The 144,179-nt window shown below is 36.9% G+C and overlaps 1 protein-coding gene and 1 long non-coding RNA gene across 3 annotated transcripts; one reads left to right on the top strand and one right to left on the bottom strand.

Annotated features, from left to right (window-relative positions):
- Positions 1-31,160: 31,160 nt before the first annotated feature.
- Positions 31,161-121,798, bottom strand: LOC103104088 (uncharacterized). The gene is made up of 6 exons (XR_471548.3): positions 121,456-121,798; positions 97,793-97,859; positions 48,685-48,962; positions 48,477-48,598; positions 38,114-38,179; positions 31,161-36,266 (listed from the first exon to the last, which is right to left on the bottom strand). It is a non-coding gene; the product is annotated as an uncharacterized LOC103104088 (long non-coding RNA).
- A 14,715-nt stretch (positions 121,799-136,513) lies between these two features.
- On the top strand, positions 136,514-143,031 carry SPRY2 (sprouty RTK signaling antagonist 2). Of its 2 annotated transcripts, none has more exons than XM_001362949.5 (2): positions 136,514-137,615; positions 141,163-143,031. In XM_001362949.5, exon 2 carries the CDS (start codon positions 141,214-141,216, stop codon positions 142,165-142,167), a length of 954 nt encoding a protein of 317 aa, XP_001362986.2. In that variant the 5' UTR covers positions 136,514-137,615; positions 141,163-141,213; the 3' UTR covers positions 142,168-143,031. The 2 variants fall into 2 exon arrangements, with proteins under 2 accessions (XP_001362986.2, XP_056664173.1); XM_056808195.1 differs by lacking the exon at positions 136,514-137,615 and adding an exon at positions 138,923-139,997.
- Positions 143,032-144,179: the final 1,148 nt, after the last annotated feature.

Below are 144,179 nucleotides of genomic sequence, written 5' to 3'. Positions count from 1 at the left end.
CCTCTTTGACCTTTCTGCTTTGTCTGGGACTAATATGGAATAAAGAAGGAAGAAGAGGACATCTTCCAAACATGAGCAGCTAAATCAACTCTGATGATCATCTATAGTGAAGATGGTGAAGCCCTTACATCCACCTAGATGTCTTCATTTGGGAACACAAAGGGGTCATTAAAGTAACCTGCTAGCATTCCAAGTAGAACCAAACCACTGGGCAGCTACACTGTCGCCATCTATAAAGTGTTCATCTAAAGAGCACTGAAGTTGTGATCTCACACTGCAATATTTCAGATGTGATAAGAAGAATCGCAGTAGTTGAAACGAAAATCGTATTCAGTGTAGCAAGAAGGAGTATATTTTCTCTAGTTACCTATAGACAGAAAATAAAAGCAGAAAGAAATAGCATTAAATGAAAAAAGGAAAGTCACTTAAGAATGTAGAGACTACAGGAGACGGGAGGGCTTGAAAGAAAAGAGGAAGAATTTCAAACAATAGAAAAAGCAAGGAGAGGAAAAACAGACATAGAGAAAGCTCAGAGAGGATAGGAATCACTAATATTGGCCTTTCATGCATGAAAAGAACAGTAAAGTCTCGAGTAGCTTAGATGGAAACATTCCACCTGCAGCAACTCATCAAAGGATGGAGACAGAAGATACTGTGCTACAGAAGTACATGGAAAGAAGCTTAAGGAGATTTACATGCAATCCTCACAATAAGAGGAAGAAAAAACAGTAAGTGAAACTGGAAGCTCTTAAACCTAAAGGGGAAAACAATTAAGGGGAAAGGAAAAGAAATAATTTGAAATGAGCTTTGAAGTTGGAGAGACTGGAGAAAGGGTAAATACGGGAAAGAGCACAATTAAGAATACAGATGATCAGTGGTAAGAAAATTTAGGCCTGGAGTCAGGGATTAAACAAGGTTTAGAAATACTCTTAGACTGCCTATGCAGAGGGGTTTTTTGACACAAGAATTAATTTTATCTATGAAGTTTTGTTTTGGTCTTTACAGCGAAACATTACAAGGGAAGACATTTTTTGCTCCCCCTTAATTGAGAGGAATGCAAATGCTTTAAATTTTTGGCTCAAAGACACAAGATGCTGAATATTATATGGGAAGGGGAGAAGATAAACAAGCTCTTTGTAGAGTTGATACTACACACTGAGATTGACAAATACTACACAGAAGATTATACTGACAGAGGAAAATCAACATATTGGTAAAGTAACATGATACTTTCTGCAAAAAGACAAAAATAAAGGATCATAGAAGTTGGAGCTGCAAGGGACCCTAGAGATCATCAACCAAACTCCATTTGGGGAAACTGGATTCTAGAATGATGAAATTGGTCAAGATCACACACAAAAAAGTAGCAGAGCTGAAATTCAGTCAGTCAACAAACATTTCTTAAGCATTTATTCACTATATGCCAGGCACCATGCAAAGCACTGGGGATACAAGGAAATATAAGATAGTCCCCTCTCTCAACGAGTTTACAGTCTAAGAGAGGAGACCATATGCAAACAGTGATGTATAAACAAAATATATGAGATAAACTGGAGATAATCAACAAAGGGAAGACAATAGAAGTAAAAGGGGATTGGAAAAATAATTGGGCGCTTTGAAGAAAGTCAGGGAATTGAAACCTAAGTCTTTGATAAACAATCAAAAAGTCCTTCTACTCTACCAAGGTGACTCTCTACTTCACATTTCACAATTTTTTTTTACTTCACAATTTTTTACTTGGGGAAAAATTCATAAAACGAACCAGTGGTATATCGAAATGCAAATGACTAAATTGTGTTTTCGGTGTCACTCCAATATTAAATGTTATCTGAGAGCTGATACATAAAATGTCAGGAGTTAAGCTTTGATACAACTTTAAATCTTGGAGACACGTTAGGAAGAAAAAAAGTCCTACTTCATTATCAATTTGATTTTATTTCATAATAAACTTTTATTTTCTAATTTTGGTTTTTACTTTTTAAAAAGAAAAAGAAAAAAATGTGTTCATTTTGTTATTTGTGATCCTAAAAGTGTCTAACAATTGTTCAGAACACACATACATCTTACCTAATCATCAAGGTTTATGGACTGTTCCTGTGATCTCTTTGGTATAGGGACTCTTTGGGGAAGGAAACTCTCTACTAATACAGGTCAGCAACTTTTCTGCAACTAAGAATATTAGACAGTTTCCTGGAGAGGTTTTTATCTCTATTGATATTTATCTTTTTTCTTTATCTCTCTATATATTTATCTCTTTTCTATAGCTATCTATATACTTAAAGGTAAACATTAACTCTGAAAAAAAAATGAAGTGTCAGGAAAAAAACATTCAAATGTGTGCAATACAATGGTCTTAATAGGGAAGGAACTGAAATCAGAGAAAAAATTCTAGGAAAATTGAAATAAAAGAAAACACCATCAGAAGGTGGGGAAGGACAGGAAGAAAAGAAAGAAATTGGTAAAATTAGCACATTAGTTCAATCTTGAAAGAAGAGAAGGATTTCATGAACATAAATGGAGAGGGAGTTTCTTCCAGACATAAATAATGGCCTCCAGTAAGACAAAGAAGTAATGGATGGATGATAAGCTGATACTGGGGAATTAGTCCAATTTGTCAGAATCATGAAATATACAGGATGTCTCAAAAGTATCAATTTACTTTATTAATGAATCTATAAAAGAACCTCTAAATTACACTGAGACTTTTGGGATACCCTCTGAAACAAAACTAGAAAGGTAGGTTTGAGCTAGGATTTCATATTTATTACAGATATAAAAAGGATTATTTTTGTTTTGTTTTTGTTGTTATTTCAGCAGAATAGTGAGCTTATCATATCTGCTCATGAGGCAGAATATTTTGGTAGTCCTTTCAAAAGGAAGATTAAAGAGAAGAGAGATGGAAGACAGCAAGAAAGCAATTAAAAAGCTTTAACAATAGTCAAGATGACAAGTGATAAAAAAATTCACTCTAGGTGAAGGAAATATGAGTGAAGAGGAAGGATGATATAGAAGTATAATCAATAATACTTGGCAAAGGAGTGCATGTTGGGGAGAGAGAATTTTATAAGTCAAAGATAATTCAGAAATTTTGAAATAGTGACTGGAATAATGATAACCTCTATCATCAACAGAAATACTAGAAGAAGGGGAAGATTCAGAGAAAATTATGTTGAGTTCAGTTTTAACATGCTGAGTTTGAGATACTAGCCAAGTATCTAAGTGGAGATGTCCAACAGGTAGTTGGAGATATTGGACCTGTGCTTCAGTTTGGGAGGGAGTGTAGGACTGAATTTATGGCTATAAAAGTCATTTGCATTAGAGGTAATGGTTGAAAATTTATTTAACATGCAACTGAAAGAAAATAATTTTTTAAAAAAAGAAGTGATGGTAGAATCATTTGAAATTATTTAGGTCATCAAGAAAGAGTAAAGAGGAAGAACTAAAAAGGGCATAGTAAGCATCTACATTATAGGGCACTAGGAAGACAATAACCCAATAAAGGAGACCAAGAAGGAATTATCAAACAGATGAAAGAATTAAGAGTGATTAATTTATCAGAAGCCAGAGTAAAAAAAAAATTTAATGGAGGAAGAATTCAGTAGTGTCAAATGATTCAGAAAGATTAAGAATAAGGACTAAGAAAAGGCTCTTGGATCTTTGAGAAAGAGTGTAATTGAAGAAGGGCGTAGTTAAGGAAGAGTGTAGAAACTAAAATTCTGATGTGTAAAGGACTAAAGAATGAGCAGGCAAAGAGAAAAAGGAAGTATCAGTTGTAGAAGTTTTTAAGTGAAACATAACCTTGTGGACACAGCAGGATCTGTGAAAAATTTTTGTTTTGTTTTGAATATAGGAGAGACTTAGAAATATTTATGGGCCGCATGGAAAGATCTAATTGACTGTAAAAAAAAAATTGAAGATAAGAAGCATAAAGGAAATAAACAAATGGTACAAGCTTCCAAAGGAAATGTGGAAATGAGGTCAAAGGCATAAGTAGATATCCTAGACTTAACAATGCAAATTTCACCTCATCATCTGAGAACGGAACAGAGAGGAGAGTCAGGGAAGTCATAGACATGTTGTTCTTGGGTGTGGAGGAAGAAACATGCTGGGGCCAATAATGAACTTTAATCTCAGTAAAATGGAAGATGAGGTCATCTGCTAGGAGAAAAGGAAGTAAGGATTGCCTTCGGAGCTTCAGAGGAAGGTTCAGAACAGCTTCTGGGATACAGAATTAATAAAAGAGAAGTGAAATTCCTTCAGACTGGCATAAATTGAGGGGCTGATTAAAGTTGGGCAGCATGTTTTCATATTTGTAATATGAACAGCAGTTTCAGTAGGAGCCCAGAGGTGAATGGTGATGAATGAACTCGGGGTAGGTGAAGACTAGGGGAACATAGGTCAGTTTGAGGGAAAAGATCAGGTTTGGGCATAAGGAGGTATGGAAAAAAGAGTTTATTGTCTTGAAGGTAAATATTTTAGGGTGATTTTTGTGGCTCCCTCTATGGCAGCCTGAAATATAGGGAAAACAGATCATAGATGTAAAAAATTATATGAACCAAAAGCATGTGTTAAAATTGTAATCAGCATAAATGCTACAGTTTCCCTAAGAGAAAACACAATTTTGATTTAAAGAGAAGACTATAAAAATGATCTGGAAACAAATAGATGATAACAATAATAATCTACATCCCCTTGAAGAATATATTAGAAGATATTTTATTACTAAGGACTCCAACTGAAGCATAAATCTCATAGAGAAATTAATTATATAAAATTAATACTGTGACAGGCATCTCACTCAATCACCCCTCTACTCAGATTTGGTAGCAGATAATATTTGGACAATGAAGGTCCAAACTTCAGATATAACACAAGTCCAAACCAAATTATTTTGTCATTGATTCAGAGGGCTACAGAAAAACAAATTTAGTCCTAGAGGAAATCTATTCTTTCATATCCATAGGGACATGTCTCTTGCAAGTGTCAACACTTTGACAGTGTGGGAAAAATTTTAGCTATTTCCTGGAAGTTGTGCATCTTCTCTGGAATCTCAAGCTTCAAGGCATGAGAATTCCTCCTAGTTTTTTTCTACCCTCTACAATCAAAGACTGATGTTCCAATGAGGAAATCAGGGCATTGTCCTTTTCACTTCAGTCCTAAGTCACGTTCATTATTCCCCTCTCTGTTCCTTCTAAGACACTGAGATGGTTGCTGTTCATGTCCCAGATGCATGCAACCAAACCTGAGTCAGACCTTCATAAATACATGACACTCCAAAAAGATTGCAACTATCTCTTATTAATTGCCTCTCCTAATTTTCATGAACCTTCCCCTCAAGTTCCTAACTCAGCTCTTACTTCCCTTTCTCCCAGTAGATAACCTCATCTTCCACTATGCTGAGATTAAGGTCCACTGTTCTGAGCACCCTCATTTTTCCTCCTCCACACTCAGGAACCTATTTATGGCTTCTCCTATTCTCTTTTCTGTTCTTTTCTCAAATGGTGAGAATGCACTGGCTTTGACATTTATTCCCATTTTCTTTTTTTCTCTCCATTACTTAAAGCTTTTGTGATGTTTCTTCTCATACCCTATTCTTCAAGATAAGGACTTTTGATCCTCTCAGATTACTCTGCTGCCCTAAATGGAAAACAGCTAACAAGGTGGCACAGTGAATGGAGACTGTACCCAAAGTTAAGAAGACCAGGATTCAAATCTAGTCTTAAGCATTTACTGGTTATGTGACCCTAAACAAGAAATTTAACCTCTTTCTGCCTTGGTTTCCTCATTTGTAAAATTGGAACACCTAGTTCCACTATTGTGAGGACAAAATGAGACAACTATTCATTTCATAAATACTTGTGTGGTGTTTTTTTTTATTTAAAATATTAGATGAATGTTAACTATCATTAATAGACATCTCTGCCTTATACTCTTTCCATTCTTTTAGAAAGAGGAAAATGAATAAAAATATAACCTTAAAATTAAAAAAAAAATAAAACAAAATTGCCAAACATGATTTTAACCCCTTAGAGTTCTACATTAATGTCAGGGAAAATGTGTCAAAGAGCTATAGTGACTCCATATCATTGTTCTCTTCTTCCTCTATTGATATCCTTGACTGTCAGATTTCTTGTTGACAGTGATGGTCAGCTCAATAATACTGGGAATGCATGAAGAACAACAGCAGTCTTAGCACTCCCAATGCTGTTGGTGAGATTTTAGCATTCTCCATCATTTTTCTGTTTCTAATGAACTTCCTGATTTATTGCCAAACTAAATAGATCCTATCCTACATGCCTTTGAAAGAAGACAGATCCAAGAAGATGACTGCCTGATATAAGCAGTGTGCTGTCCCTTCTTTACAACCTGCTTTATTATCCCTTTACCTTTTTCACTCCATACACACAAGAGTATCCCATGAGAATTATAGGTCTTGTGTCTCAGGGGAAATGCACAGCCTCAGATATTCTAGATTCTATAAATCAAAAACTATCACCCTGTAGGAAATGTCACGAAGTCAACTTGTTTTTTACTCCTTAAAGTATAGATCATGGAATTTCTATTAATAAACATATTCTAGATTACAACCCTAGACAAATGGCAGAACAAAGAACCAAAATGGGAAGGATCCCACCTCTGGCAAAAATTATCCCTTGCCTCAGTAGACCATCTTTGGCTATCGTTCCAAACAGGTAGAGTCACATTAGGGAAGGGTGCCCCATTTCCCAGAGAGTTTAGTTCTCATCATGGCATTGTTGCTAATGACTCTCTACCCCCTAGCACTGAAAAAGGAGTGGAATGGATGTAACAGTCACCCCCCTTCTGGGAGGCAAGTTTGGTCCTAGAGCTATGTATCAGAAAAGGAAGACATGGTTATGGCCATCTCCCTCCATCCTGGTATGAAATAAGAATGATTCAGTGGGCTTTGATACAAGACCAGCAGGCTGAAGTACTGCCAGCCTCCTGGGTAGAGACATATTTTTTTTAAATTTTGACACCATAGAAAAGAAGTCATCTCATTGCAACTCTGGCAAACAGTAAGGTCATCTACTATTTATATTAGAGAATTGGCAAGCCTATGCAAATTAAAGACCAAATGAATCCAGATAATAAGAAAAATGTGGTGAAGGAATTAGGGAAAAAATAATATAATGAGTTGTTTTTCTTTTTTAAAAAAAGGTTTTGTTAGGACTCTGTAACAGGAGAACCATCATTATTACTTGGCAAGAGCAGAAAAACTAATGGAGCAAAATGTAGAGTATGTTATAATGGAAAGAGTACTGGATCTACTCCAAGTTCGGAGACCTGGGTTCAAATCCCAACTCCTATAATTGTAGTGTATGGCCTCAAGTCACTAACCTGATCTTTTAGCATCTTTCTTAGAAGCTGTTAGCAGCAGAGACATCAGTACAACACACAGGTCAATTGGCACAGCGATGAACACTTTGTTCAGCAAAAAACAACCCTCAAGAACTGAAGATCAGGGTTCTGGTGAATGATCATATTGACTTGTGTTGACATATTTCTTTAAAAAACTGCAGTACTTGGCAGCAGATATTGTATGAATCACAATTTGATGGCATTTTACAGATATGGAAACAGGCTCTGAGAGGTCAGGTTACTTATTTGTAGTTCCATGCCTACAAAATAGCTAAAGTGGAATTCAAACTTGGGTCTCCTGACTTTGGAATAGATCTAGAATTCATATCCATTCCACCATGCTCTGCAGATTGCCCTGTTCACTTTTATGCTATTCCCAAGTAATAATTCCCATACATAACGTGCAGGTTGGTCTTGTGAACCTGTCTGCCTCAGTTTCCTCATTTGTAAGGAAATGGCAAACCCCCCTAGTATCTTTGCTAAGAAAACCCCAATTGGGGTCACAAAGATTCAAACATGAATGAAATATCTGAATAGTAAAGAAAGACAAGCATTAGGATCCCCAAATCTTTGGAATTATCCAATTAATATGAAGTTATTCTGATCAAGGCTTCAGCTGGACATTCTATAAAAATACCCTTCCCTGAGCTTCATGAAAAATACAATGAAAGGGCAGCGAGGTGGCTCAGTACAGAAAACCATGTCTGGAGTCAGGAGGAGGATGTGGGTTCAAATCTGACTTCAGACACTTCTTGTTGTGTGACTCTATAAGTCACTTATCACCAGTTGCTAGCCCTTACTGCTAATCTGTCTTAGAAGTGATATCAAACCTAAAATGAAAGATAAGGATTTAAAAAACAAACTAACAAACAAAAAAAGATGATGAAGCTCCGCAGATGTCACCAACAGAAAAGACATCAGTGTTCAAGGGAAGAAAAGTAAAGGTGGAATAGGTTGCTGTCTCCCTACTGGATAGAATCTAATATATCAACCTTGTATGAATAACTGGGAATTGTGCTGCCTTCTCAGGGCACATGCTATAGGTGGGAAGTGACGTAAATCCTCCGATGACTTGACAAATCTGACAACCTACACTCACTTCCGTTGATTTACATGAGGACCAGAAGAAGGAACCCAAAAATGTCTCTGGTGCTTTTGAAGTAATGGATAGAAATAAAAGCATATAAGGATATGAATAGCCAAGGATGCCTTTATCACTACTCCTAATAGTGGCTTCTGAATTGGGGAAATAAAATAACAATAGAAAATCACTTACTTTGGATTCATGAAGGGCTTAAGGTTCAAATTTCACCTCTGATGCTTACTACTTATATATAACCTTAAACAAGTCCCTTAAATCCCCTGAACCTTGAATTCAGAAATGAAGGGGTTGGACTACAAAGACTATAAGTCCTTCCAGCTTTGGATCTATGGTACTCTGATCTTGTGTATATTGAAATAGAATATCTGAAGATATGACAGGATTTAGATTTTTGGGTTAGGATTTCAGTTACTGGAATGATGAACTCATGTCCCTTGGCCAGAAATAAAATGTGTATACTAAGTGTCAGAAAGAATACATGTACATAAAGACTACCAAATCTTTTCAAGAGGGTTTTAAAATGAAAATCGAGGGAGCCTGAAGAAAATCTTCACTCACATTTGCTAAACCAAGGTATCATAGTAAGTAGTGGGTGTAAAGATTAAATTTAGTGGTTGGAATTAAATTCTATGAAATAACATGGTTGCTAAAATTATTATATCTCAAGTCAGAAGTTTATTTACCAAAATGGAGGGAAAATAATAAAGTAGAGAAATATGAGAGAGGTTAGAGAAAATACCTATACTTGTCCTCAGCCAGGAGGGCCGGTAGTGAGTAACTATGAAGCCTCCTCCAAGATGGAAGCTAGTCTCTTAGGAAACTGGGAAAGGAGTCAGCCCTTTTCACTCACACAACCAAGTAGTCCAGGAGTTAGAATCTAAGCTGAAGCCAAGCTCCAAGCCCATGATACAAACTGCAGTCTCGAGCAAAGCTCCTCAAAGACTCTCTCCCCAGTCAGAAGACTATCTCCAGAAGACAGTCTCTTCAGACTATCTTCTCCAAGACCATCACTTCAGAATGAGTTCAGGGCTTGCTTTTATGGTGCCTCCTTATCTCCTCCCCTCTTCACAGGGGCCAATCACAGCTTTCAAATAGTCTAGCACTGCCCAGGGGGTGGTGTTTGTGGGAACTAGTTCACACCTTCTGGAGAGGTGAATACTCATTGAAAGGGTTCACAGTTTCTAAGTGTGTGAACTCTTAAAAGAATTCAAATATTTCAGCTGTCTGAGTTAGAAAAAAAGTGGAGCTTCCTAAGTATCTTGCTGGTTTCTCACCTAGCACTAAGATGGGTGTGAATTCACCAAGTGGTTTTCGAGCTCCTCCACCTAGTTCAAGTTTGTGCTGATTCAATCAAAAGGTAGACAAAGGAGAGTTAATCCCATCTTCACAATCTTGTGAGGTACTTAAGTTAGTGCTAACCAAAGTTTTAACTCCGACTAGGCAAAGAGAATAAAGGATTCCCTTTTCACAAGTGTAAACTCAGATTAGACTAAGAGAACCAAGAATTTTCCTTTCACAAAGGTATAGCAGAAAAAGTAGATAGATCATCACTTCAATGAAGATGGGCAATAATACTCTAGATATTCTTTTTTTTAATTTTGTATTGATTAAATTAATCAAGTATTTTTCCATGGTTACATGATTCATGTTCTTTCCCTGCCCTCTTCCCTCCCCCTTCTCAGGGGCTCTAGTTATTCTAACTAGAACATACTAAAGGAAAAATGACAAGAATCTTGAGAGAGATTTATCATACTGTCTTAGAGTTCATGAAAGACAAAAAAGTAAAGTAATTAAATATATACATTAAGGAGTGAAAGAGATTTCACCATTAAGAAGGAAAAAAATAAAAGACCAAAGGCTGTAAAATAGAAATAAAACACCAAATTAGATATCACAAATATATTCTTAAAGACATAAATAAGCATATAATACAGAAAGCATTAAATAACATTGCCAAAAAAAATTAAACCAACACTATTCTGACAGGAAATCTATCATTAGCATTGTGAGAGTCATTCCAAATCAGAAAAATAATAATATATGGTATATAATTGGGGTAATTCTAACATATCCTAATTAAACTAGTTATTGACATATCTGAAAATGAGAAATGGATAAAAGAGTAGACATAGATATGGATTAGTATGATTTCCTACAAAAAAAAAAAAGCTTAAACATCACAGCCAAAATTAAAAGAAAGACCCAAGGAAACACATTTATCAGCAAATATTTTATTTCTTTGTCAGGGAAAGAATTATGATAACCAGGAGAGAATATTGATTTGGAGGGGAAGATTATGAAGATTATCACACCTAAAATAGTAGGAATCCAGGGAGGGAAAAATCAATTAAGCAATATCTTCCCAAGAGCATTTAAGGATCAATCTAGAAAATAGATAACAAAAAGATGAAGCATGGAAAAGATGTCAAGATTTCTATAATAAACTTTTTTCACCATCAATGATAGCAGAGTCATCCTACTTGGGTTTATGTAATCCAATATGCTGCATAAGGAAACAGAAGTGTCAGCAAAAAAAGATGGAAAGAGCAATTGGATTAGAAGAAGTATGCACAGAGTAGATACATGTTAGAGTGACATTATTTTGAGGTGTTGAGATGTTGCTTTTTAAGATATCAGGAAGAGAAGAAGATGCCAAATGGTTAAGAACCAACTGCAAACATGATTTTTTTTCAAAGCTGAGAAAAAATAGCAACATGTGCATGCTTTCCTATCTCTATAAAATCATTATGACATTAATCTATACACTCTTTAAAGAGATCCTTGATAAAGGTATGATAAAGAAACAAAAAGACATTTTTTGCAATCAACATTTTATAACAGACTATATGTTTATAGTCATACAATTGGTTGAAAGATAAAAAGAATAAGAGATCACTCTATACTTGTTTATTTAGCACCCATCCCTCATTTTAAAAAAGCAACTGATTAGGAAGAACATAATACAACATTAAAGGCTTTGCTCCAACAAGGTGTTTTCCATGCAATGTTTCAAAATCATGCAATTTCATTGAAAAATAAATCTACAGAAATCAATTTGTTTGTAACCTTTTGAGTATTAATGTCAAGTGAAGAAAAAAACAAGGAGATATGTATTTGCCAAAGGTATTTTTTACTGCACTAAATATATTCAGAGCAGATTCTAAATGGAAGCAGTATTCTCTTCAAAATGATAAGGCTTTACAGATGTTTCTATTTTCAGAAGTAGTGCTGATTGTAACACAGAATCACAGATTTCAAGATTGAAGAGATATTAGCACCAATTGAGAAAAGTCCATAAGAAGCATCATAAAGGATGTCAACAGAGATTAGCAGAAAATAAGATGATCTGGTCTTATAAAAATGACACATAGCCAATGGACATTGATATAAGAGCAACATCAAGAAATCTAAAAGAGGACTCATATGCTGAGTCAACCCTTCTGCAGAGGATCTCTGAAAAGTCATGAATAAGAGACACAAAGGATTCTAAAGGATAGATTAGTTTTAATCAATTACTTCAATAAATTCAATTCAACTCAACACATTTGTTAAATCAGCACTCACCTCTGCCTCTTAGCTTATTTAACTTCCTTCAAGGTTGCTCTCAAGTCTCATTTTCTATAGGAGACATTTCTTGAACTTCCCAGATGGTACTTTATGCCCTGAGATGGCATTTTACCAGGTCTGTATATATCTGGCAGGTATAGAGTTGTTTCCGCGTCTCCCACATTAACTGTAAACTTCTTAAAGGAAAGACAGTGATTTGGGGGTTGGAGGGAGTTCTTTTGGTTTCCTGTTTTTCATTGTATCCCTCGCACTTGGCAAAGTGTCTGCCACATGGAAATCATGTAATAAATGCTTATTGACTGACTGACTACATTCTACATGCTAACACTGTGCTAGTTGTAAGACAAATACAAAGAAATGAGAAGATGTGGTCCAGTAAAATGCGAAGTACCACATAAGCACATGAGTGAAAAGCAATGCAAATTGCCAATCAAAGATCTAAGGGGAGAGAAGTTATTAATTATGAGAATTAGTGAAAGTTCCCTGAGAAGTTAGCATTTCTATTGCACTACTAATAATGGGTAGGATTTTAACAACCATGGAGAAAATGAGCACCTATTTCATTGGCTTCTTTTGAGTCTCAGATAAAATCTCACTTTCTGCAAGAGGAATTTTGTGGTCCTATCCTCACTAATAATGTTTTCCCTCTGATATTACCTCCCACTTACTTTAAATCTATTTTATGTACATTATTGTTTGCCTGTAGTCTCTTCCATTAGAATGTGAACTCTCTGAGAGGAAAGCCTTTTTTTCTTTTTTCTTTTTATTTATATCCCCAGGACCAATGCCTGAAACATAGTAAACACTTAAATAATTGTTGGCTAACCAAGAATGAACACAGGAAAGGGTAAGACATGTTCAGAGGGCAGCCAGTAATCTATTGTCGCTACAGAGTAAGTCGGGAAGAGGAAAGGACAGAAGTAATATGAAATAAAACTACAGAGAGCTTGGGGAGAAACCTGAATGTCATTTGGAGGAACCTGAACTTCTCTCAGTAGGCAACAGAAAACTAATAAAGTGTCAAGGAGAGGAGTAACTTGACTATATATACGTACAACCATGTCTTCAAGTACTTCAAGTAGCCATCATTTCAGTGACCATCAAATGCAAGAAAGACACTAGGTTAGAAATTATGGAGAATACAGAGATTAATAAGATTCAATTTCTCCAAAACTGTTCTCAAACTAGTACAGAAAAAAATGATGATAAATGAACAGCAGTTGTCCTATAAGGAGAGTGTGATGTTTCAGAAAAGAAATAAAGGTTCTGGGAATTTCAAAAGTTCAAGATCAGGGTTTTCCCAAGATCAAAGAACATTTCATGAAGAATATTTCTTATTACCTGGGTCTTTGATGATAAGGAGAAAATTTGTCTGTCAACTAAATGAATGCCTGTAAATACAATCTCATCTATGACACTGACCCTCCTACCCCCAAGAAAGGTTGAAACATTCCCCACCTTACTTTTTTTTTAATGATTACAATGTAGGGTTATGTAGTGGAAGGTGTGCTGGTCGTAGAATTAGATGATTTAAATTCAGTCCTTGATCTGCTACTTACTAGACAAGAATGTCAAAAACACACTCCAGCTCTGGAGTAAAAGAACTTGAATTTCTGGAATTTACTACCCATGTGTCCTGAAGCAAGTCATTTAACTTCCCTGGGCTTCAGTTTTTTTCAATAATTAGATGATGGTTGACCGTGGATGGTCTCTTCCAGCTTCCTTTTAAAGAGGACCAATGATATCACAAGGGTGAAGTCTTATCTTGCTGGTGAACCAGATCTAAGAGGAATTGCACAAAGTAGTCAACCTTGCTTTCTCTCCTAGTCATTGAAGTTCAATGGCAAGACAAAAGCAATAATAACTGGTGACAGTCTGGGATCCAGTGGATGGCTTTGGCATTTCAATGTTTGACGATGCTCTAAGTGAATGTTCCATGGCTCCTGATTCAGCTGCCTTCATACTCTACTTCATCAATGGGTTTGAGGTCCTTTAGTTAGGTTTAGCCCATCTGCCAAGATGACTTTACTGTGGTTACCGTGCATGAAACTGCTTCTTGGAACCCTAAGTGAGAGCTGGATGAAAGATGTACACCAAAGGTGGATGAGCAGTCCTGAAAAGGGCTCAGCAAGCCCTCCAACAGAGGTGCTAATCCACTCTGAACATACAGTGTACCCTAGCTTTAGATCTATGATTCTATAACTATCTAAATTACTTACGCTAAGGCTTAGCTTCTTTCTCAAAATGGTATCACTTAGACTACTTGCCTCCTGCAATTGCTGTTGAGCAGAATGCTTTGTTAACTATAAAGTACTATATAAATTTCAACCATTATTTACCTGTTTACTCCATTGTTTTCAATATAGCAATGATCTCCCAAAGAACTAGGGGGTCTAGGATCCTTAGGAAAGGAATCTGGAATCTAAACAATTAGAAAAATATTAATTGCTCATGGGTCAACCAAGCTAATATAATAAACTAACAATGTACCTAAATTAGTTTGCTTATACAATCAAACTACCAAATAATTATTTTATAGAACTAGAAAAATGATAACAAAATTAATCTGAAAGAACAAAAGTTAAAGATATTAAGGGGATTAGTAAAAAAAAATGTGAGGAACAGTGGCCTAGCAGTACCAGATCTCAAACTGTATTACAAAACAGTAATCATTAAAATAATATGTATGGTATTGGCCAAGTAATAGATTAGTGGTTCCATGGAATAGATTAGGGGTAAAAGACCTTGGCAATTAGTATTTGATAAACCTAAAGATTACAGTTTGGGGAATGCAAATTCACTATCTGACCAAAAAATGCTGGGAAAACTGGAAAATAATATGGCAGAAACTAGGTATAAACCAATATCTCGCACCCTATACCAAGATAATGTGAACCTGGGTATATGATTTAGACATAAAGAGTGATACCATAAGTAAATTAAAGGAACATAGAATAAATAGCCTTCCTGTCAGAAGCATGGAGAAGAGATGACCAACAAGATAAAGATAACATCATAAAATATTAAATGAATATCATTGATTATATTTAATTTAATTATTTTGTACAGACAAAATCAACGTAACTAAGATGAGAAGGAACACAACAAACTGGGGGAAAATTATATAACATTAATGCATTGTTGGTGGAGTTGGGAATTGATCCAATTCTGGAGGGCAATTTGGAACTATGCCCAAAGGCCTACAAAACAGTGAATATCTTTCATCCTGTATTACCACTATGAGATCTATATCCCAAAGATATTTAAAGGGGGGGGGGATGACCTACTTGTACAAAAATAGTTATAGAAGCTTTTGGGGGAGTAACAAAGAAATGAAAATTGAGGCTATATCCATCAACTGGGGAATGGCTGAATAAATTATGGTATATGATGAGGATAGAATATTATCGTGCTATAAGAAATTATGAACAAGATAATTTCAGAAAGAAATAGAAAGACCTATATAAACTGATGCACAATGAAATAAGCAGAGCCAGGAGGAGAATATTGTACAAAGTAGCAGCAATCTTGTACAATACAATGATCAATTGTGACATCGCTACTCTCAGCAATACAATAATCCAGAACAATTCTGTAGGATTTATGACAAAGAATGCTATGATAAATGCTATGACAAAGAATCCACCTCCAGAGGAAGAACTGTTAAAAGTCAGAATGTAAATCAAAGCATGTGATTTTTTTTACTTTAGTTTTTACAAAAATAAATAATATGGAAATATGTTTTGCAGGATAATTCCTATATGACTCAGATGAAATCACTTACCATCTCTTTAAGGGGGAAGGGAGAGAGGAGGAAGGAGACAAATTAGGATCACATAACCTCTGAAAACTCATGTAGAAAATTGTTAATATGTGTAACTGGTGAAATAAAATATCTTTATAAGAAAAATAAATAAATAAGAAAATGGGGGGCAGGGGGAAGGAAAAGAATCTGAATCTGATGCTTTGGCAAGACTGCCTTTTTTCTCTCCACCCACTAGTTACATGAAACTCTGAACAAAAAAACTTAAAAATAAGATAATGAAAAAAACGTTCAACTAATTATCAGTTGGCCAAAGTGAATCCATGTTCTTTTTATTTGTTAGAGGCCATAATCCAAGGAAAATCAATGGTTGCTATGTGAAAATGGAGTGCATTCTGTTACTTGTTAGACACTACAATTCAGAAGAATTCAAAAATAACCCAATTGTCAAAATAGATGTATAATTTTCAGCAGAAATATTTTCCATGCTGTCAAAATCTAAGAGGCTGCATGGTGTCATGAGTCAATTTTAAATTTGGATTCATAAATACCTGGGTTGAAATCCCAAGTGGACATCTGGGAGCCACATGACCTAAATTAACCTATCTGAATCTTAGGAAATTCTCAAAAATACTTTTTAGAAATACTGAGATCTGCCTCAGTAGTAGGATAAAAACATTAGGTCCTTAACATGTTGATATGAACATTTTAACATTTTCAATACATTCATAACTTCTCATCTCATGTTGTGAGCACCATGATGGCAATGGGAGTTCTTGGTGTCTTGTTGAATATGGTAATTACCAGAGTTGTCCTAGGCCTGTCCCAGATTGGACCCCTTGCCCCAGACAAATCCTGGGAAACCTCTACCACCCCAGCTCTCTGAAATGAGGATGACTGTATCAAAAAAAGAAATTGAACAGGCCATCAAAGAACTCCCTACAAAAAAATCCCCAGGACCAGATGGATTCACAAGTGAATTCTATCAAATATTCTAAGAACAACTAATCCCAATATTATACAAACTATTTGAAATAATAAGCAAAGAAGGAGTTCTATCAAATTCCTTTTATGACACAAATATGGTATTGATTCCAAAGCCAGAGAAAGAAAACTACAGACCAATCTCCTTAATGAACATAGATGAAATGAGGATGAGTAAAGTTTAGGATTGCCTCTTAGGGCCATTAAAACTATGGTAAAAGCTCTTAATCTTTTTTCAGTCCATTTGTTTGGTTGAATTGGGCTGTATCCAAATTGACATGGGAGTGGACAGGTGGGACATTTATCACATTCACAGCATCATTCAGGTACTTAACCATCTTATATAATAATCTCCTACAACTACAACTATGTCCTCTCTATTTTTCATTTTTTATCTTTCATCTGTGCATATATATAATAGTACAGACAGAAGAACTGGACCAAGAACTGAACAGAATAAGGGAAAGCAAGTTGGATTCCCTTTGGAAAACTTCAAATTTCCTTAATCTTCCTTTTAATGTAAAGGCCCATCTTTTTCATTATCCACATGCTTCCAGTGTTGTTACATGGAAGGGAAATATGAAACAACAATTTCTGAAGCATTGAAAGTGAATATCATGTGAATGGTAATGGAGGGCAATGTGGTAACTATAGGAAGGCTATAATAGATCAATAAGGAGGATCATTATTTATAATATTTTTATTTATAGTTATTTATGGCCATGAAGAACAGGAATAAAAGATGTAAACAAGGAATTGTATAATTGGAAAAGATAGGATGACCATATCTTGAGGGCAAACCAGAATGCTTCAATGGTACCCTCATGGTGTCATGAGAAAATGAAAAAGCCTTCTAGAATTTTGGAACAATCATATGGAAAAGTCCAAAGAAGAATTATGATCTGCATAGTTGTAATGAACTTCTGAATTAATGGGATCACAGATCAATCTTGAATATCAGTATACCTCATTATTGTAAAAACTCCATTAGTACAGCGGGGACAATTCTTGTAGGCCTTATCTCATGTGATTCTTCTTCCTTTACAGAAGAATCCATTAAAGTCATATTCTAGTTCTTTTATTACTTTATAGTTGTTCTTCATGTGGAACTCAAAGTCCTGATGCCAAACACCACTAAGGAGCAGCTAGGTAGCACAGATGACAAAGCACTAGATAAAGGATTGAAGTATGGGCCTAGAGGATCTGGAATCTCAGACACTTCTGGGCAAATCATTTAACCCCAAATGCCTAGCCCTTACTGCTCTTCTGTCTTAGAAAAGATTATTGATTCTAAAACAGAGGCAAAGTTGTTTTTAAAAAAGTACACTGTGAATCAAAGTCTTTAATCCTTTCAAAAATCCAAAGCTAAATTCTGGAGTACTAATAGATTTGGCATAATAAAACAAGAAGCTGTCATAAACCATGAGAAATCACTAAGTGGAATTGCCTTGGACATAGTGGTAAGTGACATAGTGGATAGTGAGCACTGAGCCTGGAGCCAGGAAGATCTGAGTTAAAATCCAGTCTCTGCCTCTTAATAGCTCTGTGATCCTGGGCTATTCACTTAACCTGTTTACCTCAGTGTCCTCATCCGCAAAATTAACTGAAATAGAAAATGGCAAACCATTCCAGAATGGAGTTATGAAGAGTTGGGTATTGTGAAGAGTGAATCAAACTTTCTTTGTCTATCAATCAATAACTTTTAAATTAATCAATCAAGACCTCAAACACCCCTACTCAACACTAAAAGAGTTTGCAAATCACTTGCTAAAGTGGTTGACATCTCCAGAGGCCACTGATCACCCCTTGGGCAGTACTATGCAAATTAAAAAAACTGTTATTAGTACCCATAAAGTGAAGGAAGGGACAGGAAGTGATATGGAAAAAGGACCATAAAAAGTCCTGAACCTACTGTCCAAGGAACCTTTGGCTTGGATCTTGAGCTTGGAGCTTCTCCTTTGGATTGCTTCTTTGGAGGACTTCTTCTGGGGACTTCACCTTCGGAGACTATGTTGGGGGAGCTGGGTGAGTAGCTGGCCTTCCTTTCCTGGCTTCTGGAAAGATTGGTTCTGAAGAGAACTTCCTTTCCTGAAGCAGGCTTTGTTGGTGGAACCCTTGATAAACACACCTCCTAGTCCTCTGACTGAAGATTACCAAGCTGCTTGGCCCTGCTGGGGCCAAGCCCCACAACAGAGCAGCACTTAGAGTGATAGACTAGATAATTCTCTACCTTCTTCTTACATTTTCCCACTTTTACTCTTTCTACCTCTACAAATAAAGCTACTAAAAGTCATTTGAGTTGTTATAATATCTTTAAATCAGCAACCACAATATTACTATAGAATTCTCATATTTATCATAAAACTTCATTTTTAAATCTTTACAGTATGAATGAAATAACTGAGTATCAAGAACTGCTGAAAGAGGGGAGATCTAGTGACAAAGCTCTGTGGGATAGTTGGATATATTTTAAAGTATATATGATATTTATTCAAAATTATTTTCTCTTAAAGTACAAGAGAGGATTAAGAAAAAGCCCACTGTCCTGAATATTCTTCTAATTTTTTCCTTTTATTCAAACTTATGTCTGAAATTTAAAAGCCAAATTGTCCTGTCAATGTATTTAATGCACATCCACATGGAATAAAAAGAAAAAATTCTCTTTCCTTGTGTTAGGAGTTGTTATGCAAACAAACTACAACAGGAAAGAAAGAACACACAGAATAAAAACTCTTGCCAAGATGAATTACTGTACAAGGAATGTCAATTTCTGCTCACATGCACAGGAAACTATTTGCTTAACCAAGATCCAGCCATAAGATTCAAGTGCCAAAGTCTGTCTTCTTCCCAGGCTCTGGGCCCATCCTTTTCTTTTTTTTTTTTGAAGGCTTTATCTTTTACCCTGGGAATTTTAATCTAATGATAGCTAGAAGTATCTAAATCAAGAATTGTTATTAATTCTACTTTAAAAAGTACATTTTTCTAAGCTGTATCATAAAGCTTATGGAACATGGAAATAATAAATATATGTGTGCTTATTTTGATAGTCATAGTGATGATGTAGCATTCCTAAGCTTCTATTTCTTGACTCTGACCTTTTTCAAAAATCTCTTGTTTCATATGTAAAAGGCTCTATATCACTTGTCTAATTGCTGTGAACTTACAGAGTAGATTCTTTGAGAAAGCATCCACCTCAAATATAAATGGTGAAAATAACACTGGACTTTGTATACATAATTAAGATATAAATCACTAACTCTATTCTTTCCCCACAGACTCTTCTTGTTCATAGATATAACACATTTTGGAATGCTTGGTATAAATTTCTATGGGCATAGATCATCAAAGGCATCCAACTAAATGTATTTAAAGTCTCATTAAAATTAGAATGTTATAAAGAGATTAGGTTTCTATCAGTGCCTCGAAGCCAGGTATTCTTATTTAAAGGTCCATGGACTAACTCCAAGGGCTCTTAAGATATATTTCGGTGGGCCTGTGAACTTGAATGAGCAATAAATTTCACCTTTATTTCAACATAATTGCCTCCTCTGAAACTCTTTGTATCTTATATGTGCATTTCAAACTTTTGTGGTCTAGGGAGTGGGGAGGGGGCATTGGCATTCCTGGGGCTCTTGAGGCTTACTGCATGCTGAGGGTAGCCATCTAGTCCTTAATGCAGCTAATTTTGCTATTTTTAATAATTATATACATTCTTTCTTCTATGAACTTATCTGTCATGTCTCCCCCCTCCGACCTCACCTTTCATTATACAAGGTGAAAACTTCTACCATCTTCCTGAAGTCTTTTTTTCAGGATATCTTATTTGGGTGGTAATTGAACAAAGTGAATCTCAGGGAAATGGCTGAATTCTGAAGTGGTGATGGAGAGCAATGGGCATTTTAACTCTCCTTCCAAAATCAGTGCTGGCGATGCAAGATGTGGTGCCCATCGAGAGGGACTCGCATCTCAGTAAGTGATAGTAGTTAGAAAGAGCCCAAGAGGAAGAAGTCTAAAATGAAAGCAAGTTTGTTACCCATGTATGAAACAGAACTTCCAGAGGACTCAGTGGAAAAGATAAGTGAATTATCAAAGGACCAATAAAATTCACAGAGGCTCATCACTAAGTTAGCAGCAGGATGTTTAACCTTTTCAACCAGAGAAACTCTTAAAAATTATCTTCTAAGTCATAGAGGCGTTTGCTGGAAATAGTCCCATAATAAAGAAATAACATACCTTCGAAGTAAAGATCTCTCTTTTCTTCAGGACTACCTACCAGATTACTACTACTACTATTATTTTTGAACTAATGCTGAATTGGTAACATAAGAATTTCTTTCTATAAATTTCCTGTTGACTGAAATTCCCTAATGTGTAGCTCACTGTACAATTGCATATTTAATGTACTCATCTGAATTCAGCTGTTAACCTCTGAAAAATGTGATTTCCTTTCAGAAAACCCAGGATTAACCTTGATTGTTCCTGACATTTGCCTTCAATTCACCTGATAGAGGGTAGAAGGGAAAAGTAGGGGAAATTTTCTTTTGTTTTATTTTGAAGGAGCTACTTAGCGTATTGGGACAACGTTTATTTCATGCCCAGGTATGTTATACTATTCATACCAACTGGTCAAGGGTTATTTTCCCTAAACACAAAAAGTTTTCTCCTTGTTGTTTCAAGATAATTTTGAAACGTGCCTCTGAGCTCCAGGGCAGGGTTTGATTAATGCATGATTTCCTCTTTAAAATTAGAAACAGGAATCATGAGTGATGCTTAATAATTTTCATTTGCTTGTCTGCTCTGTTTTCCAAGCCGTCTAATTAAGGCTTGGTTCCCAGGCCTGATTAGGCTGCTCTTACATCTGACTGTAGTTTGCAGATACTGCTCCAAGGCAGGAACTCAAGCTTATTTTCAGTAAATGGGAACAAGCTGGGAACGAACAATAAGGTTTTTTTTTATGTATTTTTTTTGCTCCTATAATTAGAGAGATTGCAATGACTTCCACAGAGTGCAATAATATTATTTAACAATGAACATTAGAAAGTAGAGTCAAGGTAACAAACCATCAATTTATCATTTTTAGAATTCTGTATTTCAGATATTTCCTAAGTGATCATTTTCTTTGCACTCTGAACTTACTGAATAAAATGTCATTGGATTGCCTGTAGCTCAATGTTGAGTTAACTTGTATTGAAAAATTATAAATGGTTTATATGGCTCTTTGGAGTTAACCTCCACCTTTTGTGTTAGCTCTGAATGATTAAATCAAATGGAAATTTATTTCTGATAACTTTCCAAAGCAGAGTTGCCAAAGGCAAAAGGATCAAGTAGAAAAATGAACAAAAAATTAGAAATTTTCAAATATAGTAGTAGAAAAGTCATAAGTATGACAAATTTGGACTCAGAGTACCTGGGTTCCAACCCTGACTCTGACACTTCCTATATGACCTTGGTCAAGTCACATCTATTTTCTAGACACTAAGCAGTTCTACATGTATGATCTTCGTGGCCATTAAGAGACAGACTTGCCATAGGAACAGAGATTTAGAGGTAGAAAAGAACTTAGAAAGCAGCACTACTACTAAGAAATGTCAACTATAAAAGGCAGACAAAGAAGAGACCTCTCTCAGAGACTTGGGAGATGGAACCTAGACTTGGTCTTTCCATATTTTATGTTTACATGAACATTTCATTCATTTTACATCATTAACCCCAAATCATGAGACATGACTAAATCATATTTCTTGCTTGAATTATTTTAACCCTTTATATCCAATGAGTCATCAAGTTCGCACTCCTGAATTATTACAATAGTTTCTAAATGCCCTTCTTCTTGCCAATCTTCCTATTCAAGACCTCCTAAACATTTTTGCCACATTTTACTTTGGCCCTTTGGTGAACCACCCAACAGCTGATAAATCTTCTATAGTTTTGATCTTATGTGATTCTCACCCATTTCTCTCCAGAAGTATTCCATAGAATATTTAGAGCTTGTACTATAAAATTCACTTGGTTTGTAGTCTTTTAATATGTCAAAAGCAACAATATAAAAACGGTCTCATTTATTCTATATGAATAGTCCATCTCCTTTTTTGGTATGTTCAAATAGATATGTGATCCCTACAGTTTAAGAGTTCTTTCTGTTAATACAAAATATAACATAGCCATTTCTGCTCCTCTTGTCTATGTTCTACCAAAAGTTTACCACAGTCATCCACTCAATTTTGCCAGATGTCTTCTTCATTCCTTCTAATATCAGAATAAAACTGGAATGTTTCCATCATCAGAAAAGATTACTATGGTCATTTACATATGTTGCTATAAAACCAGCCTATCTTCTCTTCCTATTGTGCTTTTATTCTTCATTTGGTTATATGATGCAGTCTGCACACATCCATGGTGCTCCTACTGATTGTCCTCCATGATGCCTATTTTGAATTCTTCAGAGCCAAGGCTATTCCATGTTTCGACATCATATAGCAACACTTTTAAACTGTTCATATGGGAAAGATGGGTCTTGGTCTTCATGGGAAGCTTGGCATCATTAAAAGAGCCCTGTAATTTCCTAAAAGCAATAAAGCCCTGTCTCCTCATTTTCAACTTTGAGCTCAGCTGTCTGTCTGAGAGAGAGAGAGAGAGAGAGAGAGAGAGAGAGAGAGAGAGAGAGAGAGAGAGAGAGAAACAGAGAGAGAGAGAGAAACAGAGAGAGAGAGAGAGAGAGAGAGAGAGAGAGAGAGAGAGAGAGAGAGAGAGAGAGAGAGAGAGAGAGAGAGAGAGACTATTGGAAAAATTCTAGGATTCTCCATCCAAATATATCAAAATTGAGGAAATTGACATTCTTTATCCACTTCATCTTTCCTGTGTAGATGGACAGGACAAACTCCTTTGAGTAGACATACATATTTTCCAGAAGACTCTGCAATGTCCTGAGTCTAGATGTAATCAAAATATTGATTAAAATAGATGTAGCTGGGGAATTTCATCATCTATTAGGACTCCTTCTTGGGCCAAGACTCTGCTTGATCTACCAAAAAAAAAAAAAGAGGAAGGAAGAGAGAGACAGACAGACAGACAGACAGAGAAGAGAGAGAGACTTTCATTGGCTTCACAGTATCCTCAGGATAAAATTGAAACTTCTCAGATTGATTTTCTAGGAATGCTATAATATGGCACCAAATTGTTCATCCAAAACTAATAATTATCCAATACCATGCCAAAACAGCTTTTTCAGAGTTCTATAAACTTACTATCCTTTCCTCTTTTTCCTATGTTCCTTCCCAACTATGTTTTAAACCAATTTTGCATCCCCATAGCACTCAAAGCTGTTCCTAGCATTTAGTGGACTCAATAGATATTTAACAAAACTGGATTGATTAGGTACTTCTTGAGCTAAATTACAAAGGACACTTTTACCTACAATTAATCCTTTTCTAGTCCTTTATCTTCACAATCTTCTTTATTCCACCAACCAACCACCTTCTGGCAAGGTCCATTCCAGCATCTGGCTCACACTGAACTATTTGCTATAACAATTTTATATTTTTCTAATAAATAAATACTTAAGTAATAGTTTGATTCTCTCCCCATTTAACTCTAAGTATTACTTCTAATTTTCATCATCATTTCACACTTGGATTAGTTCTACCTTCTCGTCTCTCCTCACCTCTTATAATGGCCTTTGTCTACTTCTTTAAGATGTCTCTTTGATGACCCAGGGACCTCCACCTTTGTCTAAACCATAGACCAATCAGTTCCATGTACTCTGTACTGTCTTCTTGTAAATTGCAGTTGTTTCTTATTGATCAACCCAATCTCCACCCACTCAGAACATCCCCAGATCTGTCTTTCTCATTTAATATAATCTTATCATTACTATATCATACATATGGATATTTATATATACTATCTTTATAAATCTCATCTCCTCCATTATATTGTGATTATTTCAAAAGAAAGAAATCATGTCTGCTTTATAATGCGTACTCTTCCAGTGCCTTATACAGTGCCATATATTATCCAAGCATTATGTTGTCTGTTAAATATTTATGGTCTGATGGGCTGAATTATGGAGTACATTCTTTTTTTTTCCACTGCCAGTATATTCAAAACAACATTGCTTATTTGTTGTAGTGTTTATATAACCAATGAATATTTAGGCTTCCATGACTGCAGAAATGGGTCATTATAATCCTTATAATAGTGTAATAATAATAGCTGGTATTAATGTAATCCTTTACAGTTTACAATGCATTTTAAATGCAGTATTTCATTTGAACCTCCATCTTTGTGAGGTGGATCTAGAAAGTATTATTAAGAAACAGTTAAAATCTGCTAAATAATTTCAGTTAATAACTAGGCTATCCCTGTTAGGGTTGTCAGTTCTCCTCTAACCAAAGAAAATTTCCTTCTCAGGAACAACAATGAATTGCAAAGACTAGATAAGCCTATGATTGACTCCAAGAAATCCAAGATTATCAGATTCAAATCACTAATTTATTTGATATTCATTTAATGAACATTTAAGGTTTACCATATGCAAAACACAGTGCTGTGTAAGCATTTTAGATAGAAATAACAAAATAATATAGCCTTGGGCTTAAAGGAACTTATTTTATTACAGTAACTAAATAATAGGGAGTCCGTTGACTTTTAGTTGACCTAAGACTGGCCTCTCAACAGAGTTCAAGTGCAGGGTAAGGTCAAGATGGTCTTCATAGGAGAATAATATTCCATCCTAATCAGATCAATAGATACAGGCAGTCGTTTCCAGCTCCACCCTAGACATTATCAACTTAATGTGAAGTTTCCTGATGAATACTAAGTATAAATTCTTTAGTCCCAAATTATTTCTCCCTAAGAGAGTAAATGAAGTATTATGGAAAAATAAAAAACAAAAGTAAAAATATATTTAATCTGAGTGTAGTTTTGGTGGAATATTTTGAAGTTCTTAATCTTATCAATATCATTGATCTTTCTTCACTGGAGATGGGCTGAAGTTCACAGTTTTGCAAAATTGATCGTCAACTTCCAAAGAATCAAATAAAAGAATAAATCATTCAGTAAATCTATGTCCAAATATTATTCTTTCTAGCTTCCATGTGTCATGTGTTTATTTTTCTTTCTATCAGTTACCGCTCCTCTTAGTGTAGTGATCCATGAAATGGATTCTCAATATCTGTTTCAAGCCATGAATGCAGGCAACCCACTGTGGAGTCTGTTTCTTGCCTAAGTTTAATCTATCCACCACTGACAGACTGTGAAAGAACTCTGGAGCAACCTTGCATTTCTAAATTTATGTGCTTTTGTTTAATTTGTTCTTTTGTTTGAATGTAACATGATTTTTCTACATTTTTCTCCACTTGTATCTTTAATAAGATTGATATTTCAATAAACAACCTCTTTGTGTGGGTGCAATAACATTTTCTCATTAAGCACTCCAAATGAGAGATGTTTAAGTCAAAAAGCAAAATCAATCAATCAATCAATCACTTATTGAAAAGGACATTGTCAAATGTATTGTATATCATTTCATAGTTGGTATCAAAGTGCTGATCTTGTAAACTGCTAAGGAAGTTATTTATATATATTTGTATATTTATGTATTTGTGTGTTGTGTGTGTGTGTGTGTGTGTGTGTGTGTGTGTACCAGAACTCATGTATGTATATGAGGCTTACAAAAATTTTGGCACTTCCTTTGCTAGGATGTGAATTTACACATATACACACACACACACATATATATATACATATATATTCTGTGAGAGTAAAAATGAATGAATACTCCAAGCATTTAAATTTATAGGATTGATTCTTGTAACCTAGGAATAATGTTCTAAATTGACTAAATAAAATTAAAATGAAAAATGAAAAATAAATAAATTTATAGGATTTAATAACAACAAATGAGAGAAAAAAGGGTTCCTCCAGCCGAGTGAGCAGAGCACAGAGCCAGAGACCCACACCTGCAGCACTTTACCAAAACAAAAGTCCAAAAAGCCCCACAGCGTGGGTATCAGCAAAATTTATCTACCAAAAGTCAGAATGCAGAGTGAGGACGTAACTTAAAAGGATGCTGGGTAAATGTAGTTCAGGTGTATAAAATTTCTTCTTGCACAATTCTCTCTATAGGATAGACTATATAGTCTATTATGTACAAGGAATATAATATTCTATATGGAATATAAAGTCTATATATTCCAATTCTATAGATATTCTTTATATTATATTACATTATATATTATATTATGTTATGATATGATGTTATATTACATTATATAACAATATTATATTATGAAAATATAATATTCTCTGTGGAATTGAGAATATAATATTCTCTATGTATTCCATATTCTATATATTCCAGATATTCTATTATATATATTCGATGTATATATAATATAAATTGAAGTCCTGTTCATAAAAAAATTAAAAGGTCATTCCTTTAATTATTAATGGTTAATTCTCTCAGTATATCCTTCTAATGGATGCTTCCTTCTTCCCAGATTTCCTTCCATTCATATATACATATATATATATGTATATATATATATATATATATATATCCTGCATTAGTTTTCCAAATTTGACTTTCTTCATTCTTGCTAGATAAGCTTTTCCACAAAAGTCAAAAATTACAATATTAGGAAGCCTGTGTAAGATTCCGTATGGTTCCAACCTGCTAGGACACTTGGTGTCTCCACTGTTTTTACATATTTGTGGCTATTTGCCTTAGTTTCTAGTTTCTAGTGCTTTGATACCCACATCCCCACCCCCAAGAGGGAATGGGATTAGGGGAAATAATAATTCATGTTTATTAAATGAAGAGAATGTTAAGAACATTCGAATGTCAATCGTACCTTTCACATTATGGAAAGTATTAAAACTGCATCCCCCTCCATTATGCTTTCATTCTTTGAGAAACACCGACTCCCGTGATCGCTCCCCTTCCTTGTAACTCCTTGGAGAAAGGAGCTCTTAGTCTTCAATCATCTGCCAAAAGGCCTGTCTCAAAGGATTCCCAAGGAATATTTGTGAATGAATGAAACAATCAATGTATCAAACGTCTGATATAGCAAGATTTTAGTGTAAGTGTGACAGAGAATACAAACAAAACACATCCACAACCTAATCAAGGAAATGACAAATGAAAAGTTCTTTTAATAAATCAAGAATTATCCCAACGAAGTACATGTCCATTGACAAATGAAGAGTTCTACTATGGTGTTCTCTATTAAAAATGCAGAAATGTGTGTTAATAAGGTCAGTCACAAAATATACATAAATGTAACTAACAACTGGGAGCAATAAAGAAGCCTCTGTCTGGGTCCTGGGTATAGCCACAAATCTTTCCTGTCATTATAGCCCTGTAGAGATAAAAATGTGATTTCAGTTCAGACAAGAATGAGTGTTGGAGCCAAGAAAGTTTTATGCAGTTGGCAAGTATGATCTATATAAGGAAAAAAAAAAGAAGAAAATGAGTATTCTTTAATTGTCTGCTATGTCCAGTCCTAGGCACAATCCTAAGTATATTAGATTATTCTTCCTAACAACCCTGGTAGGAAAGGTCTATTATTATCACCGTTTTATCATTGATAAAACTGAGGCAGGCAGAGAATGTGTGTAACTTGACCAGGGTCACAGAGCAAAAAAGTGTCTGGGTCTAGATTTGAACTCAAGCCTTCCTGCCTCCATGTCCAGCACTCTCTCCCCTGAGCCACAAATGCCCTCAAACGTAGTGTCAAAGGAAGGGTATTTTAAACAGGTAGAAATGGGCAAGTCACTCAGCCCCCATTGCCTAGCCCTTACCACTCTTCTGCCTTGGAACCAATCCACAGTATTGATTCCAAGACGGAAGGTAAAAAAGAAAAAGAAAAGAAATGGGCTAAGTTAAGGCATGTAGTAAACAGGAGTGACGTGTGTTCTGGGTGGAGAGTAAATCCGTTTGGCTAGATATCTACATCCATTTCGATCAGTTACCAAAATCAGACTTAGTCCAAAGGAGAAAGCAGGTAAGCGACGGAGAGTAATAAAGTCTCGAGTCCTAGGCATCAACTTCACTTTGCAACAGCAAGGCCAGAAGGGCTGGAATGGGGACAAAAGGGGGGAAGAATTAGTGAAAGGTGCTACGGTGTGCCTCATTTTAAAATACAGATAAAAAGAAAAGTATTTTGGAGGTTTACCCTAGAACAAAATCAGCTGAAACATCACCTTTTGGAACATAAATAGATACCTATAATTTCTAAACAGTGAGTCAGAATTAGGTTCCATTAAAGCAAATTCTATTGTACAGGGCAAAAAAAAAAATAGCTAAACTCTGAGAAAAACCATGAATTGACACTAAAATGCATTTAAAAGCAGCCCAGTTTCATATTCTACTTAACTCAATAGGAAATGATATTTGCTCCAGTAAGAAAAACAGATGGTGAAGGAAAAGAGGAAAATGAGACTTTCCTGAAAACTGGGAGGTGAAGGGAAAAGCTGTTGTTAACATTTGGGGTGCTTTGACATTCATCTATAGCGTTACTGCCTCTGCCAGTCATTTTCACGTGAGATATATATATATATACACACCCACACATCTAGCTGTACCTTTATATTTGCCCTTAAGATGAAAATAGTTTTATGGGGGTGGTTTTTTGTTTTTGCTTTTATTTTGAGAAAGAAGCTAGTGATATTCTGGCCCTTTTCAAGCATGTGTGATGTGGGGAGAGGGGACAGCAGGGGTCATTCAGTAACGCTGTCACTAGATCTTTTGCCAGAATTCACAGTGATTCATCTTCCTCTCAGACACAAGTACATCAAGTCCCCTGTTTTGCTCTTAGTACACATTTGTCCTCTTTAAACCAATGAGTCATAAGTTGGAAATATGCATGAAATAAGCAAGAAGAATATGTCACTGGAGTTATTTCTGGTCTTACAATATACACATACCAGAGCACAGTGCATTTAAAAGGCAAGATTTTAAATATAAGAGATTTTATATGGCAGCTATGGTTAGTTTTATAAGAAGAAAAAAATAGGGCATTTGCAAAAGGAAAAAGAAAGGAGCCTGGTGTATCGATTAAGTTGGGGTGAATTTGAGAGAAATATTTCTTCATGCTCTCAGAAGGATAATTTTCTTCAGAGGAAATTGCCTAAATTTTTGATCACTAGAAATAGTGGGGGCCTTTTCTTGCCAAAGATCCGTACTGGAAAACAAATGACATTTGAACTGCCATAAAACTGTCACATCTCTCCAGCAAAAACTTGAGTTTCATCCTTAATGCCTAAAAAAAAAAAAATCTCAAATATAAAGCGCCTGGCCCAACCTCAGTCACTTGATGCATACTGGCCATTGGAGGACCTAGCAATTAGGTGAGGACATAATAGGTATCCATGAAAATCATTCTGGACAACTATAATCTAATATACTACCATCATGATTCTCCTCATTAGCAATCAAACACCTTTTCAAATCCATTGGTTAAAGGCCATGAAAAGAGAACACAAACACAATCCTTTTCTTCTCGTCATAGCTGAGGATTGAAATAAATGATAGTTTCACACAATGGAACAGCTTCTCAATTAGGGGTCAAGAGACCTGGATTCTCGAGCTCTTAAATTTCTTTGTGACTTTGTGCCTCGCCCTTCTGAGTGTCAGTTTTCTCATCTGTACATTTAGAGAGCTGAAATAAGGAATAATTTAGTATGTGACTCAGAGTGGTCTTTTTTCTGTCCAGCGACACCTTTTGACAAAAGAATTGCTTCAGACCATTCTCTCCTCTGCTTTTAGGGAGTGGTTTTCAGACAAAACAGATAATCATCATCTAATCAAGAGAGCAAGAAGAATCTGGCTTTAAATCAGAAGCAACTTGAAGAAGGGTTATATGACTGACATCAATTCACGAAGCATAATGACAAGTTCACAGAAAGACGAAAGACAAAAACCTTTCACTTCTATACTCAATATTGTAGAGTGGGGACTATTATTCCCCTTGCTTTGTCTTATGTCAGTCCCTGAGCCTTGGGTACCCTTTGCAAAGCTATAGAGTATTATGTGGGAATCTAGACCCTGAATTAGATTGTTTCTACCTTACATCGCCATTTGCAACTCAACATAATAAGGGCCAAAGGATGACAAGACTTTCTTATTGAAAGAAATCCTCCCTGATCGACATACATGCCATCATTTTTACCCTCCTGCCATCGGAAGACATCAGTATACCTACTCCCTCTCCTTCCTGCTATGCTTAATTTTCCCCTTATTTTTTTTTATTTTAATCTTATTTAGTCAGTTTAGAACATTATTACTTGGTTACAAGAATCATATTATTTCCCTCCCTCCCCTCCCCTCCCCCTTCCCATAGCCAACACACAATTCCACTGGGTATTACTTGTGTCCTTGATCAAAACTCATTTCCATATTGTTGGTGTTTGCACTAGGATGTTCATTTAGAGTCTACATCCCCAGCAGTATCCCCACAACCCATGTAATCAAGTAATTGTTTTTCTCCTGTGTTTCTACTCCCACCATTTTAACTCTGAATGTGGATAGTATTTTTTTCCGTAGATCGCCCTGGGTTGTTCAGGATCACTGCATTGCCACTAATGGAGAAGTCCATTAAGTTCGATTGTACCACAGTGTATCAGTCTCTGTGTACAATGTTCTCCTGGTTCTGCTCCTCTCACTCTATATCACTTCCTGGAGGTTGTTCCAGTCTCCATGGAATTCCTCCACTTGATTATTCCTTTTAGCACGATAGTATTCCATCACCAACATTTACCACAATGTCTTCAGCTATTCCCCAATTGAAAGGTATCCCCTCATTTTCCAATTTTTGGCCACCACAAAGAGCACAGCTATGAATATTCTTGTACAAGTCTTTTTCCCCATTATCTCTTTGGGGTACAAACCCAACAGTGCTATGGCTGGATCAAAGGGTAGAAAGTCTTTTAGTGCCCTTTGGCTATGCCTAATTTTTTGACAAGGCTTTTAAAGTGAAATAAAGTGCCTCTATGTCTTCATCCCTCTGATGACTCTCCCCTCTCATCTAATCTAGTTTCTCTCTCTTTACCTATAGGACATGGGCAAGTCACTTCATATTCTGGGTCTCAGTTTTCTCACTTGTAAAATGATGTAACTGGATTATATTGTGATCCCTTTACTCAGGGACCACAAACTTGCCCTGAAAAATTTCAGGGAGGCCTGAACACAAGTAGAAAAAAATACACTTTTATTTTCACTAACCCTTGTAATTCTCTGTATTTTATTGTGTGCAATTAAAAAACATTATCCTGAGAAGGGGATCACAGGCTTCATCTGAATGCCAATATAATCCATGACCCAAAAAAGAATAAAAAAAAAACCTGGAAGAGTTATCTATTATCTAAATTGTAGACCCCATAAACAAGGAATGAAAAGAAGAAGAGAAAAAGGAAGGTAGCCAGGATTTGTAGAATTTGCAGCAAAGCAATATGGGAGAAGAAATGCAGGATTTCTTGCTTCTCTGAAGACGGTGCTATGTGTCACTACAAGGTAATTTTCCGAAGAATGGAACAATAATACCCTGCCTACCTCACCTATTTCACAAAGAGGTTATGAAAATCAAAACACACAAGATATATGAAATTTCTTGTACTCTAATCCTAACTAATGTGGTTTTCCTATGCTTCACTGCAATCAGGGCAGGCAGGAAGAGTGGAAAAAACACTGTGTGTGCTGAAAATCAATCGGGGTAAGAGGATTTGAAGCAATAAAACTGAGGAAAGACAGCGACAGTAAAAAAAAAAAATAGGGATTTGACATAGAAAGAGGAAAAGAGCAGAGAAAAAAATGTTGTCCTGGTCTTCTTCAAATATTGAATGAATCAGCACTTCCATTTAGAAAAAAAATTGCCAGATTTGGGAGGAATTTAACTCAAGCATTAATCTTCCATATTATACTCTCTTAAACATCACTTTAAAAGCTTTCTTTCAGTTGTTTTTTTTAATATAGTGCCATTTTCATAGAATGCCATGTCCATCCAGTCATTCCCTCTACTGAGACTTGCCAAGAAAGGCTGCCAATTGGGTCAACAAGCAGTTGTCCGAAGGAAGTAAGGGAACGTTCAGTCATCATCAACTTGGGTTTGATTCAAAGTGTGACATGATACCATAACCGATCCTTCAAGGCATTCCTTCCTGTGTGGTTAATATGTTTGGGGGCTGCAATTTTACGTTTTATCAAGAGAATTCTGAGTTTACACAGCCATTTTGCATTAAGAAACAGATCGCTTAAAAAATAAACTAAGGTTTCCTAGGTATTGGCTACATGGCACAGGTTCATAAAGTGCTGCACTTGGAGTCAGAAAGAGCTGCGTTTGTCATCCTGCCCCACACTCTTGTCAGCTACATCTCGTTGATAAGTTATTTAACCTTTTTTGAGCTTCGTTTCCCTTCAATAAAAACATGGATCTCACAGATTTGCAATGAGACTAAAATTTCTTCACAAAACTTAAAGCTCCATAGAAAAGTTAGTTGTTATTGTTGTTACTAAGGGCACATGTTTTATCAGCCAAACCTATACTTGTATATACTAATTCCTAGTTACGTACATCAGCACATGAAATAGTTTTTAAAAGTTTGATGCAAGTTCCTTCATATGGCTTCTTACTTCATTTAATCAACTTTATATCATAAGACAGATCTGTTCTAAGTGAGATTTGTGGAAAGAATCGTCAATTAAAGGATGTCATAAATTATGGTTAAAATTCTATTCACTTTAGAGTTCACTTCAAAGGATAAATTGTTGTTTATTCTTCGTTTTGAAGAGGACCGGTGTCATCACTTGACTTGTGCACGAAATGAATTTAGGGGATACAGACAGAGCTGCACAAAGTCATCAGTCTCTCTTTTCCTGAGACATCCAAGTCCAGTGGCAAGACAAAGGTCAGGTTGACTGGCAATGCCCAGAGATGCTAAATAAGTAGAAAACAATGAAATAACTGTTGAAGGAAAATGTTTAGGGAAGAGAAGAACTAGATCAGAGCAAAAGAGTGATGAATAAAGATCAGGTGGAAGAAAACAAGCTTTGATTTCCTCTGCATTTCATGAGCTGGATTTTATGAAATAAAACAGAAAAACTATTATCATCCTCCTTTTACAGATCAAGGAAATCACTTCTATATTGGACTTAATATCATCTAGAGTGAAGGAAAAAGAAGTATATTTCTTCTGGAACCCTCATTCTGCTCTTACATTCAGGCTCACCTCTACCCAGACTTTTGGACTGCTCTAGTGTAAATCTTTCTAATACTACCTGTTTCCCCCCTTTCCACTTTTTCTCCTCCTCATCTAGCCTTACTGGAGTTTGTGGAGTAATAGAATATGTAGGTGGCATCAAAGTAGCACTTTAAGATTTGCAAATCATTTTCCCTCTAAATCCGGGAGATAGAAATCACAAGAATTATTATTCTCATTTGACCACTGAGGAAACTGAGGTTTGGGTGACTCTTCAAGGATCATAAAGTTGGAAATGTTGGAAACACAATTCAAGGCTAAGTCTCATAAAAAGTAGGAAAATTCCAGTGTAGGAAGAGTTCCCCTCTCTCTTTTGAAACTAGATGATAAGATGGAGGTGATATTTCTCCATTTTAGAACATATCAATAACAATAATAAATCTGGAGAGGTTCTTTCCTCTAGTCCCAACTTTTGAGCTAGAACAAACTAGACAGAAAAAAGGAAAGACTCCTTCCAACATTCCCTTTACATGCAAGTTTTCTCCTTCCAGATGTGTAGGGATCACTGCATTAAGTTGCTGATAAATCCTAAGAAGAGACAATACAAGTTCCCCTAAGAGCTGATCAAAGATTATATGTCATAAGGCAAAAAAGCTATTGTATGCATAATGGCTAGTAGTCTTATTATTTTCTTCAGAGTAAGGAAACTTGTTTTTCCTCTATCAAAACAAATCAAATGAAAGCTTTTAAGTTCAAAATCTTTAATATGATAGATTTGAACCACTACTTCTAAATTATTAAAAGTAAATTTATGCACATGCTAAATGGTATGAAACACAAATCACTAAGTATTTGTAATGTGTGTATATATATGTGTGTGTGTATGTGTGTGCATCCCTGATAACTTGGATTTCCCCCCCCCCATTTTAGAAAAAGTACAATGACATAAACTTAAGCAAACTCTCACTTAGAAATGAAATAAAGCTCTACAAAGTAGAATACCTATGCTTTTCTGTAGTGGTCAATGTTTTTGAGCAGGAACTCAAATTAGATATGGGCCTCAAAAGAGGAGGAAAACTCAAGGTGACAGAGTTTAGAATTTTCTTTTTCTTGTTGCCCAATATGGTATAATGGGGCAAATGGAGGGTTCCAGGGACAGCTAGCATCAAGTAAGGATGGATGTCCCATTCCAATCTCCTTCTCCCATCAAGACTATCCAGGCCCTACTCCAACCTTCTTGCCAAGGCTACATTCTGCTCTTTCTGTCCTAGATGGACACTGAGCTCCATCTCTCCTCCTGGCAGAAGAATTCCAGAAGCCCCTTCCTACACTGACTTTATGGCCTCCTCATGTCTTGAAAGTATGGGTCATCCCATCAAAAATCTCCATTTTGGGGAACATCCCAATGTACCCTACGGATTCCTGGGCATAGCTATCTGTCCTGCAAACGAACTCTATACTAGGTCTTGTCTCCCCCAATTACAGCATGAGCTCCTTGAGAGCAAACAATGTCTTCTTTTTCCATTTGTACCCCCAGTACTTAGAACTAGTGTACATTTAGCAAATGCTTTTTCATTCACCCTAGACATGCAACCAGGACAGTCGCATTCAAATCCTACTTCTAATAATTGCTATATGACCTTAGGCAAGCCAGTCTCTCAGAATCTCTGTTTCCTTATCAGTAAAAGGGGCATAATACTACATATTCTGTACCTCAAAATTGTGAGAACACCCCTTTGTTAAACCTTTAAATGCTCCATCAATGTGAGTTTTTATTATTGTTCCGATGATCTGGAGGGAGTCAGATGTCTTGAATTTGAGTTCCACCTATGCCATGCACAGGGTATGACCATAAGCAAGTCATACTACATTCATGAGCCTCAGTTTCTTCATCTGTGAGGTAGGCATACCAATATTCTGGACAAAAAGTGAGACTGACAATAATCAATGATGGCCTTTTCTTTTTCTACATGACAAATAGGGACAAGGACTAGACATCTGATTTCATCAGTACAGGAAACTTGGGGAAGAGGAAATTCCCTATCTTCTTAAGGAAATTAAAGTAGGAAAGTTCAGTACTTTTGAAACTTCATGAAGTCTTAGAGAGCCGCCTAAGGCACTGAAAGGTGCCTTCCCCAATTAGTACATCCATTAGGTATGAAAGATAGAATTTAGAACCCAACCACCATGGCTCCAAGCTCAGCTCTCTATGGCCTGCCTCTACCACACACTGCTTCACATCCATGGGAACTGATAGTGTTTGATTCTCTCTCCCTCCTACAAAAAAAAACAAAAAACAGTATACACGATGACTACAATGTAAACAGAAAAACAACCACTACGAAATAAGCCAAACTAAATATAAAATTAAAAATAAAAAGCTGTACCCAAAAGAAAGGATATGAGAAGACAACTCTTTCTATTCTTTGCAGAAATCAATGGGAGAGGGTAAGGCAGGTTTTGTGAATTTGGAACACTGTATATAACACAAGATTTTTCTGTATTAATGGATTCTGTTGAATGTACTTTTTCTCTTCTTCCCCTTTTTCTTTCTTTTAATGTACTTGTTGTAAGGGAAGTCTCCCTAGGAAGTATAAAGGGGGAAATGTAGTCCAAGTAAAACCAAAATATATCAATAAAAATGTGTTTAAAACCCTGCTTGGATTCCTAAGCAGAAGTCCCCCAGTTTTTTCCTCCATTAAATGCTTCTTCCAACCCAATATGAATGATCTAGTCAACAAGATCAGAGAGATGAAGAATCTTCCCTATTTCTTAAAAAAAAAATATATATTATCAGAAGTGTTATCACCAAAGCCAAGAAACGAAGTCATCTTGTCAATATTTCACCATTTTCCTCTAGGTCTTAGATACTGTGGAAATTACAGAAGTTGGGTTCATGAATTCTCCCCCAAATCTGCCTCATGGCCTTTTGTAAAAATTAAAATGAATCATCAATAATTAAAATATTATATTAAAAATATTTATTGGAAGTAAAGGAATAAAAAGGTAACAAAAAAAAATTTAAACCATGTACCTATAGCTAATCAGCCTGTTCAAAACCATCCACGCTTACCACCACCATGCTAGAGACAGGAAGCCAAAGAGGCCAGAACCCCACTGCCCAATATCCCTATCTACAGGAAGTATGTAATGACAGGAAGTCAGTGGGCTCCTGGGAAATGTAGGGGTTTTTTAAGGTAACATATTTTCAATTATATACCTTCAAAGGTCATTCATCCCCTTGGGCTTGAAATAAGTAGGTCTAAGATCCAGGGTAGAAGTAGAGAAGGGAATTATCATTCTAGATGACATTCTTCTGTATCTTGGGGCTCCATAGGCCATAAAGGAAAAACATCTTCCCCTCAACAGAGGAGAGACCCAGAATGCAAGCATTAGCCTTCCCACCACCCTTAATTCCCAAGCTCAGTTGGGGCAATAAATTTAGAATCATGCCAAGTGAGCATATCAGCATATTGTTTCTTCCTAAATCATAACTATTATCATCCAGGATTTATTGAGTTCCAATCTAAGATTTAATAACGATTCCTTGTGCTTTTCTTCCTGGGAAAAGAGCTTAGCTTCAACCTCATTTCTTCATTGTAATGGAGCAAAACAATAATACTCTACAGTGGTGGGTAGAGGATTAATTGGTTCAGTGTTTATGGAACTCTGAATAGTTGAAAAGTGTCACATTATTGAAAGGCATTATAAAGGATAACATTTTACAGTCATGCCCTGCTTTCTTTCTGTCCTCAGCATGTCAGTGAGCATGTAGGGAATCTTAAATCAGCAGATAATATAGTAAGTCCTGGTGCAAGCACATTCAGTCAGTATTCTTCAAATTGCCCTGACTATTTAAAGACAAAATAAATAAGGAAAATATTTATTTGAATTACTTCCTTTTTGGAGAGATTAGACAGTAATCTCCTAGGAAATATGAGGCAATTTTAAAACACAAATGGTTCTACCTTCTCATCTAGATTGCCCATCACTAGATTAATAGTCATTCTACATGTATATGAAGTCCTCCATTAATGCTTCATCATGCTATTAGTGCCGTTCATTTCAATGACTGAAACAAGGGCTCTTTGAGTTGGAGGAGTATAAAAATGAAGAATACTTACTTGCAGAATGCCTCTCTGAACAGCAAGCAATTAGACCTGGTCCCATAGACGTGTTCCGTCCCAACCCTGAAGTTCACAACAGACAGGATAATTACCAAGAAATCCAGTGAGAAACTACAGTAAATTACTTCTACCCTAGAGTTACTCATGAAATCAGTCATAAGGGCATGAGAAGTAGGAAATGAAACCCATCAGTGAAGTTAGTATCAGCAGATCAGAAACAGAACACACATAAGCCAATCAGGTCTCTTTGTTCAGAGATATCAGGAGCAAAGAGCTTCCCTAAGAAATGGTCATCAGAAAAGTGATGGGGATGGGAAGAGAAGGAAAAAGAGAAACTTTGGAAGCTCAAGAAGGAGGCAGAAAGCAATGACTGGCCAAGAACCAAGTCATAGTGTTCAGAATGTGACAGCCTAGGACCAGAAGCTCTGAAGTCTTAATCTGCTAAAAAAATAAAATCTTAATTTGCTCCTGTTATATTCTCAATTTACTATCCTATGAGGGCAGAGTCAAGATAGCGACCTAGAAGCAGCAGAAGTTCAGACCTCTGAATACCCTTTCTTACCGATCACAAACTGAATGCTCCTAGGGGACTGAAAATCAAACGTAACAACAAGACAGAGCCAAGAAAAACTCCTGCTGGATTCAATCCAAAAGGTACACCCCCCCAAAAAAAAGTCAGAATCCAAAGACACTCAGGTTTAAGGGGAAGGCAGAAGGAAGGTCCCAGGACCCCTCCCCCCCACCTAGAGCACTAAACCTCCAGTGTCAGCAGGAACCTCTAGGCTGGCAAAGGCGCTGATCTGGATGGTGTACCTTGCAGGCAGGGCTGTGTCAGGCTCAGAGTGTTGAACATAGGAGGTAGGGAAGGAGCTGGAGAGGGAGCATAGAGCAAGCAGCCTGGTCAGAGCTATGGAGACCCTCCACATTGCTCCAGCCTTCCAGGAGGTTTTGGCCTCAGAGCACATCCAGCCCAACCCAGCTGAACTTAATCCCATCAAAAGTCTTCAGAGGTCAGGAAAGCCCAATCTCCAACACCCCTACCCCACAGACTGCTGAACTTTAATCTAATCAAAAGTCTCCAGAGGACAGGGAAGCTCAAACTCCAGCACCCATCCCCCACAGACTGCACAGAGAGATCTCCTGACAAAACACCAAGAGGGGAGACTGACAGAAAGTCCCAAAACCAAAAAAAAAAAAATGAGAGGAGCTAAATACGAGGAGCAAAGAGGGGGTAAATATGAGCAAACAACAGAAAAAGAAGAAAAATTAAAATATACAGCTTCTGTACAAGCAACAATCTAAGAGCAAATGGAATAGAGGAGGAGGCAAACAATAAAAGAGAAATCCCAGTGAATTGGATACAGGCTTTGGAAGAACTCAAAATGCAATTCAAAACACAATTAAGAGAGGCTGAAGACAATTGGGAAAAGAATTTAAAAACTAAGATCAGTCATCTGTAAACAGAAAATAGTGTTTTGAAAGCCAAAATCAACCAGCTTGAAAATGAGGTGAAAGATGAGGCAAAGAAGATGAAAGATGAGGCAAAGGAGATGAGAGATAAGGTAAAGAGAATGAAAGATGGCCTCCAAAGAAAATCAGACCAGAAGGAGAAGGATGACCAAAAAGCCAAGGATGAAATCCAGTCTTCAAGAACCAGAATACAAAACTAGAATTAAGTGACCTCACAAAGCAGCAGGACACTATAAAACAAAACCAAAATAATGAAAAAAAATGAGGAAAATATGAAGCATCTCATTCACAAAAGAGAGCATTTAGAAAATCATTCGAGGAGAGATAATTTAAGAATCATTGGTCTACCAGAAGACCATGACAAAAGAAAAATCCTGGACATAATACTACAGGAAATGATTCAAGAAAACTGCTCCAATAAAAAGAGTGAAAAGTAGAGATTGAAAGAATCCACAGATCACCTCCTGTACTTAATCCCCAACTGACAACACCCAGGAATGTTATAGACAAATTCAAGAAATATCAGCCCAAAGAAAAGATATTACAAGCTGCCAAGAAGAAGTTATTCAGATACCATGGAACCACAGTGAGGATAATGCAGGATCTGGCTGCATCCATACTGAAGGACTGAAAGGCATGGAATATGATATTCCAGAAAGCAAAGGAACTAGGTCTACAACCAAGAATCAACTACCCAGCAAATCTGACTATATTCTTACAGGGGAAAGTATAGTCATTCAACAAAATAGACGAATTCCAAGAATTTGTAAAGAAAAGACCAGACGAACAGAAAATTTGATGCCCAAGCATAGAACTCAAGAGAATCATCAAAAGGTAATTAAAAAAGAGGGAAAAAAGAAAAACAAAACAAAAAAAGAAACCTTTTTTTAAGAGTCTCAATAAGTTAAAATGTTATGTATCCTTATAAGAAAAGAGGTCATTGGTAACTCTTAAAATTATTATTATCATCTGGGCAGCTAGAAGGATTAGACTTAGAAGGAACAGTGACAAATGGTATAGGATGAAATGACAAGACATAAATAGGTATATAGATATATAGATATATGCATAAATGCAAATACATGTGTGTATATATACATATATATACAACAAGAGCTAAAAAAAGAGGTTAATACTAAAAGAAATGGGGAAAGAAACAAAAAGGGGTAAACTTATATGTCTCAAAGAAGCTCCTGGCGGGAGGGGAGAAGAACATCAATCTACTATTCTCTTTCTTTCCTTCCATCCACACACAAACTCTTAGAAAAAGCTATCTTTAAGAGTGATCCCCAGTACCTCAAATCCTGACTCACTTCTCAGAGGATCAAGGAATGAGAAACTCTGGCACAGAAAGCTTGTGACTTAACCATGTCCTGCCCTTCTAGAAGTATCCCCCATAAGTTTTTAAGGTCTTTTCTTTTCCCCCTCTCACCAATGTTCCATCAGTTCACTATTCTGCCCTCATCTCTCTCCTGCACTCCAGAACCACAGAAGCTTCTGCCTACTGTACATTGCCAAAATGACTTGCAGGCATCTCAAAAGTATTCTTTACCAAATAGAATTTATCTTCCTTCAAAATCCATGCCTTTCCTAACTCCTATTTCTTTAAAGAAGACCACTATTCTTTCACTCACTCTGGTTCAAAACCTAAAAGAAATGCTCATCTTTATCATCCCACACCTATATTTTTGGTTGAAAATATTATAATGGTATATTATACATAATTATCATTGTATGTATTACATAATATAAATTTAAGATAAATAAATATTATTTAATAACAAAATGCATAAGTATAAATAATTATATAAATTAATATAGGATGATGATAATAATAGCTAATGTTTATATTTGTTTAGGGTTTTTAAGTTTGCAAAGCATTTTACAAATATTATCTCCTCTTATCTTCACAATAACCCTGAGAGGTAGATATTATTATCCCCATTTTACAAATGAGAAAACTCAGGTAGAGAGAGATGAAGTGACTTGCCAAGGTTCTCATAGCTGGTAAGTTTCTGATCCCAGAGTTGAACTTGGGGCTTCCTGATTCCTAGTGAAGCACACAGTCATGATTCTAGATGATCTCCTCTCACTTTGACTATGACTTTGTTCACCTATCTACTTTCCCTGCAGTGTCTCCTCTTTCTAATCCATTTTTCCAAACAACTGCCAGAATGACATTTCTGAGTTACAGAACTTCCCTTCATGAGAAGTTCAGTGGCTCCCCATTACCTCTAGGATCAAAGACAGTCTCCTCTGGCATTTTAAAGCCTTTACAATCTGGCTCCAGCCTATCTTCCCTGACAGATTTCACATCCCTCCTTCCCACACACTCCACATTCCAGCTAAATTGGCCTGATTGCTGTTTCCCATACACAACATTCCATCTCCCATCACCGTCTTCAAACCAGGTTGTCCATCTACCATGCCTGAAACGTGTGCTCTCCCCTCCTTACCTCTTGGAATACCAAGGCTTGGCTCAAGTTCCAATTCCTCCACAATGTCTGCCTAGAGCATCTTGGTTGTTAGCATTTTCTTCATCTAGCTTCCAAAATTAATTAACTTGTGTTTAATTCATGTGCTTTGCATTTACTTGACTTCTTATCCCAAAGGAAAATGCAGAATCCATGAAGGCATTTGGTTTCGTCTTTGAAGTCTTATTGCCTAGCACAGCAGACCCTTAATAAATGCTTTTTTAATTGTGTTTAGGTTATTCAATTGTTCATATTCTTTGACCCAGAGATTCCATTACTGGCATTATAACCCAATGAGGTTATTAACAACTATGACCTCAACAGTGTAAATCAAGTCAACATGGATAGGAAACAAAACTCAACTAAGTCAACGAGGATGGTCAATGTTATCCCCCAACTACCTAAATGAAAGGTCACATCTCTCTGTCCTGCTAACAGTAAGCAAACTAGCCATGCAGGGCACTATTGCAATGGATCTTTTAAGAAGTTGTGTCTATTTTAAATTCATTCAATAAAAATTCATATATATAAGAAAAAAATGATTTATCTCTATATCCCAAGAGAGCACCTGCATAATGGCTCCAGTCCTGCTTCTGATGGGTCACTCAAGGCACTACATGGGCTCACAACTTCGACTAAGGTCACTGCTAATGAGAACAGCTGCCATTAGCATCAGGAGAGCCATTTAGATGTAAAGCTTGTGTAATTGGAAATCTGTTACCCTAAAAACTGCATTTCCCAGGAGCCCACTGGCTTCCTATCATTATGTGGTGACATAGACTGGGAGATATATTGGGTGGGGTTCCTGGTCTCACTCTCTTGGCTTCCTATTGGTGGCTGTGGTGGAGCACAGGGTTTTTAAACAGGTAGATTAGCCATGGGCATGTGGTTTTATTTTGTTACCTTTTTAATTCCTTTATTTCTAATGATCATTAATCAATCTCTTAAAATATAATATTTTAAATTCTTGAGGTTAATTTTAATTTTTACAATAATAGCAACCACTGAAGTTGGAGAAAGAATGGAGCTCCAAGGCTGAATGTCAAAAAGAGGGATGGCATTAGCCCTCTGCTATTTACAGAAGGAATTTTGTTCTAATTAATATGTTCTTATCAGATTCTGTTTTCTTTTGAAAGAAATTCTTCCCTCCCAATTGTGAGGTCTACAAGGAACTCTCTGAGCATTGTAGAATATCTGATTGGCGTTTTTATAGGTGAGAAAAAATCATTAACTATATATATATATATATGTGTGTGTATGTATGTGAGAGAGACAGACAGACAGACAGAGAAAGAGAGAGAGAGAGTATACACACTCACATACATCATTGTACTAATTTTGTCCACTTTAGTGAGTGGAACTCACTAGCTCCTGAGGTACTGTATTTCCATTTTGTATAGTTCAAGTTGAAATTTGGTTTTCTTCAATTTTTATCCAATGTTCCCTGTCCTATCTTCTGAAACTAAGAAATGAGTCTACTACATCTGCCTTATGACCCTGAAGAAGCTATTCATACACATGAAGACAGCTACATGCCCCCAAATCCTCCCATCACCAGGTCCCTCAAATGATCAAAAGATAGCATGATCTCAAGGCTGTAAATCATTCTGCTGATCCCTCCCTTAACACTCCCATTTTATTTATATTCTTTTTAAAAATGTGGAATCAAGAACTGAACATAATACTACCAGAGTAGTATGACCAGGAGAAACTGCAGTGGAACCAGTACCTTCCTGATCCTGGACGACAACCTTGTGAAGCCCAAGGTTCAATTAGCTTCTCAGAATAATATATTTAATTTGCAGTCAAATAACACCTTCCTATATTTTAAAGACAAACAGCTATTTAGTCATGCCTCCATGCCTCTACCTTCTTATTTTGTGAAAATTATTTTTTGAACTTCAGTATGGTATGGTAGTAGTCTCTCGGAAGCCGAGAATGACGATTGTCTTTGTGCGCTTTCATCTATGATAGATGAATGTGCACAAAGACACTTGTGCATGAAGGAGATTTAAGAGGAAAAGTCAATGCACAGAGACAGTCCCACTCTCTCGGCGTTGGAAGCCTGGGTCCAGTGGCACAAAAAGTCGTTACACCTGGAGACTTCCTCAGCTGCATTGGATGGCCGTGTTGTCCTTTGTGTTCCAACATGCCCAAAGCACTCCACAGTGCTTTACTGTGTCGCCATCTCAGCCGTTGAACCTTCTTATTGGTTTCTTCCTTCTGTTCTGCCGAAGCAGTCTTCACATGCTGGGTGAGCAACGCTAGCCAGCCTGTTGAAGCCATTGCCCGGGGTGTGGCCGCTGCCACATGCTAGCAGCTACTGGGAGCCACAAGTGAGAGCTGGGTGTCAGGTGGGTGTCAGAGGCTGGAGAGCTGCCCTAGGAGGGCACGACAAGCCCTCCATACCAGAGATACTACCCCTCCCTGAACACCCCATACACCCCTGAACTTCAGTAAAAGACTTTATATTATTATATAATTTAATTTATTGTTATTATACAATTTAATTAATGATATAATGTATATTATGATATTTATATTATTTCAATTAAATTTCAATATTATTATATTATTTATAATTGTTTGATTCAGCTCTATTGATTTCTTTCCTTTAGATCAATTCTCTCCTAATGTTTCCTATTTCTCAAAGCTCCTTCCAAGGTACACACATAAACCACACTAACATCTCAAAACAGAAATATATTGATGATTGCAATGTAAATTGTTTTGCATAATTTCATGCATGCATTTCCCTCTGCATCAGTTCATACAAGTCTTTCCATGTTTCTTTGAAATCAGTTCTTTTCTCATTTCTTATACCAAAGTAGTATTTCACATATTCCTTTAATTTATGGCTTTTTGCCACCACAAAAAATAAATTTTGTATAAATATAAGTATTTGTGTAAAAATGCATACCTATAATTCCTTTTTTTCTTTTTTCTGATTGTATATAATGCTATGTGCACTGTTCAACCTACATCCAAAAAAAGATCCAGCAATCTTTCTTCTATACTTCAATATTTCCCTACCAAAATGACCACATAATCATTGCTTTGCAAAATTCTGGAATTATTACATTAATATTCCTTGATCTTAGATACCAATCATGGAAAGGCGGGAAAAAGAGAAGAAATAATATAGAGAGAAATTCAATTGTTTTTCAGTTGTTTCATTTATATACAATTCTTCATTGTCCCATTTTGGGTTTTCTTGACAAGATATTGGAGTGGTTTGCCATTTACTTTTCCAGTTCATTTTACAGATGAGGAACTGAGTTAATTTGCCCACTTCACATAGGCATTAACTGTCGCAGGCAAGATTTGAACTCAGTAAGATCAACTTTCATTTTATCCACTGTGCAACCTACCTACCTCAATCCAATCTTATCCCATCCTTAACTATCAAAGAAAAATATTCCAGTCAGATAACCCTAATGTTCTTAGACAGGATCAACTGTTGATACTACTGACAATATTCAATAAGACCAAAGCCATAACTGATAGTGCCATTGGCATATTCCATTTTAGTCCATTATAGATACTCATTTTTAAGGCTAAGTAAAAAACAGTACAGTTGGGGCTCTTACCAAGATTTAGCCCCAAAAGATTTTTTTACAACTAACTAATAAATCCCTGAAAATAGGATATAATGGAAATGTTGACTATAATATCATAAATATAAGCTTGCCTCTGAAGGATTTCCAAGATTTCCAGTTCATAAAAAGTTTAATGTTTCAATTGAGACTTACACCAAACTTCAAATAATAATGGCCCACTACAAATTACTGTAAGCATTTCACATAAAAGAGCCAATTTGCTCACAGCATCCATGACTGGGAACGTCTTTGTCCCAGAAGTGAAAGCAAGTTAAAGGTAGCGAATAGCCCACATCCTGTGAAAAACACATCTGTGTCCAGCAGGCTTATATTAGATTTGGACTTCAACCAACACCCTGCCCCTTCCTGCAAACATTTTAATATTGTAAAATAAATAATTGGATTTGCAAGCATGACTCCATGGTGAAATTAGTTTTATTTTTGATAAATTCATTTCCACAAGAGAATGCAATTTTTTACTGTGTCCTCTCAGCCAATCTTCTGAACAAGCCATCAAGTCACAACTGTTACTTCACTCAACAGCATTTCTGAAGGTGAACGACAGCTTGCATATATGTGATGTGCATATTTGTGCCTTTATGACTTTTTCACATTGTAGACTATTTTCACAACCATAAGGGGTAAAATATGCCTATTTTATAGATAAGGAATCTAATCAGAGCAATGGAGCAAAATTTGCCAAAGATGAAGCAGAGAGTTAGTTCACAGAAACATCTTACCTTATTGTTAGGTCTATTCGTCATTAAATCTGTGCTTTTTCCACCATTTTTGACCCTTTCTGAAATGGTGGAAAGAGCACAGATTTAATGACTAATAGGCTACTACTCAGTCCTTTTGACCTCTTTGCTCACTATTGAGATTTGTATTCAACTTGCAATCGTTAATGATAATAAAACATAATGAGCAGAAATTAACCAACTAATATATACGAGGACCAGTTTTGGAGCTAAGGGTACAAACGGAAAATTAAAATAGAGTACCTGCCTTCTAGGCACTTATAGTCTACTAGGGAAAAATTCATAAATGTCTCCTTCAAATAGGAATAAGAAAAGCAATAGCTAGTATGTGTTAGTGTAATAAAAAGTTTGTAAAGTACTTTGCATCTATTATTTCATTTGATCTTCACAGCTGTGAGGAGGTACCATTATTCTCTCCATTTTATAAATTATCAAACTGAGACAAAGGTTAAGTGACTTACTCAGTATCAAGCTAGTAAGCCGGTTAAGACCATGTTTAACTAGAAAGTATCAGCTGGTACTTGTCTGACACAAGATTTGAACTTCATTAAGGTTTCCTGACTCCAGGTCCCCTGATCTCTATTCACTCAGTCACATAATTTCCTGAAGCCAGAAAATAAACCAGAGGCTAAGGATATCGGTTTAAATGTCTATCAGCCAAAAAAGTATTGGTCTTCTCAATATACTTCCTTTTAGATAACTGACATAACAACAGAATCATCAATTCTTTCCTTACAACTAACCCTTGACCATCTTTCTACTCTTAGCAAGGGAAAAAATAGGAAATAAAACTACAAAAAAAAAGATTCATTTCTCTTCTACATACTATAAGGTAGCAGATATAGTCTAAGTAACAAATAGAAAAAAAATTCAAAAAAAAATTTTATTTTCCTGGTTTTAGAGTCCCCTTGGAAGACAGTAAAGCATCCTGATATACTGGCTGTCAGTGGCTAAGGAGATAGCCCAGAAGGGATGCAGGATGGCTAAGGAATTCAGTATGGTTGTCACTGTCAGGAAATGGTCATTGATGGGCTAGTGAGCATGAACATTCAAAGGCATTTTTGAATATCAAGGAAATTTTGAAATCGTTGAAGGAAAAAAATTGAGAAATCTGCTCCACTGTGAAGCCATTCCAGTAGCTGCATCCTAAGCCTCATTGGGATCTAACTGTCTATGGGAAGATTGTGAACCGACTGGGAAAAGGTTCTATAGGAGTTCTATAGTTCTACAGGAGTTCTACAGGAGAACTCTGTAGGAGTTCTATAATATATATAATAATATAAGGAAACCTTCTGAGCAGATCAAGGTTGAAGTAAAGCTCCTGTTCTTCCCAAAGTCTGTACTTTGATCGTTCAAAACTTCAGAGCACCCCTATAGTCCAAAGGTGTCCATGACCATTATTCTGGCATAAAAAGTGGGTATGTACATTGTTGAATACTAAGATTAAGCAGCTGCAATGATACCGTCTAGCCAAGATTATGGTGGCATTTTATAATCTGAAACTACTTAGGATTGAATCTTTGACCACCAATAAAAATTAACAAAATTAATTTCCCTGAACTGTCACCTTCTTTCTCCTAATCTTGAAATCCCTAATCTTAGTGCAAAAAGAACAGCCAATGCCGAAATGCTGCCCAGCACATCAAGAGTTAAGGTGCTGTGTAGACAAGGTAATGCTAAAACTCTCCACTTGAGGGTGGACAATGGCCAGAAACAGGTGCAGCAGCCCAGAGGATGAAAGCCTTATTTGAGGTATGCCAGGCATAGAACAGAGTAGGCTAGAGAAAGGGTTCAAGTTGAAGTTAATTGTATGGAAGCCAAAAAGATAAAATAAGAAATAGAGAGATCAGGAAGTTTGAATTTATTATTAATAATAATAACTAAATAATAAATAATGTTATTAATAACTATTAATGCATTATATAATATTAATAATAAATGATTTATTGGTGGTTATTAATAAATAACATAATATTAATAATTAAAGGTCACAAAGAGGAGAGCCATAGGGAGGTGAGAGACACAAGTCAGAAGATCAAGGCTAGACAAATGGGTTTACCTGAGGAGAAGAGAAGACTGATGGAGGATCTTTGAGATGCTTTGTAGAGTCAAAGATTATAGGCACTTTGCTTGAATGCTGTCTCCATCCTGTTTTACAGGGGCCATTTGCCTCCAATTACCCTGCACCAAAGAGATTGAGAAGCTCTTTACCCAGGAAGCCAAGTGAAAACAAACCAAAATCAATGAAAAGGATTTTGAGGTGTTACCTTCTGAGATTCAGCATTCAAGATGAAGGCGTAGTATCCTGGCAAATAAGCGTTGTTGGTTCCTTTCTCATCTATCTCTTTATTAAATTAATTGCTTATTTAATCAGGGGTTTTTGTTTCAGAAATGAACATCTCCATTATTATAGGAAGCAATGCTGGTAGAGTATAAAATATGCTCATTTTGAGTTTGGAATCTGGGTCCTAATCTAGGATTCATCATCACTTACTATGTGGTCTTGGACAAATCATTGAACCCTTCTGAGTCTCAAATTCTTCATCTGTAAAAAGAGGATAATATGTATAATATTAACCTCAAAGCTGTTTTTTTTTCTTTCTGGAAAATGATTTCTAACATATACGTATTATAAAAATCCAAGTTGTTATTTATGTTTTGATGCAACTGAAATTAATTATTTGATTCATTCCAAATATACTCAGAAGTAAACTATTCACAAGCAAGAGGATGACCCTTTTAAATAGGGACAATTTGATGGAAAGAGAACAAAACAGAAGTAACTGTAGAAAGAAAAAAAATGCCACAAAGAGAAAACACAAGGAAAAGATGGTGAGTACCCTGTTTTCCCGGGTCTAAGCTGCATGTGAGTGCCATGAGGACTTGGGCAGAAATAGCTGAGAAACCCAGATTCCTAGAACTACTTGATGACCAAGGCAAACATACCTTGCCTAGTTATAGTGTGGATAAGCAGAAATGTAGATTTTTATTTATTACCATCATATAGAGGTTAGTCATCTCACAGTAAAGATCCTGCTTTGGATTAGGGCAGCTAAGTTTGAGAGCTCAAAGAATAGCTCAGAGCCGAGAGCCCATTTCAGGAGAAAACCCTTATCACGTCTGGACATGACTATTAGAGCCTGAAAGAGAAACGTGAATTCTTAAAACATCCACAATGAAATTCTGCTTAATACTAATTTGTAGAGGTCAATTGTACTAAATTGTAGAAGTCAATCTAATTTAATTTATTTTTTTAAACCCTTACTTTCTGCCTTTGAATTAATACTAAGTATTGGTTCAAAGGCAGAAGAGCTGTAAGAGCTAGGTAATTGAGATTAAGTGACTTGCTTAGGGTTACACCACTAGAAAATGAATGAGATCAAATTTGAATCCAGGACCTCTCAAGTCTAGACCTGACTCTATCCACTGAACTCTCTAGCTGCCCCAATCCAATTTAATTTAGCAAATATTTATGTAAGGATTTAGACATTTTCTTAGGTAGCATGGGCTGATTGACTCAAAGAAAAGCACAAGTCTAGGAGTTTCTGGGTCTAATCTACATGGCAAATAAGAGTTCTTGCAAGTATCATCCTTATCTCCTTCCAAATGTGAAACATTGGATCCTATCCATGGTTCCTCCTCTACCTCACTCTATGAATGTTGTCTTCTTTTGCTGGAATCCAGGACCTCTACATCATTTCCTGACTGTTTTCATACTAGGTTGCCATGCAAGTATATAGACAATTCTAGCAACATAGTGATACTATGTGTACAATCTATATCGTATTACCTGCCTTCTTAAGGGAAGAGGGAGTGGGGAAATGAGAAATAGATTTGGGGGCATTTATTATAATTTATTTCACATTTGTAATGCCATATGCATTATATTATTTTGTTACATATTATTTTATGTTTTCAAATCTATAAAAAATAAATAAATATAATATATAAATAAATACATTTCTATATAAATATATTTTTAAAAGAAAGGATATGATGGACATGAATTCACTAATATTTTTAAATGAAAATTAATTTTATTCATTACAACACCATCCATAAATATTTTAAAATGATAATGCATGTGTGTAAAATGTATCATTTATCTAGCATATACAAAGTATGTTTTATTCTTGTTATGCATTGTTTTGCTTATCTTATTAAAGCTAAATTAAAATTAAAATCACAAAAAAATAACTGCATAAGAACTATCAAAAACAAAACAAAAACCTAGTCTTGATGGATTTATAGAAGAATTCTATTAAATTTTTTAATATGATATTATTCTCCTAGCTCAGAGTAGGATAAAGCAAAGAAGAACCATAGAAGGAAAATATCACCAATGGATACTGATTAAAATTTTTAAATAAGATGCTCTCAAAAAAGTCCATGACAAAGTGATGCAGAGCAAGAGGAGCAGAACCAGGAGAACATTGTACACAGAGACTAATACACTGTGGTATAATCGAACGTAATGGACTTCTCCATTAGGGGCGGTGTAATGTCCCTGAACAACTTGCAGGGATCCAGGAGAAAAAAAAACACCATTCATAAGCAAAGGATAAACTATGGGAGTGGAAACACCGAGAAAAAGCAACTACCTGAATACAGAGGTTGATGGGACATGACAGAGGATAGACTCTAAATGAACACTCTAATGCAAATACTATCAACAAAGCAATGGGTTCAAATCAAGAAAACATCTAATGCCCAGTGGACTTACGCGTTGGCTATGGGGGGTGGGGGGGGGGAGGAAAAGAAAATTATCTATGTCTTTAACGAATAATGCTTGGAAATGATCAAATAAAATATATTTTTAAAAAAAAATAAAAAAAAATAAAAAAAAAAGTCCATGACAAGTAATTCAAAGAATCCATTTCATTCTGATTGAAGTAGGAGTCATATAGTAAGGCTAGGATGAGTTGATATTAGGGAAAAGAAGCAGGATATTAAATCATATTGAAAACCAAAATATCTATAACCACATGATTATCTTGGTAGATATAGAAAAGGCCTTTGACACATAGCAGTACTGATTTATGACTGAAATCTTACAAAAATATAATCATATAGGAATATTTAATATGCTAATAAGTAGCTATCTAGAACCAAAAACAATCATATGCAAAGGGAATACACCAGAAATTTTTCAATAAAATAAAGAAGTAAATCAAAGATATCTACCTTTCCCACTATTATTTGATATTTTATATGCTAATAATAGTAGCAAGAAAAAAAGAAAGAAATTGTCTGCAAATATAGGCCAAGGGATGACAAAATGATTTCTATTTCCTTATGAGGTTTTACTAATTTACCTAGAAAACTCTAGGAAATTAACTCTATTAAATCAAGACAGTAGATTCAGCAAAGTTGCAGGCTACAAAATAAAACCACAAAAACATTATCAGCATTTCATATCAGTCACTGTATCGAAGAGCCAAGAATAGAAAGGGAAATCTTATTCCAAATGATTACAAAATGTGTAAAATGTTTAAAAGTTCTCTACTGAAGCATGCTTAATGCTTTTATAGATTCAATTATAAAATGGTTCTCAAAGAAATAAAGAACTTAAGTAGCTGGAAAGATATTAGTGTTCATAGCAAGACTGTGCCAATTTAATAAATATCTCAACAAAGTCAATTTACAGATTTAATATTACAACCAATTTTACTACTGAAAGGATACTTCACAGAAAAAGATAAAACAATAATAAAAGTCATTTGGAGGAGCAAAATATCTAAATTATCAAGGGAAATAATTTTAAAAGGTAGGCATAAAGGAAGAAAGGAAAGGAGGGAGGGAAGAAAGAAAGCAGGAAGGAAACACTAAGTAAGTAGGGCATTTTTTAAAAGAAAAGAGAAACATAAATCAAAACACCTTTAAGATTTCACTTCACATCAAGCAAATTAGCAAAGATAACAAAAAATGGGAATAGTTAATATTTGAAGAGTTGTGGAACGATCTTAATGTCCAGTTGGTGGAGCTGTGAATTGGAATGCACAACCATTCCAGAAAAGAATTCAGAATTATGCAATTTAGAGATTAATTTAGAGATGAAAATGGTCCCAGAGATCTGTTAGACATATCCCAAAGAGGTCAGTGACAAAAATAAAGGTTTCATATGCGACAAAATAGTTAAAGCTGTACTTTTTGTGGTAGCAAAGATCTATTAAAAATGTAGATGTCTGGGGGAAGCTGGGTATCTCAGTGGATTGAGAGCCAGCCTAGAGATGAGAGGTCCTAGGTTCAAATCTGTCCTCAGACACTTCCCAGGTGTGTGACCCTGGGCAAGTCACTTGACCCCCATTGCCTAGCCTTTACCTCTCTTCTGCCTTGGAACCAATACACAGTATTGACTCCAAGATGGAAGTTAAGGGTTTTTTAAAAAATGTAGATGTCCATTAGTTGGGGAATGTCTAAATAAATTATGATAAATTAATTTAGTGGAATATATTGATTTGCTATAAGAAATGATGAATATAATGAAGGTAGAAAAGCATGTGAAGATTAACATGAAATGATTCAAAGTGAAAGTAAGCAGGATCAGGGAAAATCATATACACACATACATGCACACTTACTACAACAATATAAATGGAAAGAACAACCATTTACAAAATAATTGAAACAATGTAATAAAATTATTTTTAAAAAAGAAGAAACAAAAAGCAAAAGAAATGAAAGAATAGATATAAGAAAATAAATCTCATTGCTTTGCAGAGATCGAGGTGGGGTGGAGCTGCATCTCATAGGTATGGAACATTTCATATGTCAGTTTTTTTCAGTGTTTTACTTAGATTGGAGTTTGTTTAACAATAATATATTATAAATATTTTTAAATTAAATATAAAGTATATATATATAACATATATATATATGTTATATATAACATAAGTCAACATAGATGCAATTTATTGTATGATAAAAATGATGTAATTGCATTATTGTACTTTATAACTACAATGCATTACAGATATTAACAGATTACCCTGCTCTCCATGAGAGGTCTTTTCTAACAAAGTAAAACAAATATGCGAAGATAATACAGTAACATCATCTGAAAATGATTGCAACAGTTCACATCTATACCATGAGCCCTCCCCAAAAAAACTTTAGTTTTAAATTATTGTTTTAATCAACAGAAGATTTTTTTTCTCCTTTCCCCCATAGCCTATTTAAGAGAAAAAAGGAAAAACAATTTTTTGTAATATGCAGAATCAAGCAAAACTAATTTCCTCATTGATTCTACATGCAAAAAAAATATGCCTCCTCCATTATAAATATCATTTCTCTGTCAGGATGTAGATACTATGCTTCATCATAGATCCTTTGGAATCACATATGGTCATTGCTTTAATGAGAGTTCTTACAGCTTTCAAAGTTGTCTTTAACAATTCTTGTTATTGTATAAATCGTTCTCCAAATTCTGCTCATTTTTCTTCATCAGTTTATGTCTTCAAAATCATTCATTTCATTATATTGTTTTTTACAGTATAAATTGTTCTTATGATTCTGCTTATTCACGCCATCAGTTCACACACATCTTGCCATGTCTCTTTAATACAACCTATCTCCTAATTTTTATGGCATAATTAATAGTATAATGCCACATCTATATGCCACAACTTAATTAGATATCCCTCACTTGATAAGTATCTCTTTACTTTCCAGTATTTTTCCACCACAAAAAGAACTGCTATATATAGTTTTGTACATATAGATTCTTTTCATATTTCTATAATAGATTTTGTTGAACATTTTCCCCTTTTCCTAGCTTTATTATGTTTAAATTCTTGGGTTTTTTTTTTAAATAAAGGATAGCTCTCTTGGAGAGAAGAATGGAATAATTATAAGAAGAAGTAGTCTAAGTGCTATAAAGAAAAAATATCAATAAAAAACTTTTATTAAAAAAGTAATATCCTTGAGGGTAGGTATTGTCTTGCCTTCTTTTATGTTTATCCTCAGTGCTAAGGGCAAGACTTGGCACTTTGTAAACACCTAATAAATAATCAATCCAACAATCCATCTAATTTATCTATCTAATCTAGATTATAGACAGACAAGTAAATTCAGTCTAGGTCAGATAGCAGTTCTTTTTGTGGTGACAAAATAAACTGGAATCTAAAGGTATGCTCCTTAAGAGAGGATGGATAAATTAATCCAGAGAATAAACATAAATAAAAATATAGGGAGATATAAATGTAATAATAAAGAGGGATGAATCAAAATTATTTATCTTCTTCATTGTGCTGCTTTAAATCTTCATAGCACCTTGATTTTTTTTTTACTTTTGGTTTAAATTGTCGACTAAGGGAATCTAGAATTTTTTACATGCTTTTGTTTTCTGAATTCTATTCTGTGTGTGTGTGTATGTGTGTGTGTCAAACTCCAGAAATTATACTTAATAATGAAATGGATGGCAAAGACATCACTTGTATCTCAAATGATTTTGCAAAACAAATGGATACACAGACCAAATATCACAAAAATAATATTTCTGAATATGGTTTAAAAAATTCAACTTTCAGACCAATTGCATCAAAATAAAATAATTCAAAAAAGCCAGTGTCTGCATTAACATCAACAAATTCACCCTTCTGCAGTGTTTCAAATTGAGTATACAGATACTTCAGGTTCTGTACAGAGGGGGATATTCAATAGTTTTTGTCACAATAAGGTGGAGTCTTGGTGGTGGTACTGTCAAGAAAGGCATCCAACATTAAAGAAAAATAAAAATCGTGTCATATATGGAATGTTTGGGGAATTGGAGGGATTTAACCAAGAGAAGAGAAGACTTTGGGTGATATAATAACTACCTTCAAATATTTGAAATACTTTCATATGGAAAAGCAATGAAACTTGTTCTGCTTAGAAGCAATTTTTTATTCAACATAAGGAAAAGCTTCCTAGCAATTTGAGTAATCCAAATGTGAAATGAACTGCCTCAAGAGGTATATTGGGTTGCCCATTACTAAAGGTCTTCAAAGACTGTATGATCATTTGTCAGAGATACTGTGTGGGGATGGGCTAGACTAGGTAGCTTCTGAGATTCCTTCCAAGTCTGAAATTCTGATATTCCATCTATTTATAAAACTAGCCCTGAGGGCAAGTAGTGAGGCTCCATACCATTTTTATGCCCTTACCTTCCATCTGCTCCCACCAAACAGCATGCCTTTGTGCCAGCCAGTTTGCTTCACCATTCTCTGAAGTGTATGGAAATTAGTTGACTCGCATTTACTTAGATTTAGTACAAATAGGAAATAGTCTTTCCATTTTAACTTAGGAGACATTAAACTTAAGTATAGTCTCCTCTTGGGCTGGCCAGATCAAAGACAATAAATAGATAGAGAGTCAGCTTATATAAAGGAACTGATTTGACAAAATATATATGAAGTGCCTACCAGGTCTAAAACCCTGTGTTAATTGCTAGGAATGTGAAAATTAAAAAGAATATAACCCCTGCCCACAAAGAGAACTTTTAATCTAGTAGGAGAGATATATGTACCTAAATAATAAAGATAGAAGAAAAAATATTAAAAAGTCAAAGCAATTCCTTACAAAGGAATTCCCAAATATCCCAAATATCCCAAAAGATAATTCTGAAGATTTCCTCGGGGGATTTGTTTATTCTTTCTTTTCTGATGTTTCTGGCACCCCAAAAGCTGAAGGGAAGTGAAGAAAAGAAGAAAAGAAAGAAAGAAGGAATTAGTATAACTGCTCTTGGCCCAAGTTAATGTTGCAGTCCTTTAATCTGTTATGCACTCTCCAAAATGGGTTTTTTTCCCTCATAAAGTATCCCTTGCCATCTGTGCCTGATCCATTTGCCACTATAGCTCCCATCATCTTTTTTTTTTATTATCTTAGAGGGGAAAAATCATAGGACTGCTATAAGCATTCAAATTCATGTTTTGGCTGCTCTGAGAGTAAAGATATAAATATGTATATAGAAAAGGGTTTTCTTCATAATTTAGAACAGCATAAAATCGTAAAGCAAAGCAAAGATCATATGATCCACAGGACTGATTTTTTAACTTGGCTTATCCTTCCTTGCTATGGATCTAATGTTTTGCCTCTGAGAATAGAATATATTAACAGCCCTAAAGTCAAAAAGACAGGATATTTTTTAACAAGAGCCTCCCCTTCGCCAAACATCCAGAGTTTGTCTCCAAGGACTTTAAAAGAAAGGAAAGAATGAAGAACCGGAAACCATAAAGCATGCATTACCGCTATCATCTAATTACTGAATGAATAGCACAGTTGTTTTGTCTGATTGCACTAAGCTAGTTATCCACTGCTAGCTTCATTGACAAAAAAGGAATCTACACAAATTATAGGGAAATTCAAGCACTAAAGGAATGTTTTGGTTCAGAGGTTTGCAATGACTATTGGCTTTGGTTTCTGGCAAAGTTTGTCTTTGCCATATGAACTCGGCTGGGCTGGGTCAGCCTGAAGCTTTCCAAAAAGCCTGAGAAGAGGACAGACTTCCTTGTCATCTGTATCCCATAAATAAATTAAAGTGATGTTCTCCAGCTAGTGTTTGTTTCTTGGCAGGCTAATCTGCAATCAGAAAAAGAAAAGCCTTTCATTTGTGGACTCCAGCTAAAGGAAGGAAGCTTTTGTATGTGGATTCACCGGAGACCAAAATATTAAAAAGTGGAAGAGGAAAACCATATGTTGCTGTTCTCTTAAGTAAGCAGCTCAAAAGTGCTGGTTAAAAAAAATGTTCCAATCGCTGATACTGAGAAATAAGCATTCGCCTATGAGTAGAAGGTTCATTCATTGCAGGATCCATACCTCTGACCACTGTGCTGTCCTATCACTTTTCCAGTATGTGTTCTAGACTAACTTGTTCCTCTAAATCCTGCATAAAAGTAAAACAAGCACAGAAGAGGGCTACAATGACTGCTCCAATGTTTTCAGGAAATCCAAAATGGTCAAACAATCACTTCTGGTATGTTTCTTTCTTTACATTTCATTCAGAAACAGACAGACAGAGAGAGCATCCAATGAAGAGAAAGAGAGGACTGCTTTCCAATATTCTAGACAGCCTATGCTATAGATGGACGTAGAAAGAGATCATGGCTTTTCATTCAATCAAGAATAAATAGACGTATGGGGTCGTTTGTGTAGGGCTCCTCCCATGAAGCTTATGGGAAAAGACACATATTTTGGCATCTTACTAGAGAGCAGGTGTGACGAAGAGACTCCTGGTTGGTCCTGGCAGGAGAGGGGGAAGGTGAGGATTTATGCCAAGGAGAACAGGCATTGGAACCTGGAAGCACCACCGGCTCCAAAAGGAGTGGGGAGTTCAAGTGGGCTTTTTGTGGGGACATGAGCAACATCAGCTTTCCTTGGACTTCCCCTAAGAGAAGGAAGAGATGTCTCTTCTCTCTTCTTCCCCAGCAGGAGCTATGCCCACATAGTCAAGAGAGCGTGGGCTTTTCTAGGTGAGCCTGAGACAACTTCAAATCCTTAGCCACCTCTTTTTCTTCAGTATTTCTTTTCCAAAGAGTGATGAGGAGAGAACGATATTTCACAATATCCAGAGTCATTCACTGGGTGCTGCTTCCCAGAGAGGAGGTACTCTCTGCCAGCATGCCCTTGTCAGAGGAAAAGATGACCCACCACGAGAAGAATGAACCATGCAAGCCTGGCTATCCAGAAGATACAGACCACAGGCTGAAATGAAAGGGAAATCTGTTTAACCATCCCACAAGTCTCCTTAAAGTCTTCCCTACCTCCTAAGAGCATATAATAGCAATATTCAGTTAGTGTTTCATGTTTTAGTTTTTTGTCAATATTTTAAGGTCTTTTGTGTTTCAAGAATTCCTCCTAAGGTAGAAAAAAATGAACAATTACCCTATACCTATTTGCTCCTTTGTTCAGTAGAAAAGAATGTTTTCTAGGTAAATGATCTTCTAATTAATTTTGAGATGTTATATAACAAAGCTACATCTAGAAGGACCCTGCCAATCCTTTTGGGGGCTAATTTCATAGGTTATTAAATATTATACCTCTAAATTCTGTCAGTGTATCTTAAATTCTCCACCAGACTAATTCTAATGCCTATAATGAATAGATAAAGGTCTACGAGGCACCTATCTTCTAAAATCAATGTCTATAAAAAATCAGAATATTCTTCATATTACTTTTAAAAAGATCACATTCAAGTTGAGTTTCTTCTTGGAAGAAACAGTCTGATAATTCTATTTTCACACCTATATTTTTTCCAAGAATAGTCTTTTAAGGTGTTTGCCTTTCAGGAAACGTTTTCATTACCTTGTGATTTTATGCATCATTGATTCATTTCCTTCTAGAAAGAAATTGATTTTCTTTTCCCTTTTGTTACTGGAAAATCTTATAGATTATGAGCAGGATCATAGAGCAGCTACATCCACCCCCCTCAATGGACAGAGTTGGCATATTAGATAAAAGTTTTGATATGGCTATTGTTTAACAGCATTTAATGGAATTTAAACATATATAGCTTTGCGGCTATTGTGATTATGCAGTTATTGTGATGGATTAGAAATCAGAAGACTTTCTTCCTTATGCCATAACTTCTGCCCTAGATCCTACAAAAGTTAGTATCTCTTTGTATCTTCTTATTCCCATGTGTTGCTGGAGAAACATCACCTCCCCTCTATACCTCACTGTCTGACTGTAAGGATAAAAAAATAGCCACTTAAAGTGGTCAAGTGTCTCTGAATAACCTTGTTCTTCATCCATAAATTGCCTAGATCAGGAGTCAGCAACACTGAAAAGTCACATTTGACTCTTGAAGTAATGCTTGGAGTTCAAAAGAAATTAATGTGTCTATACCGGGCAGTTAGGTGGCTCAGGACTAGGGGCACACTGCCCCCACAATCTGGGAAATATGAATTTTTTTCTTTTATGACCTGTTTACAGTATCTTATTGTAAAAAATGGGCTAAGTTTTTGGTCATAGGCTATATAGTTTTTAAACTTTGTATATCATCTGCTGGTCTTCACATGTCATCCATGGTTTCCACAAAACTCTCCCCAAATTCCCACTTAATTATTTATGCCAGTCTGATATATATATAAACCTCAATAGGGAAAGTCAAGATGTGGAATGAATAACTATTTTACAAAGAACTCAAGCAAAGGGATCAAACAGAGATCAGAAGTACAAGGACACTCTCCAAGTCTCTCTGAAGAAATTTATTATTGATTGTGAAACACTGTAGAGGCTGGCACAGGACCACCTAGCATGGCATGCCCTCATCAATAAAGGTGCCATGTTTCATGAGCAAAGCAAAATCACAATCTAAGATATGAAAATCAGAAACATCTTCATCCCAAATGTTCAAAGGGACTATTTGCGCCAGACCTGTGGTAGGGCCTTCTGAGCAAGTCTTATTGGACTAATCAGACACAATTGAATACCCTGACCCCAAAATTGTGGTGTCGTTGGTCCTCTTCCAGTATAAAAGACAAACCAGAACAAGCTCCCCTGGAACTTTCTGTGAGTACATTTCTCTCCTCCTACCTCTATTTCCTACCATCCAAAGTAATAACTAATAAACTCACTGTACTTATTTGTTGATAGGAGAAAGCTATAATTCTACAGAATTCTTTATCCAGTCTCCATACACACAAATATATTAACACATCTTTCTGGAGATAACATGTTATTTTTTAACCTTTCTAAAGTAACTTTTAAGAATGAATAAATCAAAAAGGACCAAAAAAAAGATTTATGAAATAGTATAAAGGAGATTGATGTCCAATTTCTCTGAGATCAATAGATATACTTTTTTGGTCTTCATTTATAATTCAAATCTTGCCTCAAACACTTGTTGTATGAGTCTTAATTTTTTGCCTATAAAATGAAGATGTATTTCTTATTTGTTCATTTGTTTTTGGAGCATAGCTAATATACAAATACATTTTATATAACATCACATATGTAAAGGTTATTGTATTTCTTGCCTTTTCTATGGATGGGGGAAAGGTAGAGAGAGGAAGATAATTTGAAACTGAAAATAAAAATAAAAGAAAAGAAATTGAAAGAAATTTTAAATGATATCAGACAAGTTGGTCTCTGAAGACCCTTCCAGTACAAAATCTATGATCCTATTAATATCTGGATTCCCAGTGAGGAAATACTCTTTTTAACAATGGAAATCAGCAATTATTCTATAATATAGCTTCCAAGAGTTGCTGGCTTGCCCTAGGTTATACAGTCATTATGTTTAAAATTCCATATCCAGCATGTCACACTGCATCTCATATATTCACATATATCCACTTTGATTCAACAAAACCCTCACTGAATGCTCACTATATACACATAACTGTGCTAGGCACTAGGAATAAAAAAATAAATAAATATGGCAGCTAAGGGGCACAGTGGATAGACTGCTGGACCTCAAGTCAGAAACATTTATTTTCCTGAATTCAAATCTGGCCTCAGACATTTACTCTTTCTGTGACCCTGGGAAAATCACTTAACCCTGTTTGCCTCAGTTCTCTCATCTGTAAAATGAGCTGGAGAAGGAAATAGCAAACCACTCCAGTAGCTTTACCAAGAAAACCCCAACTTGGGTCACAAAGAGTTGGCTATGCCTGAAAAGACTGAACAAAAATAACATGAGTGGAACCTATTCTGAAGGAGCTCCCAATCTCACCCATGTATAACTGTATTTTAAAGTCCCATTCTGCCAACATCCTCCCAAATGCCCCTTCTCCCCAGGGGTCTCCTCACTGGCACAGGTATTCAGAAGCCACTCTCATGGGAGAGGGATTAAGCAAGGTCTTACCAACCAGCTCTGGAGCAAGAGTGTAAAGGGAGTGTGACAGCCCTCTGCCAACAATTGTTTCGGGTCATTGGCAGCTGTGTGCTTCTTCTCCTCTGGAGCCAGGCTTATATTGGATTCCAAGGAAGAATGCAAAAATAGGCTTGAGTAAGTTTTCCTTTTCTTTTGCACTTGGAGGGATAGAATGATAGTCCTTTCCTAAATGGTTTCAAACAAGCTCTATATGAAAATATTTGGGAAGTCTTTGAAAAAAAGAATTGCTAGATGAGACCAAAATAGGATTTGTTTTCACCAAAAGTTTTTCTTTCATCATCTGTTGTTGGTCATGAAAAGTTTATTTCCCTTGAAGGAAATTTTCTATAGACTCAGAAGGGGTCCCCCAACTTACAAATGATGCAAATTAGACTTGTGTTCAAACTATTGGAAAATTCGACTCGGGATTAATGTCCTACAAGATTACTACTTTAATGTGTTCTACAAATAAATATAGTCTAAATCAAGGAGTCATCAGCAGTTCTCAAAGTCACGCTTTTATTTCCAGCCCTGGATGCTGCTGTTGATCTAGTCCATTTCTGCTTTGTCAGTTTCAGACTTGGCTTCCTGGGATGGACCTTGAGGGCCTCCAAAACTTCCCTTCCATCTTGGGTGGTGCCCTAGGTCCCTCCGCAGACTTGCTACCACCTCCCCATCAGGGCAGCATTCCCTCAAGTTTTGCTTCAGGGCTTCCGTAAACTTCTCTTTTGTCTGGTATGCATGTGACTAAGCAGCCTACCTATCCAGTTTCTAAGGTATCCTGAGGGGCTCCTGGCAAGCTCAGAGTTCTGATGAAGTAGCCATCATTTTCACACAGGTGTCCTAGCTCTGTGCCAAGACATCATTTGTTAATAAGTCAGGGCTGAAAAAAAAAAATAAGTCAGGGCTGGTCTTAGATAGAGTCAGAAAGAGGGTGGCATTTGTCTGTGGTGCCCACTTCTGTTCCCTTTGAGTCCTGGCTCCTCCAACCTCCAAACCTTGCCTTTGCAGCATTCATTGGACTCCCATTCATCTAGGCTCTTATCCTGCCTTCTTTCCCAAGTTTGGAAAAAAAGTGATCTGACAAACTCATTCATCCAAAAATATTGGGAAACTATTGAAGTAGTTATCAAGAATGACTCTTTTTAAAAGGCTGCTAATATAAAACAATGTTTAATAAAAAGGAATGACTCATGTATGATGGAATTTCAGTCATTAGGGAGGAAGATGGGGTTTGGGGGGGAAACGAGGCAGTGTAGGGAAATGAGCATCAGACCTAGATTCAGGAAGACCTGAGTTCAAATTGTATCTCAGGCATTTACCAACTGTGTGACCCTGGGCAGATCTCTCAACCCTGATATCTCCCTGTGATATCAGGCCAATCCTTTCCATACTCCTAGGAAACTTTGTTCCAAAAATTCAGTCCATATTCTGTTTCCTCAACCTCTCACCAATATCTTCAATGTCTCCTTTTCATCAATTAGATCCTTCTTTTCTGCTTTCTAACATACTCAAGTCTAAGCTTATTTTTAAAACAAAATTTCACTTGTCCTTGATGCTCTCTTCTGTCCTGCACATTATCTTTAGCTTTCCTTTACTAAGAGGTTTCTTATAGTGTGATCATTTGCTCCCTCCATTCTTCAAAATACATTTCATCCTTAACAATTTTTGCATTTTTACCTTTCTATTAATCTATGAACCCTTCTTTCTCAAGAATCACTGCTGGTTTCCTAAAGAACAAATCCAAAGACTTTCTCCTCATTCCTTTCAGTACTTACTTGTTCTCCTTGAATTCTATTAAAAACACCACTTATCACTCCATCTCTATGACACCAAAACATCCAATCACACGCCTTCCTTTTTCTGTGCCTCTCAGATGCATTTCCTCTCTATTCTTATTCTTACCATTTTACTCTAGACCTTCATCACTTGTGCCTAGTTTACAAAATATATCTCCCAGCTCTTCTTCTCTCATACCCCACCAGGTTAAAAATCCCAAGATTTTGTTTTTCCACGTAACTTACAATTGGATCCCAGTTTCTACCACACAAAGTCTAAATTGGTCTATCTGGATTTCAACAGCTCTAAAATGTGATTCCATAACATGGTTCCAACTTTATTTCTCAATAGTCCCCTAATATAAACTGTATGCTTGGGTCAGGTTAGTCCAACAGGACTAAGAGAGAATGGAATGTCATATTCTCTAAGTCTTACAGGATGACCAGATTGTACTACATCAGTCCACAAATCTTCAAAACTAATAGGGATCTATTCAATTCAACAGACATTAGATACCTACTCTGCATAAGAAAAGTATTATGCTAGGCAAAAGGGATAAAAAGACAGAAAAACAAAACAGTCCCTGACTCTAAAGAACTTTTATATTTTACTAGACTTGGAGGATGGAAAAGAGGGAAATAGGTTACATTTAGGCTAAGTAGCTAGGATATATTTCTAGTGGTGGTATGAATAATGGAAAATTAATAGTTAACAAATGACAAAAAATAAGATTGGAAGTAATTCAGAGGACAATAGAAAAAATATCGTGGAAATAAACAAGTTTCCAACAATGACCAGAATGCTTGTAAAATTCTATATATACTGAATGGAAGGCTATTGTTTGACATATAATCCTCTTTTTTGTTCTTCCTTTTATATATAACAAATTTCATAACAAAAAAGAAAATTAAAATTTTACATTATAACATACAATATCTAATTTGTGTTCTATTTGTGTGTGATATATAATATCTATATATTACACATAATATATAATATCAGGCAGAAGATATATGATGGGGGAAATGGTGGTGGGTCAGTCAGGTAGCAAGTGTGAGGGATAATAGATGAAGAGCACAAGTGTTGCTTTGAGAATCATGCGTCAAAAGCCTGAAAAGAAAGTTGACAGCATGCCAAATTAACCTCGTGGAACATTTATGAGTGGACAAGGATGAGTATAAAAAGGCAAGAATTGATACAATCAGCATCATTTAAGGAAGCACCCACAAAAAGATAAAAAATCCACTGAAGTCATATTTCACAACGCTTTGCCACTTAGACACACAAGGACTTTGTCTCCCTGGCTAACTTGTTAAAATCAAGATGACCACCTGTAGAGTAAATGAACTTTGGGAGCATCAGAGAATCTAGTTCTTAATAAAATCTCTAAGATATTAATTCTACAAATACTTTTTGCCATTCTTTCCTCTGCAGCTATTCCATGTCTTGTTCTGTTTCTTCCAGATACTTTTATTTTCTTTTTTTTAAACCCTTACCTTTTGTCCTAGAATAAATACCATACATTGGTTCCAAGGCAGAAAAGCCAGGCAAATGTGGTGTGACTCACCAAGGGTTACACTGCTAGGAAACATCTAAGGTCAAATTTGAATTCAGGATATCCCATCTCTACATCTGGCAATCAATCCACTGAGGCACCTGGCTGCTCTCCCTGCCCCCCCCCCAAAAAAACCTCTTGTAATCCATGTGCTTGGGATATATTTTCCCCAAGACTCTACTAAGATGTTGTGTGAAGTTATTCATCTTTAAAATTTAGCCTTTGGGTGTTTCTCTCAATCAGAGGTATTTCTTTAAAACACTGGATTTTTTCCCTTTTGCTTACTCCTATCAGCAGCTTGTTCCTGGGCTGGGAGTTGGGGAGAAGCAGAAGAGAGAGGACTTCTGAACTAGAGTCAAATTGTGATTTAATATAACTGAATGCTGTTGGCAGGTCCTTCCAGGTCCTAGGTATGGTGGATGACCACATCACATTTTTTTCCAGGAATTTATTGGCATTGTCTCCTATTACAGTTTAGATCCAGCTGCCTGGTAGCTGCTCAAATCCTTACCCCCTCAATTGAGCTTAGCCTGGGACCTTCCTCCTGTGGCTCTCTAGGTCTCTGGGTCACTCTCACTGGGCTCTGCTGGCGCTCTTTTCCCACTTTCTCTGCTACAAGACTCCAGGCTACACCTACTGTGGGCACATGCCATAAGACTCTGGGCCACTCCAGTGCCAAGGCCATTTTTCTGGATATTCGGCTCTAGGGTTGCTCCCTTTGGGCTCCAGTGAAACTGTTCTGTTGTCTCAGGGCTACTTCATCCTGTGCCTTTGATCCATCCTTGTCTACTTTAAAGTTTCTGAACAATTCTATCCATCCTTCTGCGTAGTCCCAGAGAAATCTGCTGTGGATTATCTTTATTCCTTTTTTAAATGATGCTTTATTGGAGTGTTTGTCAAAGATGAGATTTCCATAGTCTAATATGGTACCCTGGTGATTCAGGTTCTCCACATTTGGCACTTTTGATGAATTGTTTGAACTGAGAAACGGAGACGTCTCAGCCTTCTGTAATTATACTGTGTGGGGTTCCCCAACTCCCTTACAGAAGCTAAGCCTAGTGAAGTTCTGGTAGTGAGAAGAGATCATTCAGAAAGTTTATATAACACTTAATTTTAAATTATAATCTTTTCTTTTTATAATATGGACATTGCCCATGCTAAACACTTCACAAATATTTTTAAATTAAATTAACTGTATACTTTTATTTAACTTACATTGGTATACATTTCTTTGTTTTCTTTGTTTTCATTTTTTTCATGATTACATGATTCTTGTTGCCTCCCTCCCCTCTTTTCTCCCCCCTCCCAGAGTTGACAAACAATTCCAGTGAGTTATACATATATTATCACTCAAATCTTATTTCTATATTATCCATTTTTATAATAACTTGTCTATATTTCTGATGTACTAGCGCATAAACAGGGCACTTAGTTCCTTGTATTCCATCTATGCATTTTTCCTGAAGATGAAAATGGGATGGAAAATGAATACAATTGCAAAAAAGTTATTCTCCTTTTGCTGTCAATTTTAGTGACATTAGTAGATTTGGAGTAAGGGGGCCTGAAAACCCCAATTCTGTCATTGATTATTTCTGAAGAATTTGGAATCCTAGAGTTAGAAAAGATCTCAGAGGAGCTCTAGCTGAACCATATCTGAAGCATGAATAAATTTTCTGTAGAAACCCTTTATTAAACTGATTATTGAGGCAGGGAAAAATGGATAACCTTCATTGGTAGAAGTAATTGCTCCCAAGAAATCACAGCTCAGCAATCCCAGGAAGAATGGCTCCATCCATTCCCTTATAAAATGCAATGACATCAATATCAAGAACACAGCAGGGATTCTTGGTAACAATCTGTACATCCACCATTACAGACATTTTGTATGCCAGTATTTAAACCTGTAACTTTCTTCTAAAAAAAGATCTTTTTGACCTGTGATGTTACTCCATCTTCTAACTCCATGCCTTTTCACTGAATGATCTACATAACTCAAATATTCTCCTCACTCACTAGTGCCTTCGTGCCTTCATCGAGACTCACAGCTAATCCCAGATTGTTCAATAAGCCTTTTTTTGTCTTCCCTCCCAACTTCTAACCATTCCCCCATCCTCATCAATTATTATTATTAGAAAATTATTAAAAGTCTAGGACCTTCACTCTGAGATTACATTCCACTAATATTATATGTATATATATATATATGAATATATATTCATGTATATAACTGTATATATATTATATAACATGTATATAAATAATATATGTTGCATGTATATAACTATTACATGTTGAATCTCTTATATGAATGTGAACTCTTTTGAGAGCAGTGACTGTGTTTTTTCTTTCCTCCCTCCCCTTATCCTTGTGCCAGATGCATAGTCTGTGCTTAATAAATTGGTTGACTAAATGTAAATATTTTCATTTGCCTTGTAATTAAATCCCAGAATCATACTCGTACTCCAAGATGGATAGAGGCATGAAATAAAAAAGAAAGAGTAGATTCCAAACCAGAGCATTTAGTTAAGGGAGTAGTGATTCTATAGAAAAGAAAATATAAGAGAAGAGAACTAGGTTTAGGGAACAAAGAAGCCAAGAAAGAACAATGGCTCAAGTTCAGTGATGCAGAAAGATACTTCAACAGAGTGAAAGGTAAATGTATAGTGTTAAATTTAAAAGTTCTCCTAGACTTAACTTCATTAAAAATATTTGTTATTTTTAACACTACAAACATTCATAGATTATATTCCTCTCCTCTAATAAAGTTAAACAATTAAGCAAAAGTATAAAACAGTGTCTTCATCTCAATGTACTGGCAATATTCCATATCTGTATCATACTCATACTGCTGTACTTTAAATATTTTTAATAAAATAAACCCATTTTTCTACCTCCTACCTACTCCAACTCCAGTGGAAAAAATAAAAGAAAAAAACAGATTCCCCAAAATAAATATATGTAGTCAAACAAAATAAATTCCCTCACTAGTTGTATATAGGAAAAATAGATATAGATATGCATACATATATATAAAAAGCATATATATGATATCATACACACATATATATTATATACATAATATATATTACACATATGAATGCCAGAGAAAGTCAACAGGTTCTGGAAAATTTCAATGAAGAAAATACCTTCCAAAAAACTAAAATGGGCCACATGAACATGGACACCAAAAAAGCGCCAAGAAAACCTTAAGACTAGAAAGGGAAGAATGGAAAAGGAGGCTCAAAAGCACACTAAAGAAAACAACTTTATTAAAAAGCATAACTGGCCAAATGGAAAAAGAAACACAAAGGCTTAAGGAAGAAAATAATTTCCTAAAAAAGAATTGGGCAAGTAGGAGCTAATAACATCATAAGAAATCAGGAACCCAAAAAAATGACAGAATAAAAGAAAATATGAAATATCTCACTGGAAAATATATCCTGGAGAGATAATATGAAAATCATCTGAATACCTATAAAGCATGACCAAAAAAGAGCCTAGACACCATTTTACAAGAAATCATTAGGGGATACTGTCCTGATATCCTTGAACAAGAAGGGAAATAGAAATTGAAAGAATCCACCAATCACCTCCTAAAAGAGGCCCCAAAATAACACATCCCAGGACTATTGTAGTCAAATTTCAGAACTCCCAAGTCAAGAAAAATGTATTACAAGCAGCCATAAGGAAACAATGCAGATATTGTGAAGTCATAGTCAGGATTATACAGGACCTATCAGCTTCTACATTAAAGGAAAAGAAAACATGGAATGTGATATTCCAAAAGGCAAACAATCTAGAATTACAACCAAAAGTCACCTACTTTGTAAAGAAAAGCATTATATATATATATATATATATATATATATATATATATATATATATATATATAATGAAAGAGGGTTTACAGATATTCCTAACAAAAATACCAGAGCTGAAAAGAAAATTTGAGGATCAAATTCAACACTTAAGAGAAGCACAAAAATGTAAATAGAAAAATGAAAACTTAAGGAATTCAATAAGGTTAAACTGATTGCACTCTTGCATGAGAAGGCAATAATTAGGACACAAGATATTTATAATAGTAGAGACACTTAGTATTCCATTACAACTATATACCACAACTTGTTCATTCATTCCCCAGTTGATGGATATCCCTTCAGTTTCCAATTTTTTCCTATCACAAAAAAGAGCTGCTCTAAATATTTTTGCATAAGTATGCTCTTTTCCCCTGTTTTTAATCTCTTTGGGATGCAGACCTAGTATGAGTATTGCTAGATCAAAGGGTATGCACAGTTTTATGGTCCTTTGGGCATGGTTCCAAATTGAATTCCAGTATGGTTGTTGATCATGCATTGAAATAGTGATGACTTATGTGTATTTCTTTTATATCCTATAACTTTGCTAAATTTGTTAATTTTTTAATTAGTTTTTTAATTGGTTCTCTGGAAATTCTCTAAGCATATCCTCATGTCATCTGCATAGAGTGGTAACGTTTTTTTCCTCTTTGCCTATTCTAATTCCCTCAATTTCTTTTTCATTTCTTAATGATATATCTAGCCTTCCATTACAATGCTGAACATCAGCTTTGATCTTACTGAGAAAGCTTTCAACATCTTCATTATCTATAATAATGCGTGCTAATTGTTTAAGGTAGGCACAATTTTTCATTCTAAGGAAAACTCTAATTCCTGTTTTCTCTAATGTTGTTATAAGGAATGAGTATCATATTTTTTCAAAGGCTTTTTCTGCATCTATTGAGATAATCATATTTTTTTATTTTGTTATTGATACAGTCATTTATGCTGATAGTTTTTCTAATGTTAAAGCCCTCATGAATCCCTGGTATAAAACCCATGGCTCATAGTGTATGATTCTTGTGATATTATACTGTAATCTCCTTGCTAAGTTTTAATAAAAAAATTTTGAATCAATATTCATTAGGGAGATCAGTCTATAGTTTTCTTTCTCTGTTTTAACTCTTCTTGGTTTAGGTATCAGTACCATATTTGTGTGATGAAAAAAAATTGATAGCATCATTTCAGACAAAACAAAAATAAACATTGATCTAGTTAAAGAAAGAAGGAAAGAAATTACATCATGATAAGATGAACCATAGACAATGACACGATGTCAATACTAAACATATATGCAACAGATAAAGCATCCAAATTCCTAAAGGAGAAATTATGAGTTAAAGTAAGAAATAGTAAAACTATACTTTTGGGGGACCTCAACCTTCCCCTGTCAGAACTAGAGAAATCCAATTAAAAAAATAAGAAAGAAGTCAAAGAACTAAATAAAACTTGAGAACAATTTGATATGATAGTAGACTTTTGGAGAAAACTGATTGGGAATAGAAAGTAATATACCTTTTTCTTAGCAATACATGGAATCTTATTCCAGCTTTGAATCAATTCTGACGAGAGTAAGATTCATACATTACCTACCAGGTTCCCATTTTCTCCTACAGTGTATTCACTCTTACACATCTTTTCATTTAAGATCATTTACCCTCTTCCATCTCTCTTTTTTTTTCTTCTTTCAAAGTGTTCCTCCTTTTCACTTTTTTAATGTCATTGTTCTAAATAAAATTAATCTTGAAAGCTTATTACTAGATTTATAAGCAACCTTAAGTTTTCATTTTTCTGTTTAAATTATTATGTTTCTCTTAAGTGTTAAATGTGATCCTCAAATTTTTTTTCAGTTCTGTCATGACTCTTTTTCTTATAGACTTGATTAAATTTCTTTATATATCTTAAACATTAGACCTTTATCAGAAAAACTTTCTGCAAAGATTCTTTCCCAGTTAACAGAATTGATGCAAAGATTTTTTTTTCCCTCAGTTAAATATTTCCTTTTGAATTTTAGCTTTTTTGTATTTGGTTATAGAAAACTTTTTAATATAATCAAGTGCCCATTTTTTCTTCTACAACATTCACTATCCTTTATATGGTCATGAACCTTTTTTTGATTTGATCATTTTTTAAATTTTTCTTTATAATTTGTTTATGATACGACTTTTGTAACTACATCAAGTATCCATTTATAATTTATCTTATTTATAGCCTCATAAAGAAAGAGGTAAGCACTTCCATACAGCTCTCTTGTTTTCCCAGATGTTTTTATCAAATTGTGAATCTTTATCCCAATTTATTTATGGAATACAAGAGTACTAGATACATTTGTTTTGCATGCTTTATATCTGTTCTACTAATACATCTCTATTTTCTACCAGCAACAAACTGTTTTGACAATTACTGCACTGTAGTTTAACTTGAGATCTGGCACTACTAGACATTCACTTCATTCTCATTTCTTTTCATTGTCTCCCTTCAGATGTTTTATCTTTTTGTCTTACACATGAATTTGATTATTATTTTCTTGAGTTCTAAAGAGTAATCTTTTATTAATTTAATTGGTATTGCAATGAAGAATTAAATTAATTTAGGTAAAAATATTATTTTACTCTCATTCTACCTATGAGAAATAAATATTCTTTTATTTAGGTCTCTTTCTATAACATGTGGCAAAAGCTATATTTGTACAATTCTTGTGTATATCTTGGTAATTAGACTTTCAAGTATTTTATACATTCTATTATTATTTTAAATGAAATTTCCTTTTCAATTTCTTCCTGGGTTTCTATTGTCATTATTTAGAAATGTTGGTGATTTTGTCGATTTATTTCATATCCTTAATAATTAATTTTAGTATACTCTTTAGCATTCTTTAAGTACACCATCATGTCATCTGCAAAAAGTGACAATTTTGTTTTTCTTTATCTAATTATTATTCTCTGCTTTTTTAATCTTATTTTATAACCAGCATTTTTAATACAATGTCAAATAGAAATGTTGACAATGGACATCCTTCATTCATTCAAATATATTGGAAGATTCTATCATCTCTGTAAATTGTGATTTGAAATTGTAATAGCTTTTATGCCTGTTTTGATAGACACCCAAGCATTTTACACATTACATAGCTATTTTAAGTGAAATTATATATGATTAGTTTTAGAATTAAATATATATTCTTTTTTATTTTAAGAAACAGCCCATTTCTTGCCATATTTTCTAGTATTTTGTGGAAGAGGCATGAAGAAAAAGAGGATTTGCAGTACAAGCCAGGCATGCAGACCAAGCTGGGGACCTGATCTGCAAAATCAAGGGGAAGATTCCAAACAGAATGTTCCCAGAAGGACGCAGTTGGGAGCCTGGCCAGAGGAGAAGAACTGGGTCTTTGGCTCTCTGGGATGTGACTGACCAAGAGAAAATCTCTTCTCTGGGGTTCCTGAAAAGGAGAGACTGGCTTTTTCCTAACCTATGTTTTTGACTGGACTTGAATTATTCAAGCAGAGATTATCTGACTGAAGAAGGAAAAAGATTTAACAGTTGTCCTCCATCTCTCTAGCTGTCTCTGAGTCACCATTGTGACAAGGCTGACATTTCCCAAAATTCCTCCCAATGCTCCTTAGAGATTACGGTCACCCCTGTCTCTTTTACCTCAATCATCCTCCTGTTTCCCAATAAACCTCCTTACCTGAGAAAGGAAAAGAAAGGAGTTTTTCCTCATAAATCTTATAGTCCACTCAGGGGGGAGGGAGGAAGCCATAGGCTTCAGAAGAAACTGGGAGGGAGAGGAGGGAAAAAGGTGGGAATGAGGGAGGAAGGTAGTAGAAAATATCTTGATTAGCCATTAGAGATCTTTAGGCAGCTCCTGAGTAATCCCCTCTAAAAGTATCTATATCTCTTCTATCTCCATTATAACTAGGCAGCCTCAGGTGTGCCCTAGTAGCAGCTCTCCAGTCAGCCAGAATATATTCCAGTTACCACAACCAGAAATAGTTCCCTACAGATTATCTTTTTTATTACAATTTTAATAGAAATATCTGTTTTATTTTGTCAAAAGCTTTTTCTGCATCAATTGAAATAATTCTAGGATTTTTTATTGATTTTTATATTAATGTAGTCAATTAAGTTGTTGTTAATTAGCCTTCCCTGATTTCCTCCACCAGAAAATGATTCTCCCCCAAGCAGATCTCACAGCACTTTATATTCCTTTCTAATTTGTATCTCTTTATCTGTGAATCAGCATTATTACAATCTATTAAATTGTAAGTTCCTGCCTAGAAGGCAGGGACTTCATCCTTTGTTTTGGTAGTGCATTTCACTGTTGAATGAATGAATGAATTTGTACAATTGATATCAAAGTCCTATCTTTGATCTTACTCCTTTTCCTTATGATGATGTAGAGGGGTAACTGAGTTTTAAAGACTGCCACTGAAGCATAAACCTTAACAGATCCCACCAAAAGAGGAAAGGTTTGAGTAGGACTGGAGTGCAGACTGTGTGGGGTTATTTTCCAAGGACCACTTTACACTAAATTCTGGGAGTCTCATCAAAAGGTTGGGAACATAATAATTGATATGCCATGCATAGCAATTCTCCAAGACTTTCTATCAAGTAACAGGGAAAGGGTTTGTAGAGAAGTGTTCCCATTTGCATTATTGAAAAGAAATACTCAAAGATCCTTGAATGATAAAAAAATAACCCCTCCAAAATAAACAAAAAGTGTTACCTGAGCGCCTTGTGTAAATCTGTATATATTGTATTGTTTGTGCTTTAATGCATGTAACAAGGGCAATATAATCTTTTCATAACTTGCTAATTATTTCTATGAATAAGCCATGTAAATAATTTTATATTTACATCAATAAATATGGAAATATGTATTGTATGAAAGCACTGATATAACCAAATCAGACTTATTTACTGCCTAGGAGAGGGGGAAAGGGAAGAAGGAAGGGAAATCTGAAATGCACAATGTGAGAAAATAACTGTCAAAAATTGAAAAAAAATTAAGTTTAAAAAAAAGATCCATATCCATAATAAAGCAAAATATATAACACAGAAGAAGCCATAAGATTTTCTATTATGCATCATTGTTTCCTTCCAACAGAATAAAATTAAAAGATAAATAACAATTTTAACCCACAAAGAAAAAAGGCAATGTAAAGATGAGATTAAATGAAAAACATCCCACCTTATGCAGACACTGTGTACATATGAGCAGCAGTCATGGAAAAATCCCTGAAGCTATTTCTCAGATTTGTAGGCTTACAAAGGAGAAAGGAGAGAATAGAAGAAAAGAGGAGAGGAGAAGAGAGGAAGAGAAGATTCAAGAAGGAAGGAAACAGGAAAAGGATAAGGTCAGGACTAGGACAAGGAGAAAAAAGATTTTAGTTTGTTTACCACTTCTTAAAATTAAACAGTTAAAAATTAACAATTTTCAGAAAATTAGGGAATTTCTACACACCCAGAAGAATTTTTGCCCTAAAAGCTACCTTGGCCTCTTCACAGCCTCCATCGGGGATTTTTGGTAGTCTCTAAAAAGATAAAGCATTCCGCTTCGTACCCTCCATTTGAAGTGATCCAGAACAGAGAGGGCAAGTGCTCTAATTCATCAAAAGGTTTTATATTTCACTTTTATCTGACCACTGAAGCTTTCAGAAAAAGAGTATTTTTAATATAATTTACCATAAAGGAGCACTTCTGTTCCCAACCACTTGACACAATGTTCCAACACTGTGGTTCCAACAGAATCTGATTCATCAGCTAAACTTTTCAAAACTATTTAAATAAGGATATTACAAGGTGGAAAACAAAGGTGATTATCATGGTATTATTTTTCCAAGTCTTTTATTATTAAAAATTAGCAGAACTACAATTGAAAATATGAATGTTTTTGTAATTTAAGGTGGAAGTCGTTCAAGCCGTCATATATAAACATATATATATATGTATATAAGCACTCTCTTAAAATCACCATAATCATAATAATAAAATATAAAAAAAAATCGCACAGCTAGCCTGAGTCAATACTCTGTAGGTTCAAATCCTATCTCTGATTTTGTACTGGCTGTGAGACCACTGACAAGTTCCTTAACCTCTCTTTGTCCCAGAAAAGTTTCTAAATGATATTTAAAGATGAATTGCTGAGTGGCATTGGTGGGAGTTTCAAAAGTGGAAATCCCCAACACTAAAGAAACTGCTGGTAGAGGTACAGAACACACACACACACACACACACACACACACACACACACAGAGTAGTAGTCTTATGTAGAACAAGTATAAGTACAGATAGGCTTATTTCTCTGTGGTCATACAGCCTAAAACAAACTCATAGTATTTTTACAATGAAGAAATAGAGGCAAGTATCTAAACTATGTGTCCCTGGGCAAGTCATCTAACCTCTGTTTGCTTTAATTCACTGAAAAAATAAATGGCAAACTACACAATATCTTTGCCCAGAAAGCTCCCAGGACAGTATCGGCGTGCTGTGGTCTATGATGTCACGAAGCTGGACACAAGTGAACAATCCTTTCAGATACAATAAAGAGAATTCAGCTGATTAACTGCCTGCAGGTAGGTGAAGGATTATCACATGAAAGTTCCCAACTGCTTCCCATCTCCTCTGAGAGAGGACCAAAGGAAAGGCGTAGAGCATGAGGAATTTAGGTTAGAGATAAATAACTTCTTGTGAGGGGATATTTCCTAACCCTGGAACTGGTTACTAACAAAAGTTGTGGAATTTCTTTTCCTGGAGGTCTTTAAAAAGTTGCAGCCACTCATCAACCTAAGATAATTTAGGCACATCCTTTCTTGGAGGAATGGCTCCTGCCATCTCATGCATGATCCCTTTTAGTCATCTGTTCCAAAATGAATTTGTTGTTTTGGATTAAGTACACCATCTTAAAGATCTTCAGCCTTGGGAATAGACAGTAGATGTGGTTGCCTACGTGCTGGGATTTAAAGAATACCAACCTGATTAAACAAAAAGTTCTGCCTAAACAAAAACATTTCCTCCACTTCCTTACTAATTCATGAAATTTCATCTTTCACTATTTATTCCCAAGGTCTGACCTCAAATACTTCCTAGCTCTGTGACCTTGGGCAAGTCACTTAACCCCAATTACCTAATTCTTATTGCTCTTCTGCCTTGAAACTGATATTTACTCTCAATCTTAAGAAGGGTGTTTTTTTTTAAGTTTCCATATTGAAGTTGAAGTAGTTATATTATGTTGTTAATTAAAGTATGTAAATGAAGGGGGAAAAGTCATACTTAGTCAAACTCATCAAGTAGACAACTTTAAACCTAATTTTAAAAGTTATTTTCCGTAACTTCAAAAGATTTAACCAACTTGTTCTGGCTGGTGTGGGTACATCTAAGCCACAACTGTTCTGATGCTTACAGATAATAAAGGCCCAAAAGGCTAACTGCTGGATGAAACACTGATGTACCAGACTGAAAAAGGAAGAGCATCTTAATGAGAAAAGTTTTTGGGAGAAGATCAGGAAAAATCAGGAAAGTCCCAGAGTTTTCCTAGCTCTGTTAGATATAATTCCCAAAATTGGATCTTACACATATACGTTATACATATTCACTTTGGATTTTGTGGTTTGACTGAAGGGAAATTATATTTGAATCTGTATTGGTGATTAGCTCCACTTTTTGATGATGCTCAATGTGGAAAAATAATTTAATAATTTAGATATTTAATAAAACCTTATTTTATTTACACTAAAATGCATATAAAGGGCAATTAAATTTGGGGATTTTAAAACTTCTTTGCTGGTTTCATGACAAGATTTATAAGTTAGCAGTAGGACAGTTTCATAATGGTAGCAATGCATTCAATGGAGGAGGATGCTCTTGTGCTTTCCCAGGCACCAACAGAATGAAGCACGGTTCTGTGATTACTCCCATACTCTGCAGCATGATATTTTTCTTGATGTTGTCAGATGCCTTCAAGGAGGAGGAAGTTCAAGATCAGCTTCTCCACTGATGGTCAACTCATTTACTTGGAAAGGCTACAAGCCAAGATCAACTTGGAGGAGTTGGTGGGAAACTTCCCCCCCCCCAAGATTATTCTGTACTCAGAGCAAATCTGAGCCTTAGATGCAACACTACATGCATCCATTCTCTGCCACCTAGGCTCATTTTGGCTTGACAATTAACACCAATAAAACAGAGTTCCTCCATCAGTCAACACCATAGCATCCTTCCTTCCTTCCTTCTTTCCTTCCTTCCTTCCTTCCTTCCTTCCTTCCTTCCTTCCTTCCTTCCTTCTTTCCTTCCTTCTTTCCTTCCTTCTTTTCTTCCTTCCTTCCTTTCCTCCATCCTTCCTTCTTTCTTCCCTTCCTTCCTTCTTTCCACTCCTTCCTTCCTTCCTTCTTTCCCTCCATCTTTCCTTCTTTCTTTCCTTTCTTCCTTCCTTACTTCTTTCCATTCCTTCCTTCCTGTTAAGATGAACCTCGGGTATCATCTTCTACATGAAGCCTTTCCTGATTCCTCCAACTGTTGATGTCCTCCCTACCAAACTACCTTATATCTGTCTATTTTATATATACTTTTTATATTTTATATAATATTTATATACATTTATTTTCTTCCTACTGATGGTATTCATACTTGTTGTCTTCTCCATTAGAGTATAAGCTCCTTGTGAGTAGGGATTGTTTAATTCTTTGTACTTATATCCCTAGGGTCTAGCACAGTTCTTCACATACAGTTGTTATTGTTGTTCAGTCCTTTTACAGTCATATCTGACTCATCATGACTCCATTTGGGATTTTCTTTGCAAGGATATTGGAGTAGTTTGCCATTTCCTTCTCCAGATCACTTTTACAGATGAGTAAACTAAGGCACACAGGTTTAAGTGACTTGGACAAGGTCACATAGTTAATAAAAGTCTGAAGCTAAATTTAAACTCAGAAAGATTCATCTTCCTGACTCGAAGCTTGGCAGTCTATCTAGTTGTCCGCTGGGAGCACAAAGGAAATGTTTAATAAATAATCATTGGTTGATTGATTGATTGGAAAAAAGAAACTAGACCCTTCCATTTCTTGAACCAATGAACAGCCTAATTGGGCCTACCTTTAAGGTGGCACCATAACTACATTAAATATAACATGTAATAGAAAGAAAAGAGTCGAGACCTAGATTTACATCTTAGCTCTCACATTTACTAGTTTATATGACCAAGATAAGCTGCTAAATAGTGTAAAACAGGGGTCATAATAATTATTGTATGGCATTATTGCAAAACAAGTGCTTTTTCCCTTTAAAATGCTCTCTCACCATAAGCTAGACAATATTACCTTTTTTTTTACTTGGATAATTTAAATAAAGGTTATTTGAAAGTCACACAGCCTAACAAAGATTGTGTACAAACCAGCTCATCATTTGCTTTTCCACTATAACAAAACAAATTGTGTACTTTGGCTTCATCTTGGATAACACAGAAAACTACACTTCCTTGAAGATCTGCCTGACCTAGTCAAATGAGTGTAAACAGACTACCTTAATTGGATAAGACACCAAATGTGACTTTGAGAGCTTGAGAAAATTTCTCCTTCCGCAGTGTCAAAGGATTTGGAAGACATGAAGATACGGTTGCTAACGCATACTTTTTAAAGTTTCTTCTCTTCATTTAGGGGAAAGACTTGAGTCAATTCTGTTTGGTGCTACTGTGTTTATTTTATTCCATTCTGTCAGAGAAATTAAGATATTTGGTTCAGAAATAGATGGAAGTAAAGGCTGTTCCCTCTGGCCTCTAGTTTACTAGGCAATAGAGCTTTGCAGATAATGAAGGTGAAATGTATAAAGAAAAGCTTAAAAAAAACCCTGTACCATTGCCAAGTCCAAGAGCCCTGTCTTGTGCAACAAGGCCACTGGCTCTGAAAGGATGCCACAGCTACAAACTGTTGTGCCAGATACTACATTTACTCAGGGTTATTTGGGCAAAAGTAATGAGAAGTATTAAAGCAATGTTTACGTAGCTGAAATGTAATATCAATCATGCTATGTACTTTGGTGATAAGAGTAAGGATTGGACTGTTAGGGAAAAAAACTGAAATTTCCTCTTGAGAATGGAAAAGTACCAGGTAGCCTGTGCATTTGATCCCTGCCCTTAATTTATTTTTCATGTAATTCTACTCTAAATCATTTTGACAGCCCAGAAAAATTATCTTCAAAAATATTTTCAGGGAAGGATCTGACCATGTAAGAAGCATATGATGATAAACAAGACATTCAAAATGATCTAGCTGGTTATTTCCAAAATGGCAAATCCACAAAGCATATGGATTAAAGCGAATGTAGAGAAATACATACAGCTTTGCAAAAGGTTCTTTTAATTAATCATTAAATTTACAGAAACATATTGACCGCCATTTGCTCTTGCCTTACCCACCACAAGCAACAATATTATTACTTCCACACCCTTTACCAGTTCCTTCCCTCCTTCTGCTACTTCTCCCAACTTCACCAAGCTAAAAGAACCCACACATTTGCCTACATGAAATACACTAAAAGCCACCCTGTACCACTCCTTCCAAAACATATTCCAAGAAAAATAAAACCAAAGATAGCAGAAGGCAAAAGCAGAATACAGGAAGGAAGTCACTATCTTATAAATGAGCTGGACTCTTAAGAGTTCATTTGTAAATCAGTTATTTGGGACCTTAGAATATTTTCCCAGTGAAAAAATGTTATAAATGGTGGTGAGATTATCAGTCATGTTCACAAAATTCCATTTAATTGTATCCTTGTATCTCACGTACATGGGCTATGTCAAATGTGCTGTATCATCATCTGCAAAACTTTCTATGGAAGAATAAATCATTTTATTTTATTTTTTATTTTCAGTTTCAGATTTTCTCCCTCTCCATTTCTTCCATCCACCCATCGAGAAGATAAGAATTAAAATACTCATTCTACAATATAGTCATGCAAAACATACTTCTTCATTAGCCATGTTTTAGATAAAATAAAAGCAATATTAATGTAAAAAGGAAAAAAATATGCATCAATCTGCATGCTGAGTCCATCACCTCTCTGGAAGTAGTGAGCATTTTATATCTTGAGTCCTTAGGAGGAGTTGTAGTGGATCACTGTATTGGTCCAGATTACTAAGCCTTTCACAATTGATTATCTTATAATATTGTTGTTGCCATATAGAGTGTTCTCCTGGCTCTGCTCACTTCATTTTGCGTCCGTTCATACAGATCTTGTCAGGTTTTTTTTCCCCTAAGACATCCCCCTTTATCATTTTCCAAAGCAGATTTGTATAATATAATTTTTAGGCATTCCCCAACTTAAGGGAATTCCCTTAATTTCTAATTCTTTGCTCAAAAAAAAAATAAATCCTGAGTCCAAATACGGACACTAGGAATATGTTTCTTCTCTCGTGGTGTCACGTGCATTTTAGGAGGGTAAGGTGAGAAGACAATATTAAGTCATCAAGTAAGCAAAGAGACTTAGAAGGCCAGATACCCCACATTTTAAGCCAGAGGCCCTTAACCCTTTTTTGTGTGTCAAGGATCTCTCTGGCAGTCTGGCTAAGTTTATGAATCCTTTCTAAGAATAATATTTTAAATGAGTAAAATTAATGTACATTAAATTACAAAGAAAATCAATTATATGGAAATAGTTATCAAAATATTTTAAGAAAAATTTCACAAACTGTACCATACAAAGACAACTTTCTACAAGAAAAGAGCTTTCTACACACTTCTCTTTGAGAATCATTCCTCAACTGTTTTGAATTGGAGAACAAAGAGTCTTTGGCACAAGGAGATGCGGAGTAAGGGTGACAGAAAGAGAACATTCCTTCCAATTTAGACTCCTCAGGCTGCCTCTTAACTATGTATTGGTGTTCTCACTTTGGTAACACATATTCTAAAAATCTATATGCATGGGTAACCATTCCCCCTTTGTGATCCCAGGAGGCAGCATGGAACCATGAATAGAACCCTAGGTCTGGAATCAGAGAAGATGGATTCGATGGCTGCCTAACTTTGGGTAAAGTCATTCAACTCTTGGTTTCTTCATCTCTAAAAGGAGCAGATTGGACTAGATAGCCTCAAAGCTCCAAGTCTACAATTTCTTTTAATCAATTAACAAGCAATTAATAATCATTTACTATGTGCCCGGCACCATGCTTAAATGTTGATGATAAAAAGAAAAAAAACACAAATATTCTCATTCCTCAAAGAGCTTATATATCCTAACCAAATGGAGATAAAATCTGAAAGACTATAATGCATTATTTTAAACTTTGAACTAGATTTATATATGGTACAAAAGATAAATATGGGGATCTCCAATTCATTTCATACCTCCTTTGTTTTTCTTGATTTTCTTCACGTTTTATCAATTCACAGAACATGAATTGCCCTTTCCTAACCTCCCTCTCACAAAGATCTCACCAAGAGGGTCTGAAATACATAACTATTATAAGGAATTGATGTTGAGGCCAAAATGCATGTGGTAGAGTTGGACAAAAAAACTGAGTCTTTCTATTTGCACAAAGGCTTTATAAAATGGCTCATGAACAATATGATAGATATGCTTGGGCCCTTGCTGCTGTACAGCAAAATTGGAGGGTTAGACCTCTCTCTCCCTCACCAAATAGCTGTGTCCAGTAACTATAATGACGTTTTATCATGTAATTTAAAAGCTCAGGATATATATTCTATTGGCTACATCTACAGAAAAGTATACTTTAAGAAGCATTTTTGTACTAGAAAAAGAAGAAATGTCTTAGAAAACAATCATTTCTGTTGGCTCCTCTTAGGGATATGTTAGCGTAAATGACAATTCAAATATTGTTTGGGGAGGGGGTCATATTGCTGATACTTCTGTCATCGGTACAGAACTATGTTTCAGAATTTTTTGGACAAAGGCATTAAAATTTTCAAAACTATGTAGTTTCTTAGCAAAAATAAATAAACAAATAAAGGATACTACTTGTATCATTGCTATCAGACAGTCATTAAATAATCAGTAAAAAAAATTAAAACAAAAACCCTTATTTCTAAAGGGGCTCTTAACATTAGAGTTTAATCCATCTGTGATTTTTCAGGATCCTGAAAGGCTGCATACAATGTCCAATGGTCCTTCAGAAGGGACTTCTTTGGAAAAGAGGGAGTAACTCCATCATTTAGATAATGCATCTCAAAATAACTTGGACTCTGAGCAACCCTTTGATTTATGGACAGACAATTCTCTGGACCTATATAGGAATAGGTCAGAATGAAACTAACCTCTGTGTAGCCAGGGGAAAGGCAGCAGTGGCCACTTGATAAGTTCATGCAATATAATAACTAATAATATATGCTATATATTACAATAATAATACAGCATAATAAGCTTAGTGTCCAATAAAATTTATAAAATGTCTAACATTCAGAAGCATTCAACATTTTTCTTTAAAAATTCTAAAAGCTCAGACTATCCTCCATTTCATTTCTTTCTTTTCCTTCCTTCCTTTTTCATTCTTTCTTTTTCTTTATTCCTCTCTTTCTTTCTCTCTTGTATTTTCTTTTTCTTTCTTGAAAAAAAAAGTCTTTGCATTCTATCTTAAAATAGATACTATGTATTGACTACAAGACAGAAAAAGTGGAAAGGGCTAGACAACTGGAATTAATTGACTAGCCCAGAGTCACATAGCTAGAAATTGTCTGAGGCCAACTATTTGAACCTATATCCTCCCAACTCCAGGCCTGGCTCTCTACTGAACCACCTAACTGCTCCTCTACATTGCACTTCCTGAAATGTTCATCAATTCTGAAAGTTATGCTCTCTTACCTGGTGCCTCAAAGCATAGTGGTACTTGTTTACTTGCGTTCACACATATCAGAGTAGATATATAAAGTCAGAACCCATATTAAAACATTTGTCTGTACCATTTTCCTCCACTTTTGGTGTTGTTTGTTACTTTCAATCAATTTTTACATTGTAGATGACTATAGCTACAGGTCCCCTATGTCAAAATTTAGAGAAAAGAAAGTATTATTTTGAAAGTCAGATTCAATAAGCCCAAACCCCTCCCCTGTCCTGGTGGGGTAGGGGTGAGCAGACTTGCAAAAACACATTCTGGTATCATCAAACCTTCTCTCCCGCCCCACTCCCCATACACATACACACACACAGGTGTGTTGCTCCATGATAGGTACATAGCCCTGGGCACCCATCTCCAAATGAGAATATGGAGAGGTGCCTAGCAGGGGAGAAGAACAGGAAAGCCACAGATGAAGATCACTTTTCCTATTCAATTACCACTTTTATTTCACATTTATGGGGAAGAAAAGAGAAACAGGAATTTTTGTTTCCCTGATTGAAAACCAAGAATTCCTTCAATTTACCCAAACTGCAAAAAGCAGGATTCAGAACAGGATAAACAAAGGGAAGTTCTTTTCCCCTTCTGACTATGAAAGAACAAACCATTTTAATAGAGAAGAAAAATCAAACCTAATAAATGTTTAACTGTTAAATATATTAATAAGAAATGCCAATGAAAACATGGCTCTTTATATTGGTCTTATTTTGCTACAACTCTTTTTCTAAACTTGCTAAAACATTTCCGTATTTCCTAAAAAAAAGTTTTTTCCATTAAATTTTCTATCTTAAAATAAATTTATTTCCAGTCCAAAGTACTATAGTGAATATATAAGCAAGAACTCCAGAAACACTCATTCTGCTTCTTCAGGTTCCATAGGAAGGAGGGAAAAGGTATTTCACCTTCCTCCCATTTTCTCCCCCTTTTTCCTATATTCTCTACTTTAACCCCTAACCTACATGACTGCTGGCAAAGAAGTATTGTTACACCACTTGAAGAGCAAATGTAATAATATCATTATTATAGGGGCATAGGGTGGGAGCCAGTAAGAAAGGAGAAAAGCTGCTCACATGCAGTTTATAGCTCTACCATCGGATTGTCACCCAATAGACAGATTTCTTTGGTATACCCCAAATGTCATGAACTCTAAAGCCAACTGGTCTTCTCTTTTTTTCACATAAAATATCCCATTTCTGATCTCCACATTTTTCCACATGCCTGAAATGTATCCCCTCCTGTAATAGTTATAGGGATTGTTTTAGATTCTGTTTTCCTCTCCACACACCCTACCGCCACCTCACAGGGGTCCTCTCTTCCCTTACATGCAGCTCAAGTACCACCTTCAGTCAGAAGTCTATCCTGATCCCTAAAGTTCAGTCTTTCCATCCTGATCAGTTCTTCTGCTTCCTGAAAACAAGAGCAGATCTCTACAATCTTTAAAAAATAACAAAACTCCCACTTGATCCAACCATACCCCAACTATCATTTTATGTCTCTTCTCTTCTTTAGCCTAAACTTGTTTTCAAAATCTGTCTAAACTCCCCTAAACTCCTGTCCTTCCTCTCTTCTCACTGACTTGTGAACTCTCTCAGATCTGGTTTCCATCCTCCTCATTCAACTGAAACTGCCCTCTCCAAAGTTACTAATGACCCTTTCTTTACCAGACCCAATGGCTTTTTCTCTATCCTCATCCTTGAGTCTCTACAGCCTTTAATCATTGATTAATCATTGATCACTCTCTTCCCTTAAGATACTTTTTCCTAAGCCTGGTAAAGACTTACACGAACTGAGGCAAAGTGATCAGAACCAAGAGAACACTGACCATGGTAATAGCAATATTATAATAGTGATCAGTTGTGAAAGACTTAGCTACTCTGATGAAGACAATGATCCAAGATAATTCCAAAGACCCCAGGATGGAAAATGCCATCTGTGATGAAAAATGCTGATTAACTCTTAGGTGCAGTTTGAAGCATACTTTTTTTTTCCTCTGGGAGCCAGGGGGTTGCCTGTTTTATTTTGAAACATGGCTAATATGGAAATATGTTTAGTATGACTTCACATGTAAACTCAAGATTCCTCTGCTCACCTTCTCAAGAGATGGGAGAGGGGAGGAAGGGAGGAAATTCGGAATTCAATTTTTAAATGAATATTTGTATATATGTGTATTAATTTCTCTTTCCTCTTTAGATTCTAATTATACTCCTCTCTCTTGTTTCTTCTCTGACTTGTCTTACCATTCTTTCTCACTCTCTTTTCCTGGATTTTCATCATTAAAGTCATGTCCACTAACAAGGGACTGTTCAGAACTCTCCTTTCTTCTTCCTTTATACTATCATATTTGTTGATCTTATTGGGTTCTATTATTATCTCTACAAAGATGATTCTAAATATACATATATACATATACATACATGCACATATATGAATATATACATATATATATGTATTTATATATCCTTAGCCTTTCCTTTTAGTACCAGTCTTAAACTGGATGTCCCATTTCTAAAATTCAGTATGGCTAAAAAAAACAAAAATATCTTCTTCTAAACTTTCCTGTTACTCTCATTGTGGGTTTTAAAATTAATATACAACAACTATTATTATTTTTTAAGTTTTATTAATGATAACTAGAATAAAAGCTACTACCTAAACCACCCAGGCCATTCTGGAAAGAAGAACAAGGGAGGAGTTACAGCAAACAAATACAAAGGTGATCACGCATCATGGTGGAGAGAGGAGAGGAATTCTGAGAAATACTGAAGGACTTCTAGGGGATGAAGTCCAAGGGTTCAAAATTCCACTTATACACCATCCTCTTTGTCCCCCAAATTTGCAACCTTGATCTCATCCAATATTTCTCTCTTGCATTCACAACCACCCCCATCCAGTTCATGGCCAAATCTTGTCATTTCTACCTTTACAACAGCTCTCAACTATGTTGACTTCTCTCTACTCACACCACAACTGCCCTAGTAATGGCCCTCTTGACCTCCTGCCTAGACTATCAAAGCAGCCTTCTGACTGTGAGCTCCCTGCCTCAAGTGTCTCTCTCCTCAGTTCCTTCCACAGCTTCTGTCTAAATGTTCTTCCTAAAATGAAGGTCCAAACTTGTAATCCCCTACTCAAAAATCTCCATTGGCTCCAGAGTATTTCCACATCCAAAAGAGAATTCTCTTTTGGGCTTTTAAAGTGCTTCATAGCCCGGGCCCTTCCTACCTTTCTGATCTTTATACTTTTGATTTCCTTCCACCTACCTTAGCCTCCAGAAACACTGGCCTTCTCTTCTTTACATAAAACCAAGTCACCTCCTGATCGGGGACTCTTCACTGGATGTCCCTTTTGCCCAGAATGCTGTCCCTCCTCACCCCCAGCTTCTAGCTTCCTTGACTTTTTTTTATTTTCAGCTTAAATATGAGCTACTAGAGAAGGCCTGGCCCAGTCTCCTTCTACTATCTCCACATTGATAGTACTTTCCTTTCACATTTTCACTTGATGCAAGTATTCCAACCTCACTCTTTCAGGGTGAAAAAAGTGACTTTTCTCCCTCAAAATTTTAGAAGAATCTTTTAAGGACTGAAATATCTATCTCTATTATTATTATTATTATTATTATTATTATTATTAGCTCCAGCACCCATTCCAGTTTTGTTCTCTACTAAACATTAGTTCCATTTAATCATTGAACATCAATTAATTACAATTACAAAGGGATATTTACTTCCAACACATAGAAAGAACAGAAATGCAGATCTTCTTTCCCATTACACTTGGGGGCACACTCTTCCTTATACCATGACCCCTCAACAGGAGAATGGGCTCAGACTTAACACAGTCTCTAGAGACCCCTGTCTCATCCAATTCAGATCCAAAGGAAACATTCACTGTTGGATGAGTCCTGGTTTCGGCTTCCACTGGGTTGGGCCTCCAAGCTAGACTGCCTTGGCACAAGACCTAGAGTGGATTATGTTTCTGAATTCCCTTGGAGACTGGCTCTCCTGACCTCTCAACGCTCCTAAGTTTGTGGCTTCCAGTCTCTTTCCATTCAAATGAAAAAGCAAACATTAAAGCAAAGAAACAAGCATGTTTGTAGACCACATGTTGGCATCAGATGGGAAGGGCCCAAGCACTTACTATATTATCTTTCTTCTCTCATCAGAATGTCAGCAGGAGGAAAGGAGACACACTAAAAGAAGGCACTCATTCTAGATGACAAATGACTTTTGAATGAACCCCCAATTCCTGCTACGAAGTTCATCAAAGGGGCTCCTGTTTACCACATGGTTAGCAAACAGGAAGCAGTTGCAGAATGTCTCTGTAGGCTCCAAATTCCACTTGAGAATTGCCTCTGTGAATCCTTCCACACATCCTTGCAAAGACAGGGCTTCCTGGCCAGCCTCCTAGTACACGCACCATGCTTTCATTCTAAGTTTTGTACTGACTCAGTCCCCAGGTATATGCTAGACATAATCTTAAATGTGCATTTTTGTTTGGGCACATAATATTCCCATTAGAATGTGAGGTCTTTAAGGGCAGAGGTTGTGTTTTTGCCATTCTCCATATCTCCAGCCCTTAATACAGTGTTTGGCACATAAGTATTTAATAGATGTCAATTAACTGAAAGAGAACAAAGTTTAGAGAATACCTAAAACTTGCCTTGGTGGATCTTACAATCTAGTTAAGGTTAAAGCACATGAGAAAGTGACTATGACAAACAATAATACATTAGTGGAAAATAAAGTTCCAGGAGGGCTAAGGAAGAAGTTGGGGTGAGGGCAAAAGTAGAGAGAGCTAAAAGTGACATTAGAGTAAGAGTGACATTAGAGTAAAGGAAAGGTAGAAATTTAAAAGGAAAAGAAAAGATGGGAGGGCATTCCATATATAAAGAACCATGAGCATAAAAGATCATAGACTTAAAGCTGGGACCATCTAATCCAACCTCTTTAAGCAGCAGATGAAGAGCTGAGGACCAGAAAGACTGGGTAATCTGATCAGATGAAGGTCCCAGTGGTAATAAAAACAGAACCAAAGTTGGAGCACGTCTTCTCATTCCAAAGCCAGCATCTTCCCATGGCTTCATGCTACCACAATCCTCTCATCATCTTGAAGATAAAGGAACTGAGGTCCCAAAAAGTTAAATGATTGGAAAAAATTATCAGGGTCGAGATTCAGACCCACATCTGGCTCCCAATATAGTGCTCATTCCATTGCATAAAAGGAAAGAAAGGAGAAGGAAGTATACAAGTGAGTATCATTATTTTCACTACATAATAAATCCAAATGCAAGTGATGGCACAGAATATTCAAAGTCTCACAGGGGTATATCCCAGACAAGAAAACAGAGAGTTATTAACTCTTGATCTCTTCTCATTACTAAATAATACCTTCCAAGTGGGTGGCCAAGAACCCTTTTTTTTTTTAAACAAATAAACCTCTCTTAAAGAATGAGGAATCATTGTTTTTACATATTTATCAAGTAACCTGGCAACAAAAGTTATCATATACCAAATAATATTAGAGAAAACTGTTTGCCTATTCTTAAAATTATTATTTACATAAAATATTGTATTATCTTTAAAAAAAAGGTATATATTACAAAGTAGCAGTCATCAAAACAATTTGGTACTGGCTAAGAGACAGAAAGGAGGATCAGTGGAATAGACTTGGGGTAAATGACCTCAGCAAGACAGTCTATGACAAACCCAAAGACCCCAGCTTTGGGGACAAAAATCCACTATTTGATAAAAACTGCTGGGTGGGAGAGATTAGGTTTGGATCAACACCTCACACCCTACACCAAGATAAACTCAGAATGGGGGAATGACTTGAATATAAAGAAGGAAACTATAAGTAAATTAGGTGAACACAGAATAGTATACATGTCAGACCTTTGGGAAGGGAAAGATTTTAAAACCAAGCAAGACTTAGAAAGAGTCACAAAATGCAAAATAAATAATTTTGACTACATCAAATTAAAATGTTTTTGTACAAACAAAACCAATGTAACTAAAATTAGAAGGAAAGCAACAAATTGGGAAACAATCTTCATAACAAAAACCTCTGACAAAGGTCTAATTACTCAAATCTATAAAGAGCTAAACCAGTTGTACAAAAAATCAAGCCATTCTCCAATTGAAAAATGGGCAAGGGACATGAATAGGCAATTTTCAGTTAAAGAAATCAAAACTATTAATAAGCACATGAAAAAGTGTTCTAGATCTCTTATAATCAGAGAGATGCAAATCAAAACAACTCTGAGGTATCACCTCACACCCAGCATATTGGCTAACATGACAGCTATGGAGAGTAATGAATGCTGGAGGGGATGTGGCAAAGTAGGGACATTAATTCATTGCTGGTGGAGTTGTGAACTGATCCAACCATTCTGGAGGGCAATTTGGAACTATGCCCAAAGGGCGCTAAAAGACTGTCTGCCCTTTGATCCAGCCATAGCACTGCTGGGTTTGTACCCCAAAGAGATAATAAGGAAAAAGACTTGTACAAAAATATTCATAGCTGCACTCTTTGTGGTAGCCAAAAATTGGAAAATGAGGGGATGCCCTTCAATTGGGGAATGGCTGAACAAATTGTGGTATATGTTGGTGATGGAATACTATTGTGCCAAAAGGAATGATAAAGTGGAGGAATTCCATGAAGACTGGAACAACCTCCGGGAAGTGATGCAGAGTGAGAGGAGCAGAACCAGGAAAACATTGTACACAGAGACTGACACATTGTGGTACAAGAGAACGTAATGGACTTCTCCAGTAATGGCTTTACAATGTCCCTGAACAACCTGCAGAGATCTACAAGAAAAAAAAAAAACTATCCTCAAGCAGAGGACAAACTGAGGGAGTAAAAACACTGAGGAAAAGCAATTGCTTGACTACAGAGTTTGAGGGGACATGATCGAGGAGAGACGCTAAATGAGCACCCTAATGCAAATACCAACAACAAGGAAATGGGTTCAGAGCAAGGACACATGTGATGCCCAGACGAATCACACATCAGCTAGGGAAGGGGTGGGGTGGGGGTGGGGGGGTTGGAAAAGAAAATGATCTGTGTCCAATGAATAATGTATGAAAATGACCAAATAAAATAATATTTAAAATGAAGAAAAAAAAGTTAAGGGTCATAATGAAACTAATGAGATGCTCAGGGCACTCCTGAACTCTAATGAATAGCATTCATTACTGTATTTTAATCTGGTGTTAACTATTCCCTCTCTGAAATCACTAGAAAGTGACTATTACCTCTTGATAAAATAATCGAAAGCTACCATGGTAACCATACACTAGCTTTCATGAGGAAGGTTGAGCATGTGTACATGACAAGGAAAACAGCCTCCACATATACCCCATGCACATAAAGAATAATTTGGTTTCCACAGCATATTCCCCAAGCATGTGCATTATGAAATGTTAACCGTAGTGCAAGCATATTGGTTTCCATTTTAAATATCTATCTTCACTTTCTTGGTTGAAGTTTCAAAGTCATTTCACCTTTTAAGAAATAAATAAATATATATATATGAATATTGTTGAGCATAAACATTTAATCCCTAGCAGTCTGGAGACTAGATTAATTAACTTCAGTTCCACAATGGCCACATCCTATAGAAAGGGAACATGTAGTGCAGGTGAAAAATGTGTGGCTCTGAAGACAAGTATGAATTAATTTTGCTTACTTCACAAATGTCCTTTGAGCAGGCTATTTGCCATGTCTGTTCCAAAGTATCTCCATCTATAAAAGGAAGAAATTGGACTAGAGAGGGCTTCTTAAAATGGTAGCCAAATTTTATGGAGAGAGAGAGTTATTATTTTGATAACTATCATGTTATGTATACTATTTCATACATTTGAAATCATTGTTCTGAGAAGAGGTTCACAGATTTCACCAGACTGCCAAAGGGGCCCATGACATGAAAAAATGAAGACACCCCCCCCCCAGACTAGATGATCACAAAGGTGCCTTCCAGTTCTCTATCTATGATTCTATTGAGAAAGCCAAACTGTGCCTCATCAACTGCTGCTTAAATACCAGGGGAATGAGAAAACAAAAGCTAGTGATTCGCTGATCATTGCAATTCAATTCATATATTTGTTAAGTATTTACTATCTCTGATGCACTGTAAAGGGGAATTAAAGATGAATAAATTGCAATCCCTCATCTCAAGTAGCCCAGGATCTATTAGAAGCATTAAAACAAGTACAAACATAATGCTGATACTGGGCAAAAGAGATATCTCAAAAGCAAATTTTGAGGGGGAGGAATTGTGAGAATTCAATGAAGTGAGAGGATGCATTGGATTGAGAGGGAATCCTGAACAGTTCCATAGAGAACAAAAGCAAAATAACTGTTACAGTAAATCAAAGATTATTGGATTGAGAAAATGGTATTTAATTAACCTTTGAATAATGGGAATTACAGGATCACAAATTCAGGGCTAAAAAGGACCAATTCCCTCATTTTATTAAAGGAAACTGAGGCATAGAGATATCAAATTATCTACTCAACATCACACTGATAAGTATGATGATAAGTATAAGAAGCAATATTTAAAGTCTTCCTGTCTCCAAGTCAAGTACCCTATCCACTCTACCCTGCTACCTCTAAAATAAAATTAGGGCAAATTGGACATTCCAGGAACAAAGAGTAACATTTAAAATGTGTAATAGTATTGGCAAAGACTGAAAGGGCAACCTGTGATCAGATTGGAGAGGTCCTACAATGCTAGGCATGGGAGTTTATGCTGTAAGTAGCAGGCAGTCAGCAACACCATTAAAATGTCTCTTGTTGTTTTCCTTGTACTTATTTACTATTTCCTATTATTTATTATTATTATTTACTATTTATTTATTTACTACTCAGAGAACTTGGTCATTAGTCTGAACAGGGCTCCAAAACAGAATGATTAACTCTAAATCAAAAAATCTAAGATAAGTCTCCTTTTATCAGTATCTAAAAATTCTTCAAAACCTAATTCTATAAAAATGTTCTCCCAGTTTCTTGCTTTCCTTCTAATTTTGGTTGCATTGGTTTTGTTTGTACAAAAAACTTTTTAATTTTATATAATCAAAGGCATTCGTTTTACATTTTTCAATGTTCTCTATCTCTTGCTCAGTCTTAAATACCTTCCTTTCCCACAGATCTGACAGGTATACAATTTTATGTTCACCGAATTTATTTATGATTTCACTCTTTATATTTAAGTCATTTACCCATTTTGAATTTATCTTGATATAGGGTGTAAGATGTTGATCTTTCATTTTTTTATTTTTGTCTATTTTATTTGTTTTTTCAAAGCACCAGCTTCTAATCTTATTTATTAATTCAATAGTTCTTTCACTTTTGATTTTATTAATTTCTCCTTTAATTTTTAGGATCTCTAATTTAATTTTCATCTGGTGATTTTTAATTTGTTCACTTTCTAGTTTTTTAATTTACATGCCCAATCCATTGACCTCTGTCCTCCCTAAATTGTTGATATATGCATTCAAGAATGTAAATTTCCCCCTGAGTACTGCTTTGGCTGCATCCCATAGATTTTGACAGGATGTCTCATCATTGTCTAAGATGGCTATCTAAACCTGATTTTTTCCATACTGTTTTCCAATTTTCCTAGCAATTTTTGTCAAAGAGTGAGTTTTTATCCCAAAAGCTAGAATCTTTGGATTTATCGACCACTAGCTTGCTGAGGTCATTTACCCCTAGGCTATTCCACTGATCCACCCTTCTGTCTCTTAGCCATTACCAATTTGTTTTGATGATCACTGCTTTATAGTACAGTTTAAGATCTGGTACTGTGGAGCCTCCATCCTTCACATTCTTTTTCATTATTTCCCTTGATATTCTTGATCTTTTGATCTTCCAGATGAAATTTGTTATAATTTAAGCCACCATTCCATTCTTATATACATTATTGACTTCACATTCCCTATAATACAGTCAAATTGGCCTTCAAAATGTCCCTCACACATGGCATTGGATCTCCTATCTCCAGGACTTTGCACAGATTAAATTCCCATTCTTAGAATGCACTCCCTCATTAGCTCTGTCCCTTAAGGATCTTTAGTGTCCATCAAAACTCAGTTCTATTCTTCTACATTAGGCTTTTCCTGATTCCCTGGATGCTAATGCTTCCCCACAAAAATTACCTTTTTAAAAATGTTTTTGTAATAAATAAGTAAATAAATGTTTTGTAATAAATAATAATTTTTAAATGGTCAAAATTCATAATACATTTAATACTTGCATAGCACTTTAGATGTATTATTTCTTTTCATCCTCACAAGCCTATAAAGTATATACTGTTACTACTCACATTTTACAGATGAAGACTGGAGTTAAGTAACTTGCTGAGGGTTAAATAGATAATAAGAATTTGAGGCAGAATTTGAACTTACTGATTAAATAACAGGGAGGGATTGAAAAGACAAAAACTGGAGATTCCCTGTTCATTGTGATTTAATTCAAACATTTATGAAGTATTTACTCTCTCAGGTGTCCTGTGATGGGGAATCAGATGAATAAATCTACACACACACACACCTGAAGTAACCTATGATCTATTAGAGGAGTTAACTTAAGTTGATTAACTCACTTTTACTGATTACAAGTCCAGTTATCCACCTAGGTTGAGGTGGAGGAAAGGGTTAGCAATAGTGATGCCAAAAATAAGAGTATCATTTAAACATTATTTAAAACACACTAAAGAGAAAAAAAGGAAAGTCAGAAGGAAGCACAAACAGGATATTTGTGGAAATAATATGCATTATTATTATATTTTAAAGCAAATAATATGAAATGGAGATTCACAGTTTCAAGGAAAATCTTTTTTCTTATTCTGCTACATATGTGGAATTAGTATTTCTCTGGCATTTAGTCATTTTAAATAGATCCATTTAAGCTCTATAAATGGAAATTTTTTAGAAAATGTGCCCTTTCATGGAAAACTCATTACATTTAACTACAAAATTAAACTTTTAAAGTTTAATTCTAAACAAGAACATTCTGGTTGATATGGTCATCTTCAGATAGCATAAAGGTAAGGCAACACTAGTCAACAAGAATTGAGTCACTAGGGTGGGCCTCATATTGAATTAAGTACTTTGTGCTATATTAAGAAATATAGGAAAACGGCTCTGCCTTCCAGAAAGATTGAGCTAGGAAAGCTTGATTAGGTGCTAAACTATATAGAACTAACCATAAAATATGTTGGCCCTCAGAGAAGAAAGAGGTCAGCATGGGCAATCTCTTAAGTAATCCTTGAAGCAGGGCCAGACTTAGTAGGGGGAGGAATAGCCAGCTGCCTGGGTACATGGTAATAACTTGGATGTATATAAGCTCCTTGATAGTTTACAAAATAGTATAAAATATTTTTACTGGATTTTGACTTGAAAAAAAATTTAATTTGAGCCCCATAACAATCCTGTATGGTAGGCACTAAAGGTAACATTTCTCCCATTTTTATAGATTAGAAAAGTAAGGCTCAAAGGAATGATGACTTTCCTCTGACTAGTCAAAGTCCCCAAGTTGAGATTGCCACCTACACTGCTGCCACACATAACTTCTTCAACACTGGGCAAGTTCCCACACCTCACTATCTTTCATACTATCTATCTTGCAACCTAAAATTCAACCATCAATTCCTTGAAGGCTTGTCATATCTTAAAGAGAGTCCTATATTAAGATGGAAATCCCAAATAACCAAAGCTTTCCAAAAAAACAAACAAATGAAATTCCCAACAAGAATAAAAGTACCTTAATCAAAACAACTCTGTAGAACTACCTCACACCTAGCAAATTGGCCAATATGGCAGCAAAGGAAATTGATAAATGTTGGAGGAGATGTGGCAAAATTGAGACACTAATATACTGCCGGTGGAGTTGTGAATTGGTCCAACCATTCTGCAGGGCAATTTGTAATTATGCACAAAAGGCTTTAAAAGAATGCCTACCCTTTGATCCAGTCATACCACTGCTGGATTTGTACCTCAAAGAGATAATAAGGAAAAATATATGTACAAAAATATTTATAGCTGTGCTCTTTGTGGTGGCAAAAAAAATTGGAAAATGAGGGGGGTATCCATTGATTGGGGAATGGCTGAATAAATTGTGGTATCTGTTGGTGATGGAATACTATTGTGCTAAAAGGAGTGATGAACTGGAGGAATTCCATGTGAACTGGAACAACCTCAAGGAATTGATGCAGAGCAAAAGGAAGAGAACCAGGAGAACAGTATACACAGAGACTAATACATTATGGCACAATTGAATGTAATAGACTGCTCTGCCAGCAGCCATGTAATGATCCAGGGCAATCCAAAGGAACTATGAGAAAGAATGCTGTCCATACCCAGAGAAAGAACTGTGGGAGCAGAAATGCAGAAGAAAAACATGATCGATCACATAGTTTGATGGGGATATGATTGGGGTTTTGATGTTAAAAGATCATCCAACTGCAAATATGAATAACATGGAAATAGGTTTTGAACAATGATACATGTATAACTCAGTGGAACTGCTTGTCAGTTCTGGGAGGAGGGACTAAAGGGGGAGGAGAATCATGAATTATGTAACCATGGAATTTAATTTTTAAAAATTAAAAAAATAAAATAATATCTATATTGTAGTAATAATTATGGGGAATATATAAATTATTTACCAATATTTTAAAATTAAGTTTATTAAGCTTCTTAAAGTTTTAATTTATTCTTAGTAAGTAACATAGTATTACTTAGTAAGTAAAGAAATCTAATGTGCTTTATATTTTGCATATTTTTGGTTTGATGGGGATATGACTGGGGATATAGACTCTAAATGATCACCCTAGTACAAATAGCAATAATATTGGAAATAGGTCTTGATCAATGATACTTGTAAAACCTAGTGGAATTGCTCATTGGAGGGGGTATGGGAGGGGTAGAAAAGAATATAAATCATGTAACCATGGAAAAATATTCCAAATTAAATAAATTTTTTTAAAAAAGAATAAATGCACCTTTCTTTAATATAGTAAAGAGTTTTAAATGATTACATGTAGTAGTATAATATATAATTATTATATAATAATATAATAGTAAAGTTTTAAATGATAAGGTATATAGTGATATATTTATATATCATCTTAAACAGTTTTAAACAATATATAGTAATATGTTATATTAAACCATTTTAAATGATTATATATAGCAATACATTATATACATGTATAATATAGAAAACAGTTTTAAACAGATTAAAACGACAAAGGACTTTTGAAATATATGGAATGGATCAGAAGGAAACATGAGCAAGCAGGACAGCTGTGAAAAGATGTTGAATTTATTATGTATTTTAAAAAGAAAGCAAATTATAGGTAACATATTAGTGATTGCATATACAATCCCCTTTCTGTTCTAATTTGTATATTGAAATTCCTGTTTTATTTGGTGTCCAAATTCAATTTTAAAAAGAAAAAATATCAGAATAAAAATTTTAATGCAAAAAACTCTGAATGTAGTTACACCTTAAACCTTAACTGCTAACACCAGAAAGGGGAATGGTTCACAAAGAGAGTAAAGAGAAGGGAAGGAAGAAGAAATATCGGAAGAAAAGAAAGGGAGGAAGAAAGGATGAAGTGAGAGAAAGACCTCCCCCACCCTAAAAGGGAAGGTGAGAATTTAACCAAGACAAACTTCCCTACTTCCCAGTTTTGCCTAGGGCTAACCCTGCATTAAAAGACTCTAAAAGTCAACATTATTTCAAAATTTATCAGGTATCTTTCACACAAGCACTCTAGGAGGTAAATGGTGCCATTTTGACTTTCCCTCCGGACTATACATAGTATGGAGGGCCCAGAGCATGAGGCGAGTGGGCTGTTTCCCAGCCAGTCTTGACTCTTTGGAATCCAGGATGACACAACTTTGAATGGCAGATGGGGTGGGTATGAACGCCAAGAAGGTTGTCTGTTATTCTCTTGGCCACACAAAAAAAATGATCACATGCAGCTTTGGGGATTGGTTTTTTCCAAGCATTTGCCTAAATAACCAAATTGCATGGAGCAGGCCCTCCTGGATATTGAGGTTAATCAAGTTCACAGGGCAACTCCCATGTCTCTTGCTGTACAAACCACGAGACAGAGTGCGGAAAATGTTAAATGATGCATTAAAATGATATAAAATAGAATTCTCACTGAAATGCAGGAGAAGACCTGCTTGGTTTCTTCTGGATTCTCGGTATGCATGCATGAGTTTGACACTGAGAGCACCAGTTGTTGATGAGAACTTTTACTGAGAACAAACTGACACCAAAACTAGCCACTCACTCTCACAATCTATGGTAGGAGAAAAAAAAGAAAAATAATACTTTTAAGAACAAGAGTGTGTGTTTATATATGCCAACCTCATATGATCATAGAGTTCAAGTCCATCTTGACTAGACCGCTTCACCTTTTGGTGTCATGGAACTCTTTGGTGGTTGGGTAAAGTCTATGGACTCCTCCGAATGATATTTTTAAACACACAAAATAAAATACATAAGATTATGGAGGAAATGAATTATATCAAAATTGTTATAAAATTAAAAAACAAATGTACAGACTGCAGGTTAGATCCACTGATCTAAACCTAGCCCCCTCATTTTGTAAATAAGGAAACTGAGGCTTAGCGAGGTTAGGTAAATTGCCCAATGACACACAGAGAGTGATGAAGATAGGGCAGAGCCTAGGTCTTTGGGTTCCAAATGCAGTGTTCCATCCCCTGCACACACTGCCTTTCCCACTGAAGATAGCCATATTGTCTTAATCAGTACCCTTGGGAGGGGGGAATGAATTTTCATAAACAAACAAAATTGATGATTTCAGTTGGTCAGTGAGAAAATAAACACAAACTATCTGAACTACAAATAATAACTACTTAATTATGCTTCTTCTCTCAGGTCTAAGGGAGTTTATTTCCTAATTGCTTCAGGAAAACCAGCAGAGGGAGCACAAAGCACTGTGTTCTGTGGTCTCTGAAAACAAAAGGGCCTTTTTTGTTTGTTTATTTAAAAGGCTGCTTAAATAGTTCAAATCCTTTAATATTTTTTAATCTTTAATAATTCAGCAATAGCTAATTTCCCTATATTCTACTCTATGTATTAAGTTGGTAATTTAATTGTTTTTATTTAAACAATGCCCACAGAAATCCAGAGCAAAGAGGAAATCTCCAGGGTCTCCAGCCTATCCTCCAGAACCAAAATGACATCCTCAAGCAATGTGAACATACACATTGCTCCATCTGAAATACTCAGGAACATAAATCCATGAGATTCCCTGACACATAATATCATAACTGCATAAAGAACTCAAAGCAGTCGGAAATCAAAAAGCCTCTAGAAGAAAATGCATGAAAGTTTATATTCAAGAAGATCTAAGGGTAGATATTGATCTGAGACCGAAAAGGGAAATAGAGGAGCATTTAGACATGAAAAGAATAAATTCCCTGTGAGTGACAACATGCAGGTTCTAGTCCAAACTCTAACATTTCTTGGGTGACCTTAGTTAAGTCACTTATCCTTTCGAGGTCTCCCTTACCTCATCTGTAAAATGTTCTTAAGTCTGATTTTTAGCTTCCTCTCCTCTCTGGGGCTGCAAATCATCCCTACACAGGGTGGAAATGACAAAAAAAGGAAAAATAGACGGTTATATAGATATGTAGAATTTCTATATCTCACCAAAAAAGGGCCTTAGATTGCAAAAAATAGTCATTCCCCATGTCCCTGCCTGTCCCCCCAACCCCACCCCCTTGAAGAGTGAGCCCCCTGAATAAAAGGTTCCATGCCCCAGAGGCCAATGCAACCCTGTTTGTGTGTGCATAGCCCTGAACACAATAAATATGCACACCCCTCTTTCTGCCCCTATTGTCCTTCTTCCTGCCTCATCCCGACCTTACTTGTCACTCAGAATCCCCTTCACTCAACATGCCACCATCACCACCACCCTCCCACACACCCACACACTCCTTGTTTCTTTCCCTCTGCTTTTTTTCTAAGTTCCACACACAGATGAAGTGTGCATAGACTTTGTTCATCTTCTGGGAAAGTATCCACATAAAAAAATGTGGACGCATGTCCACAGGATCTCCTCTCAAACCCAGAAAATAGAAACCAAGACATCTGAAAATTCATTGTCCTGTTTGCTAAATTGTAGAGAAACTCCCTTCTTGAAGCAATAAGCTCCCACCGATGACTTCCTGTCCAGTTTCTAAAAGGATGAGGATGACTGCATAACCTGGAGAAAGCTTTATTTTTTTTCCTTCCTGAGAGCTCTAAGCACATCTAAATATTCTTTAAGTAAAATAAAAATGAAGTTTGATGATTTCCATTTAATAGACTGGGGTAGGGGTGAACTAAGAAAGAGAGAGGTCAAATGACTTTCTCAAAGTCACTTAGGAAGGCTGCTACAAAGTCAGGATAAGAACTCCAGGCTCTTGACTCCAAGTCCTTTACTTTATCCACTAAACAAATACTAGCAGTCGAGATTGGTTATCTCGCCCCCTTCTGTCTCAAAGGCTGAGTGACAAAAAGAGAGTTTAGTGAGATACTGAGTGTAAATGACAGCACAGGAAATCCATTCTTGGGGCAAGCTGTGAAGTTGGCAACTTAATAGAAGGCAAGAAAGCAAGTCTGAACATTCCATGTACTGTATACACTTGCTATCTTCACCCCCACCCCCACCCCGCATGGCCCAAAGTCCACAGTAGCCAAGAAGAAGTTGGTAAGGCTGCAGGGGAGCGAGACAGACACTTCAGTAAATCTGTTCCTGGGCATCTATCTCACAGCTAGTTGAAAAGTCATTGACTTATATGAGAAAAGTTGACTTATGTGGTGCTAGATATTCTTATATATGATTATAATTCTTCCATAGAGTGAACCATATGCATGTATCTATTTGAGAAGGCCTGTATCTGTGATTTCACTGGTAGAGGGAATTCTCGGGCTAGGCAATTTCTGTTTATTGTCGCATATTTGTACCTTCTCAGCCACCTATAAGTCAAAGCATTGAGAAGGAAATTACACAGTCAGTATAAAGCAGAGACAGCTCTTTGTACCTAGATCTTCCTGGTTCTCTTGCTGCTTCATATGTGTGTATACATATGTATATTTCAATATATGTGTATATTTCAATATATGTATATTTTGATATGTATATTTCAATATGCATATGTTCCAATGTGTGTATATTTCAATACATGTGTATATTTCAATATATTTTTACATTTCAATATGTATATTTCAATATATGTATATTTCAGTATGTATGCTTCAATATGTGTATATTTCAATATATGATACTAATCCCAGTTAAACTATTCTAAGTATTTCCATAATAATTTCTAAATAAATTCCAACCCTTGTCAAGCAGGCCAAGTAAGGCATATTTGGATATTAAAGCAGAGAGAACAAATTATACACGACAACAGGTACAGGAGGAATGCCAACCATATTTGGAAGAAACATTGATATAGAAACCCCACCCACTGCTGGATTTGCAGACATCTATGCCAAGACAAACACAGCATGTATACACTGGATGTTAGTACACCCTTATAGCACAAAGATGAACTTATCTGCCCTAGTATGGCATTTTTACCTACTGCAAACAAAAGTGGAGAATTGTGGCTACATTTATACACATCTTTTGCAAAATGGAATTTCATTGTTAGTTTCCTATAAACATGCCCTTGTCCTAAAACTGGTTTTACTATAAATGGAAACTTTCTCTGGAAAAAAATATTAATAATAACTTAAAAAAGAAAAATAGTTATATTGTCCATATGAGGAGGTATTCCAAACTGTACTCTGTAACTGGTGATTTACTGCCAACTTGAGAGCAACAATCTTTTTTTAAAATTTATTGAATGAAGCCCTAAATGCCAGTGGAGGCAAATTCTCTGGACAACTGATCTCTAGTGTTATTACTAACTTTTTAGGTTACATTTCAGTTGGGTCAAATGGATTTATGTCCCTTCTCGCCACAAAGCTTTAAAATATTTGTTGGATTCAGGAAAGAAAATGTATCTCTTTTTTTAGCTATTAATGTGCCACCCACTCTCAAATTTTAAAAACACACACAAACAAAATCCAAAAGATTCTGTAATATTATTTGATAAAACAACATCTTAAATTACACTGAGTTTTATTTTGGTTTGTGTAAGTGATAATGACTTGGAAAAACCTCATTGAAGAGGATTATTTCTCTGCTATCTGTTTGGGCTTTCTTCAAGTGAATGATCAGATCAATGTGAGAATGACAGATTTTTTTACCACAGTTGGGCAGGAGGCTCACATGTTCATAGAAAGGAACACAAAATATCCCATCTTAAAACACAGAACTATTCAGATTAAAAGACACATGAACTGAATTTGGGTTTCTAAACCAATGAATAATTAATAGCTTTATCTTCGTGACTCCAAAATAGGTCATGTGGGGGTGTGGGGGGGAAGAGTATGTATAGATAAAAGCCCTCACTCTTTCTTCTAGAGGAAAAAAAAATTTAACTGTATCAGTCAAGGCTTTTGACCTGTGCATTAAACAACACACAGGAAATGGTCTAGAAAAGAGATACAGAGCTGCCTTCACTCTTAGTGGAGAGGGGGACAATAGGGATAAAGGATATTCCTCATAGCAAGAAAAAATGATGGCATAAAATACAAAAAAGGAAAAGTCAAAATAAGAAAGACTGATGAAAGCATAACAGAGAAAAAAAAAAGACATGTTTAACTGCTAAATCATCCAAATTGCTTTGCCAAATTTTGACATGCTTGATTTCCTGTACTAAAATCTCTCTCCCTCCCTATCTTTTTTTTTTGTCTTAAAAAAAAAAAGTGAGGAAAAATAACCAGCTGTTCCTTGTATGGTTCAGGAAACAAGTTTGATTTATTACTTTAAGGTTATTTTTGAATGAGCTGCTTGTGGCAGCCAGAGTGTAGGAGAAGTCACTGAGGCCTGTCCACTTGAAGGGCTCAAACTGTTTCCTGAACAGCCCTTCTTTACTCCTCACCTCGGACAGCTATTATTGACAACGTGTGACTGGGGCCTTCCAGTATTTTAAAACAGTGGGGGGGCCTGGCCAAACAATCAGCCTGTCAATTACCTTTTCCCCTGTTGTGAAAAGGGGGCCCAGGACAATGCAACTTCTCAGCAGGGGGTTGTGCAGCTCCAAGTATGGAACCCACTCGCACAGTGCGGCATTCAAAACCAAAGAAATGGTTGGTGCCTTTGTTTTTGTTGTTTTTGGTTTTTTTTATTTTTTTATGGGGGTGGGGTGTGGGGGGTGGGAGAGGCTGAGGCACGTCCCTTCATTTTGTGGCAGAATTTCGTGAAGGTGGAGGTGTCTTCCCAGAGAGGTTTTTTAAAGCTCTGCAAAAGAAAAACTGACAACACACACACACACACACACACACACACACACACACAGAGGTTTCCTGTGTTTGTGTTTAATTTTTTTCCACTCTGCTCCACAGAGGCACAAAGGACTCCCCCTCTCTCGACCCCCTTCAGGAGGCTTGTCCGCAGGGGAACGCCCAAGCTGCTCTACCTATATTGTGTCTTAAAAAACTTCCTGTGGGCATTGATCACTTGCTGAGAGGACTGTCCATCATACAGCCCCTTTGTTGGGCAGTCACTTCCATTTGAATTTGACTGACTGAGGAAGCCGGAGTTATTTGTAAAGAACAACAAGGCTTTTCATTCATAATTTCAGTAGGGGGACGGGGTGCTAATGACTGAGCTTGAATAACTAGGGAATGTGGTATTCAAGGCAGGAAGAAGCCCAACGGGCTGCCAAATGAGGGGTAGGGAAGGATGTAGGTGAAAGTGCCTGGTAGACAATGAAATGGGGAGCTCCCGTGTATACAAATACAAATCGGGTTTTTAAAGGTGAGACAATGCAAAAAGATGGAAGCCGGAAGGAGGGCAGGGAAAGTCTAACTGTATTTCATTAGCTCTGGGGTCAACTTACATCCCAGTTTTTTATGGATTGCAAACCCCATCAAGTGTCTACTTTAGAGGAAGGGATCTTTTCTTTTCAAAGCTGGTTTTCCTTAAAAAAGAAAAAAAATGAATAGCTTTCACTTTTTAGTTACATGGCAGTAATTCACAAGATAGGGTTCTTGAGTTTGGCAAGACTGTGAAGGACTCTTTTCCAAGAGGAGGCAGCTTTGCCAAAAGACTAGGGAAACAAGGAGCTTGCTCTGGGGGGCTCTGTTTCATTTCTTGACATAGGAAGAGTCTCTACCAGATAGGAAGGTGCCACATATTTGGAGGGGAATAGAACTTAAATATAAATCTGTCACAAAATATAGTTGTATACCTAAATACCAAATGATGATTTTTCTACTGAAATATAACTTTGAAGGATGTTTAATGTAGAAAATGGCTAAAGTGGTACTTTAAAACATTCTGCTTTCTGTATAAAAGCACTGTACTAGTAACTTCACTCTGGACCAAAGTTCAATAAACACACTGAAAAATGAACCAACTTGATGCATTTATATTTCTAAGCTAAAGAAAATTCTTTTTTTGGTGCCTTATTTACTGAAATTTGCCTCCAGAGAAAAATACATCAAGAATGAACCCATCACCAAGTACGCATCAATCAGCTAAACTTTCATCAAAGGAGACCTAAGAGCTAGGTCACCTAGTCCTATATTATTCCCACTGTGCTCCCAGTCCTATGCAGGAATTCTCTCTAAAACTGCAGTCTAGGAGGTTAATTTTTTACAAAATTGATGGTAAATACATCATTTATAGAAAAATGACCCAAAATAGTTCCATTAATAATTAGAAAATATCATGTATTTTATCCACATATTACTTTCTTTAATGCTTGTGATATTCCATAAATGATATTTTTTCTACTCAGAGCAACTACTGCTCTTCTTTTCTTTTAAAATAAAATTCCATTCACCAAGGCATGTTCTTCATATTTCTGGGGGGAAAAAAATCAATTCCTATTCAGTTTAACTCTCCAACTGTATTCCTACAAAGCTTGGGGGTTCACTGTTACTTAGAATATGGTTCTAATGGAGCTGAGGACATGAGTTCTAGCTCTGGGCAGGCCAGATGACCTGTCTATTCTCTGTGGTAATACACCAGACCCGTAACCACTCCTGGTCATGCTCCAAATTAAAAACATGTGTGCATGTGTGTTTATCAGTGTAAGCCCTTCCACACTACCTACAGAACAACAAACAGTTTCTTCTTGTTTAAGAGCAAGAGAAATAGGCAATTCTGGCATAGCAGAAAGAGCACCCACATTAACGGAAGTCAGAGACCTACATTTTAATTCTGGTTCTCTCTTAGTCAAAATTGTAAAAATCTAGAGAGATCTTTTTTAGCTCTAAAATTTGGTATCCCTAAATGACCTCAAGCAGTACAGACCAATGGGAATCCCAGGTAACATGAGGAAGATTGTCTCTGGACCTCCATCTATCCTCACTACCAACTATTCCTATTCCCTTTCCAGTGACTCATTCTTATTTCCAACTATCAATTAATCCTTGATACGGTGCTAATTAATAATGAAGCTAAGAACTCTATCCATTTTTTTCAAAAGATATTTGGAAGGTTTGTCTTTAAGACTTAGAGACCCAAAGAAATTATTCTAAAATGGTTGAATAATAAACAAAAAAATAATAATTATTGGGCATATTAGAAGTTACTATACAAAGTTGAAGTAGTTATCATTCATAGAATTGATTCTATTGGTATCATAAACTGCTACTATCTGCCCAAAAAGTGTCCTTGTATTTACTGTGAATATATTTTGTATATGCTTATATACATGTTATCTCCTCCCACAGAATGCAAGCTGGTTGAGAAAAGAAACAGTTTCATTGTTGTCACTGAAGCCTCAGCACATGTTGTAAGCCCTTAAAAATGCTTATTGACTAATTGATTGGTGGACTCTATGTTTATGGAGTTGGCTTTGGGCACAGGAAAAATTGGGGCACATTATAAAATTTGCACATGTGTTGGCAAGGAAATCCATCCCAAGATTCTCTTCCTCTTACATAGGATTGAGGGTTTAGAGGCAACTGAGAGACCACCGAGCCCCCCTCATTTTATCTATAAAGAAATAATGGCCCAGGCAGGTTAAGGATTTACCCAAGATTCCAAGGGCCAGTGGCAGCAGAAACAAAAGCTGAAGCCAGATTCTCTGACTCCAAGCCTAGGATTTTTTTCCATATCCTGCCTATGGGGTACTCAGCATTGAGGATGATTTTCCTATTAACCTTATACCCTTTCCCTCCAAGAATGTGAATAAATGAAGCCTTAGAAAACCATTTCTGAAAATCTGCTGTCCCAAATAGATTTTGTAACACCATTATATCTTGTTACTGCTGTTCAGCTATGTCCAATTCTTCGTGACCGCATTGGGAGTTTTCTTCACAAAGGCACTAGAGTAGTTTGCTATTTCCTTCTCCAGCTCATTTTACAGATGAGGAAACTGAGGCAAACAGGGTTAAGGGATTGAATGCCTAGGGCATACAAATACTAAGTGTCTCAGGTTGAATTTGAACTTATGAAGATAAGCCTTCCCAACTCCAGGCTGACATTCTGCACCACCTAACTGCTCCATATCATTATATATAAAACATCATCTATTATCTCAGTAAATCAATAGGCTATTAAGTGTGATCCACTAGAGATGCCATTTATAACAAAAAAAATCTGTGATTTCATCTGATGTAGAGAAGAACTCTCAATGATGAAAGTATGTACTAGTGTTGTCCAAACTTAAATAGAAATGAGGACAGTAAAATTATACATAAAGATCCCTGCAAGCCATAAAATAACTGGGAAAACCTGACTTTCTATATTTTTTCATTAATACATCAACACATTAAAATCAGATGGAAGCTCTATTTTCATCCGATTGCAGCCACATTTTAGAATGTTGTGAGCGAAACGCAGTGTGAGGCCAGCACGTTTGATACCTCCATTCCACTCCAATGCATTTGAGCAGTCACTTTACCATTTGGTCTTCAAGAGTTGCCTAAAATCCCAACTCCTCCTGGAAGCCTTCCTCCACACCGCTTAGTTCCAAGTGCCTGCCATCGGTTAATTATTCCCTATTTATCCAGCCACTTGCTTGGTATATATTTGTTTACATGTCATCTCCCCCATTCGGTTCTAAGCTCCTTGAAAGGAGGGACGATATTTGCCTCTTATTGCATCCCTAGCACATACTTCAGTGCCTGGCACATTCTCGTGGTTCTGTGGTATCTGATCTTTTGTGATCCCATGGACCAGAGCACACCAATAGGGTCCCTGAAGTTTTCTTGGGGAGATACTGGAGCAATTTGTTATTTCCTTTGCCAGTAGATTAAGGCAGAGATTAAGTGATTTACCCAGGGTCACACCATAAGTGTCTGAGGTCAGATTTGAACCCCAAAACTCTGCTGAACCATCTAGCTGGCATTTAATAAATGTTTATTGAATTAAACTTAATGGAGTCTACTTGACTGAAACCAGCTTTCTACCTATAGTGCCATTCTCATTAGTGCCATGACAATAAGATAGAATAAATCAGTACAAGATTGTTTTATAGTTTGGGTTCAATGGGTTCACAAATCAGAAGACCTAAGTTCAAATTTTGCCTTTGAGGCTTACTATTGATATAGACTTGGACAAGTCACTTGATTTCTTTGGAACTCTGTTTCCTCATCTGCAAAAAAGAGGGGATTAGCCTAAATGGCTTCTGAAATCCCTTCCAGCTGTGGTTCTACAATTCTGCTGTTATGATCCAAAGAACTCCATTCATTGTTAACCCTACGCATCAGAAATATGGTACTCAGAATGTCAAGGTCCTGGGCTTAATCTCTTGTGGAACAGGTATAGGCTGTACTTCTAACCTCTGGTAATTCCAGTCAAAAACAAATGCCTCATAACCACAAAGGGAAATCAAGAAAGCCTTTGGATAAATTGCAGGAAACAGAAAAATAATTTAGCAAAACATTCTATATCCACTGTAAGTCTGTAGCATCACCTAGATAGACAAGGGGCAGACTACTTACTGCTCCTGAGTCTACAGTCACAACTATTATTATTACCAAGAAAATCCTGGGGAGCTGAAGCCAATCGTAAAGAAAGAACCCCTGCTATTGGGAATTATCCAGCGAGGCTGACAAGACTGAATGTCTTGGGTAATATTTCATTCATCTCCATCAAGGAAAATCACCTCAAAGCTGTAAGAAAATAGAATGAGGTTCCATCTTGGGAGCAAATACAGACATTCTGAAAATCAATAAAAGCCCTCAAACATAAAACCTCAATAGAAAAATCAGAAATCATATTCCTAATAAGATACAGGTTGCTAAATAATTGTTGGCTTACTTTAGAATAATCTAGGGCCAGCTCAATCACTTCAGATCTATGATCCTATGCTTCTTATGATGTGATTTAATTTTTTTTCTAAACTCCACAAAACACCTTCTTCCCCAAATACACTGATTTAAATGTAACAATTCTTTATTACCTCAAAAATCCGACATGATTATATTACTATAGGCCATACAAAAGCCTATAAACCTTGAAATAGAGTCAGGCAGCCCTAGATAATTCATTTTCTGGATAATTTAGTAAATTAAAATAATAAATGAAGAGAAATAATAACTGGGTGTCAAGATGAACTTTGGATCAAAATTAAACTTCTTAAAAGCACAATTACCCCCATGCAAAACATTGATTTCATCCCAGTATATAAAACAAGATGGGAACAACCTCTGTGGCACTCAGATAGGTCCCTTACCCCTGATCTCCCACAAGATTTACCTCAGATTCTCTAGTATCATTTTGTTGAATCTTCACCAACACCTAGAAAGATAGCCAAGGAGGTAGGAAACTAAAGCAACTATTAGAGTCAACTGTAGGCAATTCTTTGGAAACAGATGCCAAATTCTTGCAGACAATTCATTTGTCTACTGCCAAAAAAATGTGTTCCTGACTAAAGCTGAATGGCCCACTGCAAAGTTTCCTGCATAATTACAGGACACTTTAGGAAAGCTTAAATTACATAGCTCCTGTCTAGAAGTGCATAATTGGAATTTCATCATGAAGTTTCAGAGCTGCAAACATCTTGGTCTTTTCCACTCACTGTCTCAGTTTACAGTTAGGGAATTTCAACTTTTCAGTAAGTCATTACAAACCCTCTTGTCTACGGGATTCCACCTTCTAATGATATATGATCATGAAATATCAGAGTTATAGAAAGGAAATTAGAGTACATTTAGTTTAACCTTTTCCTCCCCTTTTTTCCAAGTCATCAGTCCCATTCGTCAAACTTTGCCAGTTGACCAGTAATAGTTCAAAGTAAAAAGTGTTTCAAGGACATGAAGGGGGGGGGGGGGGAATTAGAAGAGGTGACTGGGGCCCTGGCAATAATATTAGATCAGCACTGTGATCTGTAGCAGTGAGGGGACAGAGAAAGCACTAGAGAAGAAAATATTCAGTGACAAGAGGCAGGAGAAGAGAAGTCTTGCATTTTGACCCAGTTAAATTTGGAGGGGGGAGGGGAGGATTGAGAAATGAGGATGTTAGTACAGGTTAATGTTTTGTCTTGTTTTTAGCATATTACTTACCTTTGTAACGGTGGTGGCAAAATCTAATGGTATTAACTTTCATATGAACTTAAAAGAAGACAAAGAATCAACTTGGGGTTAAACATTCTATTACATACTTATTTGTAGTATGACACATGAGCTTAATGAGTCAGCACAGAAATTCTTCTAAAGTTATGTCAAATTTTGACTTCTCCAATAACCTGACAATCTCCTCCTTCTAATTCATCCCACACATGGATGCCCAATTAATCTTCATAAAACAACACTTTCATCTTGTCAATCCTCTAAGATTCTACAATAGAATCTTATTCTTTCTTGATCAAGCCTAAACTCTTAAATCTGGCATTTGATGCTCTCCTTCCAATAGTCTGCCCTTTACTTAGTTAACATTCTCTCCACTACTAACACTGCTTCCCAACAAGCAGGTTTCTTTATTATGTACACATGCTTATTCTTTTTATATTAAAATATAGAATTTATTATTTAGGGAAATATGTTTTCTTGATTATATATAAAACAATTTTAACATTTCTTTTTTAAAATGATTTTTGAGTTCCAACTTTCTTCACTTTCTCCATCCTCTATCCCCTTCTTGAGAAAACAAATACTTTGATACAATTTATACATGTGTAGTTACGCAAAACATATTTCCATATTAGCCATGTTGCAATTGAGAATACACCCCCCCAAAGGAAATATAAAGTAAAAAAAGTATGCTTCAATCTATATTCAGACTCTATCAGTTCTTTCTCTAATGGTGAAGAGCATTCTTCATCATAAGTCCCTTGGAAGTGTCTTATCTTAGATCACTGTATTTCTAAGATTAGCTAAATCATTCACAGATAACCACAGTTCAATATTGGTTTTACTGTATATAATGATCCCCTGGCTCTGTTCACTTCACTTTGCATCAGTTCATATAAGTTGTCTCAGGTTTTTGTGAAACCATTCTGTTTTTCATTTCTTTTCTATATTTTTATGAATTTTATTTTTCCAGATTATGCCAATATTATTTCTTAATATTCATTTTCTCATATTTTTTCTGATATGTTCTGACATTTCCTGATGTCCTCTCTCTCCGTCCTATCCTTCTCCCCTCCCCCAAAAAGCAGGTAATAATAGACCTCTATCATCATAATACATATTGCATGTTGGTCATTTGTGAAAGAAGAAACACATTGCTTATGCTAGAGAAAAATTCATGGAGGAAATAAAGAATGGCATTTTTTCATTTCCATTCAGACTCCATCTGTTCCTTTTATGGTGGTGGATATGGTTTGTTTTCTTTTTTGTTGGTTTTTTTTTTGTCATGATTCTCCTGGAATTATCCTGGATCTTTCCCTTGTTGATAATAATTAAGTCATTCATAGCTAATCATCATATATTATTCTGGTTGCTGTGTGCTATGTTGTCATGATTCTGCTTACTTCACTCTGCATCACTTCATAGAAGTCTTTCCAAACATATGCTTATTCTTAACGTTAATTTTACCTCTTAACTTCATTGCCTTTCTCCTTCATCTCTACCAATCTAAATCCCACAGTGTTCTAGATGAAGTCCCTAAATCTGCCTCTTCCTTAAAGCTTTCCTTCCCTAAATATAACCTACATTGCATAGTTAACTCACCCTTCTTTAAATTCCAACAGCTCTTCTATAGCCCAAGTCAAGCTTCTGATACTCTATCGTGTTGCATTATTTTCTAATTGTTTCATGTGACTTTATCTCGTTCACCCAACTAAATTGTATAACCCTTGGAGAAAGGACCCTATATTTTCTTCTCTTATATCCTCCCACTCCACAGTCCCCTAGTATATTGCTAACATCTCAACATTATATATAATATATATATTATATAATATATACAGATATCAGATATATATTATAATACAGATAAATACAGATAAGTCATACGCAAAGGGAACTTTCTCCAGAGGCAAACACACCATTCCTAAAAACACTATGTGACTGCTCTGAAGACATACAAGCAGGCTACCAGTTTGGATTCAGCAGTGCCACTTCAAGGAACCTAGATCAGGTGAATATGAGATAAAAATAGAGGAGGAGGAAGAACTAACTACTCCATCCCAGGAACAGGGAACATCTTAGAACAGTGGAGAAAGCACAACAAACAAAACACTTGCCCTGGAGTTAGAGAATCTGAATTCAACTGTTACTTCTCACACTTAATGCCTAGGTAACTTTGAGAAAATCACACACACACACACACACACACACACACACACACACACACACACACCATACATATATATTCTAGAACATAGATATATTCTAATTACAAATGCTGAGAATAACTTATAAGATCATACTCAGAACTAGAAGGGACCTTAGAAACAGAATCCAGCCCTCTCATGCTGTAGATGAGAAAACTGAAACCCAGAAAGTAAAATCATCTTGCCCAAAGGTAGTATCAGAGGCATGATCTGAACCCAGGTCCTCTGACTTCAGAGCCTCTGATCCTTTTTTATTCTATGTTCATTCATTTGTTCAGCCAGCATTTTTCTTAATCCTCACCTTCCATCTTGGAATTAATACCATGTATTGGTTCCAAGGAAGAAGAGTAGTAAGGGCTAAGTAATGGGGGTTAAGTGATTTGCCCAGGGTCACACAGCTAGGAAGTGTCTGAGGCCAGATCTGAACTTAGGATCTCCTGTCTCTAGGCCTGACTCTCAGTCTACTGAACTACCCAGTTGCCCCCTCAGCCTGCATTTTTAAGGACCTACCCTATGCAAAGCACTGGGTGATAAAAAGAGAAATGATATCCTGTCATAAGATCATAGATTTAGAATTGGAGGGGACCCTAGATGTCATCTAGTCAAGCCTAGCCCTTCCACTTTTAAAATGAGGAAATGGGGAAGGTGGGGGAGCTTAGGTGGCTCAGTGGATTGAGAGCAAGGCCCAAAGATAGGAGGTCCTGAGTTCAAATATGGCCTCAGACATTTCCTAGCTGTTGTTAGATTTTTTTATTATGGTTGTACTCGGTATTTTAAATTGGTGGTTGCCAGGAATTTAATTTCTAAATCCCAAAACGAATTACTAAATTAAATGGAATTTATGGTAGTTTATTTTACAATAGAGGGAAGATATTAAGGATGAGAGAAAAAGGGAGAGAGGGAGAGAGAGCTCTGGCTTCCTCAGAGTCGGGTATAAATTCTAAGCCCCAGCCAGGGGAAAGGAGTCTCAAGACCATAGGCCTTTCTCAGAGGTTCATATCTCCAGAAAGGTAAGAAAACTAAGTCAGCCTTTCACTCACCATGGTGACTGTCTAAAAGGAAAACAGTCTGAGGTCTCCTGTACGAGCTCCTCCCCGGGTCCAGTTCCACAGCCAAGTATCTTCATTCCAAGTCTGAGTGTCTGTCTTTCAGTTTCTCCTCAAGTGTCTGATGATTCTTCCAGTCTCTCTTCCAAATGACTCTTCTTCATTCCAAGTCCCGGTGATTGACCTATTCCAGTCCAACTCTGAGTGACCTAAATGATCTCTTGATCCATCCTTGTGTGCCTCTGTTTCCTCTATTTAAAGATCTTTTTCTCTTGTGTCAGCTCCCCTAAATTTTTCGTCTACCAATCACAGCAGACACTCCTCTCTAGGACTGCCCACTCAGTGTATGAAATGGGTGTTCACACATTTTGTAGTTAGTTAACACTTTTTTGTGGTTAATTAACACCTTTTTTGGTTAGTTAACACCTTTTTTGTAGTTAAAGTGGGTAGATCTACTTTAAATACTGCTTTAACTCTTTGGGGATTAAAATCTAAAAATAGATATGGGATTACAATTTAATCTTCCCAATAAAGGAAGAGCTAAGTACCTTTATTGTTACAAGCAAGGGATACCCAAATTCAATCTTCACACTGTGTGACCCTGGGCAAGTCACTTAACCCCCATAGTCCTTACTACTCTTCTTCCCAGGAACTAATACATGGTATTGATTCCAAGATGGAAGGTAAGGTTTAATTTTTTAAAAAAGGAAATAGAAGGTCAAAGAGCCTAAATGAATTGTCCATACTCAAAGAGTTACAAAACTGTGTCAGGGATAGGATTAAAGCTTCAAGTACAACATAGTATCCACAACATACTATCCTCAAATTTATATCTAGCAAACAAATATATGTAGGCATCTATATGGCACAGTGAATAGAGTACTGCATCTGAAATCAGGAAGACTCATTTTCCTGAGTTCAAAACTAACTGTGTGATCCTGGGAAAATCACTTAACCCTGCTTGCTTCAATTCTTTTATCTGTAAAATGAACTGGAAAAGGAAATGGCAAACCACACTAGTATCTCTGCCAAGAAAACCCCAAATGGGATCATAAAGTTTTGGACTCCACTGAAACGACTGAACAACAATAAAAAGGTATACAACTTCTTATTTTGAGTGATTTTTTTTTCATCTGTGTAGTACCAGATGAGCTCAAAGAGTCATGAACAAAGAAAAAATCACTGCTGTTATTTTGTATGTTCTGGTACAATCTTTAACAAATATAATTCCACAAAAAAAATAGGTATTTATATTATTTCTGTTTTGGTTTGGGTTATGGGGGGAAGGTAGCATTTTTGTAATAACAGGGTTAATGGTCTCAATATAATTTCAGTGTCCCAGGATTTCTCCCCTGAGAACTACAATTAAATTCAGTGCTAAAGCATTAATAAGACACCTATGGCCACGTACAACTGCATTTGAGGCTTAAATTTCTCAATTCTACAAATTTCTTGGCCAACTAATTCCAGTTAGTAATGTCCACATCAGTTTAATAGGTCCCTTCTCTCCTTAAGTGCATTATCTTTTTTCTGAGGGTCACACGTGAAAGCCAAAAAATCAATAAAGGGTTGAAGTTTCTCAGGAAATACTGATTATTAATAGCTGAATATAGCAAATCACCATCATTAAAACCTTTTCTGAATCAATATATTTTAATCCTACATAAGCTCAAACAAAATAACAAGAAAAATATTCACCATGGACACAAAATATACCCATTAACAAATCTGATTTTTTTAAATGGCTAAAGAACTACTGACTCCAAATGTTACCAACAAAGAAAATCAAATTGTAACATTTTTATTTCCAGAAGGCTACAAATGTCAGTGCATGATGTCCTGAGATAGGAAATAATAGAAAGAAAATCAAATTGTAACATTTTTATTTCCTGAAGGCTTCAAACCTTGAGTGCATGATGTCATGAGATAGAAAATAATAGTATGATAGGAAAAAAAAACTGAATTTGCCTCCAAAAAACCTGGGTTCAAATCCCAATCTTAGTATTTACTATATGGGTGACCATCAAATTACTTAAAGAGCTGAAGGAATAAATCTCTAGAATGATTTTGAGCTGCTTAAAGATTTACTATCAAATGTGTGGACCTTATTATTTTTTTAACATTCCTCTTTTTGCATGAATTAAAGCCTTTCATTTGACCCATGTCCAAACAACCTTTCCACTCTCATTGCATTATAACTCATCTTAACCCTCTTGTTTAGCCAAACTGGCCTTGCTGTTCTTCCCACCCAACATTCCCTCTCCTATCTCAACACCCATTCATGGGTTCTCTTCCCTGCTTGGATTGCTCTCCCTTCTCCTTTCTCCTCTTGGAGTTCCAAGTTTTCCCTGAAGCTCCGCTTAGTAGCCACCTCTGATGAGACCTTTCCTGATCAGATGAATTGCTAATACCTTCCCCAATTATTCTATATCTATTTTGTGTACATTAAAAATATACTTCTACTGGATCTCTTTATCTGTATACATATTCTCTCCCCCTATAGAATATAAGATTTTTTAAAAAACTGTATTTAATTAGTCAATTTAGAATATTTTTCCTTGGTTACAAGAATCATGTTCTTTTCCTCCCCTCCTCCTACTCCCTCCTGTAGCCAACATACAATTCCACTGGGTTTTACATGTGTCATTGATCAGAACCTATTTCCATGTTGTTGTTTGCACTAGGATGTTCATTTAGAGTCTACATCCCCAATCATATCCCTTCTACCCATGTATTCAAGCAGTTGTTTTAATTCTGTGTTTCTACTCCCACAGTTTTTCCTCTGAATGTGGATAGTGTTCTTTCTCATAGATCCCTCTGAAGAATGTGAGATTTTTGAGGAGGAGTTTCATTTTTATTTTTCTCTTACCACTACCTAGCACAGAACCTGGCATTGAGCAGGTACTTAATAAATGCTTATTGACTATCTGTAAAATGATATGTAAATATACCTTTCCATTTCTGTGCCATGTGGAGGTATCAACTTGGGAGAAAAAAAACAATGCAGAACCACTAAAGTAGTCAGAAAGACCAAATCTTTAAAGAGATAGTGTGGAAGAGGCATAAAAAGAGAAAGGTTTTTTTTTTTTCATGCCTCTTCCACAATAGTGTTCAATATTCCTCCACCACACAGAGCCAAAGCTCTGGGACTCTGGGAACAGTGTTTCTGGGAGAATAGGGTCTTATATACCTTCTGGGGAATGTGAGATTTAAAATGGTTGAAAGGATATCCTCAAGAGATTCTGCCTTTTCTTATATAGGGGTTTTTCTCCCACGTCACCTCCCCTAAGTCCCTACATCTACCAATCACTGTAGACGCTTTCCAAAGGACTGCCCATCTAAATTCCTGCTAAGTCGACCAATCTCCTCAGTAAGTCTGAATCAGAAAAAATGCTGCTGTGTCGACCAATCTCCTCAGTAGGTCTGAACGAGAGAAAACACAGCTGAGTCAACTAATCTCATCAAGAGAAAACTTGCCCGACCCTTTTAGGTACCTAGCATCCCATTGTATCAATTCTAAACAGGCCTGGCTCAAAGAACTCCTTGCCTTATTATAAGCATGGGTCCAAGTACTTTCATTGTTTAGCAAGGAGTTTTCTCTCCTAAAGCAGTCTTAAGTACGGTTGGAGTAGAGGTCCTCCCATTTCTGATCCTGGAGAGTTCTCACATCAAAATGGGGAATGTTTCTCAATAGAGAATTTGTTCCAATTAAGAATTCCCCGATGGGGAAATTTTTAACATTCACAAGTCTGAGAGATTTCAAGATTTACAGGAACAAAGGGCAGAGAAATATGATTGGTTAGTTCTACAATAGATACAAGGAAATGAGGAGTCCAGGGATGATGCTTTCAAGTGGATACAAAAAGATGTTTCCAGCCAGGGGCTGGACCACCAAGGAGGGGTCTCTGATTAATGGGGACAAACTTCTAAGACAAAAAGCTATCCAAGACTTGATTGCACACTAATCTTATCTAAACTGGGATCATTAAGTACCTTAAGGTCTATTGTTAAGTCTGGAGACAAGGTCAGTCTGGGACTTGCCTCAAGATAAATTCCTAAGGGACAGGGGCAAATTTGGGGGTTCCAAAAACACAGCTGACAGAGGGTAAAAAGGAACTGAAAGTGAGCCAGATTAATGCCAGAGTAGGACTAGTAGATTAGATAAGCAAGCCAGAGGGATGCTGGCAACCCAGAAAGGTCTCAGGAGTGGATGTTAGGAGGAAACCAGATAGACTGGGTGATGAGTATCAAGGCCTTTGAAAAGTAGATTACAGATAGGTGACCCAAAACTCGGATGGGTAGGACTTAGTATCAAGGTCATTAGTCAGCAAACAAACTAAGGAAGGCAGGTAATCCCCTTCAGAGAATCTGATAGCAGCCAGAACCACATATGCTTCAGTCTGCACCTAGGAAGAATTGAAAGGCAGATCCCCTGGTCTCAGGGTAATAAAGGCAAAGAACCTCTTAAGAAGTTTAGACAAGAAAGAATAAAGCAGGGATCCAACTGATGAGAATAAGATAAAGGAGTAATGGAATATTATTACATTTGCAATTATTGCAATATGAAATTACAAAGATGATAGAAGAGAACCCCAAGTAGCATGAACTAATGATGAGTGAAGCAAGCAGAATCGAGAAAACTTCTACAAAAGCACCATTATAAAGAAAAACAATTTTGAAAGACCTAATTGATCAATTCATACGTCTACAAAAGACCTATTGAAATGAGGCACTTCATAAAGTGACTTTGGACATCCAGATGTTTAATTAATGGAACCAATACTTATTTATTGATTTATGGATTAATAATGTGTACCTAACTGGCCAGGGCCAGTAAAAGTTGCCCCGAGCTCAAATTATGATGTAGTTTTTAGAGGGTGCAAGATACAAAGCAAACAATGTTCATTATGAGATATAACCTTATGGTCTAGAAGCTATATTGGTAGGTGGCGTGGGGTTCAAGGCATTCCTTGTATCTTATCCTAACTGCCAGCACTAAGGGAGTTGTTTTCTTATGGATTCTAACTATTCTGAGCTGGCTGACCTTCACAGGAAAGCTCATTTCTGAATTCTACTTTCCCAGGGGAAAAAGAGATTCTTCTGGTCAATGACTTAGTTTACCTCACTTCAATCCCTCTTTTTCTTTTGTGAGTGTGAGTCAAACCCTTGACTCATCTTCAGTGGGCACGGGAGGGTGGGGAGATGGCAAGGCCAAAAGTCTGACTGCCTCTAGATGCCAGTGGACATAGGGCTGTAGGACATGAGGCACTTCATGAAGCAGGGGCCAATACCAGGCCTGTGGGGGGGATCCACGGGAGATCGCGAGCACACAGGCAGGGGGTTGAGGCTCAGAGAAGTAGCTGCACTGGCAATGCAGTCCTTTTTGAGGCCGAGCAGTTTTATCCCATAAAACAAGCTTTATCCGGGTGTCCTGGTTTCCCGTCTATCATTCTCCAGACCTCGTGAGCCACTGAGAGGTCTATGAGGGAAGCCCCCGACCCCCTTCTCTGCAGTGTGACCTGGGGTTTGTCTGGCTCCATGGGGCAGGGGTCTCCTGCCCCCAGGCTGTACAGTGAAAGTTACCAGGCACCTTGCATATACATGATCTTTAACCAACATCAGTTCCCCACATATGTCACTGAGTGGGAGGATCCTCCCACCCATTCCAGGAGGCTTCATTTGTCCCATCTCAATTTCCCCTCTACTAGTAATGGAATCAAACCATTGCCTCAGTGGCAGGTAAGGGTATGTAGTGAGAGCAAAAGAATTTTCCTGCCTAGAGTCCACCTGAAAAACTTCTACACTCTGGGGGTACAATGTCCCATGCCATCCCCCTCCTCCAAATATCTCAGGCCGTGGTTCCAGGCTTTTGTAGCTTCTTCATAGCTGATAAGGGGCTTAGAATCCCAGGGAGGAGGGGGTAGGAGGCACAGGGTCTTCAGGGGCCTGTCTGCAGGGAGGGCTCAGGTCCTGAAGACTTGGAGATATGAAGGTTGTGCCCTGTGCCTGGTACCCTTGACTGGCAGACAGCTCACCCACAAGGGGGAGAGTCAGTCCCTAAAGCAGACGTATAGAAACCAGGGCTGGGGCCAAAACTAGAGCAACAGATCTAGATAGAGAGAATTGGTACAATAGAAATTGATAGAAAACATTAACATTTGGGTATCGTAGCCAACAACTTCATCTCCAGAAATCATCCTCTGACACCAGTTGATTCCTAAGTTTCATTTGCAGAATTGACAATTGACGTGTGATGTTTCTGTTACAGAATATTCCTTTGCAAAGCCCACATTTACATAGCAGTGAAAACCACCTGAGGAACAAGATTTCAAAGATGGATTTCTTTAGCCTAGATCCTGAAGGAAATCCAGAAAACTTTGGGTTATTTCTATTCCAACCACAAAATCCAAACTTTAATCTTGGTAAATCAAGGCTACACATATGAGCCATTTATTAATAACTCTACCTAGTTCTCAAAGTATGTTCCTTAACAATTTGATGATTTTCAATTATTAAACTAATAGGTAGCTTGGGGAAATGGAAACTCTTATTTCTACAATTTGCCTTATGTTCTGATTATGGGAACTTGTCACTAAAGAGAAGGCAGAGAGGGAAAATATTTCCTCACATCCCAAGGGACACAGTGAGGGGCTTCACGTACAGGTCAAAGCTGTCACTGGCTCATGCCATCATTGTGTCACTGAAGGATTAACAGCCTAGATGGTTAGAAAAGATCCATTCCCAGGTGAGCCTTGAATTGCTTCCATTACCATCCCAGGACATTCTCTGTCCTTTGTGTACTTTGTCACCATTAGATCCCAGAAGTCTTCTTTTTACTTAAGAGACAAGTCTTACCCATTACTGCTCAGAGAAATTCTGCTTACCAGCAGTCCAGAAATAAATTTCCATACCCTCAAACAATGGCTGATCACTCAGTTATTCATACATATTTTGGCAATAAGGAACAGGAGTCCTGAACTGAGTAGTAAAATATAAATAAATATAAATAATAAATATAAATCAGGGCTGGATCATCTCCTGGACCTCGGCCATCTCTTCAGACTAAGATGAGGCCATACAGGAAGCTCTTCAGTGTAACTTTCCAGAGAAATTCCAGAATCATTTGTGATTTACCAAAACCACATAATTTTAGAAATTATCCCTAAATCAGGGATCCAATTATAAGAGCAGAACATCTATCTGTTTGCTTTCACACTTTTACCTTCCCCTCTTTCTTTCCTACTCCCTCTCTCTCTACAAATCTGCATATTCAAGCTTTATGGACTCCAGAGCAAAGTCCTCTTTCTTCCACAACATACTTCTTCACCTTCTCAGAGTTGCTTTTATCATCATGAAAAAAAAAAACAACATTCTATTTGGTATCCCTGCAAGTGTTAATCAAAACTCCAAAGAATCCTGATTTAAAGGATTATAGTATTGAAACACTGTATCTTTAGCATAGTGCTCATCATTATCAATTTTAGGTCATATTAGTAGCAATTTACAGCACAGTCATAAAATTGTGAGCAAGCACATATACCATTTTCAAAATCCTACCTGTCCCTTGGCTACTGTACAGGCCAATATTTAATCAAAACATCAACTAACATCTGTGGGTCTCTCAAGTTATGTTACAAAAGTTCATGTGAGGTAACTCATCAATTACATATTACTTGACTTAACTTATTATTTAGGACCTGGAATGCTTGCATTAAGATTCTATAGCTTCTAACAAGACATTCGGTAGGACACAAATGGCAACTTTTACTCATTTGAACATCTTAAAACTTCTGAAGCATATAATTTAAATATGCTCATCTTTAATTTCTATCACACAGTAGTTGGCAACTCTTTGGGGTCATAGGCATTTATTGTTTTGCTATTTTAGTCCCTGAGCATCAATGTGAAACAATTATAAGTACTTCTTTCTCTCTTCTGTGTTCAAGGAAGGGGTTAATAGCTTGTAAGCAAAGGCTGCTTGGTTTGATTTAGGTTTTTATTACTTAACAATGTTGTTAAGTAATAAGTTGTCACTTATCCTTCATTAACAAGCAGGCTTACCACAATTTAAAATTTTGAATGTATCAAACCCTTCATAATAATTTACTCTCAGTGGAGTTTAGTTTGAACTCCACACTTCCAAATAACTTTGATCAAGTCCTTTAGCAATCTTTCATTATTTAAACAAACTGAAGTCCAAAGTATTTTTCCTGACTCCTTTCAACCCTCTGTTTAAAGCAGACTAAAATCTCCAGTATAGTTTCCTTTTACCTCAAATATTGGTACATATCTGATTAAAGTCCATCAACATTATTCCAAATTATAATTTGTGGTGTCTAAATCACACTAGAATTCATACCTAGTTTTTCTTTATCAATTATTCTTATGTCTTCTGGATTCTCCTCTTTACTGTTATTGCAAGTAGAAGAAAGGTACCATACTTTAAAAACACACACACACACACACACACAAAAAACAAACCTTCTTGATTTCAGGGCTGGTGAAATTTTCCTTGTTAAGGACATATAGTTTGCAATATCATATATCCTTAACCTATTCAGGTGGAAAACAATTCACTTTGTAGTACAAATGCCTACATATTTTGTATTCCCTCATCATTACTTTCTGGCAATCAGTGTCTGAAAACATGTTGATGTCTAGATCATTAATTCCTTCAGATATTCTTAGTCAAATACAACAGTGTTTTTTTTTAAATCCCTTCTTTTGCAATATACCAAATTCTTAGTCCCTGTATAAAATCCCATGCACAGATTAACCACTTTAAAAACTTCTTGTGTGTCATAATCACTTGTTGCTGCTTCTGACAGCACATACATTAAAATAACATCTCATTTGAAAAATTCCAAGTTTAATTCTAGAGTAAGTTCTTCTCAACAATATTACAACTTTTTCTGAATGACTTTTACATCTACAAGGTAGCCAGTGCATTCCCCCTCTATATCAGGCTGGCTATTAATCACATTTAGACAATTCTCAAATTCACTGAAACCATTATGCATTGCAAGGTTTAACAAAACAAACCTCTAACCATGAGTTTTTGTGTTCAATAAAATCTGGCTAACATTTCACATTTATCTGACAAACAGTTACTACAATAAATGAAATTGCAATGTACCATATCAAAATCATTAGTGAGTTGCATACATCAACCCTTAATTAAAAAAAATTTTAAGTGGAAAATTACCTCATATTATGGAGCAAAATCTCCCTTTTCTGCTCTGAATTTTTTTCTCCTTTTTGCTCCTTTGGGGGCCCATCCAAGGAAGAAAAAGGAAAAAATCATTGAACAGGTATTTGCTTGGAAGCTTGCTGCTGGAGCAGGCACAGCTTCTCCCATGTAGCCTGCCATGCTGGAATTTGAAAGGTTTGGAATGTAGGTGGAGGGAGTGAGGAACAGCCACTACGAAGAAACTCCCCTTTGTAAAACTGCATCTTAAATTCTTTTTGCCCCTTCATTATAATCTTACAGCAAGGCACAAAAAAACAACAAGGGATTCTGATATTTCCAATTGTAATGGCTGTAAATCCTCTGACATAAGGGCAGTTGGGCTGTTTTTCCTTCAGCCTGACTTAAATACTGAGTATAATGATAAGGGGTGCCCTGCTGGGTATAAGATGGTCTAGTTGTGGGAGGGGCCCCTGTTGGGAGAAGGGGCTACAGAGGGCTTGATGGGGGCTCTGATGGTGAAGACAGAGGGTCTAGAGAAGGGGATGAGGAGGGTGGGAAGTGTGCAGGGAAGGGTGGAGAGGGTGGAGAGGGTGCGGGGGTATGGGTTTCCTATTGACAAGTGGGGTGGTTCCTCAGGGTCTTCTTGGAGCACAGGAGAAGGAGGCTTACTCTTTTCTCCTCAGGGAGGCCTGCTCTTATCTCCTCGGGAGTGGTTTGCTCTTTTCAACTTAGAGAATGAGGGAGCTAGCAGAACAATCTCTGTTTTAAAAGAGCAATTTGGCTCCAAAAGGCAACTTTTCCATTTCTTTGGGGTCCCAGTAAGCAAATCAATCCAAATATCTCTGTAGGGGATCTGATTAGGGTGGCCTGGTGTTCTGTGCACCTTTCTCCAGACTGTGTAGGTCACAGAGTGATGTGTAGTCCCTCTGGAAGCCATTTAGTCCCCAAATGTGGGCCACTCCAACTCACACAAGGTGTGGAGTGTACCAGGGAAAACTCGAATTCCATAATTAGCTTCTGCCTTCTTAAAGAGCTTAAAATTCTTAAGAATGCATGTTAGTGGAGTCTGAGAGTCTGATAATGAGGACTGACCCATTATAATAAACCATACAAGACAAAGACCCAACAGAAATGTCCAAGACACACAATTACACACTCATACATTTGTGAACCTGAAGGGCTCCCTGCGATTCCAAGAGATGTCTTTTCTTGGAACCGGGCTCTGAGCTTAGCACCATATCCAGTAGCCCACTAACTTTGACTGGATCCAGATTTCCAGAACAGAACAGACCACTGGAGCAAAAACAGATCTCTGAGAGCAAAACCAGGACTCCCAGGTAATAAAACCTGTGAAGCGCAACAGAATTCTCAGAATACTCTTAGAACAAAGCCAGAACTCGAAGATGACATAACCTTAAGGCAAAACCAGACTATACTCTAGAGCAAAACAGATTACCAGAACAGAGAATTCCAAAATCTATCAAAATTTGTCTGGGATCTCAAATACCAGAACCAGGGGAGAGCCCCAGAGAAGGCACCATTTGCTTCCTTGGATTTCTGAATCAGTCCCTCGAGGGTGTTGGAAAATGCATACACTCCAAGTCTGCACTCAGAAACACCCCCAAAAGGGATAAGGGCTCATGACTCCTTCATAGGCTCCAGCTTAGCAAAAGTTGCCCACATATGATTTGGGTTACAACCCCAGCCATTTAGCCATATGCCAAGAGCCTAGAGATCTCTCCCCAACTCAAGCACACATATACGTTCTCATAGCAGCCCTCTCTGAAGTCCTTATGTCCCAGTCCTGGGCCTCAAGATCTCGCTGGGGCCTCCATCTGAAGTGAGGCACTTCATCAAGTAAGTCCAGAGACCCAGAAATTCAATTAATGGAACCAATATTCATTTATTAATTTATTTATTTTTTCAGGGTCACTTTTTTAATTTATTGATTAATGTGTACCTAACTGGCCAGGGCAACCTTCCTAGTGAAAGTTGCACCAGACTGAAGTTACAATGCAGTTTTTGTAGGGTGCAAGATACAAAGCAAACAATGTTCATTATGAGATATAACCTTGATGAAGCAAGCAGCCTTATCATCTAAATTGGTCAGTGGCATGAGGCACAGGGCATTCGTTGTATAATCTTATCCTAATTGCCAGCACTAAGGGAATTAATTTCTCATGGATTCTAACTATTCTGAGCTGACTGGCCTTCACAGGAAAGCTCATTTCTGATTTCTACTTTCCCAAGGAAAAACATTTTTCTGGTCAATAACTTAGTTTACTTCACTTCACTATAATGGTCTTCTTTTCCATCTCCCAGTAAAGAGCCCTGTGAAAGGAAATTCTTGGTTCTCTGTCTATTCTGAGTTTACACATGTAAAAAGGGAATCCTTTATTCTCTTTCCTAGTTGAAGTTAACACTTGGGTTAACAATAACTTTAGCACCCCTACTTAAGTACCTCACTAGATTGTGAAGACAAGATTAACTCTACTTTGTCTACCTTTTGATTTAATCAACAAAAGCTTGAACTAGGTGGAGGTCACAAACCACTTAGAGAATTCACACCCTCAGAACCTCAATCAGCCAGGAATATGTGAACCCTTTTGATGAGAATTTACCCCTCCAGAAGGTGAGAAGTGGATCCCATCTTGTGTCTCCCTTTTGAGTATCATCTTTCTTCTTTAACTACAACATATTAGGTAGGAAACAGTTGGACTGATGATTTGCTCTGGTCAACAGTGACTTTTGAAGATACCCTAATTCAGTTTTATGATCAGTCAAAAAGCCTCTTCTTCATCTTCACCAATTTTGGAATGCCTGCAATTTTCCAGGTGTGGATAGGAGATTTTATCAGCAAAACATTGTAGGCATGCATAAAAGTGGTGGCCTCATTGGCCAATATCCAGTATAATGGGCACTGTATCCCCAAAATGAATGTATGTGTCCCCAAAATCTTAGTATGGTTTTACTTTTTGACAGCTTAGAATTTCAATATAACTTTTGGGATGTTCTGCATGTATAATTTTTAATTTATTATTTTTAATATTATATTATTTTGAATATGTATATTAATTTATATGTTGAAAAAGTCATAATTTATGATAATAAATAAAAGTATTTATAAATACTTTTCCCATTCAAGATCTATTCAGGGCTCATCCCAAGTACTACTTCCTACTGAAGATTTTTCTGACACCTTTTCCCCCCATATGAAGCCAGATTCACTGATTTCAAATTTCAAAGATTTCAAAATGTGCTCTATCCTCTAGAGCACATTGCCTATTCACTAAGGATTTTTGGAGAAATCAGGAAAGACTTCATATAGATGATGGTCCTTGAGTTGAAATTTGAATGAAAATAGAGGTTTTAAAGTGGTGGCAGGAAGAAGGGAACTGTATTCTAGGCATTAGGGGACAGCCTGAGCAAATGAATGGTAGAATGGAGATGCAATGTTCTATGTGAAGAACAGCAAGAGGGCAAAAGGCCAGTTTGGCTGAATGAAAGAATGTGTGAAGAGTATACTATAAAAAAGTTGGAAAAATAGGTTGGCGCTAGTTTTTGAAGATATTAAGTAGAAAATAGTTTATGATTCTAGAGGTAAAAGAGAGCTACTATAATTAAATTGAGAATTTTTTTAAGCAATTATCTGATCTTATTCTTTCAATATAGAACCTCAAATTTCTCAAAGCTAGCAAAAACATAAATCTTGTAGAGTCTTATAAAAGTTTCACTTTTGTATTTGGGTCCCAATGTAATGTAATATATATATATATATATATATATATATATATATTGCTGTATAAAAATAATAAGCAATGAATTGATTATTGATTATAAACTGATTTGACACTCTGCTTGCTGTGCTTACAAAGTATCTTCAATTTATATCAATGAAGTGAAGCTCATAAGTGAACTTCTCTTCAGGGCCAGATGCAAAGATGCTAACTATTTATTGAGAATATGAGGAGAAAAAAAAATTTCTAACTCTAAGGGATTCTAATCACCCAAATAAAACTCCCTGGTTCTGCAAGGACCTGCTTCTCCTGTTTCCACAGGCTACACTGATCCTTTCTGATCTGACTAACCCAAATTTTCACTATTCTACAATGAACTAAACACTATTATCCTTATACTTCTTAACTTTGTCTCCAAGTTATAAAAATAACAAAGGCTAACTGGCTGAGCCTCATCAAAAACCAAGTTAGAACTCTGAGCTTAGCAGACTCGGAGTCCAAACCAAAGACCAGGTCTTTCTTTGGCCTTCTTATATATAAAAACAATTTATGTAATATCAATAGACAGTCACTAGTGTTTCCCAAGTTGGAAAAGGAAAATCACTTAGCTCCTTCAGGTTTTTCCCTCCTTTCCTTCTACCCCAGACAGTGGAAAAGATGTCACCACTTTCCAGCACTCCAAGAGTGTAACTGCTCAGAGTAACAGCCACACCACTCAGAGTAACTGCCACTCCCAGAGACCAACTGCCACAGAAAAACAATTAAAACCTCCCTCACACACTGTCAACATTTGAAATTGACACTGTGTTAGATCTGTTTCAAACTCCAATTCTTTCTCAAGCCAGCTTCTCCACTTCTTACCTCTACACTAATACAAAAATACTCAATTTCTAATATAATCCTTAGAGTACTCATCGACTAGCACATAATAAATATTGATTAACTGATTTATTGATAACTCCTTGTTTAGACATAACTTTACTTTGTGCTCTATCACTTATTTGTACACTTGTTTGCCTTCCCATTAGATTGCATGGGCTATAAGACAGCCCATGCAGTATTTTTCTTTATACTCAAAAACTGAGCATAATAGTTTGTGTGTATGCATTGGCCTTAATTGATCCCCTCAAGGGCCTGTCCTGGACCTTTTCTATTTTTCTCTGTCTCATTTGGTGATCTCATCAATACAGCTATCCATGTTCTTTACTTGAATTTGGCATCAGATATAAAATTAAATTCACTTATAGTTTATGCAGATTCTGATTCTACAGTATGAGCATGATCCAATGAGGTCTCAGAAGCAAAGTGCCTTCAGACATTGCAGTTTGGAAGTGAGTTTATTTTGGATATGTGATTATCCTTTTTAACTAATACTAATGTACCAATTCTAGCTTGTGGGGTTGATGACTGAAAAATTCGTTTGTATGTATGTACAGCAGAAGATGATCAGTTTCACAAAATGCTTTTGGACTCTGGACATTTAGAGGGGAAAAAAATCTTTTTTTTTTTTAGCAAGCTCTTTCCTGGACTGATAAGAACCCAAAAATTGTATGTAAAATCTCCTTAGAGATTTAAGAAGATGATGTTATAAGGTTGAAGGAAAATACTTTTTTCTCTGAAAAATGAAAGTGCAGAGACAACATATGTTGTTACCCTGGAGAAAGTGTTAGCTGGTCATGAAAAACGGGTAAATGCTGTTTATTGATAGCCTTCATTTAATACGGATGATGAGATTCAGCAGCCAATGAGATAGTTATCTGCCTCAATGTATAAAAACCATGATTTTCTGGGCTCCTGATAAAAACCAAGCATATGGCTGGAGCAGGTCCACATAGGTGAAGTTTGGGCGGGGCTGGGGGAATACACTGTGGTCTTACGACTGCCATTTTAGTCCAGATGGCTCTATGATCCTAACCCATGCTTTCCACAGAGCTTTTGGCCTTTTGCGGCAGCACCGCTACACCTTTAGAAGCAAAATTCAGCTGAATCAAGAGTTGGAAAGAATCAAGATGGCAGCCAAGGTTAATAGAACCATTTGATCTCTTCCAATTTATTCTCCAAAACACTATGATATAACACCACAAAATTAATTCTAGAACAGCATAACCCATAAAAAAGACAAGATGAAGTAATTTTTCAACCCTAAACAAGTTAGAAGGTCAGCCCTAGGGATCTAGTGTACCAGGGTTGAGCACAGAGCACCAGGGCAGATCTCATCATGGCAATAGGCCTTGGGTACAGAAGAAACAGCAGTAAAACCTCTGGAACTCTCAGCCAAAGGCAGTAAAGGGAGCAGAAAACTGCTTATAAGGAAATTACAGAGGTCCATTTGCTGGCTATGGGTGCAAGACTCTTGTCACATTGCCCACATCAGAATCAGGTCACAGCACAGGACAGGATCTCAGGGCCAGGAGGATCACTAGAAAACACAAGCTCTTTTTGCCACAAGGGAGCAGGGGAGCCTGTCTAAGGTGGAAAAGGGTGCTTGGGGTTACTCAGAGAGCATAGCACAGGCAGAAGTAGTATTAAACACCCTTCTCATCATACTACCTTGGAAGAACTGAAAGCAGATATATTCCCAGTGCCAGTTTGGAAGGCAGCTACAGAAGGAAACTAAAGCTTAGAACAGTGCTCCCTTCACCACAATTACAAAGTCTAACTTTAACAGTTTTTTTTTTAATTTTAAGGGAAAAAAGGTAGGAAAATGAACAAACAACAAAAAAAGAAACTCAATGTAAAAAGTTATTCTGTGACAGGGAAGACTTGAACTCAGAAGTAGACAATTAAGTCAGTAGTATTACATCTAAAGCTTCTAAGAAAAATATTAACTGCTCTCAAGCCCAAAAAGAATTCATGGAGAAGGTCAAAAAGCATTTTCAAAGTCAAATAAGAGAGGTTGAAGAAAAATTGGGAAAATAAATGAGAATGAAAAAGGGAAATCACGAAAAATTAGTCAACATCTTAGTTAAAGAAAGCACAAAAAAAAAACTGAAGAAATTAATATCTTTTAAAAAACAGAATACACCAATTGATGAGATACAAAAATCTAATGAAAAGAACTCCTTAAAAAAGAATTAGCCAAATGAAAAAAGATATATAAAAATTCATTGAAGAGAAAAACTTCCTGAAAGATAGAATTGGTCATATGGAAAAAGAGGTACCTAAATTCACAGAGGAAAAGAACTATTTACAAAGAAGAATTGGACAAATGGAAAAGGAGATATAAAAGCTCACTCAAGAAAATCATGCTTTAAAAATTAGAATTGGACAAGTAGAAATTAATGATTCCACAAAATATCAAGAAACAATCAAGTCATAAGAATGAAAAAATAGAAGAAAATGTGATATATCTCATGGGCAAACAATTGATCTGGAAGATAAATGCAGGAGAGAGAATCTAAGAATAAGTGAACAACCAAAACCTATGATCAAAAAAAGAGCTTAGACATCATCTTTCAAGAAAATGTCAAAGAAAACTGCCCTGATATTCTAGAATCATCAGACAAAATATAAATTGAAAGAATATACTGATCACCTACCTCCAAAAAGGATAGCTCCCAGGAATATTATAGCCAAATTCCAAAACTCCCAGTTCAAGAAGAATATATTGCAAGCTGTCAAAAAAGAAAAAAATTGAAATATCATTGAGGCATGGTCAGGATAATACAAGATTCAGAAGATTCTACATTAAAGGATAAGAGGGCCTAGAATATGATATTTCAGAGGCCAGAGTATTCAGGATTAAATAAAGAATCACTTACCTAACAAAACTAAGAATAATCCTTCAGGGAGAAAAATGGATGTTCAATGAAACAGAGGACTTTCAGATGCTCCTGATGAAAAGACTGACTCTGAATAGAAAATTTGGTTCTCAAATATAAGACTCAAGAGAAGCATGAAAAGATAAATAGGAAAGAGAAATCAAAGCATTCAATAAGGTTAAACTGTTTACATTCCTATATGGGGAGATGATTCTTATAAGGCTAAAGAATTTTGTCATTATGAGCACAGTTAGATGGAGTATACATAGACAGAGAGCCAGGGTAGGAGGTGAATATAGTAGAATGATATAAAAAGTAAAATAAAATTGAGGGGTGAAAAAGAAGAATGTATTGGAGGAGGAAGAGAAAAATAGAATAGGATAAATTATCACATATAAAAGAGACATGAAAGAATATTCACAGTGAAAGGGAAGATGGAGAGGGGGGGAGGAAAGCATATGAACCTTACTCTCATCAGAATTGGCTCAAAGAGGGAAAAACATACACAATTAATTGGTTATAAAATGCTATCTTGTGCTACAGGAAAGAAGGAGGGGAAGGAGATAATAGAAGTGGGGCAGGGCTTATAGAAAAGAAGGAAAATTGTATGAGTTGAGTGTCAGAAACAAAACAGTGGGGAAATAGGATGGAAATTAATACATAGTAATCATCATGATTTTTGCATCATTTTTTTTGCAGATCTCCCCAATAAAGGCCTCATTTCTCAAATACATAGAGAAATTAATTGAATATGTAAGAATAGAATTCATTCCCCAATTGATAAACGGTCAAAGGATATGAATAGGCAATTCTCAAAGTAACTTAAGTTCTCTATAGTCATACAAAAAATTCTCTAAATTACTATTAATTAAGAGAAATGCAAATTAAAACAACTCTGAGGTACCACTCCATGTCTAGCAGATTGACTATTAGTACAGAAAAAGGGAAATGACAAAATCTAGTGGGAATATGGGAAGACTGAGACACTAATACACAGAGTAATTTGGACCTATGCCCAAATGACCATAAAACAGTACATACCCTTTGACCCAGCAATACCATTACTAGGTGTGCATCACAAAGATTTAAAAAAGGTTGGGGGAAGGACCTATATGTACAAAACTATTTAAAGCAGCTCTTTGGGTGGGTGGGGAGCAAAGATTTTGAGAATGAGAGGATACCCATCAATTGGAGAATGGCTAAATAAGTTATAGTATATGATTGTAATGGAATACTATTGGGCTATAAGAAATGACCAGCAGGAAGAGCTCAGAAAAACCTGGAAAGACTTGCATAAACTGAAACAGAGTGAAATAAACAGAACCAGGTGAACATTGTACACAGTGTCAGGAATACCTTACAATGAGTAACTGTGAATAACAGCTATTCTCAGCAACACACCAGAACTATCCAGAAAGACTCATGATGAAAAAGCCATCTGCATCTACTTGGGGGGATGGGGGGGACTGAGTCTGAATCTAGTCCTTTAGCAATGTTTCAGTGTAACCAAACTGAAGTGAAAAGCATTTACCTGTATTGCTCTCAAACCTGTCTAAAGTAGAATAGAACCTCCAATTTAGTTTTCTTTTAGCTCAAAACATTGCTACATTCCTAATTAAAGTCCATCAACATTATTTCAATTTATAATTTGTTGTGTCTATTTCACACTAGATTTCATAGTATCAACTAGTAACTCTATCCATTATTCTTATTTCTTCTGGCCATTATTGTAAGTAGAGGAAAGGTACTATACTAAACTGTATTTAATCCTCATGACAAGCCCTTCTTGATTTCAGGGATGGTCAAATTTGTCTTGTTAAGGACATACAGTTTATATATCATTTACCCTTAACCTATTTTGGTGGAAAACGTAATACTCTCTATAGTACAAATGCACACATAATTTGTATTCACTCCATTACTTTCCAGTAATTTGTATCTGAATACATGTTCATCTCTAGATCACAAATTCCCTCCTATAGATTGTGCATATTTAAAAAAATAATAATTCATATAACCTTACTCAAAGACAACACCATTTGGAAATTCTCTCTTTTGCAAAATACCAAAATTCTTAACACTTACATTATTAAATCCCATGCACAGATTAACCACTTTAAAAACTTCTTGTGTGTCATATGATTTCTTGCTGCTAGTTCTGATAGCACATATTAAAATAAATCTGATTTGAAAAATTCCCAATTTTAAATTCTAGAATAAGTTCTTCTCAACAACATAACAACTTTTTGAATGACTTTTACATCTATAAAGTAGCCAGTACAATTTCTGTCCTTATAGAATAAACATTCCTCTCTGTGTCGGGCTTGCTATCAATCACATTCAGACAATTCTCAAATTCACTGAAACCATTATGCATTGCAAGGGTTAACAAAACAACCCTCTAGCCATGAGTTTTTGTGCTCAATAAGATCTGGCTAACATTTCACATTTAACTGACAAACAGTAACCACAATACATTACATTTGTACCATATCAAAATCATTAGCAATCCTCCCAAGTTGAGAGTTAATTTTAAGTGAAAATTGCTAACTGTGGAGTAAGAACCTCCCTTTTCTGCTCTTAATTTCTCTCTTTTGCTCCTTTAGGGGCCCATCCAAAGGAAGAAAGAGGGAAATATCATTGAACAGGTATTTGCTTTTGTCCTCTGCTGAGGATTTTTGACAGTGGAAAGTTCAAGCTTGCAACTCCCCCTTTTTTACATAGAGATGAGACTGTGACAAAGACAAAGATAAACAGTAACATACAATGCTGTGACAAGCATGCTTTGAGAGGAAAAAATAGGTGTTTTTAGGATCCATTCTTAAGAAAAAATATTTGCAGGGGGGAAATTCATTAAAATAGTTTCAGCGTACTTGGGGAAGCCATGATGAGCTAAGCCATCTGATTGGCTGAGCTAACATTCTTGTTCCCTAGCTCTCTCTGAACTGATCTATCAAAAACTGACTCTTTTTTTTAATTGATGATTTCTAACAAAATGCTCTTGTAGTATCTGGACAAAACTATCTGGTCCCAATAGGGTTGGAGGTGAGCTTTCCTGAGGCTGGCTAGTTTTCTCAAGGAAGGGACTTGTAAACCCTCTCCTATTCAGACTCTCCTGCTTAGGAGCTTGCCCTGGGACACAGCCCAACCCTTCCCCCATAGTCTGCCCTGTTGGGATGCAGTTGAAGGGAGTGAGGAACAGCCACTACAAAAGAAATTCCCCTCTGCATCTTAAACTCTTTTTGCCCTTCTTTGTTTAATTTAGCCACACAAAAACAACAAAGACTCAACAGAGACCTATAGGACACACTCTCTCACACATTCATACACCTTTGAACCCAAAGGTTCCCCGAAGTCACTGAAAGACGTCTCTTTAGTGACCTGACTGTGGGACTAAGCTGCATCCAGCAACCCGCGTCCAGCAACCCAACAGCCTCTACTGAATCTGGATTTACAGAACAGAACAGAACAGAACTCCATGGCTAACAGGACTCTAGGGCCCAAACAGAACTTCAGGACTGAACCTTCAAGCTAGAGTAAAACAGGCCATGGGGCAAAACAAAACAGAATTCTAGAGAAACAGAGATAACTTACCAGAGCAGAACAGAATAGAACAGGGCAGATGGTTCCAAAAACCAGCCTAAATTTTGTCTGAAATCTCAAATACCAGGACCAGGGGTGGGCTCCGGAGGGGACACCATTCACTTCCTCAGATTTCTGACTCAATCCCTTGTGGGAGTTAGGGACTGCATATTCTCCAAGTCCGCACTCAGAAACACCCCTGAAGGGGATAAGGGTTCAAGTCTCCTTCACAGGCCCTGGCTTAGCAAAAGCTGAACCCCAGCCACAGGCCTAGAGAACTCTTCCACAGGCAAGCACACACACACACACACACACACACACACACACACACACACACACACACTCTTACAGCAGCCCTCTCCAAAGTCCTTACCTCCAGGTCCCCGGGCTCAAGATCTTGCTGGGGCCTCCAACTGAAGTGGGCCACTTCACAAATTAGTTCAAACACCTAGAATATTGATTATTGGAACCATAATTTATTAATAAAAGAGAGAAATAAAGAATCTACCAGCTGGGGCAGGATTCCCTAATGGAAAACTGTGTTGAGTTGACATTAAAGACCAGATTATATACATTGCAGAGTAATTATCTAACAAACAAACCTTAACACAGGAATGTGTGTGTGTGTGTGTGGGGGGGAATTCTTAGATTTATGATGGGGCTATTATCCAAGGAGTATTTATCTTAACTTAGCCAAATGTTAGTTCACTGGCCCTTTGATATTCCTGAAATTCCTCTTTTGTCTCCTGCCCCCCCCCCAAGCTAAGCAGAAACCAGCTTGTTATCTGATTAAACAGCTGGAGAGAAGGGAAACCAGGTCTATCCCCTAAAAATGCAGACAGGGGTAATTTTCCATCTTTGGTCTTTTTGGGGCTACTTCATTATCACACAAAACATATTTCCATATTACTCATTTTTGTAAGGAAATAATCTAATAAAACCAAAACCCTAAAACATACACCCAAATAAACAAGTGATAAATCATAAGCTTCCATCTGCATTCTTACTCCAACAGTTCTTTCTCTGGAGGTGGAGAGCATTCTTTTGGAAATGGATTTTTGAATTCAAAAGGGAACTTTTCTTTTGAAAAAGCAAGGAAGGGTACAGATTTGTATTAAATTCTCACACTATTATACATGTTGAAAGGGAAGTAGTATAATAAATAGTTAGCATTCCTAATAGCAAAGATGAGAGTTCAAATCTGGACTCTGCCAAATACTGGCTCTGAGCAAGATATTTATCTTTGTAGCCCTCCAGGCAGCTCTCTAAATTGGAGAGACCTGAGGCAGAAGGAAGTTTGTGATACTTCCACTAGATGTTGATTTTTTCAACCCACTAACAAACGTTTATTAAGCATTTGCCCCCTAGTAGGCATTGAGGATATAAATACAAAAATTTATCAGTCCTCTTGCCCTTAATCTTATCTTCCACTTGAGAAAAAAAAATATTTTATTAGTCATCCTCCTCCTCCATGGTATATATACTCACCTACAAAGACACACAAAGGCAGACAGACACACATCTGAAAGGCAATCTGGCACAATGGGATACAGGTACCCCCCTCATTCGCATCGGGAGGACCTAAATTCAAGTTCCAACTTCAACAACTATGGGCTGTGTGACCTTAGGAAATTCCTCAATAGGACAAGAAAATCTCTCTAATATTGTAAATTATGGAAAGACTACAAAGATACATTAGTAGAGAGACTTTTCTCCTTGGGGGACTCCCAAAATATGTCATGATAGGGCAGGATTCCAAGAAATACAGGGCAGGGAGAGATAGATCTGTTATATCATTAGTATACAGGGGATGAGCAAACATTCTTTATCAATGGCAGATCCTGAAGCCAGCTAGGTGGCTCGGCAGATTGAGAGCCAGGCTTGGGGATAGCGGAAGAGGCGGGAGTGTCCTGGGTTCAAATGTGACCTCAGACATCCCCCAGCTGTCTAAGACACTTAAACCCCATTGTCTAGCCCTTCAGCCTTGGAATCCATATGCAGGATTGGTTTTAAGACTTTAAGTAAGGGTTAAAAAAAAGTGCAGATCTACTCTGGTTCTACAAAGGATAGGTTTATTGTATAGTGAACTCCCTGAGGACAGGAAATGTTTTTGCCTTTTCTTTGTATTCCAATTTACCCTTCATATATCTTATTTATTCATAGCTGCCTCTGTGGTGACTCCTCCCACTAGATGGTAAACTCCTCAGGATGAAGGATTAGAATATTTTAGGGGGGGTATTTTTTGCCTATCTTTGTATTCCCAATGCTTTGGGGTACCCTATTTTATGCATTACTTTCCTGTACTTGTTTGCAAGTTGTCTCCCCATTAAAACGTGAAATCCAGGTGAGAAAGAGCTGTTTTTTGCCCGTTTTTGTCTATTCCAGGGCGTAGCACATCATCAGTACTCAAAAAAAAAAAAAAAGCTTGTTGCCCTGAGTCCAGGGCAGAGGTGGCCCCTGAAGCCAGTTCTCGATCCAGTCCCCCACAACGCTCGTGGTCTCTCACACTCGTTTTTACACTATGCAAACGAGCATATCCATTGGATGCAACCGTCTGCATTATTTGTTTATATAGTTTGTGCACATGGGTGACGGACACTGTCCAAAGAGACCCAGACCTATACATCTATAGCCGGAGACTCTCTTGCTGGGTCCACAGAATGCACCAAATGCTCGGGTCAGTCGGCACTAAATACCTCATTGAAACTCTGCTTAGAGGTTCCTAGCCTCTCTCTGGTGGAGAGGGTGGGGCCAGAGCCAATCTCATCCATTAGCAGGAGCCCAAGCACAATGGCTGTCTCCTAGGAAGCAGTCATTGGGTGCAGCCGACTCGAAACACCACCGGGGGAAAGGAGGCGGTACTATTACCTGCTCCGCCTGAGACAGCCTGGCCAGACGCCTGCAGCGTGTTCTGTAACCCCAGAAGCAGCTTCCAGCTAGCATTGCACAACCTGGCACTGCCTCCTTACATTCCCCATCTCCAGGCCCCCCACCCCCGCTCACGCTTCACTCCCCCCTCCCCGCACCCTTCACCCAAACCAGGTTTCGCCCTAACGGGGGGAGGGAGGGGAGCTCAAGTTCAAGGTTGATGCGCCTCTTTGCCAAGCTTGCAGATAGAATTTGCCTTATACGGTGCTCACGTTATCGTTAATTAGGCTTGTTATTAGTTGTGAAGGAGCCTGCCTGCTGCACGTTTTGGAAGAAGCCTTCTCCCGTACGTGACTTCGGAAGAAAGCAGTAGCCCTCCCTCCTTGTCCCTCGCCGGGGTCCGTTCCTCCCGCCGAGGTCGAGCTCCCTCTCGTGGGCAGCCTGGATTTTAATGCACCGGCGCCTTCATTCACTCGGAACGTTCAATGGACGCCAGCGTTGATAAAGACTAACCCACAATCTTAGAGGAAGGAAGACATAATCCCACGTACCGCGCTCGTAGAGGACTCGGTTCCTTTGGAAAACGAATCCGTAGATACCTTCGAAAAAGACTTGAAGGCGTGGGGAGGGGAGGAGATAACCCAGCCAAAAGAGCTAGAAAGATAATGGACGCCTTTTCCCCACCATCTCTTTTGAAAAAGCATGAGGAAGGGAGGGAGGGAGAGAACTAACTGACTGAACATGGAGAAAGCAGTTTGCAAAGAAAGACCGAGAAAAAATTAAAAGGAAGCCATAGATCACGAGCTCTAGTTTAAAAAAATGCTTTCGATTAAAACGATTCAGATTATGCGTTTTCAGTATTGTACAGAGATGAGAATAAAACAGTTTGGATAACCAACTAATGTGTTACATGAGCAAAATCACAAGCTGAATACATTCGAGTCTTTCCTAGTAGAGGAGGTAATTCCATCTCAAGTGGAAACATTTTGGCCATGATTATTACCAGTATGGCATTGAAAAGAATACCCTTTAGAATTCTCTCCCCAACCCCCACTCTCTACCCCCCCCCCCAGCTCCACCAGATGCACACACACTCGGTAAATATGAATGAAAAGCTTGAAAAAAACTATGTACGATCTGGATGTTCATTTTACAGTATAGCCAATAGAATACACCTTGAAATGAACAATAGATTCTATTTTTTCTTAACTATTTTAGGTGCCTGCGAAATGGAAAACTAAGGCACATGCCTTTTAACTCTTTGCAAAAAGCTCCAACCCCTCTGGCCAACTGAATTCCCCAAAATATGCATTTTTCAACTGCATAGGTAACAGTTTTGATAAAAGTTGCCCAGAACTTGAAGGAAGGGGTAAATAATCTTATGTACAATGCTTATAAAGGGCACTGATAACGTGTCAAACACAAGTTTATCTACCTTTACAAAAGGGGGAAGAACCTGGAAAGATAATAGGCGTGCTGAAGTGGTTAAAAAAAATCACCTGCATTTCGGAAGGTTTTTTTTTTTTAATGTAGCTATGTTTTATTGCATACATGATGAAAGTTTTTAGCATTTTGAGTTATCTTCAATTTAGAAAAAAATGTCCACTGTTAAAGAGAAAGTCAAGAAAAGTGAATCATACTCAAAACTCTCTCTCTCTCTCTCTCTCTCTCTCTCTCTCTCTCTCTCTCTCTCTCTCTCTCTCTCTCTCTCTCTCTCTCTCTCTCTCTCTTTCTCTCTCTCCCTCTCTCTCACATCAGGTTAATCCAGTAGACAAAGAATAAACCAATAACGCCCCTACCTCACTTCCCGCTCCCTTCTCCTCGCCCCTCATCCCCCCCCCCCCACCTCCGCGCCCCCAGGCTTTCGGAAAAGCAAGTGTTTAAAACTTTAAAACACACACACACACACACACACACACGCACGCACGCACGCACGCACACACACACACACAATGGGGGAAATGGGGTGGGGAGTGGAGTGGAAGTCGATTGAAATGGATTCCGGATCAAATATAATCACCTACAACTTCTTGTTAGTTTTACTTTTAGCAGCGAATACCCAAAGTTTATTTTAAATGCTAATTCCCATAGCCCGGTGCCTAGGAGGTAGTGCCATAGCCCCAGATTTTGGCTGTCTGTATCCGCCTTTGGAAAAACCTTACAAATCCGTGTTTCGTTGAAACTAAATACATTGACACTGCACTGCATGGAATGGCCCTCCCTTCGAGCAAATTGTATGTGTAACTGCGGCTGCCGCCCCTGCCAGCAACTTAGTGGGGTGGATGGGCCCCGATTAGGCGGCTGCTGTAGCAGTGAGTCGCCAGCCCTTCCCTCGTTCACTCGCTCTGTGCTGTTGCCCTTTTGAATGCCTCCTGCGGCTCGGAGCGCTGGCAGGGCTCTGGGAGTATGAGTGAATGTAGCCCCGCAGAGCCAATGAGCTGGGACCGGATGCGATATATCCTCTGGGACAACAACTGCTCTGTTCCTCCTCAGATCCACATGACGCCATTTACTGCTGCTGCTTTTGCAGAGATCTCTACCTCCTCCGGAAAGAAAAGAGAGCAGAAAAACGCCGAGCCCCCCCAGCTCAGATCTCAAATCCTCCCCCTTCTTTTCCTCCTCCCTCTCCTCCTCCTCCATCACCTCCTCCTCCTCCTCCTCCTTCTTCCCCCTCTCCTCCTCCTCCTCCTCCTCCTCCTCCTCTCTCTCCTCTCCTCCTCCTCCTCCTCCTTCTCCAAACACACAACAACAACCACCGCCACAAACTCGCTGCTGCTCCTCCGAAACGCCCAGATTGCAAACCACAGAGCTGCCTGCAACTGAGAGAGGGAGAAAAGGAGAGGGAAAAGGAGGAGGAAGCTAAGAGCGGAGAGCAGCTGCAGCCAGCTTTCACGGGCAGGAACGACTGCACATTGCACAGGCTGCGTCTGCCAGGAGGAGGTCGATACGAAACTTGGGATTTTGCTTAACTTCATTTTCAGATCATTTCATCTTCTCGTACGGTTCGATCGTCTCACCAGAACAACAAAGTGATTTGGTGTTGGCGCTTCGACCTCCTGTTCATTGAGGAAAAAAAGAGGAAATATTCCGTGTTTTTCTTCTTTTAAGCGGAGAGAGGAAAACGGAAAAGAAGGGGGAAAAAAACCCACCTCTCGCCCTTAGCCCGGAGTGTTTTTACATAATTGAAACTATCGGCCGGTTCCTTTACTCTGGATTTTCTTTTCACTTCTCTTTTTCCCCCTTCTGATGGCTTGCAAGTTGGACTGAAGCAGAGTTTGGAAAGCAAAAGTTTGTTTTAGTGCTGGATTTATTTGCAAACCACAGGAAGAAGAAAATACAAGGGAGAGAGGGGTTGGTGCAGAGCCGCGATCACGGTGAGATATTTTATGCTGCTCCCCCCCCCCATCCCCATCCCCCGCTCCCGGCCCCGGCTAACTTTAGCCATTTATTCCAGGAAACATGAAGTAAGTAGGTGTAGGTAAACCCGAAGCTTTAAATCCATCCACCACATCCATTCCTTTTCTTTCCATTTAGCAGGTTCCCTTAAGGAAGCAATAGAAAATTGACTTCAGTGGAGGGGTTTTTTTTTGGGGGGGGGGAGTAGTGGGGGCACTGGAGGGAGCGTTTTTTGCACGTACTTCCTAGCTGGTTCCTTTTCTCTGTTGGAAACCCATGTTCTGTATAGACCCCGACACAAACACACACACACACCCTCAGCCACACTGACTTGGAGTTGGGGAGCCCCCAACTTTAGCTACTCCGCGCCTTTTGGGGGGGCGCAGTTTAGGTGGCGGGCGCTCATGTTAAGGCATTTGCTAGGAGAAATGTCTGCCTCCTTGCTCAGAGTTTAACGAACTCGTGCCACATACATACTTGTGTCACAAACACAGACACAAACTAAAAAAAAAAAAGCTAGAAAACACTTCGTGTTTCACAGGTCACGGCGCTAAACGCCCAGATTTATATAACCTGTTCCTCATCTTTGAGGGAAGGTAATTCCTGCTAGATCCTGTTGAAGGCATTGACTAGCTTCCAGGGTGATTTATTTTCTGCCGTTTACATTCTTCGCCTGGATAATCATATACATCCTACATTAAAATGCTTACGTGGGGAACTAGGGAAAGGAGCCCTCTTATCTCTAACCCGGAATGTAACTAGATAGCAATACTAGATAGGCAATCCCGGTTTCTGTGTTGAAGGATTACTGTGTTGGGTCTGTGCAATTCGGAAGTGTGCTCCTTCCCCCCTCCCCCCCCCCCCACGGTCTAATATAGGTCATCATTTTTTTTTTAACTTCAACCCACCTTCTAGCACCGGAAGAAGGTAATCAAAGGCTCACGATCTTTTTCCATTTACATTATCTGGTCAATTGTTGGTTAAAGAGGCCAGTTTGGGGGTTGAGGATATTTTTAGCCTTTTAAGTCTGCTTTTAGTTGAAAAAAAAGAATACATTTCGGAAACTTGGGGTATTTTCTCCCCCAGGGCCGTTTGTGTGTCAGTTTTGCCCCACCCCGGTAGAGAAGCCCGTTCCCCTCTTAATCCATAGTCTGATCACACACTCGGTTCGTAATGGGGGTTTCAAAGCATTTCCAAAGAAGGGGCGGGGGGGAGGGGTTCTGTAGAGGGGGGTTGAGATATCCTGGCAGCCGGGGTAGAGCTGAACAGAAATTCACTGGCAAGAATATTTTCCCTTAGTTAAAGCTTTGCCTTTACAACCTGCCTGATACTGGATCCATGCAATTTTTCCATGGCAGACAGAAAGCTTTGGGCATGTAAAGCTACCCGATTAACAGGATCTGTGTTTTTTTCCTCACCCCCCCCACACACACACACGTCGTGCCCCAGTGTGGCTTGGGGCTTTGATTTTGAAATGATTCCTCCTTTAAGAGGACTGTTTCTGTCTCTATTTGGGAAGGGGGGGGGGGGGGGGTTCCGACCTTATAGTTGCTCTTTGTGATTAGTAAGCATTAAACGCCTACTATGTGCCAGGGGTCCAAAGAACGGCGCTGTGTGTGTGTGTGTGTGTGTGTGTGTGTGTGTGTGTGTGTGTGTGTGTGTAATAAAATAGATGGAAAAGGGAGAAATGAGTCGAATTTGTTACGGAATTAATATCGATGCAAGTTTTCTGGAGATTGACCTGTCAAGTCAAATGACTTGAAGGGTGAGATTTTTTTAAATGCATTTAAATTCAGGGATGGATTGCTTAAATTCTGTCATTTTGTAACGTGGGTGAAATTACATAAAGTAAGGAGAATTTGGGTCATTTGGAGAAATCAGAGAGAAAGAGAGAAAAACGTTCTGTTCAGGTTGCCTAGAAGGGCAAAAGACCTGAAAATGCATTCAAGGGAAGTTCTCTGACTGAGAAAAGTATTCCAAGCCGTTTTCCTTAAGCCGAAGACTGTAGGGAAAACTCCTGGCATCTGTGAGGGTGAGGGGGTAGGGGGGCGGGGGCAGCGCCGAGGTAAAAGGAAGTGTGGTCTTGCGTTTCGTGACAAATCGACTTTAGAAGTGCCCCCGCCCTCCTCTCCCCCTCCCCCTGCACCCCGGGATGTTGCCTGTCTATCTAGAAGTTGTCTGCATTTGTGAGCCAGCTTGTCGCATTTGCAGCGTCAGTCAGCCCTGAGAAAAGTCCCAGGGGTTGCTGCTGGGTCCCACCTGCTGGGTACGTTGTTTTGGGGAAAGATGAAGCTGATAAAAGGAATAGAAGAAAAGAGCAATGCTGTCTTTCCCCCTCCCCTGCCTTTCTGTTGTTTAAGGTGAGGAGATCCAGTTTCCAGATCAGTCTTGTTAAGGTTTTAGAGGTGTATGTCACCTGCACGGTTCAAACAGGTTTTTTTCTTTTCTAGAGGGCAAAGGCCAATTTTTTCTTTTTTTTTTTGCCTTTAAAAAATTTTCATTTTCATCCAAATTTGGAAAAAAGGTGATGGTATGAAAGCAATATTTAGCAGGGATCTTACAATTTTAATAAATTGGAAGGCTAAATTCACACTGTTTCCTTTAAGAATAGTTAAGTTTGAGACCTATTAATGGTAACTTTAATGTGGGTAGTTGTATGGAAATAAACAAATTTAAGAAGATCCCAAAATGAGCAAGTTTGGAGTTTTGCTTAGCCATAGGGTAGAAAATCAGTCCTTTACTTGAAATACAGAATAAAAGTTCATTCCCTGTATATATTTGTCAGTGCAAAATGTATGATTTGGTGCTTTTTCTTCCCTATAGTGTAAAATTTTGACTTGTGTGGTGCTTCCAGCTAAAAGGATATGTATTGATGTGCCATTTAGCCATTGACTTTAGAATGATAGGTAGTTTTATATATAGTACAACCGTTTTATATATAATATAGAAAACTAATAATAAAGGATATCTATTCTGAAATAAAATGCTACTTAATACCAAATTAGAATACTCCAGATCCATCATAAAAAAGCAGTAGTTTAGAATATCTGAAATGTAAAAGAAGCTATTTAGAAATAAAGTTTAAGGATTTCCTGAATCCTATGGACTGATGTTTAAAAGCAGAATTGCAACTCGGCAGCCAACCATGACATTTCTTTCCGTTTTAGGCTTTCTTTGAAATTTGGGGTTGCATTGTTGACTTAAAACATGAGAAAACCTCATTTTCCTGCCTCTCTTTTTTTTTTCTGGGAACATTAATTAGCTTAAGTAAAAATCTACCATGTTTTATATATTTTCTCTTCTAGAAAAAACCCTTCCAGGACTGAGTTTTTCCTTTAAAATCAAGAATTAAAAAAAAAAGGCAAAGGTTCATTTAAAAATCCCTTTCCCATTGATATTGAATCCTTGTTCCAGGAACCAGTTCTCCTATTCCAACTAGCATTTTTTTTTTAAGAAGGGCCTCATTCAGGTAGTTGAAGAGTTAATCGTGTGTCATAGTGAACCATTTTCTCTTTGTTCTTGCAGGAGTTCAGATGTGTTCTAAGCCTGCTGGAGTGATCACCCTTCAGAATCCTGATGGAGACGAGAGCTCAGAATGGCAGTGGGTCCCAGCCCTTGTTACAGGCTCCCCGTGACAGCGGCAGGCAGCATGGGGAGCCTGACCCCAGAGATGCTCTCACGCAGCAGGTTCACGTGTTGTCCCTGGACCAGATCAGAGCCATCCGGAACACAAACGAGTACACCGAGGGACCCACGGTGGCCCCCAGACCGGGGCTCAAGCCGGCCCCTCGACCCTCCACCCAGCACAAAAACGAGAGACTGCACGGCTTCCCCTCGGAGCACCGCCAGCTTGGCAGGGTCCAGCACTCACAGACACACTCTTTTGTCCGGGCCCCTCTGTCTCGGTCCATCAGCACCGTGAGCACGGGATCGAGGAGCAGTACAAGGACAAGTACCAGTAGCAGCTCCTCGGAGCAGAGACTCTTAGGATCCTCCTTTTCCTCTTCAGGGCTAGTGGCTGATGGCATCATCCGGGTGCAGCCCAAATCTGAGCTCAAGCCGGGGGAACTGAAGCCCTTGAGCAAGGAAGACCTGGGCCTGCACGCCTACAGGTGCGAGGACTGCGGCAAGTGCAAGTGTAAGGAGTGCACCTACCCGCGGCCTCTGCCGTCGGACTGGATCTGTGACAAGCAGTGCCTGTGCTCGGCTCAGAACGTGATCGATTACGGGACGTGTGTGTGCTGCGTCAAAGGCCTCTTCTATCACTGCTCCAACGACGACGAGGACAACTGTGCGGACAACCCGTGCTCCTGCAGCCAGTCCCACTGCTGCACCCGGTGGTCGGCCATGGGGCTCATGTCCCTCTTTCTGCCTTGTTTGTGGTGTTACCTTCCAGCCAAGGGTTGCCTTAAGTTGTGCCAGGGGTGTTACGACCGAGTGAACAGGCCGGGGTGCCGCTGTAAAAACTCCAACACCGTGTGCTGCCGAGTGCCCACTGTCCCACCTAGGAACTTTGAAAAGCCCACATAGCATCGTTCATCAGGAATACTGCAGTAGTAACCAGAATGATGACCCGTCTGTCCCTCTGTCTGTCTCTCCCCCCCTCCCTCCCTCTCTCCCTCTCTCTTAACACATATGCAACCAACTAAAACAGTTATAATATTGGCACTGTTAGGAAGGGTTGGGATATACTTTGCTGTTTGCAGTGAAATGCTTTTCTCTTTTTTTTTTGTTTTGTTTTTGTGCGTGTGCCATCTTAACAGATAGGCTTGTTAGAACACAGCTAATGGAACTCAAAATATGGGATACAGAACTTGGTGACCCACCTATTGCATAAGCTAAAGCAACACAGACACTCCTAGGCAACTTTATCATTTGTGAATAGTACTTGCAAAGTTTGTAAATTAGCAAATGACTCCTTTTTCCATTGTTTTCTGCCAGAGATAATGTGCTCTATTTTTGTATATACAATAATATTTGCAACTGTGAAAAAAAAAAACAAGTTGTGCCATCCTGCAGTGGCACAGTCACAAAATATTATACTAATATGTTGTACATTCGGAAGAATGTGAATCAATCAGTATGTTTTTAGATTGTATTTTGCCTTACAGAAAGCCTTTATTGCAAGACTCTGATTTCCCTTTGGACTTCATGTATATTGTACAGTTACAGTAAAATTCAGCCTTTATTTTCTAATTTTTTTCAACATATTGTTTAGTGTAAAGAATATTTATTTGAAGTTTTATTATTTTATAAAGAAGAAGAATATTTATTTTAAGAGGCATCTTATAAATTTCACCCCTTTTATGAGGACATGATAGTTGCTGCAAATAAGGGGTTACAGATGCATATGTTCAATATAAAATAGAAAATATATTAACGTTTGAAATTAAACGGGGCTGCTTGTCTTCTTTTTCTTTTGTCTCTGAGATGAAAAACCTGGTTATGACATTGATAACAATTGTAATGGGGTAGAAAAGTTTTGTTCGCCACTTATTTTTAGCCTTATGACCAGGCCATCACTATCAAAGTAAAACAGAGAATGAGCCAATTTACCTTGGTGATTCAAGCAAAACATCTGTCTGTGGTGGGAGTCAATTTTGAACATCATTATTTATGTTGTAGTCACTTCACTGGGCTCAAAGTACATTTTCAAAATACTAGAGTAGGCCATAAGATTACCTAAAACTATAATAACAATTAGACCCACTTTATATATAAATTGGTAAACTGAGGCCATTACTTGAATAATTCAGTCCTCTTTAAAAAAAAAAACACTTCTAAAGCATCAATTGAATAGTTGAATTGTGACCCCATTTCTTTGTTATTATTTGGCGCTGAATTAAGCCACATGCGAAATAGTGAATATTTGAAAACATCTGGATGATTAATTGAATTTTTTAGTTTTGATTCAAGACCTTATGTATATACAGCCTATGTGTCAACTTAAAAATTCAAGCCAAGAAGTCCACTTGAAGAATCTAGATTGGCTGTCTTAACTGATTAGATTAGCCAGACATCTGCCAAAGATTCATTTGCACTATGTAGACAATGGCACATAAAGTAGTTATTTGGGAATTGCTTCTTGTAAGCAGAGCTAGCACTCTATGAACACTAGAGTGTCATACTGTGTGCACAGGACATAGTAGGTACCGAATAAATGTTTGTGGATTCTTACTTGGAATAAGGTTTTTGCTTTGTGACTTTGTGACTCTTGCCATCTGTTAAGGTCAGAAACTGTTTACTTCTAAGACTTGCCAAAAGTCTAGGAAATGATTTACTTGTCTTTTAAATCTATCATTTCCTGATATGAGTATCTTTTTAAGTTTAAAGGTCTTAGTGCAGACTTTTTTTTTTTAAACTCAGACATAGTGTGAAGAGACTTTAGTTTATTCTGAATCCCCTCCAAGGAAAAGAATAAATTATTTGAAAATTTGTTTAGTGAAAAAAATTGATGTTGGGTTCCAGGATATCATAATTCTTAAAGCCAAGATTGTTTTAACACTACATCATTTCCAAGATTGGCAAATAAAAACAGAATA

The sequence above is a fragment of the Monodelphis domestica genome, chromosome 8, assembly GCF_027887165.1.
Source record: "Monodelphis domestica isolate mMonDom1 chromosome 8, mMonDom1.pri, whole genome shotgun sequence".
Lineage (NCBI taxonomy): Eukaryota > Metazoa > Chordata > Mammalia > Didelphimorphia > Didelphidae > Monodelphis > Monodelphis domestica.
This window is presented reverse-complemented; position numbering and strand designations above follow the sequence as displayed.

Coding starts and splice junctions, on each gene's coding strand:
- SPRY2 (XM_001362949.5), top strand. CDS start 141,214: ATGGAGACGAGAGCTCAGAATGGCAGTGGGTCCCAGCCCTTGTTACAG.